This window comes from Arvicola amphibius, chromosome X, assembly GCF_903992535.2.
Source record: "Arvicola amphibius chromosome X, mArvAmp1.2, whole genome shotgun sequence".
In the NCBI taxonomy this organism is placed as follows: Eukaryota; Metazoa; Chordata; class Mammalia; order Rodentia; family Cricetidae; genus Arvicola; species Arvicola amphibius.
Genome location: NC_052065.1, coordinates 86,545,892 through 86,690,070, shown reverse-complemented (window position 1 = coordinate 86,690,070; position 144,179 = coordinate 86,545,892). Strand labels below are relative to the sequence as shown.

General features: G+C 41.2%; 2 protein-coding genes across 2 annotated transcripts; both read right to left on the bottom strand.

Annotated features, from left to right (window-relative positions):
- Positions 1-60,792: 60,792 nt before the first annotated feature.
- Positions 60,793-126,390, bottom strand: Cenpi (centromere protein I). The gene is made up of 22 exons (XM_038317054.1): positions 126,328-126,390; positions 125,956-126,001; positions 123,995-124,226; positions 122,148-122,285; positions 119,044-119,162; positions 118,652-118,759; positions 110,172-110,220; positions 109,833-109,879; positions 106,312-106,401; positions 105,435-105,563; positions 104,753-104,914; positions 104,402-104,522; positions 103,058-103,149; positions 101,483-101,600; positions 100,998-101,059; positions 97,753-97,847; positions 91,912-92,047; positions 89,556-89,680; positions 77,932-77,980; positions 77,584-77,802; positions 61,750-61,791; positions 60,793-61,126 (listed from the first exon to the last, which is right to left on the bottom strand). Exons 3-22 carry the CDS (start codon positions 124,209-124,211, stop codon positions 60,992-60,994), a joined length of 2,253 nt encoding a protein of 750 aa, XP_038172982.1. The 5' UTR covers positions 124,212-124,226; positions 125,956-126,001; positions 126,328-126,390; the 3' UTR covers positions 60,793-60,991.
- Positions 126,391-129,944: 3,554 nt separating this feature from the next.
- On the bottom strand, positions 129,945-139,661 carry Tmem35a (transmembrane protein 35A). Its single transcript, XM_038317539.1, has 2 exons — positions 139,542-139,661; positions 129,945-130,366 (listed from the first exon to the last, which is right to left on the bottom strand). The coding sequence occupies exons 1-2, from the start codon at positions 139,659-139,661 to the stop codon at positions 129,986-129,988; spliced, it is 501 nt and encodes a 166-aa protein (XP_038173467.1). The 3' UTR covers positions 129,945-129,985.
- Between the last annotated feature and the right edge of the window lie 4,518 nt (positions 139,662-144,179).

Below are 144,179 nucleotides of genomic sequence, written 5' to 3'. Positions count from 1 at the left end.
ACTACACTTCAGCATTGGAACTAAAGGACTGGTGTCTTCACTTGCTCCTGCAGATCACAGATGGGGTGGGTGTTGTAGTGGGCCAACACATAGTCCTGGTTCTGGGCCTGGATAGTTAGAGGGTTCGTCAGACCACCAGCTCTTCCCTGTCTTCACCACCAGGGTGAGCTCTCCTGCATTGTCCTGGCGAGTTCAACACTTGCAGCAATGAGTAAGGGACTGGCCAGTTCTCCCACTCTCAAGTCCTCAGGGTCCACTCTCCACCTCCACCTTCAGGGCCAGCTCTACTGTGTTACCCAGGTGTGGTGCAGGGGCCACTTTCTTGAGTGCTGCAGCTGATGAAGGGCAAGGCCAGCTCTCACCTGCCTCCAGCGTTGATGGGGGGGGGGGGGACGACGCATCTCTCCCCTGCCCATGCTGACAGATGAGTAATGGGGACAGCTCTCCCATGCTCACAACTTTGGGGCTGGCTCACCCACACCTCTGTCAGTGGGGTTGGCTCTTATTGTGCTTTTGTGCTCTACTGTGTGTAGGGCCTAGCAGATGATATTTAAAGGAATACTACACACAAAGGAGAAAGAGAAACAGGAAGTCTCAATCACAAGAGCACAGGAAAGAACAAACTTCCTGAGAGGAACAGATAACAGTGGAAAATTAAAGAAGCAATTGTGGCCAACACAGAGAACCAGCAAACCTCTAATGCTAATAAAAGATAAAGAAAAGAGCAAGTGATAATCAAACATCCCCCCCAAAAAAACCATAAAAATGACAAGAATTTATTTTTTTAAAATCTCTCAATAATAATCTGAAATGTAAGTGACCTCTGTTCATCAACAAAGAGATGCAGAATAGCTGACTGGAATAAAATATTATATCTAACTCGTCTAACTATGCATTATCAAAAAAAACAGACTGGAAAAGACACAGACGCATCAAGGAATGGAAGTCAGCCTATTAAGTGAATAGAAGCCAAAAATACCCTGGCATAGCTGGTCTAGCACCTGACGATGAAGATTTCAAATTAAGTCAGAAGATATAAATACATACATAATAATAAAGAGACTACAACAATCATAAATACACATGCATAAATATTAAGGCTCACAACATCAAAAAAAAAAACCAAACACTAATGGGCACAGAAGGCCATGTGGGTCTTGATATAATAATAGTGGATGACTTCAGTACTTGAGTCTCCCCAAGATATGACTTATAAACAAACAAACAAGCTAATAAATATTTGGGAAAAAAATGAACACAGCCATTAGGGGAATTCCAATGAAAACTGCTTTGTGATTTCATCTTAACTCCTATCAGAAAAGGGATCAGCAAAGGATTGGATGGAGGCAATAAGAGAAGGCTATGAATTAGAATAAAATATAGTGACACATAGAAAAATGCTACAACGGAACTCATTAACTTGCAGGCTAATTGAACATTTAACTAAAATGTTATTGCTTATTTTTGAGACAGGGCTTTTATATGTTGCCCAAGCTAGTTTAGACCTTGTATTTGTCTTGCTTTTACCTCCAATGTGTTGGGATTACGTAGAAGTTATCTAGATTCAGGAAATAACCAGGTTAGTTAAAAGATAAACAATTATATTTTTATTTATTATAAGGGGAAAGGTCATGAAACCGGAACGAGAAATCCAAGCTCAGCTGTGCAGCGAGGGAACCACAGCGAGAGTGCACCTGGGCTTCAAGCCAGTTTTTCTCCATGTCCCAGAAAGCCACACCCTAACTTGGTCCCACCTCGTAAAGATAATTGGTTAACAAGGCTTCCCCATCACCTCCTCCTATTATCTAAACAAGAGTGTTCCAAACCCAGTACCAAACAATATATACAATAGGAACAGATATCAAGCATAAAATTACAAACAACATAAACAATATTAAGCAAGGAACACATGACAAATAAACATTCTATTCCAAAAAGTCTAAGTCTTGCATCAGAAATAAGCTTGGCTAAATCATAAGAGGAAGGTAACTACGACTATCTAATCTTTAACCCCATCAAAGGCCTGAGAAAGGAGATAATATTCCTTGAGCAGGCAGGAAGTGCAATCAAGCAGCTTCCAAAGCAAGAAGTATATGACAGAGACAATTGGCTACCTGAGCAATCACCCGAAGTCTCATTTGTAACACTGAAGCAACCAACTTTGACTAAGCCCTAGCATAACTGACAGACCATTTTCAGAGGCAAGGAACTTTTCAGAACCATCTTACCCTGTTTTGGCAAGGGTTGACAGTCCTTTTCCTTGTGTCCTGCGTATCCAATCTGGATACCATGTACTTTGTCAGTGGTTGAGGCATGGACAGTTCCTTGCCCAAAGGCCAATTGTGCCAAGAAGAAAACAAACTCCGAGTGGAGTGTCTTCGGTGTTCAACATTCTCTCGGGAATAGATTGGTGCTGTAAGGAGCAATCATGTCTCATGTCAACAGAATCCTAAGTTATTTAAATGCTATATTTTACAGATTCTTGAAGTGGTTGAAGATTACCTATCTAGGCAGAAAGAATACAATCTCTATGTATCTAAAGAATCTAATTAATCTGACTATATGTATAACAAACATGAACAACTATTGACCTAGTATATTTAATAACTATATAACTTAAAGACTAAAACTTCATGTCAGAATATTAAATAATCTGTAAATAAATGTGCAGCAAATGAGGACAATGATCTAAAAATCTGAAAAATGTATAAGTATCTTGATCAGAGATAAGAATAATATATATCCTAAAATTTGTATCAATATCCAAAATGTCCTAAACAAAGGTAGAAACATGCATGTATACAGTCTGACAGAATAACTTTGTATAGGTGCACAAGTATTGTAAACAGAAATAACAAATATAATTTGAACTTGTATCAATATACAAAAAACTATACCAATATAAATTATCCATAAATAATAGTTCACAAGTATTCACTCTATCATCCACTATTATGATTCCTTTTTTATTTTATTTCTGAACCTACATAGTTTCCACCCCAACCCTCTACCTGATGCAAGTAATAATCAACAACCCCTAAATGGTGTTCCCAACCCTGAGGACAAACTTTGTTGGGAGAGGGGACATCGTCCTCTAGAATTGCTTCCCACTGTCATGGGGGCGATGTTCTCTTTATGGGATCCTGCGAAATTAAAGTGATGGTTAAGCTTCAAGATTACTGTCTAGCATAGTTGCAAATAATTTCCGAGCAGTCAATAGGGTTTTTTTCCCCCAAAGTTCTTATTTGGAGTTCTGGCTAGAATGTCATAAGAAGGTGCACCATGTCAGTTCCAGGACAGCCAGAGCTATGTAAAGAAACCATGTCTCAATAAATAAAGCATAACAAAACAAGAATATTAATTCCTTCTGGTCCCAGTATTAGGACCCTCTGTTTTCACCTTTAATTCCATGGCCTTGAGTCAATTCCCCTCTCTAAGCCTTATGTCTCAGATTTATTACTCATTGTCAATTTCATACATGTATATAACGGATTTTGATCATACTCATTCCCCTACTACCCTCTCTCCTCTCCCTCCAGCTCACCCTCTTCCTCCCAACAAATTCTCCTATGTTTGCGTCTTGTGTTGTGTTGTTTGGAGGACCTCAGTGTGTTTGACTAGGGCATCTGTATAAGCAGATGGGAGGTTATTTACTGAAGCATGGGCAGCTAACCAGAGACAACAGCACTGAAGACAGTGATTCCTTCTCCCCCAAGCAACCATTAACTGCCAAGAACTCCTCAAGAGATGGGTGAGGCCTCATGAGCCCCTCCTCCACCTATGACTGAATGTTGAAGGGCCCCATCTTTTGCAGGCCTTGTGTAGGTAACCACGGTTGCTGTGGGCTCATGAGCACAATGGCTGAGGACGTATTTTGCTAGTCTTTCACATATAAGTGTTTAAGATTGGCAGGCATCAAAACACTATTATTCCCACACTTCGTACAGCATGAACTTGAAGCCCACTAAACTGTCTTTCAAGATCATCTACACATAAGGCAGGCACCGCGGTCCATGCCTATAATTCCAGCAATTAGGAGGTGAAGAGAGGAGGATGGAGATTTCAGTCATTCTCGAGTACATAGCACTTAGATGGCAGCCTGGGATGAGCGAGACTGCCTCAAACAAAGAAATAAACAAAAGCAAGCAAGCAAACAAAAGGTTTTTAAGAATAATCTGGCGAGGTTTTCCCAGGGAGAATTAGAATTTCATTTTCAGGTGAACAGGCTGAAACATAACTGAGCCTATCTAGGGCCCTTGTTTTCTGGGCCAGTGCTTTGCTCTATGGTGTGTGTGTTTGTGTGTGTGTGTGTGTGTGTGTGTGTGTGTGTGTGTGTGTGTTCGTGTAACTAGGGATTCGGTTTCATGCATGCTAGGCTAGTGCTCTACCTCAGAGCTCCATCCTCAGGCATTTCATTTTTGAGACTGAGCAGTACTGTTTCTCTTTCTGTCTCATCATCCTAAGGAGCTGAAATTATAGGCATGCACCACTGTGCACGGCTACAATGCATTTTCATACAGAAAAAACAAGAAAGAAACCAAGATGCTTAGTCTGCATTTGCTCACAAAATGAAAAAATGCATTTCTACTTGTAATAAAGTATCTTTGGAAGTACATAAGATAATTTGTTACCATTGGAGAAGGGAAATGAATGTAATTACAGACGAGGCTGAAAAATAAAACTATAATCCACATCATAAAAAGCTCATGTCATCAATAGGAAATATGGGTTTTGTTTATTTTTGTGTATGAGTGTCTGCCTTCATATATGTATGTGTAGCATGTATGTACCATGTGGGTCAGAAGAGGACATCAGATCCCCTGGAACTGGAGTTACAGACTATTGTAAGCTCCATATGTGTCAGGCAGTGGTGGCACACGCCTTTAATTCCAGTAATGAGGAAGCAGAGGCAGGTGAATCTCTGTGAGTTTGAGACCAGTCTGGTCTACAGAGCGAGTTCCAGGACAGCCAGGGCTGTTATACAGAGAAACCCTTTCTCAAAAAAAACCAAAACCAAACCAAAACAAACAAGGAAAAAACAAAAAATTTTAAAAAGCTCCATGTGGGTGTATGTATACACATATATACATACATTTATACATATACACATAATCATATTCTATATATCACATATATTATATATAACATATGAGTTAACTAAATGTTAATGTATACAATCCTTACATCAATCCTATAAAACAGTTGTAATTGTCTTAAAAATGCAATGAGAAAACAGGCACACTAACAGAAAGTAATTTGTTCAGTCCTACTGAAGCCATGTGGCAAAGAGCTGAAATCTGTACTTGGGCAGTTCTATCCAAGAATGCAAGTTCTTCGCCCTTACGTAATGTTGTCTTTGTAAATTCTAGAAATCACACTATGAGGTACTATTGTCTCTGGTCTCTAGCAAGCAGAGAAGGGGAGCTGGCTGGGAAGATGAAGGGGATTAGATGAAAGAGGGAGGGGAACAAGAGAGAGGAAGAGTAAAGGATGTGCACATGTGTGTGCGCATTTGAGATTTGGATACATTGTACACATGTATGAAAATGCCATTAATTAAACACACACATACACACGTAACAATAGTAAAGAAAATGAGGCTATCAACTTGAGAGCGTGGGGGTGAACATAGGATGGGTTCCGGGGAAAGTAGCTAGAAGGAGCTGGAGGGAGGAAGGGAGGAAGGAAGGAAATGATGTAATTCTATTTCAATTTAAAATAGTATTTTAGGCTGGGTGTGGTGGCACACCCCCTTAATCCCAGCACTCCGGAAGCAGAGACAGATGGATCTCTGTCAGTTTGGGACCAACCTGGTCTACACAGTGAACTCCACGCCAGTTAAGACTACATGGAGAAACCTGTCTTAAAAACTAAAAACAGAAAACAAAACCACTATTTTAAAGAATTTTAAATTGTATTTAGTTCACAGTTTTAGAAGCTATGAATTCAAATGAACAGTGCGACACTGGTCCAGGCTGTGTCACATCATGGTGGGACTTTTGCATCTCTCTACATGTATGTTCTCTTCTTCCTCCTCATTCTTCCCTCCCCTAGCAGTGCCAGTAGGATTCAGGCATTACGACTTTACCCTAATGATCTAAACTAACCACTTTCCAAAGTGGTGGTATTGTTTTTAATGTTTTATCAGCATATGTGTATTTTGCATAATGTATATTTGTGTATGCACAAATACATAAATATAACCTGCTAAGTCCGTTTTTGTTGCTAGTATGCATATAGTTTCAGGGCTGACCGCTCCATGTTGGACATCCACTAACGGGGCACATCCCTGCGAGAGGGTAATTTTCCTTCTCCTAGCTAGCAGCCGTTAGTTGCCGGCAGTACTTTGTAACAGGGTGGCAGCTATACTTTTTTTGTGGGTGTAAGGATAGCTTTAGAATGTAGTAAGAAATTATGCTGGTCTAGCAAAGCGGTAGTGGCAGATTCTTTTCCAAGGTCCATGACTTCACTAGCCCCCAAAAGTTGGCGCAGTTTCCAGTACCAGGCACGATTTCCCTCCTGTTGAGTGGGTCTCATCAAAGAAGCCTCTCTTTACAGCAAATGGAAACCATCACAGAAAAACATGGCTGGACACAATGCAGACAAATCAACTTTACACACACACACACACACACAGAGGCACACAAGCTAGCAAAGGCAGAATGCAGTGAATCTGTCAGGGGTAGTATCAAGCTGAGAAACCCTGCAAAACACTTAAATGCCCTTTGCAGGATATCTTAGAAATAAATTTCTGGATTGACAAGCTTCTCGGCGGTTTGAGCTCAGAGCTTCCTCAATATTTAGTGCTCAATCAATACTTTCAAATAAACAAATAAACTCTTTCCACCTAAAAGTTGACGGTTAGAAACTTGCCCGACTGAGAGAGGTAGAGAAGTAGACAATCATGTCTACTACAGTGTAATGTGAGAGAGCAAAATACGTGCGAGCGACTCAGATGTCCACAAACAGGAAACTGGGCTGTGGCCTATGCCTGGGCACGATGGGCAAGGGCATAGGCCCAGAGCCAGAATGTTCGCCTCTGCATCTGGCTCTGCCACTTACTAGAGAAAATCTGCACCAGCTTTCTAACCTTATTGTACTTCAGCTGCTCGAGCTACAAAACAGGGAAACAAAAAGCCCCAGAGCGTGTGTCTCCTCTTTTACTGCCACGCTGTCCGGTACAAAAGCCACACCGTGAGAGGAAGGGTGGACATGCAATGTCACCTTGGACTACGGGAGAGAAGTCAGCAGCCATGGGAAAGAGATCTACGCCTCATCGCGTTGTTGCAAGCAGTGAATTCCTACGTTCTGGTGTTTAGCAAGTACTCAAGTGTTTTCCATTGCAGCTACTCATACAGGACTGTGATGGAACTACTAAAAAGACTTATCAGATGCTATCTTAATTTGCTTTCTATTGCTGTGATAAACACCATAACCAAAAGCCACTTGGGGAGGAAATGGTTTATTTCACCTCACAGCTTCTTGTGAAGGTATCAGGGCAGGGACTCAAGGAAGGAACCTGGAGGCAGGGACTGACTTGGAGGCCATGGTGAAATGGTGCTTTCTGGCTTGCTCCTCATAGCTTCCTCAGCCTCCTTTCTTATACAGGATCCGCTTTCCAGGGGTGCTCTGCCCACAGCGGGTTGGACTCCCCCACATCAATCATTAGTAAGCCTTGCTCACAGACCAGTCTTCCAGAGGTACTTCCTCAGTGGAGGCTCCTTCCTCCAACATAGCTAGCTTGTATCAAGCTAGACTAACCACACTAACCACCACAGATGCCAAACATACATTTTAGGTCAAAGCAAACATCTGTTAGAATGCTACACTTGATGAAAGTGCAATTTTGTAAGTGCACTTATAAATCTACGTGTGAATATGTGCAGAAAGAAAGCCTAGACAAATGTACTAACTGTACAAACTGTTTACTGACACTTCTGGAGAGCTGCATAAATGGAATTCTCTCTTTTTTCTTTACCCGCCCCCACTTTTGACAAACCATTTATTATTCTCAGAAGAAAAAAACTTGGAGTTTTAAGGGAAGAACAGAATGAGCCATCTTCCTGCAGCTACAGACGCCTTGCCTCAGCCTGAGGTGACCTGGCATGACCGTCTTTCCTCTCCCGACGTGACCTTTCTACTAGACAATATGGTAGCAAGAAAGGAGGCACACATGACGCATGTGCTCCAAAAACCAATTCCTGCAGCATAGCCAAAGCCAAGTTTCTACTTCTGATGCACCTGACATAGTGAATAAACCCAAGAAATTCCACCTGTCAAACAGGAAGAGACCTGTGAGATTATCTAAGCAACCCTTAATTGACAGATGGAAATTGACAAGGAAAGGCATTCCTGTGATAAGACCTATCAAGCAGTTTTGAGAAATGAAATTTATTTCCCTCCCGAAGGCTTAAAGATACATCGTCATAGGTGAGAATTTTATGCCAAGAGCCAATTAACTCAATAAAGCTGGAACTTTCCTACTAGTAGTGAGATTTTAAGTGATTTTGGAGAGGAAATTGAGACTATGTCTTAAAGCTGTTGCTGCTCATATTTTATGAGTGGACAATTTCATTCTAGATAATCTTCGGAAGCATTCACCTAAACGTAACTACCTAAGAAGGAACACAGAAGCCCTGGTGGTCATAGCTCCGAGCTGGAGGTTGTCTAAACCACCAGAAGTAGAATGTGGTAAATAAATTCTGCTTAGGTTCATAAATACATTACTGAAAAGTAAGTGAATTTGAGCCATATATTACAATATGGACAGATTTCGTAATTATAATATTGACTATAAAAACAAGTTGTAGAATACTATATACATCGAATGCCATTGATACAAAATATAAAGAGCAGCATATGTTTTTAAACACACATATATACACATATATGAATATATCTATATACACACACACATATAGAGAGAGAGAAAGAATTAAAGTATAAATAAATGAAAGAGAGTAACAAAAACTGCATCCAAGATAGTATTCACTGTGGAAGGAGGGAGCTTTAATTATGAAAGAATTGACTATTAGTAATGTTTTTCTGGACATCACATTATTCTTGATGCTGCTTTGAATGTGCAAAACATTTCATAACATAGTGCTTTTAGAAATTCAACAAATCCCGTGCCGAATGGAAAGCTGATCATTTTCAGATATAACAAGACACTAAATGCAGTGTAATAAATATAGATGCTGCATTTAAAATTAGAAGATCAGTCCTTAAAGCTTCTTCATTTTTTTTCTGGGATCAGTTCCACAGGAGGGACCCCACCAGAGACCTAGCAGTTGGGTGCAGTAGGTGGAAATCAGGAGATAATCTCTCAGCCTTTCCTTAGCTATAGGAAGGAGAGCAACTTGGTTAGACTCTTGGGTTTGCACGTTTGACGCTACAATGCTGGAGCAGATTGTCTTAGAGACTTTTGTTTTCAGATGACTGCTTCCTTCAAGTTTTTGCTTCTTTGTTTGTTTGTCTGATTAATTGGTTAGTTAGCAACAACAGCTAAACTCATCCCTGCAAAATGCTCAAGTGTTTCCTATGTCAAAAATATTCAGATTTATTCTTAGCCATCCTCCTCAGAGCCTTTAATATGGTTTATGTATATTGTCACACTCCAAGGGGGATAATTCAGTTAAGAAGCATTTCCAAAACATTGCTTGTACCCCCCCCCCCCACAGACACACACTTTAAAAGAGAATCTATTAATATTCTCCTAAAACTGTTGCCCTGGAAAGGTTTTCTTGCTACTTTAGCTGTCGCTGTTTGGAATCCTTTGGAAGGACTAGTCAGATGGCTCAGTGGGTAAAGACACCTGCTGCCAAGCCTAAAGACCTGAGTTTGATCCCTGGGACCCACACGATGGAAGGAACAGAGCTGACTTTTGCAAGTTGTCCTCTGACCTCCACATGAATCACGGCATGTGCCCCCCTCTTTCCACACGCACTTAAGGTAATAAAAGATTAAAAAAAAAAGAGTAAGACTCCCTTTGAAGGGAAGACTGTGATAATGTTCTGTAACATCCACTGGGTGAGGTTTCTCTCAGTGGATGTCCTTGATCAGTTTTGAGATCTAGCCTCCCCAGTATAATGGCGGATCGAACAGCAGAAACTTCTGAGCCTTGGCGATGGGAAGGACCATATCCTCAATGTGGTCTTTCCCCCCTGGATTTTGAGCCTATCCTAAGTTTGCTGCTTCAAGCCAAGCTCCCTTCTTTTAGGTGACAGCAGAGTGGAAAGTGTCCCTGGTGGCAGCCCAAAGCCACTCAGCTAGGGCCTAATCCGAAGGTACAAGTCTCTTCCTCTGTGCCTGCATCTCCCACATCAAGAGTTGGCAGGGGTCAGCACTTCAAGGCTCGCCCAGGGAAGAAGCAGCTCCGTCTTCCTTCAGGGACAGGACATTTACTTCAACGTCCAGCATTGAGATTCCTTGGACCCTTCTCCCCACCCAAACCTCAGCCCAAGAAACTGCTAAGGTGTGTGGCTTCCACCAGACTTTCTTGGAGGTGACTTACTTGGGGGCCTCTAATTTAGAAACGAAAATTCGTTTGTAAAAGTATACATAGAGATGTTTAATGCCTTTGTTCTTCTGAACAATGGAAAGGAAAGCACAGAAGTGTGTTCTCTTTCTGACTGCAAACGTCATGCTCTAATAGCAGCTAACAGGAGATGCTCCTGAGATCTCTTCTCCCCACCCCCAGCTACCTCACCTGTTTGGAACCCTTGAGATCTGTCCCCACTTATGTCTCAAAAGAAGGATAAACAGCATTTACCCATCCAGTCCTAGTCCCCCGTACCAGGTTGGGGCACTTAGCCTGGGGCTAGGAGAGGCAGGGAATATAGAAGGAAATGGGGTGTTGGACTCTGGAGAAGTAAGCTCTGTGTCAAATCACTCAAAACTATGCTCTAGAGAGGTAAAGGCTGCCTGCCGGTTACAGGAAGCAAAGAAGGAATCAGAAAACAGAGCAGACAATGGGGGAAATTGCATCAGGGAAAATGAAGAGGGTCAGGAAGTCAGTGCAGAGATGCTATGATCCCTTAACAGGGGGCTCTGAGGCCTGAGCCCAGTTTACTTCAGGGGAGAGCTCCCGTGTCCTGTCTCCTGGCTAGCACTCATTTGCTCAGAAAATTAGAGGTCTAGTATTGCTTCTTTCCTCTTCCCAGCAAATGCTTTCCACACATACTCCTTCCCTCTCACCGGTAAGCCTGCCCTTAGACAAAAAGCATGCCACTGAAAAATCTAAGTTAAATAAATAAACACCCCATTCCTATCAAAGAAACAAACCATGGACCCTCCTCTTACTCATCTTTTAGATCACAATTGCTCAAATTGGCTTGAGTTACTAGTCTTCCGTATCTTCTTTCTCCTTTATGAATCCAATCAGTGACTACTTCATTAGAAGCATTTTTAATGCAAGTTTCCCCGCAAAGGCACATGCAAGCGGACAAGAACAGGCGGACCGACACCCCCTTAGACAGTGCTAGCCCTGAAGCTTCCCTTCTTTCAGCCAGCTGAATGAGGGCGAGGCTTGGGGATAATTGCTCTGTGGCCTACCTTCGGATTCCGTCAGGTCTGTGAAGCAGGCGGGTAGCTTGGAGGCTGGGAGGCCCGGGCTAAGCCGCCTCTGTGAATCAGCAAAGAAGTCCCTGAGACAGGGATGCCGACAGCTGCTGTGTGCACACTCTCCCTCTGTCTCTCCCACCTCCCTGTCCTCCTTCTCCTTCTCCTCCTCCTCCCCTCTCCGTGCAGCTCTGTGTTGCTATGCAATCATCACCAGTACTAACAGCACCGTTCCGACCTCCGGCAAAGATACCCTTGACTGGACGAATGTCGAGAGAGCAAGGACAGTTTTCTCAAAGTACCAGAGCCGTGGTGGCAGCTCTCGGAGATTTTCAATTCATTAGGAGCAGAGGAGCAAAGCGGAAGAGCCTGAAAGGCAGAGGGGGAGAGGGGGAGAAGGAGGAGAGACTTCCACTGGGAGGAGGAGACAAAAGAGCCCCGGAGATCAATACAAGCTGCTGAGCTGAGCAAAGTGTCTGGCCCCCAACTTCCACATATCCAGCCCAGAGCCAAAACCAACTTTGGAGCCAGCAGCTGGCAGGGGCCCCTCAGTAGCCAGTCCAGGATTCAATTTCTGTTCCGGGAGTGTTCTGAAACACTCTTCTCTCACAACTGTCATTGATACTCAAGGTGCAGTCTGGGGCACAGCACAGTCTGCCAGTGACCTCTCAGCTCTTGGAGTCACTCCCTCCTAGCCCTTCAGTGTGTGAAACTCAACAAGTAAAGGAAAGAAAAGGGACTTTGAATGATTTGAGAGAACACAGCTCCTTCCTGGCTCACCTCACTGGCTTCCCCACTTACTGCCATTGATTTCATCCACACCAGCTCTTACTCTTTTAACTGTGAAAGATTTAAGTTGCTTACACCCCAACAGATCTGGATGCAGGACATCACATTCCTTTCCTGAGGGCTCAGCACACAGCAGGTCACGTAACACAGATTTGTTGAGAGAGTGAGCAATGAATGGTGACTGCGTAAAAGCAGTCAGAAAATGCTCACCGCCATCCTCCTATCCCTAAGAGACTAAAGGCTTGAAGCCCTTCCTCCAGGCCTTGGCAAAGAGACCCCTTCCTTCCTCCCTCTGCTTCTGAGAACTGTATGGGAGAAGGGGACTACTTTGGGGTGTTACTGAATTCCGCTGATGATGGGAACTATGTTCTGATGGCAGTGGAACTTAAAACAGAAAAACGCTTCTGTATTAGTGGGATCTGGGACTGGTGTTCCGATGTTTAAAGGACTGGGAACTATTACAATAACTATTATTTCTGTTTTATTATTATTATTATTTATTGAGTTTACACTTCCTTTATTTTGTGATTCTTTTAAATGGCAGAAGTTTTTTGTTTTTGTTTTTTTTTTTATTTGAGACACGATATTATGTATCCCAGGCTGACCTCAAACTTGCTATGCAGTTAAGGATGACCTTGAATCTCTGATCCTTCTGCTTTCACATCCTGGTGCTGCCATTATAGGCCCGCAACACCATGTTGGTTAATGTTGTGGCAGAGGACAAATCTAGGGCCCTGTCTATGCTAGTCAACCACATCACCAACTGAACTTTATCCCAAGCCTTGAGAAAAATATTTTAAAATAATTTAAGTTGAAAAATAGTAATGGTGCTTATTCAGTGGGGTGTAATTGGATGTTTTAATCAATCTATATTTACATTGTAGAGATGCTCAGCTAATTAATATAGCACATCTCACCAACATAGCATCTTTTCTTGGTGGAAATGCTATAGCCTTTTAGCAATTGGGGAAGAAGCTCATTATTATCTGTGGTCACGTGGTGCAACATTATTATTATGAATGTTTTCAATATGATCATTATTCAAGAGCCTCTGTTAGGAAAAAGTGAGTGTGTGTGTATGAGTGTGCGCACATGCGTTTCAGAATAAGATTTAAAAAATTGAAGTCGCTGGCTTCAGCAAATGGCTAGAAATAAGGCCTGATCTCTTTGAAGGAAACAAAATGGGAACTAACTGCCCTTCCCAGAAGCTTTTTAAAATATTTATTTTTATTTTATGTGTGTGAGTGGTTTGCTTACATAAATGAATGCACACCATGTGTATGTATGTCTGGTGTCCGTGGAAGTCAGAGAGGGGTGTCAGGCTCCCTGGAACTGGAGTTATTAGGGACAGTTATGAGCCACTATGTGTGTGTTGGGAACTGGATCTGGATCCGCTGCAAAAAGCAGTAAGTGCTCTTAGCCACAAAGACACCAGGCCCCAACCAGATACAAGAAATGTCACTGGTTTCTGGGCTGGGGAGATGACTTGGCTGGTAGAGCGCTTGCTTCACAAGTGTGGGGACCAGAGTTTGGTTCTCAAGCACCATGTAAAAAAGGCCCAGGGACTAAATGCCGAGTTGGCAAGATGGGCAGCAGAGGCAGTCGGAATTGTAGAGCTTGCTGGCCAGCTGACCGCTCACTCAGTAAAGTTCCAAGTCAATGACCTTGTCTGAAATGAAAAGAAGGACCCTGGAGGTTGTCCTTTAACCTCCACACCAAGACCCACACCCACCTCCTTCTCCAAACACAAACATGTATGGGCGCTCCCACACACACACTGTGCTGGAAAATTTTTGGTTTTGGGTGTTTGGCTTTTGTCATTTCGGCACAAGCTCGAGTGATCTGGGAAGGGAGAGCATCCATCAGTAAGAAACTGCTTCCAAGAGGCAGGCGGATCTCTGTGAATTCGAGGCCAGACTGATCTACAAGAGCTAGTTCCAGGACAGGCACCAAAGCTACAGAGAAACCTTGTCTCGAAAAATAAAAAAAGAAAGAAAGAAAGAAAAAAAACAGACTTAAAAAAAGGGGGGACTGGAGAGACGGCTCAGTGGTTAAGAGCACTGACTGTTCTTCCTGAGGACCCGGGTTCAATTCCCAGCACCCACATGGCAGCTCACAACTGTCTGAAGATCCAGTTGCAGTGGATCTGACACCTTCACACCAATGCACATAAAATAAAATAAACTATAAAAATATTTTTTTTTAAAAAGGAACTGCTTCCATCAGATTGGCCTGTAGGTGAGTCTGTGGGACATTTTCTTAATTAATGATCGATGTGGGAGGCCCCACCCACTGTGGGCAGTGTCATCTCTAGGAAGGTGAACCTGGGTTATACAAAAACTCAAGCTGAGTGAGCCGTGAAGAGAAAGCCAGTAAGCCATGCTCCTCTATAGTCTCTGCTTCAGTTCCTGCCTCCAGGTTCCAGCCTTGGCTTCTCTGATGAAGGGCTATGACCTGTGTCATGTATGTTAAACCCCTCCCTTCCCTTTTGGTTGCGATCTTTTACCACAGCAATAGAATGCAAACTAAGACAAAAACTACGATCAACAAAACAAAATGAGTGGCCGGTCTCTGGAGGAGCTTTTGAGAACATGCCCAATTTCTCAATGTGTTTATCTTCAACAGAACTCATAGCCAGTGCCACCCAGGCCTTACTGTGTGCTTGGTCCTGGATTTACCACTACATTCTGACCCTGAACCTTAGCAGTCCTTTACACCTGACTGGGAAAGCTGGGTGGTGGTGGCACACACCTTTAATCCCAGCACTCGGGAGGCAGAGGTGGGCAGATCTCTGTGAGTTCGAGGCCAAGCCTGGTCTATAGAGCAAGTTCCAGGACAGGTTCCAAAGCTACAGAGAAACCCTGCCTCAAAAAAAACAAAACCAACTCAAAACCAAAACAGCTGACTGGGCATGCTCTCAAGAGGCGATAATTAGAATGGATACCAGGGGGAACGTTCTGAGAATGTGTGTGGGCTGCCGTGGACATAGACTAAAATGCACATACACAGTTAGGGAGCCTGACTCACTCCTGACCCTTGGTACCTCCTCGCTAGCACACTCCACAAATCTCAGCGTAGGTCTGGAAGGAGGAAGATAAGGGAGCCTGATGGGGAACATGCTCTTCACTTTGATGGCACTTGGACTTGCCCAGGTCACAAGAAGCATTTGTAATAATCCTTTACATGTCTCTTTTCTGTTTCCAAAGCAAGCATCCAGACTGCAGCTACAAAAGTACAGTGCCAATCTCAGGGAAAATAAACCCATAGAGTGTATCTTGAGAGGGGCAACAAAACGCTTCTCAAAATTTCTTTCTCACAGGCTAGGACAGCAGAAAGGATCTTTTCCCCTGCTCTTTAGAGGGTTCCTACGAGACAGAAAACACTAAGCTGCCATCGGCTGATGTCTTGTTTTTCTCATTGCTGTGACAGAATATTTGATGACAGCCACTTACGGAAGGAAGAGGGCTGGGGAGATGGCTCAGCAGGTAAGGGTGTCTGTAGCCAAGCTCAAAGAGCTAAATTCAGTCTGGAGACTCTGCTATATAACAGTTTCCTCCAAGACTGAAACATTCCAGCATGCAGGGAAACCCTTTAAATATAAACAATGCTAACCAGCTTCAGGAAGTCCCTGAAACTAAACAGACTGACTAGATCACTCCCTGCTAGAATAAGCCTAGCCAAGCCACAAAGAAGAATTGCAGAGCTGCTGAGCTGTTCAGAAGACTCAGTCAAGCCGAGCTGCAAAGAAGACTGAGATCAGACCACCTGCCTGGAAGAAGCAGAAACCAGTTGAACTGCCTGGAAGAGGTTTAGATCAACTGAGGTGACACTATTCAACCTGTTGAGCTGCCTGCAGGCTGGACGACGTGCTCCCAGGTTCCCAGCTTTGTGAACTGTTACCCATTCTTGTGTAGGCTTTGGTGATGCAGCTGTCTTTGAATCATTTCTGAGCCTGTAAGTGACCCTCATCCATGTTCCTGTAAGTAACCCCAGTAAAATTCATTGGTCCGAGTTAGACTTTGGTGGTGTCTGTACTTTGGCCTGTCCCACACTCCCTATCTGGGGTGAGTAGCTATGCGTGCTGCATCTCCACAGGACAAGTTTTGTCACATGGTGGAAAGGGAGAATTGACTCCTTCAAATTGTCCTCTGAATTCCACACATGTGCTCTAGCTGCTGGGTAGCCTGTTACACAAAACAAATCAATGTAATTAAGGAAGGAAGAATTTGTTTTGACTCACAGTTTAAGGATGTAGTCCATCATGGCAGGGGAACGTGAAGCAGTGGATCCTATTGTATGCACAATCAGGAAACAGAGAGTGATGAATGCTGCTGCTCCATTCACATTCCTCTTTACATTCAGTCCTGGATTCCAGTCCATGAAATGGCATCATTTACATTTAAGATTGAGTTTCCCACTTTAGTTAGCCCCATTTAGAAACTCCCTTACAGGCACATCCCGAGTTTTGTCTCCTAGGTGTAATGATTCCTCTGTCTCTTTAAGAGACAAGCCATGCCCATTCCCTCCCTTATCTGCTGAGACAGGCTGATCTTCAGCTTCCAGCGGACTTCTCTCTTTTCCATCTCCTTCACGGAGATGCAGCTTTGGTCTCTCCTCCCCCCCCTCTGTTCTTCTCCCCTTCTCCCTTCCCTTCTATAACCACGTCTGTCTCTCACCCGCTGCCGTGTGGCTTGCCACCCAGGACCAGCCACCTTTGGAGACTAGCGGCATGGTCTCATGTGCAGTCCCTGCCTAAGACTGGCTGCTCTTGGGACCTGCTGCCCCCTGCCTGCCACCACATGGCCTGCTACCACTGCTTGGGGACCCCGGCAGCATTTCTGCTGCCTGCCACCGCCAGAGATCCTGCAGCATTTTTAAGTTTTCCATTATACTAGGTGATTCTTAATCCTATTGACAATATTACCATCACAGCTGGGAACACCTAAGATGTAATTATACAACAGTTTATTATTGTAAATGTTATAACTATTATTGTTAAACATTTACTATGAACAAGGTATGACTCATATGTATTGTTTCGTTCAGTTACTAGTTACAGCACATAGTTTTTATTAATACTTCCACTTTACAGCATGAGTATTATGACACAGTAACATTAAGCAATAACCCAAGCAAGCCCAAGGTCACATAACTAATAAATTATGAATCTAAGGTTTAACAGACCACATTGGCAAATGCTTACATGATTATCCATGATGCTTATATGCAAGGTCTAAGCCAGTGTCAGGCTTAGTAAGTCATTGAGACAAGTGTAGCAAGGGCAGATAAATTCCCAGGAGAGCTTCTACATCTTCCATGCTTTCCCTCAAGCTATTTTACCTACTCAAAATATTTTTTCTTCTTTTGTAGGTTAGAGATATAAGGGACCTTAGGAATCATTCTTAGGAATTGAGGAGTACCAAGTTGAGCTGGCTCTACAAACACTTGGTTTATACTGTGATTGAGTTTTAAAGGGGGAAATATTATGGTGACTTTTATATGAGGTAGACCTTCCCAGGTTGCCATGGTCCCCACCCTGCCCACTACTCAAATCTTCTCCCTGTGCTACCTGCTTAGTCCTTGGAAGTTGTCGAGACTATGTTGTCTCCTAGGGCAGTGAAGGCTCATTTCTTGCTGCTGTTGGTCTTTTGGGATATTTGAAGGAGGGTTTAAGGTTTTGGTTTTTCCAGGGGCGTTGGAATGAAAAGAACCTCTAGGTATGTTTCAGGAGAGACAGCTTGTTTGCTTACCATCATACCACAATTGGACAGTAAGTTTACTTTGCCATTTGAGTGCCAAAAATTTACGTTCCTCAATAAAAATTTGGAGCAAGCAGAACAAGCATACAGTCAACTATATTTCTGAGGCAAACAGACAAAGAAGGACATGTACATACACAAGCTTTGACTTTACCCAACATCAGTAGCTATAAGAGAATGTGTGATGCCCACTCTAGTATCGCTGAGCCAGACTAGGGCAGGAAGGGCATTTCAGGTAGAGAGAAAATGTGTATAAGAATACAAACGCCAAAAAGCATGATTTGCTACGGGACTGCAAGCACTTGTTAAGTAGTAAGTTTAAGATAGATCTGCAGGTGTGAAAAGGGAGAAGGTTCCAGCAGGAGCTGAAGCTATGAAGGCACGCAGATCAGGCCATAGAAGGAATGGAAACCTATGCAAAAAGGAATTAAGAATTTTAAGTAAGAAGTATTGGGGGAGGCTGCTTATTTGTTTGCTGCTTTCCAGACCCGAAATAATCACTCAGAATAATGCGAGAAACAATCCCACACCAGTTAGGATTTAAAGGGGTATTATTTTGGGGGGTAAAACTCACAATACACCAACCGTCAGGAAGGGAGCCTAGTCGCTGGAGCAGGAGCCCGAACCAAGCGCCGGAACTAAGAGAGCGGGCCAAGGCTTGCCGCTCTTTTTTAAAGATAAGTAGACCACGCCCCAGTGGGCTGGTATTTCAGCAGCTATTGGCTGAAGGAGTGGAAGGCGCTCCCACAGCACAATGGGCTCGTACTTCAGCTGCTGTTGGCTGAAGAAGTGGAAGGTCCTCCTGCAGCATCAGAAACTGTATTAATTAAATTACTGGTTGACCTATTAGCTTCAGCTTCTTATTGGCTAGCTCTCATATCTTAAATTAACCCATTTCTATTAATCTGTGTATTGCCACAGACTGTGGCTTACCGGCAAGGTTCCGGTGTGGCTGTCTTTTCCATCATCTCCAGGTAAACCAAAATTAATTTTTCCTTGAGATAAATATCCATGACCTCACTGCGTTTTATTTTCAATGTCCATGCCCTCATGCATTCACTCTGTATCACTCCTAAATACCACTCTCCTGCTCCCCCATTCCCTGTCCCTATTCCCTTCTCTGTCTCCATCTCTTTTTATTATCTTCAATACCTTCATGGCCGCTCACTCTTTGTTGCCTGAAAAGATGAGAGGGTGAGAAGTTTGCTGACTGCTGTGGTCTGGGAAGTGGAAAGCATAACTGCCCACTGGAGAAAGTCCCCTGACACACCCCACCCACTTCCCACACACAGCCAGTTTCGGAGGGAAGAAACATCATCAGAGAAGAGAACTCCAAGGTCTCAGGTAAGCCAGAAAATTGAAAAAGTAGGACTAAAACTGCAGTGGACAAAAAAAATTGTAAATTGTTATTTATTATCTGCAAAATGTCTCCTGACATATTTTATTCTTACAGAAGAAATTCTTTCCAAGGAATGGAAATCCCATGCAGTAAAAATCAAATTGGTTAGCAGAGAAACAGAGATATGGAAAATATCTTGGGACAGTCAAGATTAATAGGGATTGAAATGAGAGAAGGAGTGAGACGCACAGGAGGGAGGGATTTTCATTAAGTTTATATAGCATCAAGGAAGCAATCAACAAGTTGGGAGATTGGCTGTAAGTTTAGGAAGACAGTGTCACAAGGCTGAGGAGGCTTGCTTTTGTCACTTGAGTTGGTAAAGACTAATGCCAAGCCACAATACACTAAAGGGTGAATTAACGTTCCAGTCAGTACCCTGAGCACTCCATTGGAGTTTGCTGAACATCTCAAGATCTGAACTCATTTTACACACTTGGCTACCTCCCACCCGCTTCTCCCGTTCTTCAAGCTTCTGCTAAACCAGACCCAGCAGCTGGGATGTTATATAACCAAATAGTATGTTCTATTTATGTTCTCAAATATATTCTCTTTAGACCCAAACCACTCAATCTGCAGTTAAAGCGGTAGAAAGAACACTGAATTAGGAGTCAAAGGACAAAGGTTTTAACTCCAATTTTATTACAAAATTACTGTTAGTCCTTTTGAGCCTTGGGATTTTTTTTGATCTTTCACCAAAAAGCAGGTAATAGCTGCCCTGTTTACTTCACTCATTAGGTGGAAAATGCAAGAGAAGAGTAGGTGTGAACATACCTAGTGCATATATTGAAATCATAAAGTGCTTTCCAAACATAAGAGACTACTATTTCCATTGTTTCGAGGGCCTGGTGCTTTCTCTCTCTAAAGAGGACACAAAGACCCACAGCAGATTATAGCAGTCGAGAGAGCATGCCAGGAACGCATTTAGCTCCCTGTTTCTACCATGGATCAGATACTATAGTTCTTCAACTACAGCGCTGAGCATTCAGTTTCAGACCATCCTTCATAGTAGCCACCTTTCAGCCCAGACTGTTAAACATATGCGCATTTCTGTGCGAGCTTCCAGGAGAAGGTGTATAACAGTGAGAGCTACAGGCTCTCTGGGTCACACAGAACCGCTATTGATTTGTGCTTTCATAGTGCTCAGGCGGATGAGGCAAGGCAGGCACCAGCATTTGAGAGAAGAAGGGGATTAATATTTTAGAGGATTATATTTCGTGCCAAACACAGCATAAAGCACTTGATATCTGTTACCTTTCAGAATGCCTACAGCACTCCAGCAAGGTAAGGACTGTTATCCCCAATTTTACACAGAAGGCAACTGCAATTCCACGAGGTTATGTGAAAGGCAAGCTTGGAGTCCACTCCAAATCCACCTAACTTCAAAGCTGAATGTTCTTTCTCACTTCTCGCCCATTGCCAGGCAAGCTCATAAAGTTAAAAGTGGGTGGGGCATGTCCTAAGACATCATTTTATTATTTTTGACACACTTGATTGCATGCACTGCCATGACATCTAGCAAATGCCTTGGTTACCAAATGGTAAAGGACCCTTTCTAGCATGCCTTTAGAACCTGCTTTTTAATTAGCACTGCAATCCTTTCTTTTTTTCTTTCTTTTTTTTTTTTTTTTGGTTTTTGGAGACAGGGTTTCCCTGTAGTTTCTAGAGCCTGTCCTGGAACTAGCTCTTGTAGACCTGGCTGGCCTCAAACTCACAGAGATCCGCCTGCCTCTGCCTCCCGAGTGCTGGGATTAAAGGCGTGCGCCACCACCGCCTGGCTTACTGCAATCCTTTCTTGTCGCCACACAGGTCAATGACTTCCTCTGTGTTTAGGGCTAGGCAACCATCACTACAATCAAACATTTTGTTTGGAATTTTAAAATGAAACTTTCGATTTAATTGACACACAAACCAAATGGAGTGATAAAAAAATCTTTATAAATTAATAACTGTCAGTAAGTGGAAAAGAAGTCCAGGTCACAGAAAAAGGAGATTTCATCTTCACCAGTCTTTCCTTCCTCCCCCTCCCTCCCTCTCTCCTTCCCCCCTCCCTCTTGCCTATCTTGCTCCTTGTTTTGAGACAGGGTCTCCCTCTGAGGTCCACAGCAGCCTGGAATGTATATCAAGCTGACTTTAAACTTGCAGAGATCCCCCTGGATGAGCCTCCAGAGCTCATCTATCCGGCTGGGCAGTCTTTCTGTAAGGGGCCACGTGACACTCAACACAGCAGAAACAGGATCAAAACTATAATGAGGTATACTTCATACAAATGAGTAATGGTGCTAGGTCTGAGTATAAAATAAGACTTTCTTTAAAAATACATTTAGTACATTTTTTAAAAAAAAGCATGTGCTAGGAAATTTTTATTTTAAGTCTGCACTTTATTTTTATATATTATACTAAATTCTGCATATCCCACTGAAAAACTCCTCTTTTGCTCTACTTTGCACAACTTTTTAAAATTTCATCCACCATCCTCTCCAAAATCTCCAAACCTAGGATCAGTCCTTTCCTCATGTCCTCCATACCCCTTGGAGCTCTGGGCAGCCACTATTTCAATTCATGTCTCAATAGAGTATCCCATTCCAGACATTTCACATGCATTGAATCATACATACTGTGATCATCTCTGTCTGTATTCTTTCACTTAGCAAAATGTTGTCAACATTCTTCCATGTTCTACCAGGGTATTGGTATTTCATTCCTTTATGGCTGAATAATAATCCATTGTATGGCCATACCACATTTTTTCTTTGTTTTTGTTTTTTGACAGTCTCATGCACTTATGCAATGAACTTTAATCCTTTTCAGTATTTCTTGGGGTTTGGAAGAATGACTTAAATATAAAGATTTTATGGGGCATGGTGGGAGAGGGCTGGTAAGATGACTCATTAGGTAAAGGTATCTGCTGCCAAGCCAGATGACCTGAATTTGAGCTCCAGAATTCACATCGTAAAAGCAGAGAACTGCCTGCCCCAAGTTGTCCTCTGACCTCCACACAAATGCTATGGCATGCTTTCTGCCTCCACCACACCAACTACTAAAAGTAGAATTCTAAAATGATAAGTAATCAGACGGCAGCCTGAGACCATGTCTGATTAGCAGAACAATAGTAGCATCTCTCACCTAGGGCCTACGACCTTTCCACCATGAGTTCCTGGTCAGATTTATAGGATCAGTCAGTCATAAGTTCTCTACCGTGGAGCAAGCCTTAAATACTCAGAAGCTGTTGGTTGCCCCTACATTTGTGCCACTATTCTATCCATGGGCATATCTCAGCAGGCTGGTTGTTTTTGTATGTAGTTCACAGGGGATAAGACTTTTGGTTGCTTTTCTCCCCCTGTGTCCTACACTAGTGTGAAAACTAGGCAGCAGGAAGGAAACCTCCAGGTCAGTACAGCTTCATCTCTCCGTGCCCTGAGCACTGTTTTCAGTAATAGGATTCTACCATTAATTTCGGCTGGGCAACCAACACCAATAGGAATAGCCTAAGTAGACCACATTTTACTCATCCCTTCATCAGTTATAGAAATGTGGGCCACTTCCAGTTCTTCGTTACTATGAATATGTCAAACATCCATGTACAAGTTTTTGTGTGGACACGTTTCCACTATTTTTGCTAGCAGGCTTTTTCTATGTAAATTAGGTTGCCCTTGAACTCACCACTTTCCTGCTTCAACCTCCTAAGTGCTGAGAATACTGTTTCCACTTTTTTCAAGTATATACATGAGAAAAGAATTTCAGAATGATCAATTAACTTGGCATGGGGGTATATACTTGTTACCCCAGCAGAGCAGGCAGATAGATCTCTGCGAGTTCAAAGACCAGCCTGGTTCACACAGTCATTTCCAAACCAGCCAGAGCTACACAGTGAGACGCTGTCTTAAAGAAAAGAACAGATGAGGGCTAGAGATGTAGCTCAATGGCAGAGCAAATGTCTGTCATGTGTTAGGCTCTGGGTTCCATCACTAGCCTTTAAAATGGAAAAGAAGAAGAAAAGAAAGGCAAGAATTTCCGAGTTATATGGTAACTTTAAGTTCAACATGTTGAGAATTACTAGGTTTTTGAGCCGTGTTTGTACCACTTAAATCCTCATCAGCAAGCATAAAATTCCTAGTTTTCTATAATCAATATACAGGGTCTATCTTTTATAGTACAGTTAACCCTTTCCTTTATGAGATATCAAATAGCAATTCTTTTTGGAGGGGGTAGTCTTTAGTTACAGTATATAGATGGATTCCTAAACATGTGACTGATCTGCCTATTAGGCCATCCACGATATGGACCAGATGAGTTGATTAGGTTAGTAGGGCCAGAAAACACATCAGGAAGGACCTCATTTGTGATGAAACATTTCTAAACACTGAGCCAAATTTTGTTTTGTTTTGTTTTGTTTCCTTATTTTCATGGGTATGAGTGTCTTCCCTGAATGTATGCATGAGCACCATATGTGCACATGGTGCTGGCGGAGACCAGAAGAGGACATCAGATCGTTTAGGACCGGAGTTACAGACAGCTGTGGGTGCAGGGAATCGAACCTGGGTCCTCTATAAGCTTAACTGATAAGCCATCCATACAGCCCCAGCAACCCAAAACTCAAAGACGGCTAATACAGTTCCTGACTGACAGGGAACGAAGAACTCTATCCCGATAACTACAGCACAAAGGAGAGTGCCAAGAGCACTATGGTAAGCCATGGCAGAACCAAGGAGTGTTGGGGCAAAGCTGCACTGCATAGCCACCCCACATGCCATAGAACAGCTCAGATTTTCATGACTCCGCCCAGCTTCCCTAGGAAACCAAGGCCTTCTGGAAAATAGATATAGACGAGCACTAAATGAGATGCTCAGAAAAATACTGTACTGGGCTCCAAGGTTTATTTGTCATTTTCTCATTTCAGTGGCTATCTATACTTTCTGCTCACTGGCTGGCTCCTTCCAGCCTGGCGTCATTACTTTAAAATCCATGTCAATTTGTACAGCTGCACTGAAAATGGGCTACAAAGTGCCTTGTAATTTTAAAGTACATTATAACTAATAAACCCAAAAAACTAAGCGAACCTTACTTTAGTAGCTCCTCAATGGCCCTTTGCTAATCTCTGTTACCCGAATCGGTCCCAGTACACCTCTTTGCATGAATGCACCCTAACAAGTGGAGATGATGCTGATAACCGCGTAAGCCTTCAGAGAATCTTTACAACCCGACAACCGCTTTGCTGCAGTATTTTGCTTTGCAAATAAAGAGCAGACCAGGAGAGGTTGTTTCTGTGTTAGTCAGCTTCACGTTGCTGTAACAAATTGTTCGAGATAATTAACTTATAAAGAGAAAAAAGTTATTTGGAGACAGTTTTTTAATGTTTTGATTGAAATGCATCAATTATACATAATAACCGGTCTCATCATGACATTTTCATTCATGGGTAGGAAGCATTTCAATCACATTCACGGGCCTCTGCTCCCCCTTGCTTCCTTTCCACCTTCGCCATTCCTTTTCCTCCTTCCAACCAGCTCTCCTTCTGCTGTCACATCTTTTTTGTGTGTCTACGAGACTCAGCGAGTTTCATTAGGGTTGCTTACAGTAGCATGGGTGAGGGCATGTTTACAGAAGCAATGGGGTCTTACCAGTGACTACACACTGACTACTTTCTCTCCTCCCCACTAGCCATTGGCTGTGTATAGATCATTAGAGAGGTGGGGCCCCATGAGCCCCACACTCCATGACAGGATGATGACTGGCCTAACCTTGTTCAGACCTTATGCTGCTGTGAGTTCAATAATACAACAGTTATGGCCTGACCAGAAACCAGTGGCCTGCAGTGCTCCGCCCCCCACCTGCTTTCTCGGGCTCTTCCATTCTTTCTGCTCTCTCCTGATGCTCCCTGAGCCTTGCTGGGGGTGGGGGAGTTAATAATAGATGTCACCGTTGTGCCTGGGTATTCAACAGTCAGTTATGCTCAGCACCTGGACCAGTTACAAGTCTCTGTAGTTATTGTTTATCACTTCCAAAACAACTCCCTGTAACCAAACCTGAGAGCAGCAGCATCCTGTGGGCACAAATATACTTATTTAGAAGGCAACTTGATGGGCACAGCATTGAACTTGCGGTTTTGGAGGTTTCAGGCCATTATCAATTGGCCCAGTTTCTTTGGGCTTGTGGTGAGGTAAGACATGGTGGAAGCATATGATGAAGCTAACTAAACTACCCACCTTATAGACAGGAAGCAAAAGAGAGGAGAAAGAGACTAAGGTCTCATAGTCACGGCTAAGGGCATACTTCTAATGAATAGGTCCCCCCACTAGGACCTCCCTTTCAAGGGCTCCACCACCTCCCAATATACCACTCTGGATGCTTTTAATATGTGCACCTTTAATGGATAGTTGAGATCTAAACTAAAACACATCTGTTCTGTAGACATAGACACTGAGGGGCAGACAGATTAGTGATTCAAGAATTTAAAGGAAACCACACTGTCAGATTCAATTTCTCTGTGTCCTTTCTACATTACTCTTATTCCTCACAGGAGAAAATTGAGGTTATTAAAGTTATGTTTTTAAGCTGGGTGTGGTAGACACACCTACAGTCCTAGTATTCAAGAGGCTGAGGCAGGAGAATCACAAATCTGAGGCCAGCCTAAGCTGTCTAGTGAGATTCTATCGCAACAAAACCACAAACTAAAAGGCTAGGGTGTAGCTGACTGGTAGAGTGCTTGCCTACAATATGGAAGGTCCTGCCTAGGACTGACCTTCAACACTGCAAAAAGAAAAAGGAAAGTAAATATGAATAGATATACAACTCCAGGTTTAGGGTACTTATTCCTCCGTCCTAAGCCTTTCTTCTAAGAGTGAGCAGCCTAGCAGAGCATAGCTAACTAGTATTCCACAGACCTGAGCATGTAACTTCATTTTCAACTCTCTACTTTCCTGAAGCGAGGTTCAATTATTCTTGAAAAACATCAAGTACAACCTAACGGCCCTCAGCCATCTGCCAATGTCTCCTCTAAGTCGCGGGCCCCAAACATGTGGTTCTCCTAGGCAGAGCCTTGAGGAAGCCTTTGAAAATTAGAGACATATTGTTCAAATGTTTGTTGAGCTCTTGCTAACTTTACTATTTCAGAGCGGTACTAGCTCTGTGGTTATCAGCATAGGGTCTGAAGGTTTAACTGCCTACTTATTGACTGTAGCTCCTTTTTGGGAAAACGAGGAAGACTAAAGTTATTCGCAGAATAGTGTAGGTGTGAGGATAAAATGACATCCGTGTGTGATGTAGCCAGCACATTGGCGGGCACACGATGAGCATTCATTAAATGTTCTCTACTGCTGCGATTCAGGCTGGACTGGAGCAAATCCGTCATGGATCACTGGGCAATGGACAGCAGTTGGTGGAATAAAATTTTAGCAGCTCTTTATGGAGCTCCATGGATCCATTCGCTACTCAAAGTGCTTTGGAGAAGAAGCATGCGCTGAGAAAAGCCATGGCGAAGGTGCCATGACCGGTGGCACTTAAATGTCAGAGAATGCCTTTTGGATAGACCTAAATTTCAGCAGAACGTAAACACCACAGAGAACATTACTCAACACTCATGCATCCTCCTCTAGGCTAAATGATTCCTGTTAACACAGGACAACGAGTATAATGCACTTTTTCTTTTTTCCCTTTTTTTGGTTTTTGAAATTAAAATACAACCATGTCATTTCCCCTCTTCCCTTTTCCTCCCTCCAACCACTCTCATGCCCCCACAGCTTGCTCCCTCTCAAATTCCTGCTTTCTTTTTCTTTAACTGTTATTGTTTTACACACACGGGGAGGGGGACAGGGGGAACAGAAAGACGACAGACTGACAGACACTCAAACACATAAATATATAGATACAACCATTTAGTGTTAATTGCATGTATATGATTCAGGGCAGACCACTTGATTGTGGATAACCAAATAGGGGGAATATCTTTGGGGGAGACTATTTTCCTGCTCCCAGCACTTCCTAGTTGCCTTGGTTTAGGGACAGAGCCCATGAGACTTTCTTTCCCCTTCCACGTTAGCATGTCTGCTGGTGCTGTCATTGCTCAGGTTTATTTAGACAACCATATTGTTGAGATTTCATGGCTGAAATAGCCCTGTCATTTCTAGGAGACACAGTCTCACAACAGATTTCCTGGTCCTCCGGCTTTTACAATCCTTCACCTTCTCTTCTGAGATGTTCCCTGATTGGACTTAAGACTCACTCAACAGAAAAGAAAACATGCCTGGTACTGGAAGCCTACCCAACATCCTGAGGCTTGGGAGGTCACGGATCTTAGAAAGCCTTCTTCCAAACAAATATAATTGTTAACTGCATTCTAAATACTTCACCTTATACCCACGGGTAAGTATAGCTCTTTGCAATAAACAAAGACCATTACAGAACACTATAACTGTTCAAAATGCAGAAAACAACTGACCTTGTGGTAACCAGCCCCAATGGATATATCTACTACGTAGTATGTTCTAAAGGCAGTGGTTCCTAAATGCAAAGCCCAGAACTTAACACACGAAGTCAATTTTCCCAAGCACCGTTTTCTGTGGAATTAGACTGACACCAAGAAAAGTTAAATGAGTGGCCGAGAGAAAAACCAACTGACCAAGTTTACTGGGGAAGACTGTTATATAGAGGTTATATATCCTCTAGGTTATATATCCCTTTTACTTGGATATAAAGTTCAAAAGAAGGCTGGGCAGGGGTGGCACACGTCTTTAATCCCAGCACTCGGGAGACAAAGGCAGGTGAATCTCTGAGTTTAAGGCCAGTCTAGCCTATGAAGCAAGCTCCAGAACAGCCAGAGCTGTTACACAGAGAGACTCTGTCTTGGGAAAAAAATTCAAAAGAAGTATAGGTGGGGGAGGCAGAATTCTGTTTTGATTATACTAATGGCAGTCATGCAGGACTCTTTAACCCCATTTCTGGCTTTTATGTGTGTGAGTGTTTCCTCTGGTCACAGTACTGGCAACTATTGCCCAGGACACAAAAGAAGCAACAAATGAGCGTCCCGCCTCCCAACTGTGATTAAACTGAAGTGGGAAAAATATTCAACATTTTGTGCCTGTAGCTTAATTCCAGATTGGAGAATGCAATGGCAACAGCTGCACTAATTGCTTTTATTTCACACACAGAGCTTCGAGCCAGGCCCTCTTGAACTCAATTCACAAGCTGACATAAAAGCATGTGCGTGGGCACTTCTGTTTGTTAGAGGATTGCAGCCAGAACCGTATGAAATTCTATGTTTATGCTCGCTACTGCAGCAGTCCTTCAATGAGCTGGCATTCGACAGTTTTTAAACAGAAACCGATGTGGGTTAGCATCACAGAACACTACTGGGACAGCTCTGCTGTTCCTTTCAGGGCACTCCGTCATCTGTTTCTGTCATTCTGTTTCTGTTTTCCACTCCCCACAGGTTACTCTTCAGAAACAGAAGGCTGAGGAGCAACCCTTTGTGAGCAATCTCATTATGCAGGAGCCAGGGCATTGGCAGACTTCGCAGAATGAACTTTAAGCACAGAGAGCTACCAAGCCACTCATCACTACAGTCTTGCTACGTTCTTCCAGCATCCTTGGTCAGAGTTCCTTGTACTTCCTTTGTAAGGTAAGGAGACTCTCAGTGATGGGGGAGGAAGGCAGAGACAAGCAATGTACTAAGATTATTGTCCCTCTTTACAAGACATGCTCAATTAGTTCTCCATCACTCGTCTCGAGTGGGTTATGTACAGGTCTGCCCGAAAGCAAAGAAACAGCCTCTTCCAGTCATGTGCATCTCTAGTTACATGTACTTCCTGATTCCCCCAGATATGAGGCAGGTTTACACCTATGCTGTCCAGTCTTTCATCAGTTTCAACCTACTAGGGCCCAAACTTGACCGAAGATCTCTGATCTTTGAAAGCTTGGAGTTACCACTGCAATACATTTTCACACTGTTCCTTGCTTTGGAGCAGCTCTGCCTGATGGCACATGGATAAAGAAGTATATTGTGACCGCAATGAGAGAGCATCTGTGAGACTTCTAAGAGGGGCTGATTTTATATTGGTCACCTGGCAAGGAAGGGCATTTACAAGTCACAAGTAAGGATACAGAGGAAGTCAAGGGTATTGCTCGCATATTCAAAAGTGTGAATCGCTCAGGGAGTATTGTTGAGGCTGCCAGAGCAAGGAATAAAGTAAGGTGTGGCAGATTCGAGGGCATTGAACGCCATGTTGAGGTGGTAAAGGTGCTTCTCTAAGGCACAGGTCCTTCTAAGCAGAGAAAACTCAATTCACTGGACATTTACAAAGAGAACTGTAGCGCAACTGTGAAGGTTTGATTGGTAGAAGTAAGGAAACCATCTAGGAGGTTCGAGCAAATGTTTCAACAAAATGAAGGGCTGACCAATGAGATGACTTAGCAGGTAAAGGTACTTGTTACCAGCCTAGTGACCTGAGCCTCATCCCCAGGACCTACATGGTGAAATGAGAGAACTGACTCCAGAAAGGTGTTCGCTGGCCTCTCCACACGTGTATCATTAAACGGACACACGTGCGCGCGCGCACGCACGCACGCACGCACGCACGCACGCACACACACACACTATATTTTTTAAACCTGAAGGGTTGGGATGTGGCTCACTATGGAACTGTTTTTTTTTAATTAAAAATTTCCGCCTCCTCCCCCCTCCCATTTACCCCCCTCCCCTCTCCACTCCCCCTCCCTCTCCTATCCAGAGAGAAGTAAGGGTTCCCTGCCCTGTGGGAAGTCCAAGTTCCTCCCCCCCTCCATGCACACATGCAGCCCTGGGTTTGATCCCCAGCACTGCATAACCCAGTCATGGTGACACATGCCTCTAATCCCAACACTTGGAATGTTGAGGCAGGAGGATCAGGAGTTCAAGGCCAATTTAGGCAACATAGTGAGTTAGAGACCAGGCTGGGATACAGGACACATTGGAAGGAAGGAAGGAAGGAAGGCAGGGAAGAAGGGGGGAGAGAGGGAGGGACAGATGGAATAAGGGAGGAAAAGAGAATAGGACACATTTATGGACACAGTAGGAAGAACTGAACAAGAAGAAACAGTGAGCAACTGGCCCTCTAGAGAGGAAGAAAAGGGATTCTAGAATATTTGCTAATTTCTATGGCACCCACACTTGTACTCAAGCTACTAAATGGATATTGTTTGAGGTAGAGTTGGGAAGACATGCTCGACTCTTCCAAGTCACTTTGAGCAAGCTGCAGCACAGCACCATGAAATGACCAATTAGACACGAGGAGAAATAAGATACATCTAATTGGGAAGACTCCTTCAAGTCAGTAGTAAGAGGCAGCTCAGGTGGAAGAACAGATTGGATGAGAGAGGAATAAGAGGTAAAACACCCAGTGCATGACTTTAGACATGCCAAGTCAGTAGCGTGGCCATGGACTTTAACCTTCGGTGAAAACTAGGAACATTAATGGAATGCTTATGTTGGGCTGAGTCCATCTTATATATTTAGATCTTACAGCTTTTCGATCCTGTGGGTTGAGCAGATAACTGACCTAAATAAGGAGTTCAACAAGTATCCACTAAATTAATGAATGAGTTTAAAGGACATACTATAAAGAGCAATATTGTTTTCTTTGTTTTATGAATAAGGGAAGTAGGGCAAAAACTGGACAATGTCACAGGCCTGTGGTTTTAACTGAAGCCCGCGTGAGCCCGAAACCACCACACTGTACTATAAATGCATGTTGTACAAACAAAACATAGCAGAGATCATTCCTTCTTTGCCCGCCTAACCCTGTAGGATCAGAATACCTACATACAGTGCTATGCTGAAGGCCTAACAGCCAATGTGACTGTATTTGGGGCCTTGATGGAGTGCTTACAGCTAGACGAGGTCATAGGGGGAAGCACCCTAATCTACTAGGATTAATATCTTTGTGAGAAGCAGCAACCGGAGTACTCTATCTCCACTTACACATAGAAAGAAAAGAAAAGTATCCGCGAAGTCAGGAAAGCTGCTATGAGTAGGGCAGGAAAAGAGACCTCACTGGAAACCAGGGGGCAGGCATCTTGACCTTGGAGGGTTTTCTCAGCCTCCAGAACTCTGAAGAAAATTTTATTTGTTCTTTAAACCACATAGTCTATGGTATTTTGCTATAGCATTCCAAACACAATATATGTAGTATAGTATCATAAAATGTTTGTTGGACGAATGAGGATAAGACCTGATGTTTATACTTGAATTATTATTTTCCAAGGGTAAGATCTAGTAACACTTAAAGGATACACAGGAGTAAAAGGGAGACCTCTGTTAGAGGACCCTTCTTTGGTGCAGTGTTTTCTCCTGAAGCTGAGGGTTTCCAGCTAGGGTTTATAGTAATATCACTAGATGATCTTTTCCTGTGGATAACATTCTGCTTCTTCCATTATTGATTTACCTATAAAATTAGGAGTGCAAAAGTGGAATTTGAAAACTATTTACTATGTACTAGCTGATCTGCTACATGCTCATTAGCTTCTTGTGTGGGTGATGCATGCATGCGTGCATGTTTGTATGTGCAAATGTGTGTGTACATGAATGTGTGCAGTGGGCCAGAGGCCTCTTTCTCTAACATTCTCCACTTTATTTTCTGAGGGACTGATCCACTCGGTGAACCTGGAGCTTACCAATTCTGCTAGACTGACTGGCCAGAAATTCCCAGGGATTCTTATGGTTCCATCTTGGTGATGTGAACTCAGGTCCACAAGTTTACATCGCAAGCACTTCTCTGAAAAAAGCCATCATCTTTTTACTGGATTATTTGTTCTTTTGATGACCAATTTCTTGAGTTCTTTGTATATTTTAGAGATCAGCCCTCTGTCTGATGTGGGGTTGGTGAAGATCTTTTCCCATTCTGTAGGCTGTCGTTTTGCCTTGTTGACCGTGCCCTTTGCTTTACAGAAGCTTTTCAGTTTCAGGAGGTCCCATTTATTGTTTCTCTCAGTGTCTGTGCTACTGGGGTTATATTTAGGAAGTGGTCTCCCGTGCCAATGCGTTCAAGCGTACTTCCCACTTTCTCTTCTATGAGCTTCAGTGTGGCTGGCTTTATGTTGAGGCCTTTGATCCATTTGGACTTAAGTTTTGTGCATGGTGATAGATATGGATCTATTTTCATTTTTCTTTTCTTTTCTTTTCTTTTTTTTTTTTTGGTTTTTCGAGACAGGGTTTCCCTGTAGTTTCTAGAGCCTGTCCTGGAACTAGCTCCTGTAGACCAGGCTGGCCTCGAACTCAGAGATCCGCCTGCCTCTGCCTCCCGAGTGCTGGGATTAAAGGCGTGCGCCACCGCCGCCCGGCCTATTTTCATTTTTCTACATGTTGATACGAGTGGTGTAACCCAGTCCCAGAAAGACAATTATCACATGTACTCACTCAAAAGTGGTTTTTAAACATAAAACAAAGAAAAGCAGCCCACAAATCACAATCTCAGAGAACCTAGACAACAATGAGGACCCTAAGAGAGACATACATGGATCTAATCTACATGGGAAGTAGAAAAAGACAGGATCTTCTGAGTAAATTTGGAGCATGGGAACTATGGGAGAGGGCTGAAGGGGAGGGGAGAGGCAGGGAAGGGAGCAGAGAAAAATGCAGAGATCAATAAAATTGATAAAAAAAGCCATTATCTCCCCAGTCCTAACTTTTAAAAATTTTACTACAACCCCAGTTGTGTTGTTTATGTTATTTCCATTTTTCAAATGAAGTTGAGAATAGTCACCTTTTAATTTGCATGAGATAAGGTGTGCTGTATCCCAGGCTGGCCTCAGACTCACTAGGTAAACAAGGATAACTCTGAAGTCTTTATCCTACTGCCTGTACCTCCTGAATCCTGGGATTATAGATATGTGCCAACAAGCCCATTGTATGTGGTCCTGAGGATTGTACTCAGGACTTTGTGCTTGCTAGGCAAACAATCTACCAACTCAGTTACATCCCTAGCTCCAAGCGGCTATTTATCTTGTAGGCAATATTCCAAGTTGAAATGTCTGTCTTTTAAATAATACATGTAAAACTAAAATAAAATAAACATCCCCCTTTACCCTTGTCAACCAGCAGGGTGCATCCTTTGCTCAGTAGATCATTTCTTTGTCTGGCATTGGCTTATTTCCATATGAGAGCATCAGGCTGAATATTTTTTTTTTTTGGTTTTTCAAGACAGGGTTTCTCTGCAGCTTTTTTAGAGCCTGTCCTGGAACTAGCTCTTGTAGACCAGGCTGGCCTCGAACTCACAGAGATCCGCCTGCCTCTGCCTCCCGAGTGCTGGGATTAAAGGCGTGCGCCACCACCGCCCGGCCAGGCTGAATATTTTATACAGATTTTCTTTTTTTATTCTCATCACAGCCCTAGGCATCTAATGTATTGTCTAGTACATAGTATTCACTAACTATGTTTGAAAAAATGACTACCATTTAGTAACTCTCATTTAGTATTCAATGGGTCAACATCCATTCTTTTTAAAAAATTGTTTATATTTTTTTCTTGATTTTTATTGAGCTCTACATTTTTTTCTGCTCCCCTCCCTGCCTTTACCCTCCCCTTCAACCCTCTCCCAAGGTCTCCATGCTCCCAATTTACTCAGGAGATCTTGTCTTTTTCTTCCCCTGTAGATTAGATCCCTGTATCAACATCCATTCTTAGCTCATTACATGCATTAACTCGTTTATTTAGTACAATGTAATGAGACAGTGACTCTAACACATACATTTTATACCCTTATTTTTAAATATATTTGAATTTTTAAAAATTTCATACATGTATACATACGACATATGATCATATCTACTCATTTCCCCCTCCAATTCCCCACACGTGCCTTCCAACATACCCACTCTCACTTCACATCTCTTCTTATAACGCCAGTTAATGCTGCCCATATATCTGTATTGCATGGGTATAGGGTCATCCACTGGATTGTGGGAAACCTACCAATGGCTAAATCTTCAGTAAAGAATGATTTTCCCCACTCTACCAACTGTCTATTCTCAAGAGGTCCTCAGTATGGGATGGGGCCTGGAAATCTATCCCATCTATGCTGGGATTTTGGCTGGCTTTATCTTGTGTAGGTATTACGCAGGCAAAGATTCATCCTAAGGTTAAATCTGGGGGTGTTTCACAGGCATCTAAACCTGAACGTGCTTAAACTTGGGTTCCTGAAATCCTGCACATTCCTCTTCAGGATCTAATCGGGTGAGCCCTTCTGACCCTCCCTTCTACACACCTTCTCAACACCTCAGTTCTAGCACGCGTCCCACATCCAGTGTACCAGCCTGGTCTGGCCACCCTTGCCTGCAATACCATAAACCTCTAGGCTTTCACCAGGACCTGTCCTACCTGTCCCTGACACACAGGTCCTCCCACACCACATTCAACCTCTTCACCCAGCCTGTACCTCTTTCTCTAGAGCCTAGCAAGGTAAGCCTGTTTTAGCTTCCTCTCCACATATCTGCGCCCAAACCCTAGGCCTGGGCCGGGGCACACATCCTGCATATTAGTCCAGTCCTATGTCCATCTGACTTTATTTCACCTAAGCCATATCCAACCTCTAGGCCCAACCTGACCCACACACTGTCTCTTCTACCCCAACCTACTCTGTTCGTATTAGCCACAAAATTGATAAAAGGGGTCCACGTGCCCAGGGTCATTGTTCGTGTTGATTTTGTTACATGGTCTATAGTTCTTGGGGGAGCGTTGTCATCCCAGATGGAAAATTCCCATTTAAACTGCATACTAATATTGATATACACAGACTCATGTTATTACAGGGTATCTTATGTAGTTCATGATTCTTTATGACTATCTCAGATATCTTATTGCAAAAAATATGAGAACAATATGAAAGATCAAGGCAGTGTCTTCTCTCCAATCCCGTAGAACTGTTTGCCAGTGAAAATTACTTAGATGAACCCCAAGGCACAGAATTTAAAAATAATAGTCACAAATTCATTTCAAAAACTCAAGAAGTTGAAAAGAAGACACAAAGACACAGCTTGACGACATCAGGAGGAAGAGCTTAAAGAGACTAAGTGATGCTCAAGAAAGCACAGCTCCGAGGCTGACGGAAATGACTTCTCATTATTTCTAGTGAAATCACCAGCCACAGTGCCTCCAGCCGTCCGCCACAGCAGTGGGGACTGCTCCAAGCCAGTGGGATTCTCTTTCCTAAGGAATCTGAATCTCAAGGGCATATGAAGATGGCGTTCGATTCGCACTTGGTTATCTAATGACACCATCCTGCAGAGACGTCTCCATTTTCCTGCTGCAGAAAAGCCCACTACTCTACTCCTTGTCTTGCTAAATTATGGGAGCTCACTCTCATTTCAGGCATGACATATTTCATGTCCTTCCAATAAATTTCATTTAGGTCAGGCTCATTTAGAGTCTTTTTAACTGCTTGCAGCCAGTGGACTCTAATTATATCAAACTCAGTGGTGCTACCATTTTCTTTACCAGTAGCTTAGGTTAAACACTGAACCCTGTATGCATCTATGTATTCAGTCAGAGGGTTCAAGATGGGTTCAACTTCCTAAATCTTTCCACACTGCCTCCCTATTCTTATTGTTGCTGTCTCGACGCATCTCACCTTAAAGACAGCACAAGCCCGAAATTGATCTCACTATCTCTAGTGTAATCCCTTCCAACATACACCCTGCTGAGTCTACATTCCATCATCCTGCAAACCGAATCTGACCGTGTGGTTCCACTGTGTCATGCCTTTCATGACTCCACCTTCCAGTTAAGATGGGATTAAGGCCTTTGATTTAGCACAGAAGGAAATTTATGATGAAATCTCCACTTACCATTCTCTTCTTTGACATAAATGCAAAATAAAAGCCCAGTATGAAGGACCATGCCTGTAAAGCTAGTACTCAGGAGACTGAGATAGGAAGGCTGAAGTTGGAAACAACCCTGGGCAAGCTAGTGAGGCCCTGTCTTAAAGAAAGAGAACAAGATAAAAATTGAAGGGTAGGTTTATCTCTGTCAAGTTTACAAGATTAGGAACAGTGGTGATTGTGAGATTTTTCTAACTGTGGGCTTGTGGTGAAGCAACAGTCTCACCTTTTCCCAATACAGTCTAAGTGTCTTACTGCCAAATTCTAGTAGGTGACCAATGTAGTGGGGGGAGCTGTGGGCCAGTTTCCCACCGCCCTGCTCTCGCATGCTTAGCTTTACACGCGAAATATCAACACACAAACTGTATTCTTTTAAATACTGCCTGGCCCATTATTTTCAGCCTCTTACTCACATCTTGACTAACCCATATCTAATAATCTGTGTAACACCATGAAATGGTGCCTTACCGGGAAGTTTCTAGCTTACGTCCATCTTGGGCTGGAGCTTCATTGCGTCTGTCTCCTTGAGGAGAGGCACAGCAGTCTGTCTAACTTAGGAGAGGCGTAGCATCTGACTGAGCCATCTTACCTTACTTCCTTCTTCCTGTTCTGTCTACTCCACCCACCTAAGGGCTGGCCAATCAAATGGGCCAGGCAGTTTCTTTATTAGCCAATGGGAATCCTCCATCAGACCAAGATCAATAGCAGGAGTTTGTGTTGTTTGGGGGAACCTCTGGGGGGGGGGTTTGTGATCCATCATTCAGGAGGAATATCACACCTGGCTCGGATATTTTTTTTAATCATCCATGGCTTTCAGGATTGCTATTATCTAGTCCATGTAGAGGCCTTCTGAAGCATGAATCTAATTAGTCAGGGTTTGTCAGTGTAACAGCTCTGGCTGTCCTGAAACTTGCTCTGTAGACCAGGCTGGCCTTGAACTCACAGAGATCTGCCTGCTTCTGCCTCCCAAGTGCTGAAGATTAAATGCGTGTGCCACCACACACAGTTCAAAATATTTTTCTTAAAAGGTATTTTTACTTCTATTTGTGTAGAGATTGGTGGGGTGCGAGCATGGGTGGGTGCGAGCGTGGGTGGGTGTGAGTGTGGGTGGGTGCCTGCAGAAGCCAGAAGAGGGTTTCAGTTTCCTGGAGCTGTAGTTACAGGTGGTTGTGAGCAACCTAACATGGATGCAGGGAACAAAACTAGGGTTCTCTTGGAAGAGCAGCAACAGTTCCTAACTGCTGAGCTATCTCTCCAGTCCTCAAACTCTTCTTTAAAAGAATATTTTAAACTAGATTTTAGAATAGGTGTCCATATGTCTTTTTTGTTGTTTTGGTTTATGGAGACAGAGTTTTACTGTTTAGCCTTGGCAGTCCTGGAACTTATTCTGTAGACCAGGCTGGCCATGAACTTACAGAGATCTGCCTGCCTCTGTCTCCCTAGTGCTTGGATTAAAGGCGTGGCCACCAGCACCCAGCTTCATCTGCCTTCTTATGCCTTTAGTTTTGGTTACCCTCCACTCTTCTCCCCTCTCCCTACCCATCTCCTTGCTAAACCTTCTCTCTCCAGTATTCCTCTCATCTCCTGACATTTTACATGATTTCTATTATCTACCTTCCCTCAGACACCCCCTTCATCCTGGCTTCGTTCTAGCTTCCTGGTCTCTACAGACATTTTAAGCTAAAGAAATTTGAAGCTATGATCCATGTGTAAGACACAACATTGTAGAAGGAGCTGTGGGCCACTTCCTGCCACCCGGCTCCCCGCCGCCTGGTTAGCTTATGCCCCGAAATAACAACACACAAATTGTATTCTTTTAAACACTGCCTGGCCCATTAGCTCTAGTCTCTTCTGGCTAATTCTCACATTTTTATTAACCCATTTCTAATAATCTGTGTAGCACCACGAAGTGGTGGCTTACTGGGAAGGATCCTAACCTGCATTTGTCTCGGAGAGGAGTCATGGCGAATGCCTCACTGCCTTCTTCCTCCCAGCATTCTGTTCTGTCTTCCCCACCTACCTATGTTCTGACCTATCAGGCCAAGCAGTTTTCTTTATTAATTAACCAATGAGGGTAACACAGACAGATGACCCTCCTCCATCACAACATGAGGCATTTTCATTTGTGTGGCTGTTATCTCATTCAGTATAACTTTTTCCAGTTTCTTCATTTTCCTCCAAATTCTATAATTTCATTTTTTTTCATTGCTAAATAGAATCTTCTGTGGAAATATACTACATTTTTACTATCTCTTTTGGTTTTTAACCTTGAATTTGCTATGGATCCCATGCAGGTTTTGAACTTGCAATTCTCCTGTCTCAGCCACTTGAGTGCTATGGTTACAGTTATACACCACCACACCAAACCTAATCATTATATTCCAAGAGGGCAAACTAGTAATTCACTTATCATCCTTCAACTCTGTCTCCCACGTTCCATCCTTTGATGTGTGAAAGTCCTAGGCTACCTTGCCAACTGCACTTCCTGTTAAGGTCTGCCAGTAAGAAGCAGTGGCATGAGATCAGAAGGCAGGAGAAAGATGGTCTGTGTTTGGTTGACAGCATATTGGTTCCCAGAAAGAGCTGCATAGTGGCAGCCATAGTAGTTTCCCACCATCATCAGTGTAGTCCTTACGACTACGTCAAATCTCTATCTGACAGTAGTAACATCTCTAACAGAGCAACAGCAGGCACACGCTTGTCGGCTGTACCCCAGGAATATTAACTCCCAATCTGTAAGGATCATCTCCTTTTACTGTTGCCTCCTTCCTTCTCCCTGCTGCTCCACTGTTCCTTCCAAATTCTTGGTAACTATTTTTACTCAATTCTCTATTTGAAACACAGAGAGTAATTTCTCTTGGTGTCTGTCCTGGGTGGTTTTATTTTTATGTCAAATTGATACAAGCCACAGTCATTTGAGAGGAGAGAACCTCAAGTGAGAAAATGCGTCCATAAGATCAGGCTGGAGGCAAGTCTGTAGGGCAGTCTCTTAATTAGGGATTGATATGGGTATGCCTAGTCCACGGTTAGTGGGGTCACCTCTGGGCTGGTGGTTCTGGGTTCTATATGAAAGCAGGCTGAGCAAGTCATGAAGAAAAGTCAGTAAGTAGCATCCTCCACAACCTCTGCATCAACTACTGCCTTCAGGTTCCCATCTGGTGTGAGTCTCTGCCTTGGCTTCCTTCAAAGGACTGATTTTCAGGTTATTTAAGTCAAATAAACCCTTCCCTCTCCAAGTTTGCTTTTGGGCATGAGGTGTCATCACAGCAATAGTAACCCAAACTAAGACACTTGACTAGACCTCACTAATTCCAAAGAATTTAGGATGACATTACTCAATTCCCATGGATTATCTTTCAGAAGAAATGATGAAAGAATAGCATCAGAGATCTGAATACATCAAAACATTGTACTTAAAGACCCTAGAGTCAGGTCAGGTGTGGTGGTGCATACTTTTAATCCCAGCACTCCAGAGCCCGAGGCAGGAAAATCTCTAAGTCAAGGCCAATCTGAAAGTTTCCAACCACTCGAGGCCCTGCCTTGTAGTCAGATTGATGACTAACTGAATTGTCATCACAGAACCTTCATCCAGCAACTGATGGAAGCAGGTGCAGAGATCCACAGCAGAGCACTGGGCTGAGCTTCCAAAGTTCAAAGAGAGCTAGGAATAATAATATGAGCAAAGGGGTCAAGATTATGATGGGGTGGTGTGGGAGAATTGTCTGTATTCTGTCAATCATGTTTTAAATAAATGCTGACTGGCTAATAGCCAGGAAGGAATTATAGGCGGGAAAACCAGACAGGAAGTAGAGGTGGGGTGATGAGAACAGGAGTATTCTGGGAAGAAGGAAGCTTTTCCCACAATCTTGCCCAGACCACAGAAGAAGCAGGATGTGACCTGCCCCACTGAAAAAGGTACTGAGCCATGTGGCTAACATAGATTAAAAATAATGGGTTAATATAAGTTTAAGAGCCAATAAGAAGCCTGTGCTAATGGGCCAATCAGTTTATAACTTATGAAGACCTCTGTGTGATTTCCTTTGGGGCTTACCGGCTGTGAGAACTAGGTAGGACAGAAACCCCAACAAGCAGGCCCCTCATGTCACAGAATGGTACCTGAACATATACTAGAATAATGGGCCAAGCAGTGTTTTAATGAATACAATTTCTATGTGACATTTCGGGGCTAAGCTAGTCGGGTGGCTGGGGTGAAAAGCAAGTCCGCTCTTTATGTTACAATGGGGACACCCACTGAAACTGCTTACTTAACTGAGCTAATGGGAACTCACTGACTCTGGCCTGACAGCAGGGAAAACAGCATAGGACCAAACTAGGCCCTCTGTATCTGGGTGACAGTTGTATGGATGGAGCAGTCTGTGGGGCTATTGGCAGCGGGACCAGGATTTATCCCTAGTGCTTGAACTGGTTTTTTTGAGTCCATTCTCTTTGGAGGGAAAACTTGCTCATCCTAGAGTTAGTGAGGAGGGCCTCACTAACTGCCTCAAAGCATTGTGCTAGACTTTGTTGTCTCCCCATGGGAAGCCTTACCCTCTCTGAGGAGTGGATAGGGAGTGGAGTGGGGGTATAGATAAAGGGAGTAGGATGAGGGGAGGGAGTGGAAACTGGGATTGGTATGTAATATTTCAATTAAATAATGTTAAAAAAATAATAAAAAATAATTTCTTGTTCTAGATCATGCTATGAATCTTTCTGAGAAAAATGTAACCCTGAGTATATTAACAGATAAGACAGCCAAATTTTCTGAAAGCTTGGGTGAGTAGGTGCAAGGAGTTTGTACATACATGCTGTTTTCTGATCAATTATAAAGTTCAAACAAAGGAAAATGCAGACACTTTGTGAATCCTAAGGCACACTACACTACAAGATGTATGGGGGCAAGTATGGGATTTCAAAGACCTTGAGAAGAATCATCTTCAAATTTCAAACCAGTACCTACTTAGGTGGCAGGATTTTTCATTTTTTCAAATTTTATTTTATGTGTATGGGTGTTTGCCTGCATATATGTCTGTGCACCACATGCATGTAGTGCCCGTGGAGGCCAGAAGAGGGCATCGGGTCCCCTGGAACTGGAGTTACAGATGCTTGTGAACCACCATGCTGGGAATTGCAGCCAGGTCCTCTGCAAAAACAAGTGCTCTTAACCCCTGAGCTAATCTCCCTAGCCACCAGGCAGCACAATTTTTAAGAAATAAAGTTCTGAAAAATTCACTGATGAAATTCTTGAACAAAATTAAAGACAAAATAAGAATTTACATCTGATGAATCTGGAGTTAATTTTATGAGTAATGAACAAACATTAAAAATGTATACTGGTAGATTTTAGATCCCCAGGTCAAAGTTTTGCTATGAAAATACCTTTTCTAGTTTTAAGCATCTTTGAGTGCATTGCCAGAGGCTTTCCTTTTACAAGCTGGCAAACATGAGTGGGAACTGCAGAGATGACTGATAATTCAAATTGGCTTTACTAAAATTTCTAAGCATATTCAGAAAAGAGGTGTGGAATTTCATATTAGCAGTAAATGGTGGGATTAAGAAGGTCTACTAGAGCCTCCCAATTCCACCTTAACATATTGGTGATAAGTTTGTAATGCGTAAGGATTTCAATTAGTCCTTCCTCAATTCACTATGAGACACAGTACAATGACATAATACTTCTGTGGGACGTAGAGACAGAAATAACACACTATTTAAGAAAAAATTTCATTCTAACAAAAAATAGCTGTGGTTAGATTTTTTTGAGACTCGAGGGAATGAAGATAGTATGTAATTTTGTAATTTTTTAAAGACAGAAAAAAAATACTGATGCAGTTTATAAAAACATATAAAAATCCAAACAAATGGATGAATATATTCATTGACTAAAAATTCATGTAATACGTTAATTTTATCCAAACTGATATATAGATTCATCACAATCTGAATAGAAAATGGCAGATTTGATGTGGAAATCAACAAGATGATTTGTTTACTTTAATCATTCTACATTTTATACAAAATATCAAATATCATATATATATATCCTATAAATACAAAATCATGTTTTTTAAGTGAAAACAACATTAGTTTTAAATAAATACAGATATAGAAATGCAAACATTCTGGAAGGACCAAAGCAATTTTAAAATGACAACAGAGCAGGGGAGTTTGCAATATCAGAGACTTCCCCTAACACTACAGCAACTGAAATAGTGTGGTATTTGTGTCAGGACCATCCAAAAACCAATGAAACAGGATAGAGAGCACAGAAATGGAATGACTTCTACCTGTTCATCGGGTGCCAATGAAGATGCCATAAAACTAAATGGGAAAGGTCAGCCTTGCAATAAATAATGGAGTGCCCACTGGACAGCTATATAGAAAAATGAACTATCTCAACACACACAAAATTAATTTGAAATGGATCACAGATCTTTAAGTAATGCAGCACAGCCATCTGCAAATATTTTGTGTCAAGGGCTGGGTAGTAAGGATGGTGGGCTTTGCGGGCTATACTGTCTGTCATACTACATTGGCTATAGTTTTTTTTTTTTTTAGTGTGAAAGCAGCTATAGATAATGTGGAAATGAAGAGTCACAGCTGCATTCCAACAAAAATTATGTGGGCCAGATGTGGCTTTCAGATTGTTATGACTCTACTGTACTTGCTCTACAGATCCACATAGGAGAACACCTTCTTGTTCATAGGAATAGGCACATATTTCTTCATGTAGGAAACCAAGAGCATTAACTTCATTAAATGGATGAATTAAACATTATTAAAACTAAGAATTTCTTGCCCGGTTTGGTAGTTCATGCTTGTAATACCAATACTCAGGAGACTGAAACTGGATAATTACGGTATGTGTGAGGCCAGCATGGGCAATATGCTGTCTCCAAACACCAAAACTAAAACAATAATTTAAACCTTCTAATCAAAAGCTCCTATTAAACTATGAAAACAGCATGGTCACTCATGCCTTTAATCCCGGCACTCAGGGTGGGGGTGGGCAGAGGCAGGTGGTTCTCTGTGAGTTCCAAGTCAGTTAGGGCTACACAGACCCTGTCTCAAAAAAAAAGCAAGGTGGAAACTGAAGAAGACACTTGACATTGACTTCTTTCTTCCACTTGCATGCATAAACAAATGCACATGTACCCTTACACACACGTGTGCACACATAGACACTTAAAAGTTTATCCTGTTCAAATGGTCTTTTGAATGATGCTGGCACAAATACCATACTACCTTAATTGCTGTAGTGTTAAGAAAAGCCTCTGGTAGTGCAAACCCTCCTGTTTGGGTATCATTTTAAGATCTCTTCGGCTCTTCCAGAAACTACACTGTAGAACATAGTTACTAAGGCTGGCATAGATTTAGGCATATACATTTCTAAAGTTCTGCAGTTTCTACTAAAGCTAAACATGCATCTACTCTATAACTAGGAAACCCTTTGGGTTAACTTAATATAGGTGCTAAAGTTCCCTGAAAGGTACATACAAGGTTACTCATAGCTTTTTTTGGTCCATGACTCAGAAATCAGAAAGTCAAAATGTTCTTCTCCTCTAGAATGGATAAGCCAATTGTGGTAAATTCCCATAACCAGATCAGTACATAGCTTCAAAAAAAGAAAAAAAGGAAAAACAGAACTAGAAACATGGACAGGACATAGGTAGATCACATAAGCGTAATGCTGAGCAAATCTGAAATATATAAGTTCGCAGTTTGATCTCACTAAAGACAGGCACATTAAAATATCCAATATCTGATTGGGAGGGGTAACTAAGTCTTCTGATGCTCTAGAAATGCCCTACATCTTTTTTTTTTTTGGTTTTTCGAGACTTGATCCGTGTGTCGAATGATGGTGTCTTTGCCTGTGCACATGTATTAGCATGGATGTAAATTGTCATATACTTACAATCTCTGAACTTTAGTGTGTAAAAGAAAGAATATTTTAGAAAGAGAAAATATGCTATCAATTTAAAGAGGATATATTATTGCACTATTATTTAATCAGTAAATTATTGCTTCTCCCTCTAATTGGCAGTTGCAAAAAGAACAAATACCCATTTATTTCTAAACAGATAATTCTATTTTCCTTTTGCTTATTATAAAAAGTTTCTGCCTTGAATGCAGTATCTAAGTACAATGATGGAGGACCCTCATTGGATAATAAAGAAACTGCCTTGGCTTTCTGATAGGGCAGGATTTAGATAGGTGGAGTAGACAGAACAGAATGCTGGGAAGAAGGGAAGTTAGTCAGATGCCATGCCTCTCCTCTCTGAGACAGTCACCATGAAGCCAGCCCCCAGGTCAGACATGCTGAATCTTTCCTGGTAAGCCACCACCTTGTGGTGCTACACAGATTATTAGAAATGGGTTAACCAAGATGTGAGAACTAGCCAATAAGAGGCTGGAACGAATGTGTCAGGCAGTGTTTAAATGAATACAATTTGTATGTTGTTATTTCGGGGCATAGCCAGGCGGCCGGGAGCTGGGCGGCAGGAACACAGCCCACTGCTCCTCACTACGGTACAATACAGTGAGAATTTTGTTCTTATTTCTGAATTTTATTATTAGATCATATACTCATGATCTTTTTTTATTCAGAGGACTCACTCTGGCAGAATTCAGTATTCTGCAGTTTTGGCAAATCACCAGTGTGAAAAATGTTTCGTTCTCCATTGTCTGGTTTTACATCCACCTAGGGGTACCAGCTGCCTTTGGGTAGCCAATAAAATCACAACAACTAATAGGCAAGAGAAGTCCTAAAGTGATGTGGGATTCCCTTCTGTATGCTGTAAATAGCATTGGTTAATAAAGAAACTGGCTTGGCCTGATAGGGTAGAACAGAGCTAGGCAGGGTCGGGGGTGGAGGGTGGAGAGGGGGACTAAACTGAATGCTGGGAGGAGGAAGGCAGAGTCAGGAGAGAAGCCATTAAGCCCCACTGCATACAGATGCAGGTACTTTACACAGTAAGCCACAGCCTCATGGCGATACACAGATTACTAGAAATGGGTTAAATTAAGATATAAGAGTTAACCAATAAGAAGCTAGAGCTAATGGGCCAAGCAGTGTTTTACAGTTTTGGTGTGATTATTTCGGGGCTGAGCTGCTGGGCCAAGAAACAAACAAGCAGCCTCCTTTACAACACTAAAGTGCTCAAGGAACCATTGTCCCCTTTTCTTACTGATGAGCAAAGATATCTTTATAGCCAATGAAATTATGACTCTGACTTGGCATGGTGGCACACACTTTTAGTCCTAGTGCAGGCTGATGTCTGTGGAGTTCCAGGCCAGATTGGTCTACATGGTCGTTCAGGGCCCATCAAGGCAACATAGCAATCATCTGTGTCCAAACCCCCATAAGAAATTGTAATTCTAACATCCTCCCTTTATTCACTGCTAGTATTGGGCTGTGATGGTTTTCCTGGAGCAGATTAACATAGAGGTGAGGGAAGAAGCACACAATGCCTAGAGCGTCAATAACAAGGTAGCCATTATCTTCTGCTACAATAAGAGGGTTTTATATCCTTTATCATGAACAGAATCAGTGTGCATATACATGGGTACGCACATGCATGTGTATGACTGCGGAGGGCAGGGGTAACCTTAGATGTCACCCACAGAAACACCATCTCTTTTGAGACAGAGTCTCTCATAGGCCTAGAGCTCACCCATGGGCTGGGCAGCAAGTCAAGGATCTTCTTGACCCCCTTCCCAGGCCTGAGATTACAACTGTCAGTCATCACACCTGGCACTCCTATATGGATCCTTGTGCCATGGCCCCTCAGCCTAGGAATCGTTTTTCTTTTGCGGGGGTGGGGGTGGGGAGGTCCCTGCAGGCTTTACAGCTGGCAGGGAAATGATCCAGCTGCTCTCTGCATTCTTTACCCAGTTTTTCAGATATATTTTCCTTTGAAGGAAGCTTGGGTGTTTTGTTTTCCACCAGGGCTTAGCACAGGGCTATAATTCAGAATGTTTGAATTATGTATACTGCTGGGTTTTAATTTTCCGTGTGAGGAAGCGGTAACAGGAGATGACATTAACTTAGCAATGTTAAAAGTGTTAAATAGAGAAGAAATTCAATTTCCTCTACATTTGTATGATGTATTATGGCCTGGCTCATACTTACAGCACACATTTCCCCTATTACAGGGTTAGTTTTTATGACACACTATCTCTTTGAAAGGAGGCATTTTTCTGAAGAAAATGCACAGAGTGGTTTGCAGAACCATATGGTTTTCTTCTGAACAAGGTATAATAAAAAGTAGAGAGTCTATGACGGCAGATGTGAGAAGGCTAGACTTGACTCCATTATGAATGCCTGTGAGAATTACTTCATCTTTCAAAGCTTCTCATTTCTTCACCTGTAAGGTGAAACTATTAGCATAATGGCTGCCATACTGAAGATATGAAATCGGTCACATGATATCTTCAACTATAAAATGGATATGACACTATTCTTTAAATTAGAGTAAAATTAGAGATTACAAAGATGTAGGTTCTGGTTCCAAAGAATACTGCAGTCAAAAGCTCATTATAAAAATTTCCATAATGATGGTAATGGGAATGTATACTTTAGTGGGAGAAAGGTACTTTCAGGTTCCGTGGAATAAAAGACTTTATTACTGGGAAGATGGGTATGAATCAGTTTTGGAAGAAGGGAATTCATAGCAATAAGAGATTAGCATTACACCTTTATGCTGTAGGCCATTCATAAAGGCCTAGGACAGGAACCAAAAGATATTCTTACATTATAAGGGAAATGAGAAGGAAGCAACATCATAGGTGAAATACTCTTGCAAAAGATTGAATGAATGGCCTTTAATTAAGACTGAACGGACACAGCAGAACATGTTACATACTAGCATGGAAACTCAGTCAGAAAATCTAGACTGTGGGGGGCTCAAGAGGAAAAACAACCAGTTTCCTCAACAGATGAATTGAAAAATAAAAAAAAGGAGCAAACGGGGCTTGCCTAAACTGCATGAAGCCCTGGCTCCATCTGTAATACCACATGCATGCAATACCATCTGCAAAACCGGCATGCTGTTGCACGACTGTAATCCCAACATTTGCGAGGTAGAGATGGGATCATCAGAAGCTCAAGGCCATATCATGCTCCATAATTACAATACATTGTGTATATGCACGAAAATGTCAAAACAAGAATAATGAAATTTTAATGTCATTTTAGCCTATTCTACTTCTGTTTTCCACTCCCCAGCTGTGTGAAAGTCTTAAAAAAATTACAGGCCACATTTGTGAAGGAAAGCATCAGTGTGGCAGACACATAAGAAGGAAGAATGGAGCTGGCAATTTTTCAAGCCTCAATCCTAGACAACTGTAACTGTCTAGATGGTTCCCTAGGGGACGCAGACAAGGCTGAGGTGTACCTGATCTGATGCAGACCTAATGCAGTGCAAAATGTATCCACTAGGGGGAGCCTTTGCCAAAACCAAATAGAGGCAAGTTTTAGCTTTTTAGCCGAGGCAGAAGAAACATTAAGACAGTCTTCAAAGGTGTGTGTGTGTGTGTGTGTGTGTGTGTGTGTGTGTGGCGGGGGAGGGGAGAAACAGGATTGAAGAGATCCTTTTTTTTGCATCAGAATGCAATTTTACTAGGCATGAGGCTCATCCTTTATACAGAAAAGATTGCTTAACAGCATGTATTGTTTTTGTATGTGATACAGATTTTTCTTAGAATCATTATATCAGATATATGAGAACAGATTTTACTCGGACAGATGTACCTGGTGTGAGTGTGTGATTGGTCATGCTAGAAATGGTGTGGCATTAGTTTCCATATACATCTCTATCCAGGCTGAGTTCATGGCATTTTGAGCTAAGCACAAGCAGTTGTTGTTAATTGTCACAGAGTCTAAAGTCTTATATATTTCTGCAATCTAAGCAGAAGAACTACTTCTTTCCTTCTCCATATCCTTTCTGAAAAGGTTTTGAAGCTCAGAATGGTGGCGCACACCTTTAATCCCAGCACTTGGGAGGAGAGGCAGGCAGATCTCTAGGTGTTCTAAGCCTGCATGGCCTAGGGTTTCAGGCCGCCAGAACTACATAGTGACACCCTGTCTCAAAAACAAAAACAGAAAAACATCCCACATCTTCCAGGGAACCCAGAAGGTCACATACATGATGACTTTGGGTCTACCAAAGAAATAGCCCAGGAAGCCCCTCTATTTTTGTCTGTCTGATGTTGCGCTTCTACAGAAGTGGTCAGTGGCAGAGCTATGTACTGAAAATGTACTTCAGCGCTTCTCCAACCAGAGTAGACTTGTTGGTCCCGGGCAATTAAGAAACATCCAATCATGTGATTACATCCAAACTAACAAACTAGACCACCCAGTGGCCACACATGACAAAAAATACAAACATTAAAAAAGAATTCAGCAACATCACTAAACAAACTGCAGTCAAAATCAGCAGAAACAACATACTGGGTAAGGATATGATTTCTAGAGCTGCCAGATCAGATTACGCCAAATGCCCACTCTCTGCTGTAGCTCCACGATAGAGTCCTTGTCTAGCATGTGCAAGGCCCTGGGCTTCATCCCTGGCACTAAAACAAAAAACAGAGAACAAAATGCTGGCTGTTAATATGCCTACAGTCAAAGCCTCAGGAGCGCCATGAGTTCCAAGGCAGCCTAGGCGACAGCATGAGTTGCAAACCAGACTGAGCTACAAAGTAAGACCCTATCTCAAAACCAACAATTGGAACAAAGTCCACTTTTTAACCAAAAAATGATTGAGTGAGGCAAATAAACAACAAAGTATGATCTACAGATGGGGCAAAAGAACAAATAAAAACTGTTCTTGAAACTAACTCAGAAGCCTCTTCCCCTGGACTAGCTCTCAAGGTACCAGGAGGTAACTACATAGGCTTCCAAAGGAGGGAAGCAAACCAACAGTCCTAGCCAGCTATGATGCCTATGAACCGCGTCAGCTAACAGCACGGCACAGTAACCATAATGCAAACCTTAGTGGAAAGCTGCAGCTCTCTAATGTGGCTTAAGAACCTCAAGCAATAGCTAACTGTATTTAAGGCCTACTCCATGAGATGGAACCCATCCCTGACGCTGCTCAAGTGGCCAAGAACCTGAGACTAGATAGGCCAGGGACCTAGGGGGAAGCCAGGTACTATTGTTTGACTAAGGGAACACAGTGATAAAATGACTGCGAATGGCATTCTGCTATACTCATAGGCCAGTGCCATCAGAGAAGTTCAGAGAGAGAGAGAGAGAGAGAGAGAGAGACTGAGAGATTGGAACACAAAGTCCTAAGGAGGCAATCTCCATCACATCAAATCCCTCCCCTCAGAGCTCGGGAACCCTGCAGAAGAGGAGGAGGTGGAAAGAGTGTAAGAGCCAAAGGGAAGGACACCCACAAAACAAGGCCCTCTAAATCAAAAGGACCAATGCACATATGAACTCGGAGACTGAGGCAGCATGCACAGGGTATGTACAAATCTAAGTCAGATGGGCTCCCGGCACTAAGAGGGGAAGTGGACACAAGCCCACATCCCTAACCCAGAAGCTATCTCCATCTGAGGACCACTCGCAAATAAAAAATTAGATCTCTCCAACAGAGGATCACTAGGTATACAAACCACCTTTTTTCCTTTTTTTCTTATTTATTTATTTAAAAAGAAAACAAACTATTCTTTTCTCATTATACATACCAATCCCCAAGTTTCCACTCCCTCCCCTCCTCCCCTCTCCTCCACACACCTTCCCACCACACCCTCATCCAATCCTCAGAGAGGGTAAGGCACATTTCTTTGGGGAAGGTCCAAGGCCCTCCCTACTATATCTAGGCTGAGCAAGGCATCCATCCAAAGAGAACTGGTTCCAAAAAAGCCAGTACAAGCAGTAGGGATAAATCCTGGTGCCACTACCAGTGGTCCCTCAGTCTGCCCAGGTCTCATGCCCAGCAGTAGATGGCCAACACAAAACAAACTCAGTGGCATTCTTGGAGGTTTTTCGTCTCATAATCCTTTGTAAGGGCTTTCTATTTTTCCCTTGCATGTCCTTTGTGTAATACTGTGGTCTCTGATTTTGTGCTTTTATGGGATTTCTATGTGTGTAAAAGTGTGTGTCTTTGCATCTATATGTGTTTCTTCAGCCTTTCTTTGGCTCTTTTTCTTTTGATTGGTTGGTAGGTTCTATTCTGGTTTGTTTATATTTTATCTAATTTTATATTATGTTAGATAATATTAAGTATCCTAATAATAGCAAAAAGGATGTGGATTTGAGTGGGTGGGGAGGTGGAAGATACTCGAGGAGTTGGAAAGGAAAAAACCATTATCAGAATATATTATATGAAAAAATCTATTTTCAGTAAAAAAGGCAAGTGAAATTCATAAAGTTCCTACTTGCAATAAAGCTATTATTTTCATATTAGAACATGAAAGCAATTTTAAAAGCAATTAAAAATAAATTAAATATAGACTGTCTTTATTAAAATAAGACTAACTTTCAAAGAATGAAAGTGATTCAGTAAACACCAATCCATCTTAACCCTGAAAAAAATTAATCTGTAAAACAATGGAATATAGTAATAAGTGTCCAGTTAAGATTGGCATTTTTATTCAATGCAAATGATATATCTGAAATTAAATTCAAGCAGTACTAAAAGTTTTTCAATTCATCATCATATATCCATAAAACATTTTTCCAATTTATTTGCACAAATACTTTATTTCTAAATTTCAGGAATAAACTTAAATACAAAAACAATAGTGAGTACTTCCCATCTCTGGGGTATTCCTTTTCCTCAAACTCCCTGGCCAAGGCAGACTCTCCTCCCTCATTTCTTTTTCCCTATCTGCATCACAAATAGCCAGAAAGACATAAGGAAATGGTCACATCATGTGCCATCAAGTAAACAAAAAGAAGACCACAATGAAATACCACTTCCTAACCTAACCCTAACCCACTGACTCTTAAATTTATGTCTACTCTGCAGCTAAGGGGTAGAGAGGACTCTAACTCCGCTCAAAGGCTGAACTGATTCCTCTCAGTGTGCTCCTCAAGGCCAAATCCCTGAAGCCTGGGTGAAACAGTCCCGCTATGAAAACCAGCTGAAGTACATGGAGGGTTCCACACTATCAGTCTAAGCAGAAGCTTGGAGACAAAAGGGATCCCACTAGTGTTACCCCAGAAAGTTGAAGAGGGAGAGGAGAAGGCAACCAGGAGTTTAAAACTTTATCTGTCAAAAACTCAAACCAACTTAAAGTTCAAGGACGGCAAGGAAATTGCTCCCATTTCTAGGCCAGGGGCTGGGGGTGGAGCCCACTTGGGCAACATCTTAGCTAGCCAGCATGCAAGGCCAGGCTTTCCATCGCCAGCCCCTCAGATACTGGGCATGGTGGTACACACCTGTAATCCTAGCATTCTGTAGGTGGGGGCAGGAGGATCAGAATTTTAAGGTCTTCCTCAGCTACCTAGTGAGTTCAAGACCACCCTGGGATACAGGAGATCCTCTCTAAAAGAATGAGATACCATAGTTATTATCCAATAAGGCTTTTCTTATATAAAGTGGCTTGCGGAATCAGTGTTCTCCAGGAGCAGTAGGTCTCAGGCTCAGCTAGCTGCCTGGGGTAGCCTTGTTATCACTGGCAAATACCTTAGGCAAGCTCCTAAATGGAGCTTGAGCACAGTTCCAATGTCTTGCCTTTCCTGCATCCAGACTAATTTCCTTGTGTTTGGAAATGATTCGAGATGGCAGGGCTGAAGGATCCCTGGCCTGTGGCTTAGGTTAAGGGTCAGGCAATGCTATGAGTTGAATATTAAACTTCTGACCCCCTCCAGCTCATGTGTTGAACATTTGGTGTTCAGTGGGTGTTGCTACCTCGAGATCGTGGAAGCATTAGGAGGCGGGGAAGGAAGCGGGTCACTAGGATGGCACTGGAGGTTATACCATGTCCCTTCCTCTGCCTCTCATACAAGAGTGAACAGCCACAGGGACTATGAACCAAAACCCTGGGCCAAGACCAACCTTTTCAAACTCCACTATGTACATATGCACACACTTCTTGGAACTGGCTTTTCAGATCCTTGCTCCACTCTGCATTTTTTTAAACCACGGAGCTGTGACAGTTCTTACATCGATCCTGAATAAAAGATTATCCAGTAATTTCCAAGAATTCCCATTTTGTGTTTCATTTCACAGGTTTTTAAAAGACAGGGTCTTGCTATTAAGCCCAGCTAGCTTTTAACTTTCATAATGGTGCCATTAGAAGCATGGGGATTTTTTTGTTGATTTGGGTTTTTTGTTGAAACAGGGTTTCTCTGTGTAGCCCTAGCAGTCCTGGAACCCACTTTGTAGACCAGGCTGACCTCAGACTCAGAAACATGCCTGTCTCTAACCTCTCAAGAGAGGATTAAAGATGTATGCCACAACATCCATCGTGAAGCATGGAAGTTCTTAATTTTGATATTCATTTTTCATTTATTCTGTGTGCCTTATTCCATAGCTAAGAAATCCCTAATATAAGATCACAAAGATCTACCCCTATGTTTTGTCTAGGACCCTAACAGTTTAAGTTCAAGTTCATTTATTTTGTGCTAATTTTGCACATAGGATGTTATAGAAACCAAACCAGAATATTTTGCATTGGGATATTTAGTCATTCCAGCACTATTTGCTGGAAAGACACTGAGTTTTCTTGACAACCATGCCTCAAGTCAATTATCCCAAATGTATATATTTATTTCTGAATTCTCAGTTCTACTTTATTAATCTATGTCTATTTTTGAGGCAGTGTTTCTCTGTAGGCTTTGGAGCCTGTCCTGGAACTAGCTCTTGCAGACCAGGCTGGCCTTGACCTCACAGATATCTGCCTGCCTCTGCCTCCCGAGTGCTGGGATTAAAGGTGTGTGCCACCACTGCCCAGTTTGTCTGTTCTTTTTTGTGTGCTGTATATATGCATAGTACATTCTAATGCTGCAGAGGTCAGAAGAGGGTGTCAGATACTATGCAACTGGAGGTACAGGCACTTGTGAGACACTTGATGTGGGTGTTGGGAAGCAAACCCAGGTCTTCTGCAAGACCATCAAGCGCTCTCAACTGCTGAGCCATTTCTCCATCCCTAATCTATAATCTAGTCTCACAACACACTACACCGTGACTATAACAGGAGCCCAGCCCTTAGTAGGCCCCAGATCTTAGAACTAGCTCCATAATGGAAGTAACATTCAGGCCATAAAACTCTATTCAGCACACAGACAAAATGAAAACAAAGTCTTAAACCATCAAAGTTCATAGTTCTGGGAAAAGTCTCGAAAGGTTTTGGGCTTCTGTAGTTCTGCTTCTAACTAAATGAAGTAGGTCAACCCAGGATATTGTTTTTGTGCTTAAAAGCTCACCCTGAGGAAGGCCGGGAGCTACACAGATCCCAAAACAGCCAGTGTAGTTGGCAGCAGGCTAACACTATTAAAACCAGTGTCTGAGTAGTCTCCTGCAGTGGGCACCCCACAACATGATTAGCACTCCTTTGTAGTAAGCTTTGAAATCAAGAAGTGTGAGTCCTCTCATGGTTTCTGGTTGTTTGTTTGGTTTGTCAATGCCATTTTAGTAATTCAGAGTCTCTTAGATGCCTATTTGAAGAAAGCTTTATTATCTTACAAATAAGATTCCATTATGGCATTTTTTTCAGATGTTTACTTCTCTCCTTGTCTTCTTCCCATGGCCCCCTACGTCCTCCTCTCTGCTCTGACTTTTTTACACACTCACTTTACATGTGGCCTCTTGTCTCCCTCCCTCAACCCTTCCTATTTGAATTTTAAAATTGACTTGTTGGTTTCTGTAAATGCCAGCTGGGATTTTTAACAAGGATTGCATTTAACTCGAGAAGAGCATGGTGAATACTGCCTTATCTACATTCAGTCTTCTACATGAAGATGGAATGTCTCTGCAGTTATTCGATTGTCTTTACTTTTTAAAAGAACATTTTGACATGACACATTAACTGATTTTGCAATGTTAAATGAACCTGGCATCCCTGGGGGTGAATCCCAGTTTGTCACTGCATATGATTAATCCTTTTTATATAGTATTATTACTGGATTTGATTTGCTAATTTTTTTAGCTTCTTGGATGAAAGGCACCATTAGACATAATTTAAAATATTTTCTTCTTTCCTTTTCTGCATTCTTTAAAAATCTATTTATTTTTATGTGGATGAGTGTTTTGCCCGCATGTATGTATGTACACCATATGCATGCCTGGTGACCAAGGAGGACAGAAGAGGACACTGGATCCCTTGTAACTGAAGTTACAGATGATTGTGATCCTCTGAGTGCTGAGAACTGAACTTGATGGATGTGGAGGCTGTTCTTGGTTGTCAACTTGACTACTTTCGGAACTGACTAAAAACCCAAGCCATTGGGCACACCTTGGGGGGATTTCTAGTTAACTGGGCCATTTAAGATAGGAAGACTCACCTTAAATACAGGCCACACCTTGTGGAAGCCTATCTAAAAAACAAGGAAGAAAGGAAACTTTGCAAGTTCATTTCTTTGCTAGTATTAGAGCCTATTGCTTTGGGATCCTAGTGTCTACTGAGGATAAGCTGAGACATCCAGCGTGTGAACTGAACAACTGCTGGATTCTTGGACTTTCCATTTGGAGACAGTCATTATCGGCTGAGACAGACCATAACGTGTAAGCTACTCTAATAAATCCCCTATCTATCTGTCTATCTGTCTGTCTGTCTATCTATCTATCTATCTATCTATCTATCTATCTATCTATCTATCTATCTATCTATCATCTACCTACCTACCTAATCTAGGGAATTTTTTTCATATTTTATATATACATACATACACACACATCCATACAAATAATCAGTTCTGTGTCTCTTGTTTTTCTTTAATAAGTTTCTTGTTTTTTTTAAATCCAGCTGTTGGTCTATGTCACTTATTGGGGAACTGAGACCATTAGTGTTGAATTATTAATGAGCAGTGCTTATTAATTCCCTTTATTTTCGTCGTGATGGTGTAGGAACTCCCTTCATTTGGTCCACCTGTTCTAGGATTATTTATTCCTCGTGATCTCTTGGGTATATTCTTCTCTTCGGACTGAAGTAAATTTTTGCTTCTAGTGCCTTCTGTAAAGCTGCATTGGTAAACAGAAATTGCTTAAGTTTGTTTTTACTGTGGAAAGTTTTTCTTTCTCTGGAGTTCTCTGGAGATTGGGATTGATAGTTTTACTGGGTATAGTAGTCTGTGCTGGCATCTTTGGTCTCTTGAAGCTTGTAGAAAGTCCCTTTTGACTTTCAGAGTCTCCACTGAAAATTCAGATGTTATTCTCAATGTGAATATATTAAATGGAAGCTGTTCAGTAGTGGTGAAACAAAATTTACAATGAATTTTCAACAAAAATAATCTCCCTATTATGGATTTTTAATCTTCAGAATTACTCATGAGGTCTGAGCCAGCAACTTTCACAGGAGCAGGCCCAAGCCAGCAACCTCCACAGAACAGGTACAAGGGAACAACTGCAGAAGGAGCAGGCCTGAGCCAGAGACCTCTGCAAAACTGGGCCTGAACCAGGGACCTCAGGGGGAACAGGCCCAAGCCAGCAACCTCCACGGAAGCAGGCCCCAAGCAAGCAACCTTCACAGGAGCAGGTATGAGGGAGCAACCACCAAGAAAACAGGCCAGAGTCAGTGACCTCCATAGGAGCAGGTGCAAGGAAGCAACCGCCAAGGGAGCAGGCCCAAGCCAGGGACATCCACAGGAACAGGCCAAAGATAGCAAACTCTGCTGGAGTAGGCCCAAGCCAGCCACCTCCACTGGAGGAGGCCTGAGACAAGATCTCTGCAGGAGCAGGCCCCAGCCAGGAAACTCAGCTGGAGCTGGCCCAAGTAAGTGACTTCTGTGGGAGCAGGCATAAACAACATGTGGGATTGCAGAGTGACACTGGGGAGCGCAGAGGGACCTTGGGGAACACCAAGTGACCTCCTGGGTGGCTGGAACCATGGTCCTGAATGCACCACAAAGAGCATCCACCCTTGGATCCACTGACACCTGGAAAATTGATCACCAGAGACACAGCCCCAACTACACCAGTTAGAGGAAAAGATGGGTAGACAAGGTAAGAATACACACACCACCACAAAGAGCAACATGACACCAAAAAAAAAAAAAAAAAACAAACTAGTGGCCCTGCAACAAGACCTGAATAACCAAATATAGATGAAACAAGAAAATGACCTAAAAAATAACTTTAGGAGAATGTTTGAGGCCCTTAAAAAGGAAATGAAAAATTTCCTCAAATAAATGGAGGAAAAGACAAAAAAAATAGAAGAAATCAACAAATCCCTTAAAGAAAACCAAAAAAAAAAAAAAAGCAATCAAACAGATATAAGAAAAGATTCAAGACTTGAAAACCAAAATAGGACAATAAAGGAAACATAAACTGAGGGAATTCTGGAAACGGAAAATATGGGAAAACGATCAGGAACCACAAAAGCAAGCATAAACAGCAGAATATAAGAGATGGAAGAAAAAAAATCTCAAGTGCTAGATGTTATGACTCAAATGGACTTAACAGACATTTATAGAACAATTCATCCAAACATACCTTCTTCTTAGCACCTCATGGAACCTTCTCAAAAACTGACCACATACTCGGGAACAAAGCAAATCTGAACAGATACAAAAAACTGGAGTAACCCCATGTATCTTATTGAATCACCATGGCATAAAATTAGAATTCAAAAGCAACACTAATTTCATAAAGCCTTCAAACAAATAGAAATTAAATAATGCTCACCAGAATCACCAGTGGGTCAAGGTAAAAGTTAAAGATTTCCTAAAATTCAATGAAAATGACCACACAATTTACCAAAATTTATGGGACACAATGAAAGCAGTGCTAAGAGGAAAGTTCATAGCACTAAATGCCTACATAAAGAAGCTGAAAAAAATTCCACTCTAGTGAGTTAACAAAAACCCTGAAAACTCTAGAACAAGAAGCAAATTCACCCAGGAGAAACTAGACAGCAGGAAATAATCAAATTGAGAGCTGTAATCAACAAAATAGATTATACTCCACAAAACTGAAAAACTTTAAGGAAGTGAACAATTTTCTGGATATATATCACTTACCAAAATTAAATCAAGACCAGATAAACAATTTGAATAGACCTATAACTGCTGAAGAAATAGAAAGTTATCAAAAGTCTCCACCCCACACAAAAAAGGGGGGCTGGAGAGTTGGCTCAGTGGTTAAGAGCACTGTTTGCTCTTCTAGAGGTCCTGAGCTCAATTCCCAGCAACCACATGGTCACTCACAATCATCTGTAATAAGATTTGGCGCCCTCTCCTGACCAGCAGGCATACATGTAGACAGAACACTATATACATAATAAATAAATATTTAAAAAAAGAAAAAAAGCCCAGGACCAGATGGTTTCCACACAGAATTCTACAAGATTTTCAAAAAAGAACTAATACCAATACTCCTCAAATTGTTCCACACAATAGAAGCAGAAGGAACAGAGCCAAACTTTTTTTTCGAGGCTACAATTATACCTTGATACCCAATCCACACAAAGACATTACCAAGAAAGAGAATTACAGACCAATCTCACTCATGAACATTAATGCAAAAATACTCAATAAAATACTGGCAAACCAAATCCAAGAATACATCAGAAAAATCATCCACCATGATCAAGCAGGCTTCATCCCAGAGATGCAGGGATGGTCCAACATATGAAAATCTGTAACATAATCCACCATATAAACAAGCTGAAAAATAAAAACCACAAGATCATCTCATTAGATGTCGAAAAAGCCTTCGACAAAATCGACAACCCTTTATGATAAAGGTCTTGGTGAGATCAGGGATACAGTGAACATATGTAAACATAATAAAGGCAATATACAGCAAGCCAACAGTCAACATCAAACTAAATGGAAAGAATCTCAAAGCTATCCCACTGAAACCAGGAACAAGACAAGTTTGTCCACTCTCTCCATATCTATTCAATATAGTACTTGAGGTTCTAGTTTTGTTGTCAGTAAGACATCAAAAGGTAGTCAAGGGGATACAAATCAAAAAAGAAGAAGTCAAACTCTCATTATTTGCTGATGATATGACAGTTTACATAAGTGACCCCAAAAATTCTACAAAGGAACTTCTACAACTCACAAATACCTTCAGTAATGGAGCAAGATACATGATTAACTTGAAAAAAATCAGTGATCCTCTTTTACACAGATGACAAACGGGCTGAGAACAAAATCAGAGAAACATCACCCTTCACAAAAGCCACAAATAACATAAAATATCTTGGAGTAACTCTAACCAAACAAGTGGAACATCTGTATGACAAAAACCTGTATGACAATTTCTTTCTTTGAAGAGGATACCAGAAAATGGAAAGATCTCCCATGCTCTTGGGTAGGTAAAATTAACATAGTAAAATGGCAATCTTACCAAAAGCAATCTACAGATTCAATGCAATGCCCATCAAAATCCTAGCAAAATTCTTCACAGACCTTGAAAGAACAATACTCAACTTCATATGGAAAAGCAAAAAACCCAGGGTAGTCAAAACAATCATATACAATAAAGAAACCACAATCTCTGACTTCAAACTCTGCTACAGTTACAGTACTCAAACAGCCTGGTATTGTCATAAAAACAGACAGGAGGACCAGTGGAACCAAATCCAAGAACCCAGATATCAATCCACACACCTACAAACACCTAAGATTTTTGAAAAGAAGCAAAAATATAAGATGGAAAAAAGAAAGCATCTTCAACAAATGGTGCTGGCATAACTGGATAACAACATGTAGAAGAATGAAAATAGACCCATATTTATCACCATGAACAAAACTTAAGTCCAAATGAATCAAAGACCTCAACATAAAATCCACATTGAACCTCAGAGAAGAGAAAGTGGGAAGTAGACTTGAACACATTGGCAGAGGAGACCACTTTCTAAATATAACCCAGCAGCACAGACACTGAGAACAACAATTAATAAATGGGACTTCCTGAAACCGAGAAGTTTCCTTAAAGACAAGGACACAGTCAACAAGACAAAATGGCAGCCTACAGAATGGGAAAAGATCTTCACCACCCCACCACATCAGACAGAAGGCTGATCTCCAAAATATACAAAGAACTCAAGAAATTGGTCATCAAAACAACAAATAATTCAATAAAAAAAAATGGACTACAGACCTAAACAGAGAACTCTCAATAGAGGAATCTAAAATGGCTGAATGACACTTAAGGAAATGCTCAACCATCCTTAGTCATCAGAGAAATGCAAATCAAAACAACTCTGAGATTCCTTCTTACACGTGTAAGAATGGCCAAGGACAACTTATGCTGGAGAGGTTGAGGGGAAAAGGGAACACTCCTGCATTGCTGGTGGGAGTGCAAGCTGGTACAGCCCCTTTGGATATCAGTATGGCAATTTCTCAGAAAACTAGGAAACAACCTTCCTCTAGACCCAGCAATACCATTTTTTTGGTTATATACCCAAAGGAAGCTCATTCATACTATAAGGACATGTGCTCAACTATGTTCATAGCAACATTGTTTGTCATAGCCAGAACCTAAAAACAACCTAAATGTCCCTTGACCAAAGAATGGATAAGGAAAATGTGGTACATTTGCACAATGGAGTACTACACAGCAGAAAAAAATAATGACATCTTGAAATTTGCGGGCAAATGGATGGAGCTAGAAAACATCATATTGAGTGAGGTAACCCAGACCCAGAAAGATAATTATCATATGTACTTACTCATAAGTGGCTTTTAGACATGAAGCAAAGAAAAGCAGCCTACAATTCACAGTCCCATAGAACCTAGACAAGAGAGGACCCTAAGAGAGCTAAGAGAGACATATATGGATCTAATCTATATGGGAAGTAGAAAAATACAAGATCTTCTGGGTAAATTGGGAGCATGGGGACCATGGGAGAGGGTTGAAGGGGAGGGGATCAGAAAAAAATATATAGCTCAATAAAATTCAATTAAAAAAATTAATCCTAAAGGTAAAGCTGAAGTTAATTTATTTAGGCCTGTAAATCTGAACATATACATAAATATATACATACACATATATACTCAAATAATAAAATGGTTTCAGGAAATTAAACCAATAAAATCAGAGATTTTTTCATCCCCTACCCTTCCTTCCACATACAATACTGCCAGTGCAGGCACAGATAGTATCAGCTTCTCAGGAATGGGTTGCACCCGTGCTGCATCTTATTATAAGTAACTTGGTGCTGCTGCTGCAGCTGCTGCTGCTGGAAGTCCACATGAGGAAACCAGAAAATATCCCCAGGACTTCAGAGATTGCAGCATGTTCTGTATAAGAATGTTTGCAGAGTAACTTATATCACTTGCTCTCTTCTACTAACAGAGCAGATTAAAAATTCCCACTAGAAAGCCGAGAGGAAGAAGTTAGCTAAATAATGCTTAAAAAATTACGTCAGTCACACAAAGGTTCTCCTGAGCAGGAAAGACTCCGTACGCCTTGAGGACAGCTGCTGGCTTGTGAAATGGTATGGAACCTCACGTTGAGCTGCTGGCCTCTCTAGCAATGAGAATTTAGTTCAGCGTGTCCACTTTGCTCATGCCAACATTTGTCTAATGTTCACTCATTGTGCTTTTGTTCTGTGTTTGCGGTTCAGCACAATGGCGGATACTACTTTTTATGAAAAGTTCCAGGCCTTGAAAACCCTCTGAAAATAAATAGTCCAAATACCAGTTCCATTTCTTCCCCTGCAGGTACAAAAAAGAAAAAAATTACTTATTGAACATGAGTCCTTGTTTCCTGCCTAGTTTACAACATTCTGAAAACATACTGCAAACATCAACTTAGAAGGTTCATGATTAGAGCTAAGTCACTAAATTAAGCCAAGTGCTCTAAATATTGCTTTAATTATATTGGCAAATCATTCATCAGAGCAAGGTACTGTGAAGTGCAAAAGTGCCACCATTCTCATACTCTAGAAACTTGGTATCTAAAATAGGTAACACAAAAGCTATGTCTCACAGTCTTTGCTGTGTGCACAGGAAGATTTTCTAAGATAATGAGAACACTATAACCAGTGTTCTCACATCCGGTTTACTTTAGATACACACAACTGTATTTACTATTACATGAAACAATGAGTGATTAGAATAGCAAGAGTCACACTATGAAGAGTTATATCCTAGAGTCAACGATGGTCTGTGCCAATAAATCTGGATGAAAGTTATTTGACAGCATTATAAAAGCAAACATTTCATTTTCCCTTTTTGCAACCAGTAGAACTAAGACTAGGAAAAAAGTAATGGCATACAAAAATCTCTTGATTAAGCTACATGAAATCCATATGGGTGATGAAAGCAAATTTATTTACCCGAATAGATGTCAGGTCTATTGTCCTTTCTTCAGGGCTTTCCTTTAAAATGAACACATCAGGTTAGCAAAACCGTTAGATAATAACCATGGCTCTTCACATCCCATCCTGCTAAATTCTATTCCCATCAGCACTCTGGAGTTCCCTTTGAATAAACATTCGCTACAACCCCCTGGATTTCCTTCTCACTAAAAGCACAAATAAGGGAACAATAAAAGCATAGTGGATAAGTGAGCACCGAAGTTTACCTAACCTATGATCTCTTTTTATTTTGTACTTAACTGTTAAAAGGAGTTATGCAGGGTGTTATAAAGACTGTTCCCCTAAGACATGTGGTATTTGAATTATACCTTAAAGGACAAAGATGCACATTTTCAAAATTTTCCACTTAATCTGCCCTCTCGACCTTTCCTGGATTTCACTGGAGTCAATTGTAACAAAACCTGGCTCATCTCTGATTTGAGTAATTTCAGCCTTTTTTCCGGTTACTTTGGCTAAGGCTTTGTCAATCTTGTTTATCAGTTCAGCTTTGTTTCATTGTTTCTATGTGTTGTTCTTTTAGTATTTCATTTATTTCTGCCCCAATCTTTATTATTTCTTGCCATTTACTGTGTTTCTGGAAACTTGTGCTGCATCATTAGTTTATTTGAGACCACTGTTTTTAAAAAGGTGTGGGTTTTTGTTTTGTTGATTTTTATGTATATGGGTGTTTTGCTTGTCTGTATATAAATACACCACATGCATGCCTCTGCTCACAGGCCAGAAGAGGACAGAGTCCCCCAGAACTGCAGTTACAGATGGCTCTGAGACACCATGTGGCAGCCGGGAACAGAACCTGGGTTCTCTGCAATATCAGCAAGTGCATAACCACTGAATCATCTCTCCAGACCCTACTATGAACTTTTAAAGTAAGCACTTACAGCTATAAGCTTTCCCTCAAGAAATGCTTAGTTAGCTGTGTTCCAGAGGTTCTTGTAGGTTGTGCTATGATTTCATTTTATTCTAAGAAATTTAAAATTTCCTCCCTGATTTCCACAATACATTCAAAATTATATTTTTCAGTCTCCAAGTATCTGTATAGTTTCTCTTACTGTTGGTTTCTAGACTTATTTTAATATACTGTAAGGGATTACTTGACTTTTTGGTATTCATTATGGCTGCTTTGAGAACTGCATTTACATATGCAAAAGAATAAAATTAGATCTGTATCTCTCACCTACCTCAAAATTAAATCCAAAATGAACCAAAGACCTCATTGTTAGAACTGAAATTCTGCAATTGCTAAAGAGAAAACACTTCAAGACATAAAGATAGGCAAGACCTTTCTATAAGGGATTTTACTAGCACAGGCAATAACCCCAAGAATTGACAAATGGGATTGCATAAATTGAAAAAAAGCATTTGCACAGCAGCAGAAACTGCCAGCAATAAATGTAGGCAATCAAGAAAATGTCTGCCAGCTAAATTTCAGGTGAGTATCTAAAGGACTACAAAAATTAAATATCACAAAAACAAATTATCTAATCAACCAATAAGGTAACAAACAACAGAAAGTTGTCAAAAGAAGAAATACAAATGCTAATAACCATTTTACAAAGTGTTTGGCATCTTTTGCCATAAGAAAAATGAAAATTCAAACTGCTTTGATATTTCATCTCACCCAATCAGAATGACCAACATTAAAAAAATATGGGGCTAGAGATGGCTCGGCACTTAAGAGCGTTTGCTGCTCATGCACAGGACTCAGCAGTCACCTGGTGGCTTACAATCCTTTGTAATCCCAGTATGGCCTCTGGGGTACCTCACATGTGGTGTACATACATATATGCAGGCAAAACATCCATACAGATAAAATAAAAATAAAGCATAAACAAAAAAAGAGAAGACTACAAATGTCGGAAAGAATTTGGGAGAAGAAAAGCCCTTATCAACTGCTTATTGAAGAGTAAACAGCTGTAGCCAGTATGGAAAATTAATATGAGATACTTGAACATCCTTGTTTATTACTGCACTATTCATAATAGTCAGGAAGTAGAAACACTCTTTATATCCATCCACTGATTAATGGTTAAAGAAAATGTGGTACATTAACACAACTCAACTTATTCAGCCATAAAGAAAAATCAAATCATGACATGTGCGGAAAACAGATGGAAATCTAAATTAGCATACCAGGCATAAGAATCCAGGCTCAGAAAGACAAAATACTGTATGTCTTCTCTCCTATGTGGATCCTAGATTATGGGTATATTTGTGTGCATACGTTCCAGTGCACATGTGGAGATCAGAAGAGAACTTCTGGCAGGGTGCCTCAAGCACCTTGTTGTTGAGACAGCATCTCTACAGTGACCTGGGGTTATGGATTAGAGCAGGCTGGCCGGCCACCCAGCCCCAGTCATCCACCTGCTTCCCCAGCACTGGGATTACAAGTGTAATTGCAATTTTTAAAATGTTGGTTCTGAGGATGAAACTCAGGTTGTTCTGTTGCCCTCTAAGCACTTTACTGACTGGACCATCTGCCTAACCCCCAAATCCTAGATTTTCATTTTTGTATGTGTGTTTATGTGTGCATGAAGGTATAATAATAGAAAGGGGAGCGTGAGGAAATTGGGGTGTTAAGGAAGGAGGGAAGGAAGAAAGTAATAGAATACATGTAACGTGAAGCGGGTGGGGACTATGGGGCAGGACAGAAGAGAAGTGGAGAGACATGAGAGTTGGAAAGTGGGGGGGGTCAACAAAAAGAGTAGGAAAATGCAAAGATGAAGACTAATACATTGAATGCTAAGTTTAAAAAGAGTAAAAAAAAAAGCGCTAAAAAGAGATAAAGGAATCTGGTGAAGTAGGCAGTATGTATGGTAGATTCTATAAAACTCTAAATCTTTCCTTGGCTTTAACTATCACCATATTCTCAGACACAATACTTTTTACTATCCCTAACAGAAAACTCTGGGCTATTAAATTAGTACAGGGCAACGTCTTTGCTATCTAGTATTTGTTTTGTTTCTGGAGTACTGGGGACCAAATCCAGGGCCCTGTACATGCTATGAAGGTGCTGCACCACAGAACTACATCTTTACCTCAATGATGCCTTTTCATGCTTAGCATTTTTATTTTGGAATTCTGAATGAGTTCAGGTGTAGGCATATTTTACTATATAACATTTTTATAAACATATGTTACTAAATATCCACAAATTGGCAAAAGCATGTGTGCATGTGTGTGTGTGTGTGTGTGGCATAGTGCTGGTAACAAAGCATTTAAAAAAGCTAAAAGCTATTGATGCCAGCACCCCAATTATGTAAAGGTAATGATTACTGACCTTTCATAGCTACATATTCCATACCTATGGATAATCAGCCTAGAATCAAAACCATTTGGGGCAGATACAGAAAATTTCAAAAGTTAGAACCTGAATGTGCTCTGTGTTGCGCAGCCTGCTGAGTCCATATGAATGGAATGATTGCCGGCCTGCCCTGCTGGAGCCCTCACAGCACTCTCTGCTTTAGTGTTGTTCATCCAGCATTTGTGTAATGTTAAAATGCACAATGGCATTGTGTGTTCTGAACACATACAGACTGTTTTTCTTATCATCATTCCCTAAACCATTTAGGGTAACACCTCTTTACATAGAATTTACTCTCTACTGAATATTTAATAAGTAAGAAATATTTGGTTAAGTAATTACAATAGAAGTATAACTTAAGTACACTGCATAAGCAACTTAGAGATGACTTAAAGACATTTTCTAACTTGATGGTTCAACTTAAGGTATTTCAACTTTATCAACTCCACCTGCCTGTGCATGCTCTAACAGCAAAGAAGACTACTTCATGGTTGCTACCTGGCTGTAAATGATCACAAGCTGCATCCTGATTTCTGATATACATGGAAGTGATCAAATGTGGTTGGGAAATGATGACACACAAAGCATGCTGATTAACTCCATTTTATACTTATTTCTCTAACTTCCAACTTCCTCCTTGTGCTCTAAACCCCTATTTCAAACTGTCTTCCTAAATTTTTGGTCCTGAGTGTCTACAGTCACCTCAAAATTAAGTAGCCCAGAACACAGTCTCAACTTGTCCTCCCACATGAACAAGACATCTCCAGTTTTTTCATAAGACTTCCTCTTACTAATAAATGGAATCACATCAACCCAAACAAAAGCCCTTTTCTCATCCCTACCATCAAAGTACCATCAGCAGTCCCGCCTTCTCTACACGCATGTCAAAGTACCATCAGCAGTCCCGCCTTCTCTACACGCATGTCAAAGTACCATCAGCAGTCCCGCCTTCTCTACACGCATGTCAAAGTACCATCAGCAGTCCCGCCTTCTCTACACGCATGTCAAAGTACCATCAGCAGTCCTGCCTTCTCTACACGCATGTCAAAGTACCATCAGCAGTCCTGCCTTCTCTACACGCATGTCAAAGTACCATCAGCAGTCCTGCCTTCTCTACACACATGTCAAAGTAGCCTACACCTGTTAGTCTCTGTGGAAACGACCTGCACAAAAGTCACTCTCAGGACCTCATCTAGACTTCAACAATGTCCTGCTTTGCTGTCCCTCCTTCTACTCAGACATTCTCTTATAAACAATCCTCTATAAGGAAACCTGTCATAACCATTAAACACTGACTCAAACTATATTACAACCATGCTGGAAAATCTTCCCACTGTCTCCCATTGCACTCTGCAGCAAACCTGTATGAGAAATGTCACCTGCATCTTTTCATACTTTTGAAGGCCCTATCTTAAAAACAACAACAAAAACAGAATGTTTATTTCCTATATACACTCAAAATATATCCAAGATGGGCCGGCAAGATGGCTTAATGGGCAAAAGTGCTTTGACTTTGGTTCAATTTCTGGAGCCCACAGGGTGACAGCAGAGAACTGACTGCTCCACTCTGTCACCTGGCCTCCACAAGAATGCCATGGCATGTGTGAAACTCCCCCCACATAAAGAAAAGCAAAATGTTTAATAAAAATATTTCCGAGTGCTAAGACTTTTAATGCTGAGAATCTCATTGATTTAATACTTTCATAACTGAATACATCAAGATAAAATTTTAGAATTAAATCATACCAATGGCAAATACTAAAAAGAATAAAACAGACTTTTAAGCACTAATGCGGAACAAAATCCATGTTGGAGACAGAATGTCAAAACACTTTAAAATAGACTACAATTAGGGACCAAAACCTGTCTTGAGGAAATATCTATGCACCAAGATGTTTAAGAGCATCTCTGGTCCCAGCCACTAGATGTCAGTATGCCTACTCTCCAAATGGTGAAAACCAAAATTGCCCCCCCAAACACACTATAAACCCAGGTGAGGAGGGTCTTTGGCCTTCAACTATTGCTTACAAGTACTGAAAAGCAATGACTACCAATGATAAATTTTCAAAATATTTTTGAACTATGATCCAAATTAATACATAATAAGTAATACTCTTTAAGCAATTACTTTATGACAAACATACTGAGATTCACATCCATCATGGAATGTACTGTTTACAACATAATTAGGCAGATATCATCACTCCTATTACACAGGTAAGGGAGCTGAGTATGGTAGTACTTATTCTTAAGTCCAGAACCCAGGAGACTCATGTAGTAGGGTTAAGGATTTGAAACTAGACCGGGCTATTCAAAGAAAACCTGTCTCAAAAACAAAACAAAAAATCTAGACAAGGTAACTGATGCTCATAATCTGTTGCATAATATTATTCTAAAGTGTGTTACATTTGTTTATGCTCTGAAACAATTGTTCAACGATGTAAAGATGTGTTGCTTTTGTTTATGCTGAATTTGTTTAACTCTATGAAGCTGTGATTCTTTGCCTGTCTAAAACACCTGATGGTCTCATCAAACACTGAACGGCCAATAGTGAGGGAGGAGGAAAAATAGGTGGGGCTGGCAGGCAGAGAGGATAAATAAAAGGAGAACCCCGGAGAAAGGAAGGAAGGAAGGAAGGGGAGAATAAGGAAAGGCAGGCGCTCAGGGTCAGCCACCCAGTCAGCCGGAGAGTAAGAGAGAATGTGGGATTTACAGAAGAGAAAGGCAAATGCCCAGAGGCAGAAGGCTGATGGATTCATATAAGTTAAGAAAAGCTGGCAAGAAATAGGCCAAGCTAAGGCCGAGCATTCATAAGATCTTTATGACTCCGTGTGTGAGAACTATTGGGGAGCTGGGTGGCTGCCTCCCAAAAGAGCAAAGAGTAAATGCATCCAACTACATTTTGGTGTTTCAACATGGAGCTAGAGTAAACAAACAAATAAATAAACTTAAAAAAAACTTGTCCAAGATTGAAAGGCAAAGAATTTGAGCCATATAATGATATTCGGCATTTTAGTTTGTTTTTGTGTTTTGAAACAGGGTCTCAACATTTATTCAGGAATATCTATTATGTGAACAACAGCTGTAATCTCAGCACCTGGGAGGCAGGAGAATTCTGTTTTAAGTCCATTTGAACTACATAGGAAGTCCCCTGTCTTAAAAAACCAACTAGAAACAAAAACATTACCAAAGAATTTTTATTTAACCTCAAAATAGCAAGAATCTGAGACACTGGACCCATAACCTGCTCCTTCCTAGAGAGTATGGTTAAGGGTTAAAGGCTTCCATTTTCTAACAAAATCTCATGAAAAGCAGAACCATTTAAGCAGCAACCATTTAAGAATTCCAGAATGCTCATCTTTGTCCCAGCATGTTCATTAGCTAGACATTCCATGCCAGCTGGGGTATACCAAAGACTGGAAGCTTCTACCTTACCCCATGTCTAATACAGTGGCTCAGAGTTTTCTATGGAAGTAAGCAGTTACAGAGAGCTATGTATACCCTAGTTTTATTCACCCATAAAGAATAAAATTATACCATTTGCAAGAAAATGATTGGAATCAGATCATCGCATTCAACAGAACAAGTAAGATTCAGAAAGACTAATACACATTTGCTCTCATATGGAGAATATATATTTAAAAACTTTTATATAGCCAGTGTGATAGTGTCGACCTATAATCCCAGTACCTAGAAGTTAGGAACACAAGGATAAGGATTTTAAGATTATCCTCAGTCAGATAGCAAGTTTGAGGTCAGCCTGAGCTACAGGAGAGCTGGGGCGGGGAGGAGAAGAGAACAAGCATGAATTATACACACATGAAAGTCGAGAGATGGCTCAGCGGTTAAGAGCACTAGCTGCTCTTCCAAAGGTCCTGAGTTCAATTCACAGCAACCACGTGGTGGCTCGCAGCCACCTGTAAATAAGATCTGGTGCCCTCTTCTGGCCTGCAGGCATACATGCAGGAAGAACATTGTATAGATAATAAATAAATAAACCTTTTTTAAAAAAGAAAGTAAAAGGGGATTGTTTGGGAGGGGGAAACAAGGGGTAATGGGAGGTGGTGTCTTTATTTAAAAAGTGGCATGAGAGAGACAACATGTGATAGAGCTCAGGTGGAGAGATTTTTTTTTAATTGGGGGAAAGTAAATGGGAAAAGGGAGGGGAAAGGGGAGACCAGCCTCTGGGAACAGAAGCAGCAACAGAGAGGGAGAAGAGGAAGGGAAGGAAAAGGGGGTAGCAGAGAGATAGATAGGGAGAGAAAGCACAAAGAGGGAAGGTAGGCAGAGCCTTTTAAAAGGGAACGTAGTGAATGTGCTCTGAGTAGCTGCAGCTGAAGACATAGGCTGTCAGAAGCCCAAGGGCAGGCCAGTACAGATGCCTGAATACTAATGGGAGGCTAATATAAACAAAGTTCATGGTATACATACAGGAAAATGTCATAATGAATTCTGTAACTTTGTACACTGGATATGTACTCTAAAAATGAACTAAAATAGGGCTGGATAGTTGGCTCAGTATTTAAGAGCACTGGCCGCTCTTCCAGAGAGTCTGAGTTCAATTTCTAGCACCTACATGGTGGTTCATAAACCATCTATAACTCCAGGCCCAAGGGAGCCAATGCCATCTTTTGGCCTCCATGGCACCAGGGCATTCATGCAGTACATAGATACATATGTAAGCAAAACACCTATACTCGGGGTTGGAGAGATGGCTCAGAGGTTAAGAGCATTGCCTGCTCTTCCAAAGGTCCTGAGTTCAATTCCCAGCAACCACATGGTGGCTCACAACCATCTGTAATGAGGTCTGGTGCCCTCTTCTGGCCTGAAGGCATACACACAGACAGAATATTGTATACATAATAAATAAAAACACCTATACTCATAAAATAAAAATGATCTAAAATAAAATACAAATGAGTCAGGCATGGTGGCAGAGCTACACAGTGAGACCCTGTCTAAAAGTTAATTAACTAATTAATTAAATGACCTGCCAAGTTCACTTCAAATCTACTTGGAACAGTGTGAGAATGTTAAGTGTAATGGTGTTCTGCAAAACAAAGCTTCTCTTAGCTAAGAGCAAGAAAGTAAACCACAGGCCAGCTAGTTCCTAGAGGGAAATAGCCCAACTAAGAGCCCTCCTAGGGCAAGAATAACTCTCAAAAACTGACCTAAAATACCATCCTAGCCTAGGAGCTATAGGGATAAACAGCCTGCTAACTGGTACCATAGTGGCACAAGTGTTAAAAGAATAATCAACCATTATTTGCTTTAAGACACGCTCCACAAGACAGAACCCATGCCTGATACCATTTAACTGGGTCAAGGACTGTGTGATGGCTTCATCATGGCTGTGTGATGGCATCATCAAGGCTGTGTGATGGCATCATCAAGGCTGTGTGATGGCATCATCAAGGCTGTGTGATGGCATCATCAAGGCTGTGTGATGGCATCATCAAGGCTGTGTGATGGCATCATCAAGGCTGTGCGATGGCTTCATCAAGGCTGTGTGATGGTATCATCAAGGCTGTGTGATGGCTAACATCACAAGTTTAGACTTTCTATGCTTGAGAGACCAAAAGGCAAAGCTGCCTCTAACAAGTGGCCCCAGGCTTGTACAGGCTAAACCCTGTCAGCCCACTTCCCTTTATTCACAGATGTTGAAGGCTGTTTTTGTTTGCTTTTTTTTGGGGGGGGGTGTCCATTTATTCTTCTCTCATATATTACATCTCAATCCCAGTTTTCCCTCCCTCCCCTCTTCCCCAGATTCACTCCTCTGTTTCCCTTCAGAAAAGAGCAGGCCTCCCAGAGATGTCAACTGAACACAGCATAATAAGCTAAAAATGATTGGGCTTGTAAAATCTGCTGTTCTTGCAAGATAGTAGTCATAAGACTACTATTTCTGCTTTTATAATCAAATTTGCTTACTCTGGTCAAAAAGATGACTAGGCCAACTGCAAGACATATGTTAAAATAAGACCCTACCTACACGTAGGTGTAATACATGTAATCTTGTGGGGTTTGCCTTTATAAGTCCTGGGCTAATATGGCTAGGGGCTACATCTTGAGAGTGCTCTCTGTTTCTGTCCTGGTGCCAGGAGCATCCAACCCTAGTATTTAATAAAGCCTCTTCTTATTAAAATTTATTCATGGTCATGGCCAATCTTTAAGTGACCCCAGACCCATAAGAGCTAGAGAGGTCATATGCCCTAGGAGAGAACTTACCAAAATTATGATAAGTGGACATAGTATTAAACTGATTCCTAATGGTTTATCACTATACCCATTGATAAGTGCATCTCTCAACCTTCATCAAAGAGGTTCTTTTTTACAGTCGATGGGAGTGATTATTAACAAAGAGACTGACAACTAGTCAACATACAAAAACTAAGAGACTACAGAGTGACCAGCCACAAATGAGGTATCTGTATACAACCCCTCCTCCCAAGGCTTAGGAATAGTTGAAGAAGAGGGGGTGGACAGGCTGTAAGGCCAGAGGCAGTGGATAACTGTTTTCTGGACACAACAGGCCATCACATAGATGAACTCACAGCAGTTCGTATAGAGCAGGGAGGCGGTTATGAGGGCGCACAGCTAGCTGAAGAGCTATCAGCAGTGATAGTTTCTTCAGGGAGGCAGGACATGAGCAGCTAGGACCTACCAACCCATGGACATATGGACAGCACTAAGTAGACAGTGATTTAAAAGCTCGTGATGTTAGGACAGAAAAAGAAGTAGGAAGGAAGGTAGGGAAATAGGGGATGAGTTTGTTCAGAACAATACATTATATATGTATGAAATTATTAAATAATAAAAAAGAATATGTATGAAATAATTAAATAATAAAAAAGAATATATGCATTTCCAGATGATAATTATATTTTTTGAGGTGGTTTTTTTTTTTGAGATGGGTTCCTGTGTAGCCCTGGCTGTCCTGGAACTCGCTCTGTAAACCAGGCTGGCCTTGAACCCACAAAGATCAACCTGCTTCTGCCTCCCTAGTGCTTCCATTAAAGGTGTGTGCCACCACCTCCCGGCTATATTCTCATTTTTAAAAAAGCAGCAACATAAAACTAAATTCTTACTTGTACAGTATATTAACTAAATTATAAAAATTCATGCACAAAAGATTAATAATCTGATATATAAAATCCAAAGAACAGAATTATAAGAAATGAGTTTGCAATGAAAAAGAATTTCAGAACATATATACATACGTCCTGTATATATTTGTGCTCAACTGTGAAGTGAGTTTTCACACATCTTACTATTAGCAAATACATAATTTGGGGGGGTGGGTTGAGATAGGGTTTCTCTGTAGTTTTGGAGTCTCTCCTGGAACTAGCCTCAAACTCTGCCTCCCAAGTGCTGGGATGAAAGGCATGTGCCACCTCCGCCCGGCTGCAAGTACATATTTTTATTGTTGCTGTTTTGAGACACGGTTTTTCTATGAAGACTTGGCTGTCCTGGAACTCGCTCTGTAAACCAGGCTGGCCTTGAACTCACAGAGATCAACCTGCTTCTGTCTCCTAAATGCTTCCATTAAAGGTGTACACCATCACACCTTTTTTCCATGTACCATGCATGGAAAGAATTTGACTTGGATCAGTGTTTAATTTTGATGAGACCCATCTCAAAAGAACTTCTAAACTTCTAAATTTATTAAGTATCTCCTTTAATAATTAAGATGAAGCAAAAATCTGGCAAATTTGGAGCTGGAGAGATGGTTCAGTGATTATAAGCACTGCCTGCTATTCCAAAAGACACAGGTTCAATTCCCAGCACTGCCCACATGGCAGTTCACAACTGTCTCCAATCCCAGTCCCAAGGGATTCAATTCCCTTTGATAGCCTCTTAGGGCATCAGTCATGCATGTATATATATACATTCAGGGAAAATGCTCATATACAAAAATAAAATAAAATTTAAAAATACACTTAAAATGCACCAAATGTTGTGCAATGGGACATTATATTGATAGACTTTTCCATTAAAGACATATGACTTAATATCAGAATCATTTTTTTCAATGAGGAGAGACCCCAGTCACAAAGTCAGGAAACAAATTCATGCAGAACAGACTGGATATAGCCCAGAGTTAAAGGAAATGTTAATTTGTTTGTTTAATGAGTTATCATTTCTAAACTATATATTTACTGCTATACCTCTATTATATAAATTATTTCTGTAAATAAATCTGTTTTTAACTTAATAATTAACCTCTTCTCTTTTAGGAAACAACTTTTTAAAGAACCAATCAATGGCTTTTACAACACCCATGGTCAGTGACTTCACTACCAACTATGTAAAAAATGCCAGCTCTTCACCAAGTTTTTCAAAAGTAGGAGAGGAGAGCACATTTCCAAACTTCCTCTCTGACCTCAGTATTCCCCTGAAATCAAAACCAGACAAAGATACAAGAAAAATACCAACATATCTGAAGAATATACACGCAAAATTATATAAATTACTAAAACTAGCAACACATAGAAGGACTTGTTCTCAATGACAGAGGAATTTTTTCTGGGAATGCCAACTCACACACATCAATTAATGTAATATGCCATAAGAATACCACAGAGGAGTGGCTGCTCTGTTTACTCCACTGCTTAGCACCCAGGCTGCTCTTGCATAGGACCCAGATATGACTCCCAGTACTCACATGGTGCCTCACAACTGTCTATAACCCCAGCCTAACCCCTTTGTGGGGGGGGTCTGATACCTTCTTCCGACCTCTGTGGGCACTGCACAAATGTGGTGCATAGATATACATGCCAACAAAACACCAATACACATGAAAATAGCCAAACTTCAAAAAATACAATAGAAAACAAAAGAAACCCATATGATCATGTTTATAGATGTAGGAGAAAAAAATTACACAAAACCCAACACTTATTCATTCAACAATCTTTCCACATTCAACAAACTAGAAAGAGAAGGGAGGTCCCTGAGCCTGAAAGGGACACACAAGCAAACCCTTGGCATCCTGGTAGCAAATTAAACAGTCTAACTCTCATCAGGTAGCCACTGTTTTTCTCCCACACTGTTCCTAAAGTTCTGTGGCAATCAAATTGGGGAAGACAAAGGCATCCAGATAAGAAAAGGGAAGAAGGGTTGGAGGGAGGAAAGAAGACACAAATTTATACAGACAATCTCCTATGAACCCCATTAAAAGACATGTCCAATAAACAATCTGACCAAATCTGCAGAATATATAAAATCTATATGCATAAATCAACTTTATTTCAATTGAATTTCTATTCAGTAGTAATGAATAATCTGAAGGTAAATGCCAGTTACCATAACATCAGGAAAAATAACATATATAAACTTAGCAAAAGATGCAATCCCGCTCGGGGGACAGAGGCTGATTAGCTCAAGTTTGACAACTGTCAGTCTGTGTACACCGTGCGCTCCGAGCCACACATACAGCAAGACTGTCTCAACAGAACAAAGCCTATAGAACACTGCCGAGGAAACGAAAGGAGGTCTGAAGAAATGGAAAGGCCTACGGTGGCCTTCATACGTACATTATGGTCACAATACAACTCAAATTGATCTACAGAATCAAATTACTACCTACGCAAATCCCAGTAGGATTATTTACAGAAACTGAAAACAGCATGGCAAGGTGGTGCGTGCCTTTAAGCCCAGCACCTGGGAGGCAGGGGCAAGGGAGTTTGAAGCCAACCTGATACATGATGAGTAGTTCCAGGCTAGACTGTTTACAAAGAAAAGAATGAAAGAAAAGAAACTGACAAACTGAAATTCAAGAAACTGAAACATGTCCCTGGATTACGCAGTAAATAAACTTTGATAACAAAAATATAAATAATGTATGAAAAAAATTACAATCTGTATGGGTCCTATATAAATATTAAAAAATGTACATATATGTATATATACATTTTTTAATATTTATTTATATGTACTGACTTCACAATTAAGGAGTAGTGTATTTTTAAAAAGACACTAACAATGCGGGGCAGTGGTGGTGCACACCTTTAATCCCAGCACTCAGGAGACAGAAGCAGGCGGATCTCTGTGAGTTCAAGGCCAGCCTGGTCTACAAGAGCTAGTTCCAGGACAACTAGGGATGTTAAACAGAGAAACCCTGTCTCAAAAAAAAAAAAAAACAACAAAAAACAAACAAAAAAACCAAAACGACAACAACAACAACAAAAAAAAAAAACCAGACACTAACAAAACAGGACAGGACCACAAAGCTGACTCAGTGGATAAAAAAGTATGTCAAATCTTGATGGCTAAGTTCAAACCTTAGAACCCACATGATAGAAATAACTGTTGAGAGGCCTGAGAGACCTGCCGCCCGGGAGAGTCAGAGGCCCAAGTGACCGCTGCTGGGGAGCATCAGAGGCCAGTGACCGCTGGGAGCAACGACAGCAGAGGCTTCCAGAGGCTATTGTAAGAAGTTCCTCTGGGAAAGAGCACCTGTGCCCCAGGCAGCATCCACTGCCATTCTTGATAGGAGATACTCCACTGCTGGAGCGACTACCAGAACCTCAGCCACGCCTACACCTAGAGTGGCCTCCACCTGGAGGAGTAACCACTGGAGCTGTGGACGCACGTGCACCTCGAGGAATGACCATTTATCTGAGCCTTGGGCCCACTTGCACCCGGAGGAGGGATCGCTGGAAGCTCTGCTCTGCCTGCACCTGAAGGAGCAATCAATGGGGCCATAGCCCCCAAGTACACCAATTAGAGAAAGAGGGACCCCTTGAAGCACAGGCTCCATCTATACCGACTGGAGGACGAGATGGGCAGACAATAAGGTAAGAGTACACTCAACAAAATAAAGACCAATAATATGGCACCACCAGAAACTAGTGGTTCTACTACAGCAAGACCTGAACATCCCAACACAGATGAAGCAGAAGAAAACGACCTTAAAAATAACTGTATGAAGATGATTGAGGCTCTTAAAGAGGAAATGAAAAATTCCCTTAAAGAAGTAGAGGAAAAGACAAAAAAAAAATGGAAGAAATCAACAAATTCATTTAAAAAAACAAGAAAAAGCAATCACAGGTGAAGGAAACAATTCAACTTAAAAACTGAAAGAGAAGCAATAAAGATAAAAACCAAGGGAATTCTGGAAAATTTGGATAAACGATCAGGAACCATAAATGCAAGTATAAACAGCAGAATACAAGAGATGGAAGAGAGGATCTCAGCAGTTGAAGATACAATAAAGAAAACAGATTCATTGGTCAAAGAAAGTCATCAAAAGCCTCCAAACCAAAAAAGGCCCAGGGCCAGATGGTTTCAGTACAGAATTCTACCAGAATTTCAAAGACAGATTATACCAACACTCCTCAAATTATTCCACACAATAAAAGCAGAAGTAACACTACCAAACTCTTCTTACAAGGCTACAGTTACTCTGATATCCAAACACAAAAATGAATGAGTTCACGAACATTTTCCTGACCCCTAAGCTTGGCTTCCCATGTGTACTACACAAAGCCTGTTTGGGTGTTTGCTTTTGTTTGGAGTTTTGGTTTTGAGTAAAGGCAGCTTGGAACACTTGATTTTCCTGCCTCAGCCATGAACATGCTTATTTATTTACAGCCTTCCAACTACACAAACTGTAAGAGCCAACATCCAGATGGGTTTTGCTCATTACATGTATATTTGAGATATCTAGTCAATGACTATTTCTCTAACTCTGTACTGTTCTCATTGTTAGAGTTTTCAATGTTCTTTTTGTTTGTTTTTTCTTCTTTTCGTTTTTTGAGACAAGGTTTCTCTGTATTTTTGGAGCCTGTCCTGGAGCTAGCTCTTGTAGACCAGGCTGGCCTAGAACTCACAGAGATCCGCCTGCCTCTGCCTCCTGAGTGCTGGGATTAAAGGCGTGCGCCACCACCGCCCGGCTCAATGTTCTATCTTAAAAGACTTGTGAATCCAAATTCTTCCAATAAATTTGTAATCTTAACATTGTATCAATGATGCATTTGATAAACGCACCTTATGAATGGCCCCCAAGTCACTAATAAGGTTGAAAATGGTAATCTTGCCAATGACCTAAGAAGACACAGACACTTCTGCCACGCCCACACATCATCAATACATTTAATCAGCAGGCTTGATGAAGTGCCAAGCACCACTGCCTAGCTTCCACTTTCAGTCTTAGGAGGGACAGACAGGAGCTTTTACCTCTATGAAGCCTTTCCTTTCCTGGCACCACTTCAACTCAAGCAGAACTGAATTAGTCATCTATCTTCCCTACAATTGTACCTTCCCTCACCTCTCCGCACCGTATTACAGCAATTTGCTAACAATTCTGTCTCTGTAACAAGGCCACGCTCTCTTAGAGAACAGAGATTTAAGTTCCTTAAAGCCTAGCACAAACACCAAAATTTTGTCAGCACTAAAGCTTCTGAATATGCCTTGCAATTCAGATATAATAGTTCCTGTTTTCACAGTCAGTGTTACCCTATGAAGTCTAAAGACACTTTAAACACACTTACCTGAAGCAAAAAGGAAGCTGCGTAGCTCAATAGAGAAGGATGCCGGACTAAATTCAAACTGTATTTATACTCTGTTACTCCTGAATTTTCTAAGCTTTGGGGATCAATGTACATTCCTTTATCAAATGGTTTGGACATCCATAAGCAACGAACCATAGTTGTCAAATAGTAATTAAATTCTTGACAGATCTTGCTGCTGAGATTGAATTCTGATTTTGCCTAATGGGAAAGAAATAGAATGGTCATCAACATCTATTATTCCTTTCCTTTTTATTCTTAACAGGCCCCATATATCTATACTCAGTTATTTATTAAAATGGTGATTTAACACATATTCAGCCTTCATACCTTCTTTAAAACGTTGTTTTTCTTTGCAGCTGTCAAATTATCATGATACCTAATAATAAAATCAAATATAAGAAAGCATTTAAATGTCATTAGATGTAATTCTTTGAAATGTAAAATGAAAATTTTAAAATACATATTTTAGGGCCAGGGAGATGGTTCTATTGGTAAAATACCTGCTAGAGAAGTACAAGTACCTGACACTAGATTTCTAACACCCATTTGAAAACCAGGTTTGGTTGCATGTATCCCTAGCCCTAGCACTGCGGGGGTTGGGAGGACTAAATGGACACAGGCAAGTCTCTGGAGCTCTCCAGCTAGTCACTGTAGGCAGTCAGTGAGTGCTTGGTTCAGTTAGAAAACCTGTCTCAGAAAATAAAATGCAAAGCAATAGTGGAAGACACCTGATATTGACCTCTGACCTCCACATGAATATTCTTGAAAGTACACGACACAATCATGCATATATACACAAGTACAATTTAAAGTAAACAAATGCAAATGTGCAAAGCACTAATGTCTAATTATCTCATTAAAACTTTTACACTTTCATGGTACATTTTCCACAAAGAATTTTTAAAGTTAGGGTTTATGGGTAGAGTTCAGTATTAGATCACTTGTGTTACCACGCATGAGGCCTTGAATTCAATCCTGAGTACTACAAAACAAACAAACAAGGGGCTCTAAATTTAGTTGGAGGATGACAAGAAAGCTCAGGGGGAAAGTGCTTGCCATGAAGTCTGACCAGCAGAGTTCGATCCCCAGAACCTACATGAAAGTCTAAGGAAAGAACCGCCTATACAAGGCTGTTCTCTGACCTCCACAGATGCACTGTGGCACATGCGCATCCACACACACAAACACACAGCACTGATGAGTTTAATTTAAAGACTGAACCAGACATTTCAGATGTGCTCTTACTGTAAATATAAACAAACAGGGAAAGGCATTCATTTAGTATTTTGTTATTAAAGAAAGCAGCCAATCACTGATACAGAACACATTTTCTTCATGTAAAACAAGGGACAGCAGGCCAGTGAGATAACTGATCAGGCAAAGACTCCTGACCTCAAGCCTGATGACCTGACCTTGATGCCTGCATCCCACGTGGAGGAGAACTGACTCCTATGATTCCACATGTGTTGTTTTACTTACACATACTTCACACACACACACACACACACACACACACACACACACACACACACCAACAAAAATCCCAAATAAATGTGAAAAAGTTAAAAGGTACAGAAATCCAGAAATATAATTTTTGTTGTGGAATATTATCTTAAGGTGTGTTACGTTTGTTTATGCTCTGGAACATTTGTTTTAATGATGCAAGGATGTGCTGCATTTTTTTATGTTTCATTTCTTTGACTCTGTGAAGCTGTGTTACTTTGCCTGTCTAAAACACCTGATGGGCTACTAAAGCGCTGAATGGCCAATAGCAAGGCAGGAGCAAGGATAGGTGTGGCTACCAGGCAGAGATAATAAATAGAAGCAGAAATGAGGAAAAGAAGAAGCAAGAGAACAAGGAGAATTGGATGTCAGGGGCCAGCCACAGAGTAAGAGTGAAAGCAAAATATACATAAATAAGAAAAGAAAAAAGTCCAGAGGCTAAAGGTAGATGGGATAATTTAAGTTAAGAAAAGCTGGCCAGAAACAAGCCAAGCCAAGCCAAGCCAAGCCTGGGCATTTATAAGTAATAATAAACCTCCATGTGTATTCATTTGGGAGCTGGGTGGTGGGCCTCCCAAAAGAGTAAAACAATCAACCACAATTTTTTTCTGTCTGCGAACTATCATCTAACTCATTTCTACATATTTTAACATTGATAAAACTTAGGCTGAAAGGTCCTAAAGTTAAGGATTAAAAATAATCTTGGTCCACAAGTAAAAGAGCAAAAGGTTAGAAATAATGCTTAGAGGGTCACATAACTGGCAACAAATAGTTCCTATTGCCTCCCAGAAAATGTCCCTTTTACCAGAGAAAATACATACACCTCAACACATATCAACCAATGATTCTTTAACACACAGAAATTTTAATTAACGAAGCTGAGTGCAACACTGCCATTATATAACAAGCCAACCTACAGCAAAGACTTTAAATTCCATATGCCCTATGGGGGGGGGGTGGGAAATAGCAGCTTCAGTTCTAGTGTTTAATGCATCTCTATAATGCATCTTCAAATCACTTTGAAGTGCAATATGCCAGACTCACAAAGATAAACACCGTTTCCCCTCATTTGTGGATTCAATAGTTTATATAGATAGAAAAAAATCTTTGCTATATAGTGTGATATGTAAGCAGAAACAAGACTAGATAAAGAAAGTGGACTAGCAGCAAAGGAGAAAAAGGTTCAAATAAAGCCAAAGAACATGATGTGCCACAAGAAACATGCCTGTAGAAAAATCAGCACTATATACAATGAGGATAATACAAAAAAATTTAAATAAGCAAACTTTTACAATAAAAATTTTAATTTTATTAAATTTAAATTTATTAAATAATTAAAATTTGTAAATAATGAGGTGATGGTAGTACACACCTTTATTCTAAGCAATTGGGAGGCAGAGGGAGGTAAATCTCTGTGAGTCTGAGGCCAGCCTGGTCTACAGAGTGGGTCCCAGGACAGTTAGGGCTGTTACACAGAGAAACCCTGTCTTAAAATAAGAAAAAAATTAAATAATAAAAATAACAACATAAAGAGTTTCGAGCCAGACTTGGAAGAAGCAGCTTCATAGATGAGTTTTATGTCAACTTGACACAAGCTAAAGTCATCCATGAGGAAGAAACCTTAATTGAAAAAAGCCTCAAGAGGTGGGCGGTGGTGGCGCACGCCTTTAATCCCAGCACTCGGGAGGCAGAGGCAGGAGGATCTCTGTGAGTTCGAGACCAGTCTGGTCTACAAGAGCTAGCTCCAGGACAGGCTCTAAAAAAGCTGCAGAGAAACCCTGTCTCAAAAAACCAAGAAAAAAAAAGAAAAAAGAAAAAAGCCTCTAGAAGAGCAGAATCCAGGAGCAAATTCAGTCCCGGAAGCCAAACCAGTCCTGGGACACTGGTGGACCAGGATTGAGCCAGCGACCTGACCCAGAGTCAGTGATCTCCACCAGAACTGGAGTGGGACAGAACCAGCTACCTAGGACAGAGAGCTAACAAGCTCCACTGGGAGTAGAAGCCAGGAGCAAATGCATTCCTGGGATCCAACCCAGTCCTGGGACACTGGAAGAACAGGATTGAGCCAGCGACCAGATCCAGAGTCAGCCATCTCCATTGGAACAGGTACAGGGGAGTAACCACTGAGCGAGTGAGACAGATCCAGAGACCACTGAGGGTCCAGACGTGAATCTGGGACCTTCAAGGGAGTAGACCTAAGCCAGGACTCTGATGGGTCTGGGCATGAGTCTAGGACTTCCCGGGAACTAGGCCTGAGCCATAACATCTGCCAGGAGCTCTGTGGGTCTGGGCATTGGTCTGGGACATGAAAGGGAATAGGCAGGAACCTGGAACCTCTGTGGGTCCAAGCATGAGTCTGGGACCTCTGAGGGAGTAAGCAGGTCCTCTGTGGGTGGGGGTGCACCTGAGCCTGGGACCTTCAAGGCAGTAGACAGAGCCAGAAACCTTTCCTGGTTCAACTCCAAGCCAGGGAGGGGATCCAGACCAGGATTTACAGAAATGGGACAAAGCCGGCAACCTAGGCCAAAGTAGGCCTGAGACAGCAAACTCTAAGGAAGCAGAACAAAGCACAGGAGTGCTGAGCTATCTCCAGGAACAGGAATAACCAACAGGGTAACTAGAACTGTGACACTCACTGTACCACAAGGAACAACCATCTGAGCTTTGGATTCACTGGCACCTAGAAGATTACACAACAGAATCTCAGACAGCTCCAACCACACCTATTAGAGGAAAAGATGAGTAAAAAAGGTAAGAACACACACACCACAAAGAGCAACACAATACCAGTAAGACCTGAATAACCAAATATGGATGAACCAGAAGAAAATGACGTAAAAAATAACTTAAAGAGAATGTTTGAAAGTCTTAAAGATGAAATGAGAAATTCCCTTAAAGAAATAGAGGAAAAGACAAACAAAAAATTAGACGATATCAGCAAATCACTTAAAGAAAACCAAGAGAAAGAAATCAAACATATAAAAGAAACTATTCAGGACTTGAAAACTGAAATAGAAACAATAAAGAAAACACAAGCCGAAGGAATTATAGAAACAGAAAAATGAGAAAAAGATCATGAACCACAAACGTAAGCATGAACAGCAAAATACAAGAGATGGAAGAGAAAATCTCAAGCGCTGAAGATACAATAGAGGAAATAGACTCATCAGTTAAAGAAAACATTAAATCCAACAAAAGCTTAACCCAAAATATCCATGAAATATGAAACACCATGAAATGGCAAAATCTTTGAATAATAAGTATAGAAGAAGGAATAGATCAACTCAAAGGCACAGAAAATTTATTTAACAAAATCATAGAAGAAAACTTTCCCAACCTAAAGAAAGATATGCCTATGAAGATATAAGACGCTTACAGGACACCAAATAAACTGGATACAAAATAAAGTCCTCTCACCACATAATAATCAAAACACTAAATATACAGAGTAAAGAAAGACTATTAAGAGCTGCAAAGGAAAAAGGCCAAGTAACATATAAAGGTAGACCTATCAGAATTACACCTGACTTCTCAGTGGAGATAATGAAATCCAGAAGGTTGTGGTCAAGCATTATGCAGACATTAAGAGACCATAGATGCCAGCCCAGACTACTATACACAGCAAAACTGTCAATCACCACAGAAAGTCAAAACAAGGTAATTCATGACAAATCTAGATTTCACCAATAGCTAGCCACAAACCCAGCCCTACACAAAATACTAGAAGGAAAACTCTAACCAAAGGAAGATGGCTACACCAAAAAAAAAAAATCACAGACAATTGATGATATCATAACAACAAATCCCAAAGAAGAAAAAAATGCACAAATTAACATAACCAATGATGAAAACTAAATTAACAGGAGATAACAATCACTGATCATTAATATCTCTTAATGTAAATGGACTCAACTCACCTATAAAAAGGCACAGGCTAACAGATTGGATACAAAAACAGAATCCATCCTTCTCCTGCATACAAGAAACACATCTCTACCTCAAAGACAGACACTGTCTCAGAGTAAAGGGTTGGGGGAAAATATACAAATCAAATGGACCTAAGAAACAAGTGGGTATTGTAATATTCTGGCTCTTTAAGAGACAAGCCATGCCCACTGCTTTCCTCCTTGCAGCCTCTGCCCCACTCTCTTCTTGTCCCCCGTTTTTTACTAAATTCCTCTTGTTGACTCTGTTACATGTGTTTTCTGCAGTGGCATGCCTTTGGGAGGCCCACCAAGAGCATCCACTTTGCCCAATTTATACATGTAACTTAAATACACCTATGCTTAATGTTATAATTGTCCATTACATCTCATTTCAGACTACAAAAACAATAAGTCTCATGTTTTAAACTGGTATGTACTTTTAATTCTCTCATAAAAATACCTTATATTTAATCCAACCCTCATTTAAAATATATTAAACTGTTCTCTACTATCGTGAGTTCTGCTAGTAACCTTATATTGCAAGCAGTTTTTTCTTCTTTCTGCCTTTTTATGAGTGTAAATCTTACCTGTTAAGACCCAGCACAGTCAAGCTCAGACCCAACCTTGCAGACAAATTCTATACTGTAGTTATACCTAATAAGCAGCCCTCGACTGCTCAGAGATCTGGGGAATGTGATATTTAGATATTTAATTATTAAAAAACTTTTCATAACAAAAAGAGATGGTTGGCTCCTAGCAGCAAAACTCTACTTCCTCCAAAGAAGACAGAAGACAAATGGACACACAACAACGTCCATCTACACTGGGCAAAACTGCCTTTCATCTAAGCTGAAGATCTCCTGAAGTGGACAGAATCGCTGGACTCGACAGCCTAGCTGCTCAGGTCAAGGTAGGCCTGTCTTCCTATAAATGTCTTAGCCTACAGGATCTTCTGGAGCCTGGCAGGCCCTGTGCTAAACAGCAAAAGGCAAATGAGACCTTCAGCAACCATGGAGAACCCTAAAGAGTAGCTCTGGGTGCCAACCAAGTAAGTTCTCTGTCATTTTTTAATTAGTAATTCAAGTAAAATTTTACCCTTCTCAAATACCTCTGATGCAGTCAGTTTGATAGCTGAGAGGTGTTGTCAGTTTAAAAAAACAACCTCACCAAACAAATTTCAGATCAAATTTCTCTCTCATAATGCTTTTCATAATCTTAAAAATACTTTTCATTGTACAAAAATATGTTACAGTCATTATACAATGTATGTGTCTAAAACTTCTGTTTTCACAAACCCAAAAAATTCTTGTGAGTTCCAGGGATCTGAATTAAAGGATCCACCTTAAACAGGTCAGATACATCCCCCTCAATTCCCTGGTCCTAAAAAAATTTTTTCCTTAATTTGACTTTGTCCTCTGTGCTGCCAATACCCTAACCAGGTGTAAGAGACACCAGACACTTCCATGCCACAAACACCGGACAGGCAAAGAGACCAGCTACGCCAAAATGTGGCCAGCACCTAGCCTTCTCAGGTTTCACCACAAAGATGACACCCACAAATAAGCCGGAAGCAGTCTTGAGAATCCGCGGCCCCAATTCCTTCAACCTGTGGTGCTAATCTCCCACTTTTTATTATAAAAAAGAGAGCTGAGAATGTAATATTCTGGCTCTTTAAGAAACAAACCATGCCCATTCCCTTCCTCCTTGCAGCCTCTGCCCCGCTCTCTTCTCTTCCTGTCCCCTCTCTGGGAGAGGCAGTTTCTGCCTCTCTCCCACTTCTCCACCTCGGCCCCCGTCTTTCTCTCCTCTTCTCCTCTCTCTCTCTCCCCCTTCTCACCCTTTTCCTTCCCCTCCATCACCCATCTAATAAATATCTAACTTAACTTCACATGGTGTGTCTGTCTCTCTTGCCCGCCCGCTGCAGTCACATGGAGCCTGCAGCGTGGTCTCATGTGCTGTCCCTGCTTGGGACCCCAGAAGCTTGCAGCAAACCCATCTGCATGGTGTGCCTATCTGTCTGCCCCTTGCCCACCCGCCACCCACATGGCTAGCAGCCAGGGATGCCCAGGGGACCAGCCACCTTGGTTTGTGGGGACCCGCAGCAAATCCATAACAGGTATAGCTATCCTAATATCTAACAAAACAGACTTCAAGCTAAAATCAGTCAAAAGAGACAAAGAAGGTCATCTCATATTAGTCACAGGAAAAATACATCAAGAAGAAATTTCAATACTGAACATCTATGCCCCCAAAAGGGCACCCTCATATGTCAAAGAAACACTTCTAAAGCTTAAATCATACATTAAACCCCACACACTAATAGTGGGAGACTTCAACACTTCCCTCTCACCAATGGACAGGTCAATCAGACAAAAAATGAACAGAGAAATATGAGAACTAACAGATGTTATGACTCAAATGGACTTAACAGACATCTATAGAATATTCCATCCAAACAGAAAAGAATATACCTTCTTCTCAGCACCTCATGGAACCTTCTCAAAAACTGACCACATACTTGGTAAAACAAACCTCAACAAATACAAAAAATTGGAATAACCCAATGTACCTTATCAGATCACCATAGTATAAAACTAGAAGTCAACAGCAATACTAATCCCAGAAAACCCAAACACATGGAAATTAAACAATGCTCACCTGAATCATCAATGGGTCAAAGAAGAAATAAAGGGAGAATTTAAAGACTTCCTAAAATTCAATGTAAATGACCACACAACATACGCAAATTTATGGGACACAATGAAAGCAGTGTTAAGAGAAAAGTTCATAGCACTAAACGCCTACATAAAGAAGCTGGAAAATTCCCACACTAGTGAATTAACAGAACATTTGAAAACTTTAGAACAAAAAGAAGCAAATTCACCTAAGAGAACTAGACGGCAGGAAATAATCAAATTGAGAACTGAAATCAACAAAATAGAAACAAAGAAAACAATGCAAAGAATCAATAAGAAAAAGAGTTGGTTCTTTGAGAAAAACCAACAAAATAGACAAACCTTTATCCAAACTAACCAAAAGGCAGAGAATATCCAAATTAACAAGATCAGAAATGAAAAGGGGGACATAGCAACAGGCACGGGGGAAATTCAGAGAATCATCAGGTCATATTTAGAAAACCTGAACTCCCAACTCCCCCCAGGTCCAGGAAGGTGAGCATCCAAACTGACAAGGCTCACACAGAGCCCGTCCATGCAGTAGAATCAAAGCCCATCGCCATTGTCCTTGGCTTCTCAGTCAGCCTCCACCGTCAGCCACGTTCAAAGATAGTGCTCTTTGGCCTGGAGAGGGAGTGAGTGGGGGTATGGGTGGAGGGGAGGGGAGGGAAGTGGGAGGAGGGGAGGAGATGGAAATTTTTAATAAAAAAAATGAAAAAAGAAAACCTGAACTCCACAAAATTGGAAAACTTAAAGGAAATGGACAAATTTCTGGATAAATATCACTTACCAAAATTAAATCAAAACCAAATAAGCAAATTAAATAGACCTGTAACTGCTAAAGAAACAGAAACAGTCATCAAAATTCTCACAACCAAAAAGAGTCCAGGACTTGTAGAATTCAGCTCAGAATTCTACAAGATTTTCAAAAAAGCACTAATACCAATATTCCTCAAATTGTTCAACACAATAGAAACAGAAGGAACATTGTCAAACTCTTTTCACGAGGCTACAATTACCCTGCTACCCAAACCACAGAAAGACATTACTAAGAAAGAGAATTACAGACCAATCTCACTCATGAACATTGATGCAAAAATACTAAATAAAATACTGGCAAATCGAATCCAAGAACACATGAGTACCATCATCCAACATGATCAAGTTTGCTTCATCTCAGAGATGCAGGAATGATTCAACATAGGAAAATCTGTCAACGTAATCCACCATATAAACAAGCTGAAAAATAAAAACCACATGATCATCTCATTAGATGCTGAAAAAGCTTAAACAAAATACAACATCCCTTCATGATAAACGTCTTGGAGAGAGCAGGGATACAAGAAACATACCTAAACATAACAAAGGCAATATATAGCAAGTTAACAGCCAACATCAAAATAAATGCAGAGAAACTCACAGTGAACCCACTGAAATCAGGAACAAGACAAGGTTGTCTCTCCATATCTATTCAATATAATATTTGAAGTCCTAGCTAGAGCAATAAGACAAAAAAAGGAGATAAAGGGGATGCAGATTGGAAAAGAAGTCAAACTCTATTTGCTGATGACATGATAGTTTATATAAGCGACCCCAAAAAATTCTACCAAGGAACTTTTACAACTCATAAACACTTTTAGTAATGTAGCAGGATACAAGATTAACTCAAAAAAATCAGTAGCCCTCCTTTACACAGATGATAAATGGGCCGAGAAAGAAATCAGAGTAACATCACCCTTCACAATAGCCACAAATAGCATAAAATATCTAGGAGTAACTCTAAACAAACAAGTGGAATACTTGTATAACAAGAACTTTAAATCTTTGAAGAAAGAAATTAAAGAAAACACCAGAAAGTAGAAAAATCTCCCATGCTCTTGGGTGCATAGAATTAAAATAGTAAAAATGACAATCTTACCAAAAGCAACTTACAGATTCAATGCAATGCCCAGCAAAATCCCAGCAAAATTCTTCAAAGACATGAAAAGAATGGCACTCAACTTCATATGGAAAAGCAAAAAGCCCAGTATAGCCAAAACAATCCTGTACAATAAAAGAACTTCTGGAGGCATCACCATCCCTGTCTTCAAACTCTACTGCAGAGCTACAGTACTGAAAACAGCCTCATATTGGCATAAGAACAGACAGGAGGACCAATGGAAACAAATAGAAGACCAGGATATCAATTCACACATCTTTGAACACCTGATTTTTGAGAAAGAAGCAAAAAATATCAAATGGAAAAAAGAAAGCATATTTAACAAGTAGTGCTGGCATAACTGGATATCAACATGTAGAAGAATGAAAACAGCCATGCAGTGGTGGCGCAAGCCTTTAATCCCAGCACTTGGGATGCAGAGGCAGGAGGATCTCTGTGAGTTCGAGGCCAGACTGGTCTACAAGAGCTAGTTCCAGGACAAGCTCCAAAACTACAGAGAAACCCTGTCTTGAAACCCACCCCCCCAAAAGAATGAATACAAACCCATATCTATCACCATGTACAAAACTCAAGTCCAAATGGATCAAAGACCTCAACATAAAACCAGCCACACTCAACCTCATAGAAGAGAAAGTGGGAAGTACACTTGAACGCATTGGCACGGGGAACCACTTCCTAAATATAACCCCAGCAGCACAGACACTGAGAGAAACACTTAACAAATGGGACCTCCTGAAACTGAAAAGCTTCTATAAAGCAAAGGACACGGTCAACAAGACAAAACGACAGAATAGGAAAAGATCTTCACTAACCCCACATCAGACAGAGGGCTGATCTCCAAAATATACAAAGAACTCAAGAAATTGGACACCAAAAGAACACATAATCCAATAAAATAAATGGAGTACAGACCTAAACAGAGAATCTAAAATGGCTGAAAGACACTGAAGGAAATGTTCAACATCCATTGCCATCAGAGAAATACAAATCAAAACAACTCTGAGATTCCATCTTACACCTGTAAGAATGGCCAAGATCAAAATCACTGATGACAACTTATGCTGGAGAGGTTGTGGACAAAAGGGAACACTTCTGCATTGCTGGTGGGAATGCAAGCTGGTACAGCTCCTTTGGATGTCAGTGTGGTGATTTCTCAGAAAATTAGGAAACAACCTTTCTCAAGACCCAGTATACCACTTTTGGGTATATAACCAAAGAATGCTCAATCGTGCCACAAGGGCATGTGCTCAACTATGTTCAGAGCAGCTTTGTTTGTCATAGCCAGAACCTGGAAACAACCTAAATGCCCCTCGACCGAAGAATGGATAAGGAAAATGTGGTACATTTATATAATAGAGTACTACACATCAGAAAAAAATAATAACATCTTGAATTTTGCAGGCAAATGGATGGAGCTAGAAAATATTATTTTGAGTGAGGTAACCCAGAAAGACAATTATCACATCTACTCACTCACAGGTGGTTTTTAAACATAAAGCAAAGAAAGCCAGCCTACAAACCACAAGCCCAGAGAACTTAGACAACAATGAGGACACTAAGAGAGTCTTACGTATATCTAATCTACATGGGAAGTAGAAAGTAGAAAAAGACAAGATCTCCCGAGTAAATTGGGAACGTGGGGACATTGGGAGAGAGGGTTGAAGGGGGGCAGGGAAAGGCAGGGAGGGGAGCAGAGAAAAATGTAGAGCTCAATAAATAACAAAAAATACAACATAACTATTAGAGCTTCATATTAAAAGAACATATTCCCAAAAACCAAGTTTCCTATTTCCATTGACCCTGGAAAAAAATTGATAGGAATTTTAATTTTATTATACTTAAATGATGAAGATAGAATTATGATGTAGTAAATCATCAAATGATTTAAAGGGAGAGGGGGACTTGTACCTGTACATAATGTAACAAAGCTGGTTCAAGATACTGGCATCCAGGCTTAGGAGTGCAGAATGGAAGATCACAGGAGGAAACAGCACCAATAATGGAAGGTCATAATTTACATATATGTCACACACCTTTTGGAAAGAATGTTACTATCAATATCTATATATATATATATATTATTTTCTGTACATCAATGAAGTTTAATCAAAGAATCATTAATAAAAGCAATAATATATCATTATATTTGACCCTGACTAATTTCTAAATTAAAAGGATAGCTATAAGTTTGTTTAAAATACAACTCATCAAACATCAACCTTAACTCAGAAAATCATTTCTATAAGATCATTATTAAAATATTTAGCTAGGCCAGGTGGTGCATGTCTTTAATCCCAGCACTCAGGAGGCAGAGGTAGCTAATTCTCTATGAATTTAAGGCCAGCCAAGGACACACAGTAAGATTCTGTCTCAAAATAATAATTTATATAATTTTTTATGTTATTATTACTATCATAATTATCATCTTGGGGCTGGGTAGTTAAGAGTACTGTCTGTTCTTCCAGAAGAGCCAGCACCCATATGGTGGCTTACAACCATCTGCACTCCAGTTCCAGGTAATCCAATGCCCTCTTCTGTCCTCTGTGGCACCAAGTATGCATATGGTGCACAGACATACATGCAGGCAAAGCACCCATACACATAAAAGTAATTAAGTCTTTAAATTTTTTTTCATTTCCTCTTAGAACTTGAAAACCATGTTACAGCAAGGGAGCACTTTTGTCTCCTTAAATCTCTGAAATATTCATTTATCATAATCAGTTAACTGGCAACCTGGAAAACAACGGAGCACATCTTTTAAACAAATATGTAACATAGACCATAGATTAGTGCCAGAAGGCAGAAGGTTTGTCTAGTATAAACAAGGCTCTGGTTTCAATACCCAGCACCAATATAAACTAGGAGTGGTGATATAAATCTTTAATCCCAGAACTCCAGGAGAGGATTAGAGGATCCTCAATGTGCTGGCTAGTTTTATGTCAACTTGATATAAGCTAGAGTCATTTGGAACAAGGAAGAAGCCTCAACTGAGAAAAGCGCTCCTTCAGACTGGACTATGGGTAGGGGCATGTTCTTGGTTGATAATTGATGTGGGAGGGCCCGGCTCACTGTGAATGGTGCCCCCTCTGGGCTGGTAATCCTGCATGGCATAAAAAAGCAGGCTGAGCAAGTCATGAGGAGCAAGCCAGTAAGCAGTGATACTCCATGATCTTTGCATAAGCTCCTGCCTCCAGGTTCCTGCTTGAATCCCTTCATGAGAGACTGTGACTGGGAAAGGCAAACTGAAATAAACCATTTGCTCCCCAAGTTGGTTTAGTTATGGTGTTTTATCAAAGCAATAGAAATCCTAAGACACTTGCCTACACATCAAATTTATGGTGAATGAATAGAGAAAACTGGGAAAAGTAATGGGTACTTTGTGGTGGTTACAGATTTACCCATGTTAAATCCTATAAAACAGTAAACGACTAGAATTATAAAAGTATTAGGTACCAGGAAAAAATGAAGAACGTGAAATGTCAGATCTGAAAAGGTAATGTAACATTTTCTTTTGTTCTGCCAGGGGATGAAGATAAACAATAGATGAAAAAAAGCAACAAAATGACTAGAGACACAGACTTCTGCCTAGGGCCAGCTTTTTAATAGGTCAATCAATGTATTATAAAAATAGTATCTGAACTAAAAACCAACAGATATTTTTCTACAATTGTTCTATACATGCTGTGGGACAATGGTCTATACCCCAACAACTGTATTTTAATAAAATGCTGATTGGTCAGTAGTCAGGCAGGAAATATAGGTGGGGCGACCAGGCAGGAAGTAGAGGCAGGGCAACAAGAATACTGGGAAGAGGGAAGCGCAGTCTGCAGCTGTTACCCAGACAGAGGACACAAGATGTGACTGCCTCACCAAAAAAGGTACCAAGCCATGTGGCTAACACAGACAAGAATTATGGGCTGATATAAGTTATAAGAATTAATTAATAAGCCTGAGCTAATGGGCCAATCAGTTTATAATTAATGTCGACTTCTGTGTGATTTCTCTGAGACTTAATGACTGCAGGAACCGGGCAGGACTAGGACCTGGTGGGTCAGAAACCTCAGTAAACATATGCAAGTCAGTTACTCATGTAAAGCTACACTTGTTCTATTGAAGTCACTCAGGTGAAAATAAACTATTAATTTCAAAACATGGTTATTTTAACTACATAGTAAGATCATAACTTACCTTCATGATTATATCTGAAATTTAAATCATAGGCCAATAAAGTGACTACCTATCATAACTGTGATCTGTATACTACCTTCTCAAAGAAGTCCAAAATAAAGTGCAACAACAATGTATTGTTGTTCTCCAAGCGCAATGCCATCAGGGACAGCCAGCCCATGTACTCAATCAACTGAGCCAGAGAGGTCATGGATTCACCCAAAGTTGTCTCTCTGTAATAAGAGATTATAATAATCAGATACACACCAGAAAAAGTGCTCAGTTTCCAAGCAAAAGGTAAGCAATATAAAACAATAGATGAATAGGGAATTAAAAAACTATCAGTTCCCCAATGTATAATTCACTTTCTTTAAAAAAAAAATAGCACAGTTATCAACCATAGTATTGTAGTTAATCCACCAATGCAGATACCCCTCAATTAAAGAATGGATAAAGAAATTAATACACAATGGAGTATTACTCAGCTGTTTAAAAACAATGGCATGATGAAATTCGAAGGCAAATGGATGAACTAGAAAGATCATCCTGAGTGAGGTAACCCAGACCCAGAAAGACAAACACGGTATGTTCTCATCACAGGTGGAGATTAGCTGTAAAATAAAGGATAACCATGCTACAATCAACAGACCCAGAGCGGTTATGTAACAAGGAAGGCTCAAGGGGGACACATGGATCTGAGAAGGGGAAATAGAACAGATTTTGTGAGTGGACTGAAGGTAGATAGGGATGGGAACAGGAGGAATCTGGAGGGGAGGGAGAGAGTACTGGAAAAGACAACTAGAACTGGGAAGCATTCTGGGTAGATGTAGAAACTCAGTGAAGTGGGAACACCCTAGTGAAGCCTCCTAGTTATGGGGGACAGCAAGCCTGAACTGGCCATCTGCTATAAACACGTAAGGCTCCTAACAGTGGGACTGGGACACCAACCCAGCCACAAAGCCTTCAACCTACAATCTGTCCTGCCTGCAAAGTATGCTGCAGTAAAGTTGGTACAGAGCTTGTGGGAGTGACCAACCCATGACTGGACCAACTTGAGGCCCATGCCACAAGAGGGCGCACATGCCTGCCACTGCCTGGATGGCCAGGGACCAGGGGCTGGACAGCCCAGAGACCCAGGGTAGAACCAAACATGACTGCAACAAAATGCAATGAAATGATTTCTAATGATATTCCGCTATACTTATAAATCAGTGCCTAGCCCAATTGTCATCACAGGGGTGTAATCCAGCAACCGACAGGAGCAGATGCAGAGACCCACAGTCAAAAACGAGGTGGGGACAGGAACCCTAGAGAAGAGGGAGAGGAAGGATTGTAGGAGCCAGAGGGGCCGAGGACAGCACTAGAACAGGGCCCACAGAGTTAACCGAGCAGGGCTCATAGAGGCTCCCAGAGACTGAAGCAACAAACATGGACCGTGTATGGGTCTGAGCTAGGTCCTCTACAGATAAGTTATGGTTGTGTAGCTTGATGTTCTTGTGGACTCCCAACAATGGGAGTGGGAGGTATCTCTGATATTTTTGCGTGTGCTTGGAACCCGATTCCTCCAACTGGGTTGCCACATCCAGCTTTGTGCCCAGTCGTATTGTATCTTGTTAGGCATGTTCAGTGGCTATCCCTAGGAGGCCTGCTCCTTTTTTTTTGAAGGGAAACAAAGGAGTTGTTGATCTGGGGGAAAGGGGACATAGGGCAAGGGACTGGGAGGAGTAGAGGGAAGGAAAACTGCAGTTGGGATTAATGTATAATAAAAGAATTAAAGCTAAAAATAATTTAAAAGCACAGTGATTACTCTTGGTCTTTAATTTTTTTTTTTCAGATAGGGCTTCACTATTTAGCTCTGGCTGTCCTGGAACTCACTACTACACAGACCAGACTAGCCTTGACAAAATGATAATGTATAATAATACACAATCTGGGATAACATATAGTCTCAGAGTTTAGGAGATGCTGACTCTCCCACACTCACTACCATGATGCTTTCAACGACAGAAGCAGGGAAATATTAGCAATCAAAGCAGACAATAACCTGCTTACTTGCAAACTGACATAGCATACTTGAGTTTTGGCAGGACTTCCCAAATGTGTCACAAATGATTGCAAACAATGACTGCTCTCAGAAACCTTTCCTTTTTAAGGAGGTACTGGATACACAACCCAAGCCCTGCTGCATGCTAGCCAAGCGCACTGCCACTGAGCTGTATCATCAGTCCCAGAAGAGACTTTTTTGGCGACTACTTCTTTAGAAATCACGGTCATTCTAAAGAAAATAAACCATGCTTCAGAACAGCCTCACACTCCTACCCCAACCCCTGCAGTATGTTCAGCACTTCCAGATGCCACCTGTTAAATGATAACAGCACCTTTCTGATAATCATTGCTACAGCCAGAAATATCCCTGGAAAATGATAGTGGGATGGTCTTCTACCCTTTTCTTCTTAGGATCTATCACTATGATTTACTCTCTTCTGGTAGCTTATATGGCAAATGGCCATATAATAGAAATAAAACATTATCTAATTTTTCCAAAATGAATTACTGAAAACTCATAAGCTATATTGAACCTTTGTTGTATCTGTTTTATCAATTATCATGTGTGTACACATGCACAGACATACAGGTCACAATGCACATGTGAGGTCAGAAGATAACTCTTAGAAGTCTACTATTGCCTGCTATCTTGGGGGATCTTGCATTTGGACTTAGGTTGTAAGGCCTCTAGTCAAGCATCTGCTAAGTGACTAGCACACAGGCAATATTATTTAATTCTGAATATTATGACAAGGTTATCTAGACATATGCCCATTTATCTGCTTTAAAAGCACTGTTCCTTTTCAGATGGTCTCCCTAAATTTATGACACAATTATGAGAAATCTGGGCTAAGAATTTAGCTCGGTGGTAAAGCAATGCTTAGCATGTATGAGGAGTGAGTTTCATTCCCAGCATCACACAAAAGAAAAAGGGAAAGGAGGACTAGTGGAAAGACTTACAGAAACTGTAAGGTACTTATTTCAGGGGTGTCTGAGATACACTGCAAGCTGGCCAAAGGCTATACAAGCAAAAACACTCTTCTGGTAGTATTTCTTTATAATGTGAAGACATCTTTTTTAAAAAGCATCTTACTATGTAGATGTCTTCACTACCCACTAATGCTCCATGTTCCATTTGCTTTTAAAAGTGGTCATAAACATATGGAGAAACACTATAACAAATAGGAGGAATTTAAAGACTTTTTTTCCAGGCTACTGTATTTCTAACTCTCCATTCTCCCACCCAAACTATAACTCACTCTAAGGATAAAAAGAAAAACAAACCTGAGCTCAATGTTTGGACATTGGTTCAGTTTGCAGTTAACAGCTGTGTGGGAGAGCTGAGTATGTAGCTCGGTTGGTGCAGTGCTCCCCCAACAAAAACAAACACTGGGAGTGATTCCTAGCACCACCTAAACTGGATACAGTGCTCTACTCCTACAGGCCTAACACTTGGAAAGCACTTGAGGGAGGATCAGTAATTCAAAGCCAGTCTCATCTGCACAATAAGTTTGAGGGCCACTTCGGATATATGAGACTCTGTATGAAAAAAGAAAATGAAAATGATATGTGTTGGGCTGGAGAGATGGCTAAGAGGGAAAAGCACTTGTCATATATGCCTGACAACCTGAATTCAACGTTCAGAACCCATGGACAGTGGAAGGAGCAAAAGAATTCCACAGCATCGCCTTCTGACCTTCCCACATACTGTCGCCATGCATGTGTACAGGTGGGTGTACACACATACACACATGGATTAATAGTAGTATGACATTTTAAAAACTCTTGATTTTAGGTATCGTAACAGCACCACTTTAACAAGTGAGATAGTATCTAGATTTCTCTAAAGAATAGTCTAAGGAGAAAAGTAAATAGTAAAAGGCAGTTTAGGGCTAGAGACATCATTCAGCAGTTAAGAAAACACACTGCTCTTCCAGGGATCCTAAGTTTGGCTTCCAGTGGATGGTTCACAATCATCAGTAAACTTTAGCTCCAGGGAATCCAAACCTTGGGCCTCCAAGGATACCTGCACTCACATATACACGCCCACACCCATACACTTATAAAAAAACAAACATTCTTAAAAAGAAAAGTCGCTAAATTGAGTTGCTAACTGTTGAAACTGGATGATGGACACATAGGTGCAGTGGTTAGTCTTGATTCTTGACAGGATCTAAGATCAGCACGCAAACAAACCTCTAGACATGCCCGTGAGAGATTATGTAGACGAGCTGTAGGAAGGCTCACTCTAAACGGAGGTGGTGGCATTTAGGGCTGCTGTCTTGAGAGCAAGCGTTCCTTGTTCTCTGTTTCCTGAGCTTCCTAAATACGGACAGACTGTGAGCAGCTGCCTCGTGTTCCCACAAGCACGCCTTCCCCACCATAACTGACCATAACCCTCTCTACGGTGAGCCACATAAACCCTCCTTCCTTAAGCTGCTTTTGTTAAGAATTTTGTTGTTGCAACAAGAAAAGTAATATATTAGGAGTTGGCAACATTTACTCGTGGGTGTGGGTGTGTATGTGTGTGTGTGTGAATGTGTGTGTTTCTATATTTGAAATTTATTTATTTATTTATTTTGGTTTTTCGAGACAGGGTTTCTCTGTGGCTTTGGAGCCTGTCCTGGAACTAGCTCTTGTAGACCAGGCTGGCCTTGAACTCACAGAGATCTGACTGTCTCCGCCTCCCAAGTGCTGGGATTAAAGGTGTGCGCCGCCACCACCCAGCTGAAATTTATTTATATTATCAATTTATAATTTTAAAAGCATTTTTTTCCTCGAGAATTTCATACAATGTATTTTGATCATATTCAGCAACTCCTCCCCTTAACTCCTCCCACCCTATGCTCCTTCAATTCCATGTCCTCTTTTTTGAATGTAATAAGCCATAAACTCCTGTCCATTTGTGCTGTCCATATGCTTCTGGTAGCATGGTCATTCACTGGGGCATGGTCAGTCTACCAGGAGTCATACTCTTAAAGAAACAAAATGTATCCCACAAGTTGACTGTCCTTAGCTACTCAGCAGTGGAGGCTCCATGCTAGCATACTGACTGGCTTGTCCTTGTGCAGGTCCTGTGCAGGCAAGCACAGCTGCTGTGAGTTCCTGAGTGCGGTAGTCCTGGCATGTGCACAAGACGCTGCTTCATTCCAGTCCACCCAGAGCTCTAACCCGCACGATCTTTCTGCCCTCTTCCATGGTGCTCTCTCAGCTCTCCTTTCCATTATGCTTACAACTCTCTGCACTATAAACTTTGTAAGCACTAAAGAATCATGTGGTTGATAGGATAAAAGAGAATCCAAATAGGCAGAAATAATCAAAATATCCTGATTATGCAGTTCCTAAAAAAATTCAGTCTTTCAGTTTGTGGGTAAAGCATATTTAATGGAAAAATCAAATTCATTTTCTAACTCCAAAGCCAAAATAAATTAATGTATGTAAACAAAATACACCTCATGAACAAAACCCATCATTAAAATTGGCTCAACATATAAAACTGCATTATATAAACTAAATTAAAGTAAATGGAAGTCAAAGCTATATTGTAATTTCAGCTTTCCAGCCTTTATTGCTATATTACCTAGTGCCAACTCATTCAAAAGGGTTGCTTTTTGGTTTATGTAAAAACCTCGTGGTGCTACACGGATTACTAAATATGGGTTAATTAACCAATAAGAGGCTGAAACTAATGGGCCAGGCAGTGTTTAAAAGAAAAAAAATAGTAACTTGGAAATTTTACTTTTCTTTCAGGATTGTGGGAATGAAATTTGAAGAGTAACTAAAAGTTCTACTAATTATTTACATGAAATAAGTAAGTCTCATGCCATACTATTACATTCTATATGCACAGTTTTATATAGACCATCTCTGTGACGATCACAGGATAACTCACAGAGGACTGCTTGTCACTGGTTGCACGTGGGCATCCATCGAAAGCCACAACAGCCAGTTCTGCAGTAGTTCTTTCAGGCTTTGAAGAAGACTACACTGAGGGGGAAACAAAACAAAATCATCCTTATTGTCCCCTCAGAGATCATTTGAAGTTGTTACAAGTAAGACTTCTCTACCCCTTTTACTTTGTGGTCTTGGAGTACAAGATACTTTCTGATAGTTTTAAAAAAAGAGTCTCCTGTAACTCTGGAAAACAAACATTCCTAATCTTTATGTTCTCAAACTTTATCCTGTCTTCCCAGGGCCTCATTCAGAATTCTTTATCTTCACTGAGTCTCGTTTTGAGCCTGAAAGTTAAATACTGTTCTCTATTCTTGATTCATTTTTGGTTGCCTTTTCTCTTTTTCTCCCTCCTTATCCCCATCCCCTACTCTCATACATAAGTAGTATGGCTAAATGAATGTTAAATCATGAACAACTGCTAATTATCAACCACCCTGACCTACAAAAATGACAAGTGCCTACGGTTCAAAGCTAACTAAATAGCTGTTTAGATTGATGGGATAAGTGAAGAAATTAAAAAGAACTCAAGTAGAAGATTAGGAGAGAATTGCAAATTTTTTTTCAAAATAGTCTCTGAAAATTTATTAGCTAGGATAACTGGAATTTTCCTTTGAATGACTATAGTTATACAGCAGTGAGTTACAAGTAAAATAAAATGAGTGAATTCAAGTTAATGTGATAGGCAATTAAGTGAAATGGAACAAATTATGAGACACACTGACCAGAACAACCTATATTTCCTATAAATGTGGCCAACAGTGAGTCTTTTTCGGTGTCAAATGTTTGTAGGAGAAATAGTCTATCGTCACTGCTCTCCCAGAGGAACGAGTTCAATGGGAAAGTGGCTCAAGGTGTTTGGTTGGCTTTGGTTGCTACTGCACTCGCACGGTTGTGATGACGAGTTAGAGCAGAGCATCCTAGAACCTGGAAAGTGGAGGCAAGAAGACAGATGCAGGTGAAAGGTCACTCTGAGCTCTAGGGAAACCTGGGCTACATAGTTAGACCCTGTCTCAACTTCACATCCCCACATCCCAGAAAGCCTTAAAAAAGGGTAATTAGTATATGTATGAAATAAACAAGCATTATGGTTAAATGTCTGGCAAAGCATTATGATAAAACCACCCTTATGTTCTTAGAGACTGGAACTTTGGCTGGACCTCACAGTCTGAGTTAATAACACACATTGAGGTCACTTAAAACTTAAGGACCTGCTAGGCTACTGCGAATCCAGCCTGTTTGTTTATCCTGCCTTTATGAGAACAATGTAACAATCACCCTTACTTGCCTTGAACTTCCTGTGTCATCTGATTTTACAACTCAAGCTAGTGCACAGCTGTAACCTTAAGTTATGTACTTTTCCATGTCCCAACCCAGAAAAATGTATGTGGCTGTTTTTGTTTTGCTTTTTTGCTGAAAGCAGCAAATACGGAGAATGAAAGTAACCTACTAAAGTGACTATCCACTAGAAACGTTAAACACAACACTTACAGATTAAAGAATGACACTTGAAGTTCTGTTTGTTGTCTGGATCAGTTGGAACCAGTGGATTTAACCCTTGTAAAACTCTATTAAAGATTTCAGCAAAGAATCATATTCTTGCTCTTGGTTAAATGACCTCAAGGAGAAGGACTTTAATTTCTTTAATGTGATACTGGTGCGTTGTTAGTGGCTCAGAGTTAATAACAATGCATTCAATCCACACACAAAATATAATGGTACTCCAAGTACTGCTGAGTATTTCCCAGTTAGTTTTTACATTCAAGTTAATATGCATTTGACACGCTTTTTGTGATCTCATTTGCTGCTTACTAGTGTAACAATTCAGGAGAGAGGTGTGATGAAGCTTTCAAACCAGAAAGTTCTACGCACTTGAACTTTCTATTCCATAATACAGTGCAGTTACAAAATGAATGCAGAAGCTAGGTGTGGTGAAACACCTGTACTGTCAACACTGGGGAAGCAAGGGCCAGGAGAACTGCTGTGCAGCCTTGTCTATATAACAAATTCCAGGTAGGCATAGGCTACAATAACTAGCAAACCCTAATATCAAAAGAAAGAGTGTGGGGGTGGGCTGGAGAGATGGCTCAGGTCCTGAGTTCAATTCCCAGCAACCACATGGTGGCTCAGAACCATCTGTAATGAGGTCTGGTGCCCTCTTCTGGCCTGCAGGTATACACACAGACAGAATATTGTATATATAATAAATAAATAAAATATTTTAAAAAAAGAAAGAGTGGGGACGGAGGGAGGGAGAAAAGAAGGAAATCGTTGCTGGAGGACTAGAGGTGTATTTCAGCTGGTAGAGTGCTTGCCTAGCATGCATGAAAGCCTGGGTTTGGACCCTATCATCCCAGAACTGGATATAATGGTGCATGAGTGTAATTCCAACACTCAGGAGGGAGGGACAGGAGGAGCAGAAGTTCAAGGACATCCACTTCTACAAAGAAGGTTTATTGGGTTTGACCCAGACTGGGCTACATAAGAAAAGATAAAGAAGCAGTCAGGGTTCCCTGCCCTGTGGGAAGTCCAAGGTCCTCCCCCCTCCATCCAGGTTTAGGAAGGTGAGCATCCAAACAGACTAGGCTCCCACAAAGCGAGTACATCCAGTAGAAGGGGGAGGGGAAAATGGGGGGAGGGAAAGGGAAATGGGAGGAGGTGAAAATTTGTAAAAATTATATAATTTAATAAAAAAAGAAAAAGAAAAGGAAAGGAAGGGAAAGGGAAAGGGAAGGGAAGGGAAGGAGAGGAGGGGAGGGGAGGGAGGAGGAGGAGGAGGAGGGGGAGGGAAAGGAAAGGGAAAAGAAAAGTGGAAGGAAAGAAGGAAGGAAGGCAGGCAGGCAAGAAGGAAGAAGAGAAAAGAAAAGGTAGGCAGGTAAAATGACCCAATGGGTGTAAAGGAACTTGCTGCCTAGCCTGACAACCTCAGTTCTAGGCCCAGAACACACATGGAGAAAACCACAAGTTGACCACCAAATTTCCATGTGATGGCACATGCATTGTGGTGTATACACAATAACACACACATACATTCTAAATGTTACAACATTTCAAAAGAGAAGAAGAAAGAAAATTACTGCCAAAATTCCAGTTTTGAATTATTTAACACCAGTTAATAGAAGTATGTTTTTTCCTCAGTATAAGTAAGATTTATTTAGTTTTTTTTTTTTGTTTTTGGATTTTTACCTTGAAATAAATTGTTGATGTCAAGAAGAGAGGTGCTAGATGATTAAAAAGTGGCTTCATCTCTAGGAAATAGAAAATAAGAGTATTCAAAATAGTTTTAATTTACATCACATTGAATTAAACGAGTTCAAGTTGTAGTTTAAATGAGAACCACATAAGCTCAGACGTTTCAAAACTTGGTCCCCAGTTTGGTGGCACTATTCAAGTAGGTTTAGGAATCTTGGCCTTGCTGAAGGAAGTATGTCACTGGAGATGGGCTTTAAGGTTTCAAAGCCAAGCACCATTCCCAGTCCACCCTGCTTCGTGCTTGTGGTTTAAGATGCCAGCCTTTAGACTCCTGGCTCCACCTCCATGCCTGTGCTCTGCTGTCATGGATTCTAACCCTCTGGAACCATAAGCAAAATAAACTCTTTCGAAGTTGCCTTAGTCATGGTGTTTAATCACAGCAAAAGAAAAATAACTAAACAACTTTTCATAATACATACCAGAGAAGCTACTGAATGGAACCCAGGTCAGAAGCTGAAGGAACTGTGACCGGCAGGAGAAGCCATCCCAGAGAGGCAGGCTCTTATACAGGAACGCTTCACAGGAGTAAAACCCCTCCTGAAACACAAGGTGATTGCAAAATCTCATACAGAATCATGAATGCTCTTAGCTGGATAATGGCAACGTATGCTTTTAATCCAATACTCAGGAGGCAGTGATAGGCAGATCTCTGAGTTCAAGGCCACCCTGGTTCCAGGACAGCAGGGCTACACAGAGAAACCCTGTCTCAAAACCAAACAAACAAAAAATATTCTTTGTGAGTTTGAGGCTAGCCTGGTCTACAAAGCAAGTTCTAAAACAGCCAGGCTGTTACACAGAGAAATCCTGTCTTGAATAAGCAAAAACAAACAAACAATAACAAAAACCTAAAACAGCCATTTGTTAGCTGGGCAGTGGTGGCACACACCTTTAATCCCAGCACTGTGGCAGAGGCAGGTGGATCTCTGAGTTCAAGGTCAGCCTGGTTACAGAGCTAGTTCCAGGACAGCCAAGGACTCCATAGAGAAACCATGTCTCAAACTAAAAATCACAAATACTCTCTAACAACCACTCTATTTTTGTGCTATAGCTGTTTCAGATGTGTGAGAGCAACTAGACAGAGACAATTCACGAGTTCTAGCTTCAGCTACTCAGAGATACCTAGGACAAATAATTCAGATGCTAAGATACATCTCAAACTCCAAAACATTTATAGCTATTAAACACCTAAGTCATGTGCTGGAGATGGAGCTCAATTGAGTGCTTGCCTAATTCCAGAACCACCTAAACTGGGTGTGGTTATGCACACCCATAATCCCAGCATTCAAGGCGTAGAGGTAGGAAGATCTAATTAGGAGTTCAGAGCTATTTTCAGCTACAGACTAATTTTATGGCCAGCCTGGGCTAATGAGGCCCTGTCAAAGGATTAATTAAGAAGAACACAAGTCAAAGGCTGAGGATGTGGATCAGTGGTAACTAAGTGTTCACACAGTATGCACAAGACTCTCGATTTGATTGCCAGCCCTAGCCCCAACCTCCCCAAAAAAAGAACACAAGAAACAACCCTATAAGATTTATATTGCTGGCTGATTCAATTAATTGAATACATTAAATCATTTATTGTGTTAAAATTACAGAACTTTCCACTCTAATTTAAAATTTTAAACACTTTCTTCAAACATGATAGTGCAAAAAATAAACATCAATCCAACTTGACTATATGAATTTCAAATTGAGCAAATAGTATCTTTTGGAAAAGCCAAAAATAAGGAAAATAAATAAGTAAAAATAAAAATCAATGGCATCAGGTACTAGGGCTTAGGGTATGACTCAGTCGGTAGGCTGCTTGCCTCGTATGCACAAGGACCTTACTTTGATTCCCAATACTGCAAATAACCAGGTGTGGTGGTACATGTCTGTGACACATGAAACGATCGCCAAAACTGAAAACATCAGCTACTAAAGAAAATACTACAATGGACATCCAAATAAATCTTAAGAATGATGGCATCTATAGAAAACAAATGGAATCTTACTTGTAAGAAGCACTGCACCCTGATGACAATGTCCAGCAAGTTTACAAATTCTTTTTCTTGTTCATAATTATTCATATTATACCATACACATTCTAGAGCAGAAATATTAAAAATAAGCATCTGGTTATGCAATAAAAAAGAAACAAAATATATCACTACTCTGAAGTGACAAAGAAATGACAGATTAAAACGTAAGATTTGACTATCCTAAGTGACACTGTAGATTATAACAGGGATTTGGAAGTGACAGTCAGCAAGCATGATAACACAGGGGGAAGTTTATAGTAAAAACACTGGAAAAGTTCACTTATAATGAATAAGATTAGGTTCAAGTCACAGTAAAGCAAAGGACTATAAATGCAGAGCTGAAAATAGGTAGGGTGAGTTGAGTATAAGTGAGAACTTACCAAGTGAAAACCTAATTAACTGAATCACAGATCCCATAAAGAAAGAGCCATTTGTTAGCTGGGCAGTGGTGGCACACGCCTTTAATCCCAGCACTGTCAAAGTCTATATCAAAGGAGCAATAGCCTATAGTGACTAAAACTGACTTCAAAGATTTGAAGAGTCAGGAATTACATATCCAAGAAATAAGTACTCTTGATAGTCAACAAACATACTAGGGAAAATGTCACTGTGGATAAATAAAGTGGCTTTACTATGGCCTGCATGAAAGACTCCCCACTGTCACTTCCTTTAATTCCATTATTAAAAAATTTTCTAATGACCAATGTGTCATTAGAGGAGGTAGTCTACTTGGCACACATGAGTATTTTGGTTAACAGAAAGAATCACTTCTATTATAAAATAATAAGCTGATATCCTGTCTTCTAAATTGATTTTCTCTGAGTTGGTTTATTATTAATGGTTCCTGCACACTCCCAGGAATACAAAGAACTATGAGATTGAGACCAGCCATCTGGTAAGTTTTGATGACCATTTAGCAGTGTTCACCTAACACCACTCCCTTCTGAATGTCTTAAAATGACAACACCACAAGTCTTCATGTTCAGCATAATATACCAGATGATTATAGCATATAATCTCTGGCCTAGAATTTCTAATCTAGAATAAGAAATCTATTTTCTTAAAGATTTACTTATGTATTTGTTTGTTTGTTTATTTATTTATTATGTATGGCTGCAGGCCAGAAGAGGGCACCTGATCTCATTACAGATGGCTGTGAATCACAATGTGGGTGCTGAGAATTGAACTCAGGACCTCTGGAAGAGGAACCAGTGCTCTTAACCTCTGAGCCACTTCTCCAGCCCGAGAACAAGAAATGTATTCAAGCTATCTTTTTCCACTCTCATTTCAACAGTAGTTTACACCATCAATTCTTACCTTCTTGCAATGCTTGACTCAACCAATAATAGAGCCTCAGTAAGACTGACTCATCTTTGACACAATTAATATAGTGAAGCAGCAGAGAGTTGTTTAGCACGGAACTCATCTGAGAAGGCAGCTGTAAAATGAAACAATCAACAGTAAGTATATGAAATGTAGGTCCCAACAATAAGTAAAACATTAAATAGGAAACATACAACAAAAATAGAGGATACGGTGCCTGAGATAAGGTTTAGTGTACAGGATTTCCCTAGCATGTGTGAGGCTGAGTCCAAACTCAAGTACTGAAAACAGAGGCTATCCAGAACACACAGAAACTTTGAGTCAGTCCCTGCTGCAGTCACATACCTCTAAGCAATGAATGTTCTGTAAAAGGTGAGGGAAACTTTGAAGCTCTTCTAATGGAAATGACCTACTACTGCTGAAATAATCAGAGAGACTCCACGTCTTTTCCCCACAGTCTTTGTTAGCACAACTGAGTGCTGGTATAACGGAGGTAGAACTCCATTTCTAAAGAAGAAAGATAATACAATAATCTGTCAGTGCACTAAAAAGACAATTGAAAAAAATTAAAGCAAGTCAGATGTGGTGGTATACTTTTTTAATCCCAGTACTCAGAGATGGAGGCCAAGCCTAATCTACATAGCAAGTGTTAGGTCATCTGAAGCTATATTTTAGAAAGCTACAATCTCAAAAATAAGTAAATAAAATCAGTTATTAAGCTGTTTCACTTAATGGGAATATGAATGTGGTTTACATAGAATACTAGATTATCAACATCTATTTAAATACCTATGATCAGGGCTGGAGAGATAGCTCGATTGTTAAGAGTACTGACTGCCCTTTCAGAGGACCCAGGTTTAATTCCCATCACCCACATGGCAGTTTAAACATGTCTATAACTCAGTTCCAGAGAATCTGATACCCTCACACCAATGCACATAAAATAAAATAAATACCTATGATCACCACCATCTGAATGCCTACTATTTTTAAAACTACAAGTCCTTTGTTGCTTTAGATTACTTACTCTTTTTAGAGAACAGCCCTTAGTTGGACCTAATGTCAGCTTTGGAGGTTCTGGAAAAGCTCGCTGGTTTCTTAACTTCACAGCAACCAGAGCTGAAGTCCATAGATTCTTTGAATTATTAAAATAGATCTACAGATTTAGGTATAAAGTACAGAAGATTAGGTACTTATGAGTAAGAGCAACATAATAAGAGTACCAAAGTATTAACTGGTTGCATATTAATTATGAAATACTTATACTCTTATAAAACCATTTAATGTTTTTATCCTCTCCTAATCAGAAATATACTACAATGCATCAAAGGGATCAACACTATGAAAGGATAATCTCTAATATGACTTCTCCCAAAAGAGTTGGGAAAGATTTTAGCCCAAATCTTTAAATTAACTTTATGGAAAAATAATAAATTTTTCTAGGGGTTGTGGTATACATCTGTAATCCTGGCGTTTGGGAAGCCAAGGAAGGAAGAAGAGTTGAGGCTAGTCTGAGCAACCATACCAATGAAGTACAATGAATAAAAACTGGCTCTTACCTCTACCTCAGTCCGAAAATGATGACCCTGCCTCCAGGAATCTCAAAATGAGACTGAACTTGTGAGCTGTCTCCTTCTGTTTTATAGTCTTCTCTAGACTTGGATTAAAGGTGTGCACCACTGGGATTAAAGGCATGTACTGCCCGGTTTCTATGGCAACAACTAGTGTGGCTACTGGGATTAAAGGTGTGTGTTACCACTGCCTGGTCTGTAAGGCTGACCACTGGGGCTTTGTTTACTAAAATACAAATGAAATGCCACTACATACAACTCTTTCTCAAACAAAACAAAGTAAGTAAAAATGTATTCAATCTCAGTAGGACTTATCTCTCAGTAATCCCTTACCTTCCTCCTCATAGGCAAAGATACAGAAATCAAAGTAGGAGCGAAGGTCTTATATAATGACAACAAAGCCTGGAGATGAGGCTGCAGGCCCTGAAATAAAGTAATAATTTTCCATTTTCAATTCAGTGGCCAAATACAAATTAAGAGCTAATACTAAACAAAAAGCGATAAAAAGCTAAGTCCTGATGTGGGAGAGTCTTCTGTTTGAGTTGATTTCATTGGCTAATAAAGAAACTGCCTGGCCCATTTGATAGACCGCCCCTTAGGTGGGTGGAGTAGACAGAACAGGAAGAGGAAGTGAGGTAGAAGGATCAGTAAGATGCCACACCTCTCCTAAGTTAGGCAGACTGCCATGCCTCTCCTCAGAGAGATGCCAGGCGCGATGAAGCTCCAGCCCAAGATGGATGCACGCTAGAATCTACCTGGTAAGGCACCACTTTGTGGTGCTACACAGATTATTAGATATGGGTTAGTCAAGATGTGATTAAGAGCCTGAAAATAATGGGCCAGGCAGTATTTAAAAGAATACAATTTGTGTGATGTTATTTTGGGGTATAAGCTAGCCGGTGGCTGGGAGCCGGGCAGGATGAAAAGCAGGCCTGCCCGCAGCCCCATACTACAAAGTCCAAACCTTTAGACTCTAATTTTACAATCCGACAGAAAAATAAGAAGCTATAGAAAGTATAGAAATAAGTAACCATCTGGATGTGTTGGCACACACCCTCAATCCCAACAACCAGGAAGCAGAAGTAGAAAGAAATGGACCTCTATATGAGCTTAGGACCACTCTCGTCTATGTAGACAGTGCCAGGCCAGCAGCTAAAAGTGAGAAACTTGTCTGTGCTGGCTAGTTTTTATGTTAGCATGATACAAGGGTGGGGGAGGGTCATTTGGAAGGAAAGAATATTTATTGAGAAAATGCCTCCATAGGATTGTCCTGTAGGCCAATCTGGAGGGCATTTTCTTGACTGATGAATGATATTCAAGGGCCCAGCCCACTGTAAGTGAGGCCACCCCTGGACAGAGGCAGAGACCTGCATCAGAGCACTGGTCTAAGCTCCCAAAGTTCAGTTGAAGATTGGGAGGAGTGAGAATATAAGCAAAGAGGTCAAGACCCACTGAAACAGTTTACCTGAGCTAATGAGAGCTCAGACAGGGAAGGAACCAGCATAGGTCCAAACTAGACCCTCTGAATGTAGGTGACAGTTGTATGGCTGGGGCAGACTGTGGGACCACTGGCAGTGGCACCAGGATTTATTCCTACTGCTTATACTGGCTTTTGTAGAACCCATTCTCTTTGGATGGATACCTTGATCAGCCTAGATATAGTGGAGAGGGCCTTGGACCTCCCCAAAGCAATGTGCCTTACCCTCTCTGAGGAGCAGATGGTAGGTGGGGTAGGGGGGGTTAGGAAGAGAGAAGAGGATGAGGGGAAGGAGTGGGAATGAGAATGGTATGTAAAATGAAAAAAGATTGTTTTCTTCTTAAAAATAAATAAATAAAAAGAAAATATGTAATTTTTTAAAAAAGAAAGAAAATAGGCTGAGCAAGATGAAATAAATCTTTTCCTCCCCATGGTGTTTTTAGTTATAGCAATAGAACCCCTAACTAAGACACTGTGAAAATCATCTGACACTCTTGCAAAGGACCCAGGTTCCATTCTCAGCACCTACATGGCAGCTCACAGTATCTGTAACTCTACTTCCATGAGTTCTGACACCCTACTCTGGACCATTCCAGCCCTGTACACATGTGATGCACATATATACATGCAGGCAAAATACCCATAAATATAAAACAAATAAATCTTTAAAAAATAAAAAAAGGGCTGGAGAGATGGCTCAGAGGTTAAGAGCACTGGCTGCTCTTCCTGAGGTCCTGAGTTCAATTCCCAGCAACCACATGGTGGCTCAAAACCATCTATAATGAGATCTGGTGCCCTCTTCAGGCCTGCAAACATACAGACAGACAGAACATTGTATATATAATAAATAAATACATCTAAAAAAATATTAAAAAAGCAAACTGGGTGTGGTAGCACATGCCTTTAGTTCCAGCACTCTGGAAGGGGAAGCAGAGGAAGGTGGGCTACACAGCAAGTTCTAGGACTGCCAAGGCTACATAGTGAGACAGTATCTCAAAACAGAAAACTGTCTCAAAAAAAAAACAAAAGATAATAAGTAAGTAAATAAAGCATACTCATCTTTTAATTTAATATCAAGGAGATAAGACCAAGAGTGAAAGTCAAGAAAACAGAGCAGAGGAGATGCTAATTTAACAGGAACACTTGATAATCATAAACCCTGCAAAATTCATTAAGAAGGCCAATGAAGCTTGTGGTATGTAACCCACTTCATATACTTGCTGTTGCTGACTGACTACTCCATCTTCACAGCTGCCCTTTCTAGTGGTATACAATAGTCAAGAAGCTTGACACAACCAAAGTAAGTCTTCCAAAGTACTAACTTCAGAACTGAGTAAACAGCTGTCAACAAAGTACATGCCTGGCAAGCATGAAGACCTGAGTTCCATTCCCAGAACCCAAGTTTTAAGAAGTCATGTGTGGTGGTGTATGTTTGTAATCCCAGTATTAGAGAGGCAGAGACAGGTGCATCCTGGCCTTTACTTGTCAGTCATTCACTTGCCTAGCCTACCTGGCAAGCTGCAGACTAGTGAGAGGTCCCATCTCAAAAAAAAAAAAAAAAGAAGATGGATAGGGACTGATAAAATGGCTCAACATGTAAACACAACTGTAGCCAATCCTGATGACGTGAGTTCACTTCCTTAGACCTAAATGACGAAAGGAGAAAACCAACTTTGTCCTCTGATGTCCATAAGCACACCATGGCACATACACATCCATATATATACACATAGAGTGAGAAAGACTCATACACACAGTAGACAGACAGACAGACAGACAGACAGATAGATAGATAGATAGATAGATAGATAGATAGATAGATAGATAGATAGATAAAGTGGTAGACAGCTCCTGAGGAATGACACCCAAGACTGTTGTTCTCTGGCTTCCTTGTACACTCACACACACATATACCCTTATAAACACGTGCACACACATACACATCCTAACTTTGGAGTCTGGGGATTGTCTCAGTGGTAGTGCTCTTGCCTAGCATATGTAAAATCGTGGGTTCAATCTGTAGCAACACACACACACACATACACACAGAGTAACATATACATATACCATTGTTTTAAAATATACATATTATTGTAGACACATTTAGGACTTATTGTATAACTAACAACTTATCTTTTGGTTAAAAATGAACATATTGTACTAGAGACTGAACCAAGACCTCATGCATGCTAGGCAAGTACTCTACCACTGATCTACACCTTCAGTTTTGATAGGGAGTTGCCATTTTGTTGACTGAGTTCTCAGAAAGTAAGTTCTTTCAAGCTAAGACGCACTTGGCTTTGTATCTCCCTCCAAAGCCTAGCTCAATACTAGCTCAAAGTGAAACTGGATACTCTAAGGTATTTTCTGCACTCACCATTTTGACCTGAAGATCAAGCAATTTTCTCACACGAAATGGCTTGACTAGAAAACAGGAAAAAAAAGAGGTTCTAAACATTTGCTTCAGCAAAAAAAGTCAGTTATACTTAACCACCATGTAATTCATATTATTTCTTTTTACAACCCATTAAAAATATAAATACCTCCTTAGCTAAGCTACTATGCAGATGTTTTAGATAAAAGTACTAAAAAAGCAATTTTTAGAAAATGAATGCTGTCACCTAACTAATGTCAATAGTGTTTTAAGCTTATAAAGGAGCAGACAAATGCTGACGATATGGAATGAAAGCAAGATGACCGCAATGAGAACACTCACCGTTCTCTTTCTTAGTCAGTAAATACAGTAAACGGCACACATGGGGGCACTGTGAAAATAGAAAAGAAAGAAAACAAGAAAAATGACAATACTGTTTGAACAAAATCACACCGTGTCCTCCTCAAATGTCAATCATATCCTAAGTAAAACAACATTAGGGCTATACTGAACAATAGCTTCACAAAGCATTCTCTTATTACACAATAGGCTGAGCATTCTTTATCAAAATCCTTGACACCAGAAGTGACTATACACCCTGAGATATTTCCATGTATTTAATGAAAAAGCTAAAGGATGATACCCAACAAGCTGGGCGATGGTGGCGCACACCTTTAATCCCAGCACTTGGGAAGCAGAGGCAAGGCGGATCTCTGTGAGTTCAAGGCCAGCCTGGTCTACAGAATGAGTTATAGGATAGGCTCCACAGTTACACAGAGAAACCTTGTCTCGAGGGGAAAAAATTTAAAAAAAGAATGATACTCAACATAAAATTTACCAGTGATTTATATACACACTATACAGACAGCTTGAAGAGAAATTTACACATTGACTTTAATATGTCTATTTTAACTATGGCTTGTTGCACGAAGCAAGGAATTTTCTACTTTTTCTCTTTGTGAGGTATATGCCCACATGTGTACAAGTACATGCACATACATGCAGTAATTTAAATCCTGGAGGCCAGATTTAAATTGCTGAATGCTTTAAATTTCAGATTCTCAGACTAGGCATGCTTAACCTGTATGTGACAGTGATTTTTAGAAAATAGCTTCAATTGGCAACAAGATGAGGGGATTTTTTTTGCCTTTTATTTAACTTTTTGAAGATCTACTTTTAGCATGTACGGCTGCTTAGCTGTGTGTATGGATGTGCATCACATGCCCACCTGGCACCCACGGAGGCCAGAAGAGGGCGCTGGATCCTCTGAAACTAGAGTTACAGATAGCTGTAAGGCATCATGTAAGTGTTGGGAACTAAATCCAAGTCCTCCACAAGAGCAACAAACACTCTTAACTGCTGAGTCACCCCTCCAGCCCAATATTTTTGTTTTAAAATATAAAAACAATACGGACAAGTTTGAACAAAATTTTAACAAAAATTTCCTTAGAAAAAGAAAATGTGGTATTCATACACAATGGGATTGTTTAGTCATAAAGGAAAATGACAACATGTTACTTGCAGGAAAAGGGATGGACTAGGAGATAACCATACTGAGAGAATTAAGCTAGTCTCAGAAAGAATCTTCCAATTGCTCTCATATGTGGTTCATAAATTTTTACAGATACATAAAATCATGTACATATATATGACTTGAAAGTAAAGCAAAAATATCTAGGGGAACAATGTGAATTGATTAAGGAGGGGGAGGGTAAGAAACAGGCAAGGTAGGAAAGTATGGGGGAACATGCTCACTATGTAATACACACTTGTATGAAAATGTCCTTATGTAATACAGCACCATGTACAATGAACATATATAACAAAAACTTCCAAAAACATTTTTAGAATTATGTGTTTCTTTCAATACTAGTTCATATCTACTAAGATACAAACTTAAAACTTAATCCTCGGGGCTGGAGTGATAGTTCAAGGGCTAAGAACATTTGTTCTTCCAAAGGACCCCAGTTTGATTCCCAGCACACAACAAAGCAGCTCCCAATCATCTGTCACTCCAATTCCAAAGCATCCAATGCCCACTCTAACTTCCTTGGGCTCCTGTATGCACATAGTGCACATATATACAACCAGATACACACAAATACATAAACATTTAAAAAATGTTTATCCTGGTTCCCAGTTTAAAGTATTTTATTCTGTTGTTTATTATTCAAAATATCATTTTCAGTGATGCCTCAATTTTCCATTGGTAGATATAATGTATATGCACAGGGCTCTGCACACGTTGGGGTAAAGGCTTCGACTCTGAGCTATAAATCCTGCCAAATATACCATAATTTATGTAACAACTTGGTCTACAGTCTGGCAAATAGGACCCACTCAATACATTTTTTTACTAAATTATTGAGACTAATCTTCATTTTTAGTGTTCACTTGGTAAGAAGTTTGCCTAGCATGTACAAAGTCCTGGTTTTAAATACAGATTTGGTGGGCTAGACATGTAATCCCAGCACTCTGGTAGTAGAAACAGGAGGATCAGAAGTTTAAGACCTTTTTCAGCTACATAGTGCATAGAAGATACATGAGACCTTAGCTTGGATGGATGAATGGATGGATGGACGTACGTACATACATACAGACAGGCGGATGCATGGGTGTATGCCATTCCCATTCACTTATGACTTGTCCACAGCTAGTTTGAAACTACACTAGCTGTAACTGAGATAGTATGACCCTCATATTTAAAACATTTACTTCTGGGCCTTTAAGGAAAGTTTGTCAACACTTGCTCTCAGTGACCAAAAGTGAAAAAGTCAATTATAGCCGGGTATGGTGGTTTATGACTTTAACCCCAGCACCTGGGAGGCAGAGGCAGGTAGATCTCTGTGAGTTCAAGGTCAGCCTGGCCTACATAGTGAGTCCCACGATAGCCAGAGCTACATAGTGAGATCCCTGTCTCAAAAAAGAAAAAAGTCAACTATTTAATGGAAACAGAGAAGGAACAGAGCTGGCAAAAAGGCCCAGCAGATAAAAGCTCATGCTTTACAAACCTGGTGGCCTGAGATTGATCCCTAGACCTAACAGTGGAAGGAAAGAACCCATCTCCAGCCTGAGATTGATCCCTAGACCTAACAGTGGAAGGAAAGAACCAATCTCCAGACCTCCTGTAGAAGGAAGCCATGGGGCTGCGTCCCGCCACCCGGCTAGCTTTACACCCGAAATAATTACACGGAAACTGTATTCTTTTAAAACACTGCCTGGCCCATAGTTTCAGCCTCTTATTGGCTAATTCTCACATCTTCCTTTAACCCATATTTAGTAATCTGTGTAGCACCACGAGGTGTGGCTTACCAGGAGAGATCTTAACCTGCGCCCATCTCGGAGAGGAGAAGCATGGAGACTCACTATGGCGACTGCCTGAAGCATCTCCCCACTCCTGCTACCCAGCATTCTGTTCTGTCTACTCCACCTACCTAATTTTCTGTTCTCTTAAAGGGCCAAGGCAGTTTTCTTTATTAATTAACCAATGAAAGTAACATAGACAGATAACTCTCCTCCATCAACCTCCGATCTTGGCATGCTCACAGTGGTAAGTGCACAACCACACCTGCACGTATAAATCACAGCCACCCACATACATGCACACACACACATGCATACAAATCATACATGAATTTTTAAAAATGATATTCTTTTAAAAAATTAACATATTAGTAGTCATTGCCCTATAATCTGAAGTATAACATATTCTATACTGCTTTTTCTGCACTTAGAAATGGATTGAGATAGACTCCAAGTATAATTATAAGAAGAAAAAAATTAGATTTCGGTACAAATTCATTACCTCCCACCCCTAGGATATGAACCATTAGCAACACTATCCATCATGTTGAATATAAAATGAGCGCCACACAATGGCTGGCCTCAGGCTCCAGCCAGTATCACAGTGAATCTGACATTCTCCTTTAATCACATCTAGAAAGGAAAACTCCATGTGCAGTCACCATCGGAGTTGCCTTGATGGCAAATATTTAACTGCCACATCTGAGTCACCGCAGCATCAGAATCTTATCAAACTCGATGGAAATGACTTTTTAAAACTATTTCTTTTAAATGCTAAATCCTGCTGCTATCCATGATGACTCACATCTATAATCCCAGCACTGAGAAGGCAGAAATATAGCAAATTCAAGGCTATCCTGGATTATGCAGGATACTGTCTCAAACAAGCGAAAAAATAACAGAAAATGGGGCCAGAGAGGACTCAGCAGATTAAAAGCATTTGCTGCTTAAGCCTGATGACCTGAGTTTGATCCCTGGAACCCACAGTGGAAGGAGAGAACCAAGTACTCAAAGCTGTTCTCTGGCATTCAGTGCCCACCACAGTGAGTACGCACCCAAACTCACACACATGCATTATAAACACAGTATAATTTTGAAAATTTTTCAAAAAAAGAAAAAACTTTAGAGCCTTTCTCCATGTTTGTTGAACTGGGTGATATTTACACAAATGTAGTCACTTAGGGAAAAAAACCTAGAGGGGCTGGAAAGTCAGCTCAGTGATTAAGAATGCTTGCTGCTCTTGCAGAGGACCTGAGTTTGGTTCCTACCACCCACATGGCAGCTCAAAACTGTAAGTCCACTACCAGGGGACCTAAGGCCCTCTTCTGACCTCCAAGGGCACTAGGCGCATATGATACATATACATACATGCAGACAAAACGCTCATATACTTAAAATAATTAAATAAACCTTTTTTAAAAAAATCATAGAAACATTGCACTCATTTTAAAAAACTAGCCATGATCAAGCAAAATAGCTCAGCAGGTAAAGTTAGCTGTTGCCAAGCCTGATGCCCTGGGTTCAATATACTGAACTCACATGATACAAAAAGTAAATTAACTAACTCCAGAAAGTTGTCCTCCAACCTCCACATGCATTGTTGTGGAATGCACACCTACATATCATATACACACAAAATAAATAAAATGTAAGGGGCAGAAAATGGCTCAGCACGTAAAGGTACCTGCTGCCCAGACTAACAAGAAGAGTCCAGTCCCCAGGAGTCACATGGTGGAAGTGGTCAATCAACTCCCTCAAGCTGTCCTCTGATTTCCACACAGGTGCCTCGACATGTGGATACACACATTAAAAAAAAAATCTATGTCTTAAAGCAATAAGAGAAAAATACTTCATTTAAAAGGAGGCAGGAGAAATGGCTCAGTGGTTAAATGCACTACTTGCTCTTTCCGAAGACCCATATCAAGTAGCTCACACCTTCCATAACTGTATCCCCCAGGAGACACAAAACCCTGATCTGGCCTTTGATGGCTCCCACAATACACAGTATTCATTCACAATGACATACACATAAATAAACATGACCAAATAAATCTTAACAAAATTCAAAATAAGCTAGTTCTAAAAGACCACATATTACATGGTTCCTTTAATTTTTACAAAAAAGTAATGAACATGTTCTAAAAATGACTATGCTGATAAATGCATTTATCTATGCCTACACAAAAAAAAAATCAATGAGTTATATGCATTATCTTGCAAGTTCTGAGTATTTTTGAAACGTGGTTTTGTTGGCTGTTTTAATTATTTTCTGTTGTTGTGATAAGACACCACGACCAAGGCAACTTAGAGAAGAAAGGGTTTGTTTATTTAAGGCTCCCGGTTTCAGAGGGTTAGAGTCCATGACCATCATGGTAGGGAACATGGCAGGTAGGCATGGCACTGGAGCAGTAATTAAGACCTCACATCATGACACAGAACATGATGCAGAGAGAGAAAGAGCTAATTACGAATAGTATGAGCCTTTGAATCCTCAAAGCCCACCACAGACACATTTCCTCCAATAAGGTCACACCTCCTAAACCTTCCCAAATAGTTCCACCAACTTGGAGCCAAGTATTTAACAATATGAGCTTATGGGGGCCATTCTCATGCAAACCACCATACCAGCCTCAAACTCACAATCCCCCTGCCTTAACCACCCAAGGACAGATAGGCATGTGCCATCACACCAGGCTTGAATTGTATATAAATAAGTGAACTGCATGGTATTTAAATTATATAGCAATAAAACTGTGGATTTGTTAAAGCAGCCACAAGAGGTAAGGTGCATGACTCAGTGGTAGAGCACTTACCTAGCATGAAAGGGGTGTGAGGCTCTCAGATTGACACCAGCACTGAAAATGACGAGCAGGAATATGGAAGTGTGAGCCAAATAAACCCTTTCCTCCACAAGCTGTTTTTTGGTCATAGTATTTTTGTTGCAGCAATAGAAACCCTAACTAAAACACAAGGTAAGAAGAATACCTGATTTATGTGTATGTGAAGGATAGAGAAGGAACATGTGCTGGTCTAAATGGAAATGACCCCTATAGGCTCATATATTTGAATGCTTGGTCCCCAGTTGTTGGCATTGTCTAGGAGGTGTGGTCTTGTTGGAAAAGCTGTGTCACTGGAACTCAACCTACCTCTAGTCTTTCTCGTAATTCATACTATTTGGCACTACCAGATACAACCCCTATAAAACTGCTTTCAACATACTGTGCTGAAAATTTTTCAGCTGGATGGTGGAGGTGCATGCCTTTAATCCCAGTACTCGGGAGGCAGAGGCAGGTGGATCTCTGTGAAAAAAAAAAGAAAAAAGAAAAAAATGAAATTCTTCAGTGATTTACCTTACTGAATAAAGTTCAGGCCGGGTGAGGTAGAGTACATCTTAATCTACTGCTCCCAGAAGAGAGGCAGGTAGATGGCTGTGAGAGCTAGGATAACCTGTTTCACCTAGAAAACTCCAAGCCAGCCCAAGCTACATAGCAAGCCCCTATCGCAAAAGAAAAGAATACAGTTCAACTTTGAATCAAATAACCTCAACAATCTATTCTCAACCCACATCTCTCAGTCTTACCAACCACTGCCACCTATTACCAGCTTGAATTAGGTCAGACTGGTCTATATGTAAGGTCTCCTACATATAAAAACCAATTTACACCTTCCCCTCATAACAAACATCATTTCCTCCAGTCAAAGCCCTAAATCACAGAGCACAGTGGAACACCACTACTAGGCAGGTAGAAACAGGCAGGTCTCTAAACTCACAACCAGCCTGATCTACATAGCAAATTCTAAGCCAGCCACAGCTTCATAGTGAGATTCTGTCTCAAAAACAACAACAACAAAAAACATCCCAAATTCAATTCATCCTCCCAAGGTCCAGCTCAATACTTCCCTTCCATCTTTTATAATGCTTTCACTAATCACTGATTTGCAAGGTTTCATTCTCAAATATAGTAGTTACTATGTTAATGTTATTATTTTGCTGTCTTTCATAAGTGAACTTTTTTGGGTTTTTTTTTTTTTTTTGAGACAGGGTTTCTTTGTGGCTTTGGAGCCTGTCCTGGAACTAGCTCTTGTAGACCAGGCTGGCCTCGAACTCATGGAGATCCACCTGCCTGTGCCTCCCGAGTGCTGGGATTAAAGGCGTGGGCCACCACCCGGCCTGAACTATTTTTTAAAAATGTGTACTGTGTTCTGTGTACATTGAGTGTCTAGACAGAACATGTATGCAGTGCCTATAGAGGCCAGAAGAGGGCACCTGATCCCCTGAAATATGGTAACAGATCAACACTGAAGACAGTTTTGATCTACTGTCTAAAGTGTTGGGAACTGAATCCATTTCCCACAAAAGAGCAACTGAGCCATCTCTCTAGCTTCATAATTCAACTCTTAAATTGTTACCTTCATGTGATTTCTTTAATTACCTTGCTACATTTTTACATTACTAAACTACAGAAAGCTAAATTTTTAGCCTAGGGAGTTTGGAGAAATGGCTCAGTGGTTAAGACCACCTGTTGTGCTGGGCGGTGGTGGCCACCTTTAATCCCAGCAGTACACCTTTAATCCCAGCACTCGGGAGGCAGAGGCAGGTGGATCTCTATGAGTTTGAGGCCAGCCTGGTCTACAAGAGCTAGTTCCAGGACAGGCTCCAAAGCTACAGAGAAACCCTGTCTCGAAAAACCAAAAAATAAAAAAATAAAATAAAAATAAAAAAGACCACTTGTTGCTTGCAGAGTACACAGGTTCAATTCCCATTACCCATATGGCAGCTCACAATTGTCTATAATTCTAGCTCCAGGGATCCAACACACTCTTCTGAACTCCATGGGCACCAAGCCTCAGGCAGAACACAGACATACATGTGAACAAAACACTTGTAGAAATAAAATAAGTAAATCTTTAATAAGAATAAATTATTCCTACCTAGTACAAGACAAGAAACAAGATACAGCATGAATTTTCATATGCATGAATTCTATTCCCAAAGTGAAGAGGAATTCAGTTAGGTATGTATGTGCCTTATGTGGTCTACCAACTGATTGTCCTTGAAAATTGTCTAGGTGATGAATAGATTGATTTCTTGGCATTACTAATGTCTTTAATAGGATAATTATGCTATTTAATCAAAAAGTAAGTCTATTTGCAACCTTTAAGATAGTGTTCTCCTTCTCATGGATTCTGATGTAGTTTTTGCAGTGTCAAGAAAATTCAGAGTAAGTCACTCACCCAAAGGACTCTGCTGATGTGGCTTAAAAGGGAAAATAGCAATCACTGAGCTAAATCAACAAAACTCTATCTGTACCATTATTTCCTTAAAAGAAAATATATAGCAAATACCAGATTTGTTAATCTGTGAGACAGTGCAGCAAAGATCTCTGCTGTGTAATTCCTTCTACTTTTTGTATTCTTAGTACATCTTGAAATAAGCATGGAACATACATTAAGGGGCATGGCAATATATAGAAAAATAGTATTTGACTGAAGCGCAAGGCTGTTCAGTGTTTACTTACCAGTGCATCATCTTGCAAGGAAGCAAAAAAGAAGCCATAGAGCAAATTAATTTGCTTCTTGTGATCAATAAAGTCAAACATCGCGACCAACCAACGATAAAAAAGCACCTGTTGACAGAGAAAATGTGTCTTTAGAGAATGTAACTAATTGTGGATGAAGAGCTTTAATCTCTCCTCGGCACTATTTTAAAAGATACTAGCACCAAGTAGGATAATAGATTTTTATTTCTTAGTAAAAATTTGTTTGAACAGGATCTTTTTATCAAGCTACATTGTTCTGAAACCACAGGTCATGTACAAAGGGCCACTGCCATTACTCCATAAGTGGTTCTTCTTTGCTAGCCCTTAAGAAGGTTCTGAAGGACTTATCATCAAAGTATCTAAAAGATTACCTTGGTATTACCAGAGCACTTGCCAACACAGAGCCAAGATACCGCCTTAACCACAGAATCTTCTGATATGAGAGTTTCTGGAATCATGCACTTTAATATCCGTATGCTTATAGCATTCCCTGGGGGGAAAACACTCTAAATTAAACTGGATTTCAGTGGCTCAATTGTTCCTTTACTACAGTCATAACTCTCTAAAACAAACTAAAAAGCAAATTATTTTGTGTGTGCACATGTCCATGTGAGTGTAGACATGTGTGCCCAAAAGTACGCATCTGCATGGAGGCCAAAGCTTGGTGGTATTGTCTTCCTGCCGCCTTACTTTTTAAAAATTATCTTCATTGGATTATTTTATATGTATGGGTATTTTGCCTGCATGTGTGTCTGTGTACCCTGTACATGCAGGGCCCACTGAGGTCAAAATAGGGCACTGGACCCCCTAGAAATGGAGTTAGAAAATGCTGTGAACTGCCATTGGGTGCTAGGAATCAAACCTGGGTCCTCTGGAAGAAGAGCAAGTGTCCTTAACCACTGACCCCATCTACCTTACTTTTTTATGTACATGGTGTTTTGCCTGCATCTATGTCTGTGTGATGATGCCAAATCCCCTAGAACGGGAGTTACAGACAGTTGTGAACTGCCATGTGGGTTCTGGGAATGGAACCCAGGTCCTTTGGAAGAATTGCCAGGACTCTTAACTGCTGAGTCATCTTAACCACTGAGCTGTCACTCCAGCCCCACTTACTTTTTGAGACAGGGTCTGTCAATGAACTTGGAACTCACAGATTCAGCTAGACTGGCTGGTCATCGAGTCCTATGGATTCTCTGGTTTCCATCTCCTCAGTGCTGGGATCACATATACATGCCTCTGCCTAGGCTTTCTCTTTCTCTCTCTCCCTCCCTACCTATTTATCCATCTATCTCTCTATGTAAGGGTATCTTGTTTGCGTAAGTGTATGTGCCATGGAGTTGGACCTAGCCGTGCCCACTTAGCATTAAAAAAACACTCCTGGCCAAAAAAATAATTACAGATACAAATGCAATAAGAACAAATTCAGATGAAAAAGACCTCTAAATGGGTCACAGTATGTTTAAAAAAATGTACGTAGGCTTGGAAGAAAGAAGAAAAAGGGTATAGAGAGTTATAAAAAGAAATAAATGCTTTTTTAAAAAATAAAACAAAGTCTTTAAAGAGACAGAGTAGAGACAGTCATAGATAAAAGGAGTAAAGAAAAATAAGCCATATAAAGATAATATATACACAGAGAGTCTAAATTATGTATATTATTGTGTTTTCTTTAATTTTTTTGTTTTTTGTTTGGTTGGTTGGTTTTGGTTTTTTTGAGACAGAGGTTCTCTGTAGCTTTGGAGCCTGTTCTGGAACTAGCTCTTGTAGATCAGGCTGGCCTTGAACTCACAGAGATCTGCTTGCTTCCCAAGTGCTGGGATTAAGGCATGTGCCAACACCATCTGGCCTTTAAATTTTTTGAATGTAAAAAAGCTAAGTACTAAGAGACATTTCATTGTATGGGCTGCTAAGTTAAACCAACATTTATATTTAAAAGGTATCTTGACTTCAAAATTTGGGTCTAGATAGGCGGTGGTGGTACATGCCTTTAATCCCAGCACTCAGGAGGCAGAGGTGGGAGGATCTCTGTGTGGTCTACAGGAGCTAGTTCCAGGACAGGCTCCAAAGCTACAGAGAAACCCTGTCTCAAAAAAAAATTGGGTCTAAGAATATGTTGCTTTGGAAAAATGGTTCTACTTTTTTTTCCACAGAGGATGAGAACCTGTGGATTCCTTCTAGACTAATGTAGTTTGATGGACCAAGACCCACCCCCGAAAGGTTGCCGTGAATACCCCCGAAAAATTACTTTGCTCAACAAAAAGCAGAAAGCAGTTTGGAGAGAACTACACCCAAATTCCCAAATATTGTTTATTAATGTTTCTTTACATTTAAAGGGGGATATGTTATAGGGATCAATACTTTGCACTAGTATGGATCTTGGTTTGTTGACAGAAATTTTAGGTCAATTAGTTATTTCATATAGATAATTATTCTTCAAACCTTTCAAAGACTACAGAATACGGCACTAAAAATATTTTAAGAACTTAGGACTTTTCATGACAGTGAGATACATCTGCTTCTGGCAGCACCAATCTACTTTAAGAGAATGATGGGCATCAGAGAGGCTCCTCATGGAGTTTGTTAGCCATTTGGGAAAGAAACTGCTCTTGCCTGAACTGTTTGACTTGACTTGCAGGACCCATAGAAAAATGACTGCTAACGTTGCCTAAAGAAGGTGAAACAGTCCTTCGGGGTTCCTGCTTCATGAAAGAGTCTGCCAGACATTCTGCAGGACACTAAAGCAATGAAATATACTTAGTGATCTGACATCAAGCACATACATGGTATACATACATACATTCAAGCAAAACACTCATACACATAGAATAAAATAAACAAATCTTTAAAAAAAGGCCTGGGTGTGGTGGTGCATATCTCTATTCCCAACACGTGAGAGGCAGAGGCAGGAGGATCAAAGCAAATTTAAGATCACCCTCATCTTCTTAGCAAATTCTGACTCAACTTCAGGTATCTTTTTGTGTCTCTCTGTGTATGTGCTTCTTTTCGTTTTCTGTTTGCTTGTATGTTTTGTTTATTTGCTGTTTGTTTTCTTTCTTTTTTTTGGTTTTTCAAGACAGGATTTCTCTGTAGCTTTGGAGCCTGTCCTGGAACTAGCTCTTGTAGACCAGGCTGGCCTCAAACTCAGAGATCCGCCTGCCTCTGCCTCTCAAATGCTGGGATTAAAGGCGTGCGTCACCACCCAGCACCTGTTTGCCTGTTTGTTTTCTAAAGAGAGAGAGAGAGAAAGAAGGTATGGAGTGGGACAGATAGGGAGGTTGGGATGATATGGGAGGAGAAGAAGGAGGAAAAACCATGATTAGAATATACTGTAGAAAAATATTATTTTCAATAAAAAACAAAAATAAAACAGACACAGTACATTTTCTTTGGAAAGAAAAAAAAAACAAATAAAACCCAAAAACTGTCTAAATGGCAAAACTAACAGGAAACTAATGACAAATATATCAGTTCAACATACCAAACTTGCCACTGAGTGCCACGTTTAGTAAAACATCAATTGCTTCTGGGGCTAAGCCATTTTTCCAAGCCACGTTTTCCACAGTTTTCAAGTGTCTTTCCAACATTGTATTTTTATTCAGTGAAGTTTTCTTGGCACCTGGAAAAAGAAACAATATTAAACAAGGAGACCTTGGACAATCTTTCAGTGCTCTTCCTCAATAATTACAACCTAGGGACTCATTAAAGGAACAGATTTATGCATTAACTGTCTTTCTCTAAAAAAACAAAAAAATAAAACAAGCAAATAAAAAGCCTTGAGAGCCTCTATATATATATATATACATATATATATATATGTATATATATATGTATATATATATTACTCAGTACTTAGCACCAATAGAATCTTCAGTGAAGAAAACATCCCTCATGCCCTGACAGCTCATTATATACTGAAATATACTATATCACAATGTATTATATACTACAGACAAAACAAAACACCTCTCCAGCATAGTGGCTAGAAGATACTGTGATCACCTCAGAATCTTTACAAAATGCTAATACTTATCATCTACTCTTAAGACATCTGATTTTGTTAATATGGGATGTATATATGTGTATATATATATATATATACATACACACACGTACACACACACATATAACATTCAACTTTAATTAAAACCTCTTTCAATATTAGGACAATTCCAAAACTTTACTAGAAACCTTTATTTGTGTATATACATAAGCATGTGTGTACCTATGAGTGTGTGAGCCATGTGTAAGGATGTGTGTGAAGGAGAATTTGATGCTAGGAATCTTCCTCTATCACTTGCCACCTTATTTTTTTGGAGACAAGGATTCTCAGTGAACTTGGAACTCACCAATTCAGCTAGACTACCTGGCCAGTAAGCTACAGGGAGTCTCCTATCTCTGCCACCCCAGTGTTGGCATTACAAGCACATAAACCATGCCAAGATTTTTACATACTTTGAACTCAGGTCCTTATACCTACAAAGCAAGCTCTTCTTCAACTGGACCATCTCCTGAGCCTACCTAGATGTCATTCAAAAGTCACAGCGCCAGGTTACATCCCATACCAACAAAATCAGATGTCTAAGAATAAATTATAAGAATTAGTATGTTTTAAAGATTCTGAAGTGATCACAGTGTCTGCTAACCACTATGCTGGAAAGATGTTTTGTTTTGTCTATAGCATATAAATGTTGTCATATAGTAGATTCTCGATAAGTGACTATTAGATAAAAATTTGAATAAACAAAAACATCTTTCCTCTTAAAAGCATTTAAGGATGGACATGATGGTGTACACCTTTAATCCCAGCAGTTAGGAGGAAGCGACGGGAGGACCTTTCTGAGTCTGAAACCAACCTGGTCTACAAAGCAATTTCCAGGACAGCCAAAGCTATACAGTGAAACCCTATCTCAAAAAAAATCTTTAAAAAAGACAAAGATTATTTTTGGATAGGTTCCTACTATATAGCCCACCCTAACCTTGAATTTAGGTTCCTCTTACCTGTCTTACTCCCCATGTTGGGATTACAGATATGTCTGCCACTGCATCCAGCAATTAGGACCAAAATATTTTTAGAGAGAAATAGGAATTTCGGGGCTTGGGCTGGGGTTGTAGCTCAGATTCGAGAATGCTGGGTTCTACCACCGGCTCCACATAAACCAGGCATGGTAATGCACACCTGTAATCTCAGCAATCAAGTTAGAGGCCACCCTCTGCTGCATAGTGATTTCAAGGCCAGCCTCAGATACATAGAGACCGGCCTCAAAAAAAAAAAAAAACGTAAATAAAATAAACTGCACTTTCATTAGGAAAATCATCTGCCTTTACCTTTCTGGAAGTATCCTACTGCTATCTGCAGGTCATCTTCGTCTTGATCATCAGCATGTTTAGGATCTTCCATTGAATTGCATTCTTTCAAGACACTCTTCGAGTTGCCTGATTTCTCTTTTACCTTCCAGGCTAAGAGATTGGTCTGAAAACTATTACTACCTTGAGAAATTCTGTTTTGGAGCTCAGAGCTTCTGGTTTTCCTTTGCGTTGCCATCACTGTATATATGTTCTAAACAAAAACGAGTACCAAGTTACTATTACCCAGCCAGAGACAAGGACCATATTTGTCTGCATTCCCACGTGCAACAGGTTTTCAATGACAGGAGACAATTAACCCACAGGCTTTTTTAGAAAGTCCTTGACCTGAACAGCAATAGATTCATAACTTGCCAATGTAATATATATCAGGTAAACTTTTAAAATGGCTATATTTTTAAGTACAAAACCATCCCATCTCATAATTGCAATCTTTTCCTACTTCTATTTTATCTACCCCTCCTTGATTTTGCTTTTGATCTTTACACTGTTTTTTTTGTCAGTAGTAGTATGTTAAAAATCGCAGTTAAAAAAGCTAACTAGGGCTGGAGAAATGGCTCAGAGGTTAATAGAACTGATTGCTCTTCGGGAGGTCCTGAGTTCAATTCCCAGCAACCACATGGTAGCTCACAATCATCTGTAATGAGATCCGGTGCCCAGAACACTATATTCATAAGAAATAAATTTTTTTTAAAAAAGCTAACTAATGCTCAGGGTAGCAATATTATCCATTTATTAATTACACATTCAATAAATACTAGGTATCATCATCTTTATGCCAAACACAGTCTAGTTAGTTACCAGGGCTGTAAAAATAAAACATCATTGGTACCTGAATTCACGAACCCTACACTGGGAGACAGGGGTTATAAACCAAGGACCCAGTAAGTGACAAGTGCAGTGAAGTGACAGAAATGAGATGGAGTAGGAATCTAATTTTAAGTAGGTGTCCAGAGAAAGCCTCTTGTGGTGATTTGAATGAGAATGCCCCCCAGGCCCATGTATTTGAATACATGATCCCCAGTTGGTAGAACTATCTGGGAATGACTAGGAGGTGTGGCTCCTAGTCACTGGGGATGGGCTTTGAGACTTCAAAACTCCACACCATTCCCACTTAACTGTCTGCCCTGTGCCTGTGGATAAGATATAAGCTCTCAGCTACTGTTCCAGGACTGTGCCTGCCTGCCACAATGATTGCCATGGGTTCTGCTACCCCGTGTAATAGTTAAGTCTCAAATTAAATACTTTCTTTTATAAGTTGCCTTGCTCATGGTGTCTCTTCACCAAGAAAGAAGAAAAGTAATTAAGACAGCCCTCTAGCCGGGCGGTGGTGGCGCACGCCTTTAATCCCAGCACTCGGGAGGCAGAGGCAGGCGGATCTCTGTGAGTTTGAGGCCAGCCTGGTCTACAAGAGCTAGTTCCAGGACAGGCTCTAAAAAAGCTGCAGAGAAACCCTGTCTCGAAAAACCAGAAAAAGAAAAAAGAAAAAAAAAAAAGACAGCCCTCTAACGTGACCCTTAAGGAAGATGAAATCTAAGTGCCAAGAAGGAGTGGGCCATTTGAAGGTGCAGGGGAAGAGTATTTGATGAGAAGAAAAATGGAAAACATCCAAGCAAGAAAGAAATTTGTGTATTAATGAAAACGTGTCAACACCAGTGTGAACAGTTTGGAGTGAAAGAGTTAAAGAGAGTCAAAACTGTAACAGGGGAGATCATATTGGGTCTTAGAGGCAAAGAGTAAGGACTCTGACTTTTCAGTATCAAACCACGGGAGAGAAAACATAAGACCATTTTTCTTTTCTGTAATGTAGAGACTAGAGTTCAGAAGTGTTGAGAAACCACTTACCAGGCTTTGCCAAAGAAAGCAGATGACTGGCCTGCAAGAGGCCTAAGTAGGGTAAAAAAAAAAAAAAAAAGACTCACATGTCCTATGAGATACTCGATTCAGGAGCATATATACCTGGGTAGACTGTTAAAAAGATAAAACAAAGAATTAGACACAGATATGAGGGAAACCAAGAGTAACTAATAAGGAACCAAGACTGGCTTCTAAGTTTTTATCTTCAAGTAGGAAAATCTACGGGAACAGATGGAATGACATCCTACTTAAGAAGGGTCAGGGAGCAGATTAGGACCCTCACTGGGCGAACTGCTCCACCGCCACCGGGTGGTTCAACTCACGGCCCTCCCTCCCCACCTAACAGCGAAACTGGCAAACAACTCCCCGACTAGGCCTATCCCTGAGACCACAGAGGAAAATCTGATGCCAGTTTTCCTTTTCAGGGTTAGTCTTACCCTCGCCGGTCGCGGTATTGCAGATCTCAGTGCCACCCTGGCCGCAGTCGCCCAGCACCTCACCCTAAGAACTTAGGCACTGGTCCTCCAGTTCCCAAAAGCCGCCTCCGAGATTCAAAGGCGCCAGCCCCGCCCCGCGCATGCGCTTCGGAGGAGCCCGCTAAGGCGGGGGAAACGAGTTCAGCCGAAAACTAATTGGTTTGAGTGCGGTTCTAAGGCGGGAGGTGGCGCGCGCGCCAGCGGAGAAGGACGCGCCTCAATGACGCAGAGTGACTGGCCCCACCCACGGAGGCCCTGGGTGCGCCCCAGCAGGCCGCCGCTACTGGAAGTCAGTTGATTGATCGGTGGTGGTCTCCGTGTTCTGGGGTTTGCAGCGGTCATTGTGAGTGGAACAGTGCTAAGTGACTTGGTGTTGAATTTAACTTGGCCAAGTGTGGTTTTCATTTTGCCCACATTGACCCCAAATGTTGGGGCTTGGAATCTGCAGAAAATGTAAAACTGAAAACTTGACAATAAAGGCGGTTTTTCCGTACGTCGTGACTTAAAGGGTCTGTCACTTTCCTCCTGGAGTTCGAGGTGGAGGTCGGGGGAAATGGACGGTAAGAGAAAAATCACAAGATCTGCCTGCTTTTGACAGAAGATGGGTACAAATAACTTAAATTTACTAAAAAACAGCCAGACAATGGTGGCACATGTCTTTAACCCCAGCATTTGGGAGGCAGAGGCAGGCAGATCTCTGTGAGTTCGAGGCCAGCCTAGTCTACAGAGTGAGTTCGAGGCCAGCCAGGGCTACACAGAGAAACCCTGTCTTGAAAAAAAATAAAACATTCTGGGGCAGATGTTAATCCATCTTGAATGTGGCTGTCAACATGTAAATATTCCTAACCTTGAAGAACCAACTGACCTTACACTAGCTAAACCAGCAATAAGAACTTAGTACACGATCTAACTTTAGCCCCTAATTTAATCTCTACTAAACTAGGAATAAAAGCCAGAGTGGAGGGAAAAGGACCACCGAAGGAGGACTGTCTGGGCTACAGTGTGACCTTGTCTTAAAAAAGAAAGAAAGAAAGTTAGGAATAAAGGAGGAATTTATAAATGTAATGCCTCTCAGCGACTTGAGGCCGTAAGATTATTATGAGCTTTATGCAAAATTATACAGGAAAAACCTGCCATCTCAGACAAGCATAAATAACCGAGGATTAACTTGAAGTATTTGATATAGACTACAGCAAAAACGACTACCACATCTAACATGGTTTTAGAGTAGTTTGACAAACTCATTTACTCATGCATAAAAATTGAGACTGTCCATTTTTTCTGATAGCTGCTCTTTAGCAAAATTGAAATTTTATTGAGCCATTTTTCATGCATTTAATGATTTAATACACTCAAATAAGTGTAAACTGGACAGGATTGAAGGCTTCACCCTCCTTTTCGCAGATGAAATGGTACCCTAAGTGATGAAATAACTTACTTAACATGACAAATTTGTGGCAGTACAGCTTGTCACTTTGTGGACACAGTGTAGTAAAAGACACTGCTTCATATTTATTTAATGAACCCTTGGGTTTTTTCTGAAATAATATTTCATCTTTCCTCTGACTCACTCAATAAAGGCCTTCCTAAACCTGGAGATGGTATTGGGATCCTAAGTCTTTATCCTAAGACTCTAAGGCTTCCCCTCTTATGTGGTAGCATCAAAAAAGCATGAAGGAAGCTGGGTGGTGGTGGTCCACGCCTTTAATCCCAAGCACTCCAGGAGGCAGAGGCAGGCAGATCTCTGTGAGTTCAAGGCCAGCCTGGTCTACAAGAGCTAGTTCCAGGATAGTTAGGGCTGTTACACAGAAAAACCCTGTCTCGAAGAAAAAAAAAGCATGAAGGAACTTAAAAGGCTGTGCAAGTTAGCAGCCTTATTTGTATACTGAAACTATTACACCCTTTTCTTCTTCATCTAGTCTTTTGTTTCTTTGAGATTGGAGCTAGGTGTGGTGGCACATACCTCTAACCCAGCACTCAGAAGGCAGAAGCAGATGGATCTCTATGTGTTCCAGGACTGCCAGCGCTACATAGTGAGACCTTATTTCAGAGAAGGGAAGGTGCAGTTACCTGGGGTAGGTGTAATGAGTGACACGGGCCTGGATGCCCAGTATTTGTGAATTAAAGAAAGATTCTCTACTTTGAGGCCAGTTTAGGCTATACAGTGAGACCTTGCCTTAAAACAAACAAATAGCAACAACAAGAAGCTCAATAAATTCACACTAACAGAAGACTCTGAGTCCCTTGTTTATGGGAACTTTTCTTTCCAGATTCTCAGTCCATATCCACACCACATCCTCCAAATTTCAAAAACCTTTATTTTGAAAGAACGAGCGAAAGAAGGCAGTTAGCAATTACCAAGGACAATGACACTGAAGAAAATACAGTAAGTACTCTTCCCACACAGAACCACCACCCCCTTTCCCATCCCTGGCACAACATTAAAACCATCAAAGCACATTTGACAAAGAAACAGCAGTATGTAACTACGAAAGCAAATTTCCATACTGCTCAATCCAACTAACCCTTGTCAAATGTTCTTCCCCTAGCTAACTCCACCTGCTGGAATGCTGAAGAGATGCAAAACAGACATTTCTGGGGGTATTTTGGACTCTGTTAAACATTCACAAAGTTCAGTGACAAATCAATAAGAGTAGAGGACTCCTCTGATAGGTAAACACTGGATACAGCTTTTCCATCCAATTTCAGGTTTCAGAAAACCGCTAGGGCTGGAGATTTAAACTTTAAACAGGACCAATCGCTAGTCCCTCGGTGGAAACTGTGGGGAAGCTGTCAGACCCTGGTTGGCTACTGAGACTAGTAAAAGTGAGGCAGCTTTGGGCTTAAAACCAAATTTGACTGTGTCTAGTAAAAGACTGTTAATTGAATTTCAAACTGCTAGCCAAAGAGCTCAGTTGCTTGGACTCAAACAAAGGCAAGGAGAGACCTCCTACTGTGCCGCTTGAAAAAGCACACTATCTATTGCCTGCACATATCCGCTGTTTGAATTAAACTGGATGTTGAGTGTTTTGAACTTAAAAGCCGAACTAGAAGCTAATTAAATTGAAGAAACTCTTCTTGTAAAATGGTGAGTTTAACTTTACAGCTTAATGCAGAGAGGGAGTTCCACCCCACGTGGAAAGAGGTTCTTTGTTTTCTACTAGAATAGGATTCTCGTACCAGGAGGGTTCCCTATTCTACATTTGCTGGAATCAATTTATAAAGGGAAGGATACCTGTGCAGGATTAGTTCAGAGCCTCCTCCTCCACACATGCGTGTATACTCACACACATGGCAGTTCAATACATTCCCCCCACACAGAGTCTCACAGTCACATGCTTGCTGGAGTCCACCTCACAAACACACCTCAATAGTAGCCATACACATGTACATGCAGCAACATGTGAGCGTTACTCCAGGGTGACTAAAGGCGGTGCACGAATGTCGATGTGGGGAGGTCATTTTAGGGTATAGATGTACACAAGCCAATTAACTTGCAGTTTGTACTTTTTGCTTTTGCCCTAAGAACAATAAATCAAATGAAAAACACACACTGATATCTTCTTGGGTGTCAAGGAGGCAACTGCCTAGAAGGTCCACTTTTTGCACTTCCAACTACCTATGACATCTTCACTTTGCCCTGCTGGGCCTTCTCATAAAAAGGGGGTTGCTCCTCTAAGCTCTCAGGCAAGGCCTTCTTCTCAGAACGGTCCTCCGGCTTGCGCGCAATCAGCAGGCGGCAGGTGAGCAGGATGCCAAACACCAGAGCATGCGCATAACGTTTGAGAGGGTCGCCGACCAGCTGGTGGAAGAAGAGCACAACCAACACCAGCAACAGCAGGAAGAAGTTGGCCACATCTTTGGGACGTCCAGGGACCAGGGTCATGACGATGCCACAGGCCACTTCAAGAGCGCCAATACTTTTTCGAAGGACAATGGAGTTGATGCCCAGTTTCTTCAGCACAGGAAGGGCTCGGATATAGCTCTTGTAGGCACGTTTCTAGAGTAGGGATAACATAAGGAAATCAAGGCATTAATCACAATTTTAACAGCCAAATCAAGAAAACACCAGCAAGGGTCTGTTTTCCCTTTTTACACGAGCCAAAAGTATCTTATTTGTACCCTGTCCCTTAAATAAAACCTTGTGAATAGGGAAAAGAGGAGGTGATCTGTTTGGAATCTCTGTGATTAAAAACTATAAAAAGTATGGGACTGGAGTTTCTGCCCTCTGTTCTTCTGAAGAGGCAAGCAGGTCTCTGTCTCTCTCTGTCTCTCTCTTTCCTTCCCTTTACCCTTCTCTCAATAAACGCCTCACTTAAGCTCAAAAAAAAAGTATGGGACTGGAGAGATGGCTCAGCAGTTAAGCTGTGTTAGGCTTGGTGGCACTTGCTTTTAGCCTCAACACTTGGTGGGGACAAAGGCAGGCTGATCTCTGTGAGGTCAAGGCCAGTCTGGTCCATATATTGAGTTCCAGGACAGCCAGGACTGCATAGTCTAGAGACCCTGTCTCAAAACAACCACGATAACTAAAAGAGCACTGGGTACTCTTGCAGGGGACCTGGGTTGGATTCCCAGCACCCACATGGTGGCTCATAATTTTTTCTAACTCCAGTTCCATGGGGACCTGCGTCTTCCCACTTCTGTGGCACTGCACAAATGTGGTGCACAGATACATACAGAAAAAGCTCACATACACATAAAAAAATTAGAAGAGGCCATCAAACCACTAAGAAGGCCCACAGCTGCCCCATCCCTGCTAGCACGTCGACCTTGGATTTAGCCTCCTGAACTGTAAAAATAAATGCGGGTTGTTCACAAATTGCCAGTTTGTAATATTTTGTTATTGTAATCTGAATGGACTAAGGTACCAAAAGTAATAACTCAGCAAACCTGGTTTCATAGTATTTTTTACAAGTTGCTGCCTGTAAATTACTAAGGAAATAAAAAAAATCATTGAACCATAAAATTGGTCCAGGCAATCCATATCCATACTTTCTAGCACTTGCTTTGCCCGAAGGGCAAGACAATGCATGGGAAAGCCTCACAAATTTGACTTCCTTTATTGGACTGTATGGTAGTGTTTTCTGAGACGGGGTTTCTCTGTGTATCTCTCTGGCTGTCCTGGAATTCACTCTGTAGACCAGGCTGGCCTCGAACTGGCAGAGATCTGCCTACCTCTGCCTCCCGAGTGCTGGGTGGCCAACACCACCATCGCCCAGCAGTATGGTAGGTTTTTTTTTTTTAAAAAAAAAAGCAGAGGTGAAATATATGTTTGTAGAGTCTGCCAAAATTGCTGATCAACTTAAAAATTCACTGGGGCTACAGTTGATAGAGTAGTTGTCTAGCAGGCATGAAGCCCTGTGTTCAATCCCCAGACTGCATGAATCAGGCATGTTGACACTTGCCTGTAAGCCCACCACTCTAGAGGTGAAGGCAAGAAAATCAGAAGTTGAAGGTCATCCTTAGCTACATAGTTAGAGGTCAGCCTGATACATATGAGACCCCAGTCTAAAAGAACAAACAAACCCTGTTCCTTCACTGACTCAGTATTTAGTATTTCCATATGCTAGGCACTGCACTAAGTATTCTGAATGCGAATATGAATCTTTCAAAAAATAAAGCCTTATCTTATTTTTAATTAATTAATTTTTATTCTTATCATATTTTACATCCCGACCACAGTTTTGCCCCCTCTTCTCCTCCCAGTCCCTTTCCCCCACAGCCTCCTCTCTCCCCCAGATCCACTCCTTCTCCTTTCCCTTCAGAAGAGGGCAGCCCTCCTAGAGCTATCCACCGAATACGGCATATCAAGTTACAATTAACACTAGGCACATATCCTCATGGCAAGACTGGGCAAGGCAACTCAGTAGGAGGAAAAGGGTCCCAAGAGCAGGCAAAAGAGTCAGAGAAATCCCCCCACTCCCACTGCTGGGAGTCCCACAAGAACACCCAGCTACACAACAATAATGTATGTGCGGAGGACCTAGCTCAGACCCATACAGGGCCCCTGATTATCACTCTGGTCTCTGTGAACCCCTGTGAGCCCTGCTTATTTGATTCTGTGAGGCCTTACCTTCTTGCGGTTTGAAGTTGAAAAGGGATAGATACTGTGCTCTTTAAGTGTGATAGAGTGTTGAGTGTAGCATAAAATAATGTAGTGGGTATAGTGGAGGAATATCAAATCTCCTCAGATGGAGACAGTGACAGTGGGATCCTAAAGGAAAATCTAGTGTTTACAAGAACAATAAAGGCTTGGCAAACGGAGGAAAATGGATGGGTAAAAAGGCCCTGAAGTATGAAGCAGATAAATGGGGTTGCAACACAACCTCACTTTGGCGTGGACTGGAGTGGGGAAGGGAAGGAAGACTTGAAATAGAAAAAACAATGGACTGCATGGTGGAAAAGATCGTTGCGCTATGGAGCTTTGGATTTTGTCCTATAAGCCAGTGGAAACAACATAATCTGATTTTAAGGGATGTCTTTTTGGAAACCATGAGGATATATTGGAACAGGTATAGTTGCAAACAAGGAGGTTGAGTGAGATGCCTAGACTAGCAATATGAAACACACTCAGACACTGAAAAACCCCAAACAAATAACAAATATGCAAACAATTCTAGGGCTGAAGATATAGCTCAGTTGGTAGAGTGCAGGAGTATGCAGGAGGGTGAATGAATTGAGCGTGCTGGCGCGTGTCTGTTAATCCTAGCTTGGGAGAAAGAGGCAAGAGGATCTAAAGGTCAAGATCATCCTCAGCTACAAACTGTGTTGGAGGCCAGGCTGAAATACAAGAGATCCTGTCTTTAAAAAAACAGAGAAAGAAAAAAGAATTCTAGAACCTACAAATAAGAGAAAATAGGTCAATTTATCTTTATGTATCTGATTTTACTTAATACAATCTCCAGTTGCATCTATTTTCCAGCAAATGACATAATTTCATTCTCTTTTATGGTTCAATACAACGCTGTACTGTAAGAGGAGACTCCTGGGGCTGGAGAAAAGGCTCAGTAGTTAATGAGCCTGTACTACTATTTCAGAAGACCCAAGTTTAATTCCCAGCACTCGTGTGGGATGGCTCACAGCCACCTGTGACTACAGCTCCAGAAGATCCAAGGCCTCTGACCTCCATGGGCACCTGCAGTCATGAGATTAGTAGCTTGGTAGTGGATCAATCCCAAGTATGTATGAGAGAGAGAGAGAAAGAGAGAGAGAGAGAGAGAGAGAGAGAGAGAGAGAGAGAGAGAGAGAGAGGGAGAGAGAGAGAGAGAGGTCAAAAGCACCAGATAAAGGACTACTAAGGTCAGATCTCAATTTCTATGGCTGCAGACCAAAGAAAAGTTAAACCTACATCTCTCTTAGACATTTTCACCATTTCTTACTAGAGTATATGTTTACTTGGTATTGTATGTAATCTATTGGTGCAAATACTAAACCATTTTTATGTGAGACTTGAGCATCCAAGAATTTGGGGTATCACCCCACTCTTGTTCCTACCCTGCTCCTGAGCATGTGAAAAAAATATGTTAGTCATAATTCTTCCTCTATCTTCTCACCTTAGGTCAGGGCAAGGGTGTTTTGGGAGTGAGATTAAAAGAGAGGTTTGCTAGGCACAGTAAATTCGAGTTTCCTGAAGAGGCAAAGAAGTGGGAAACAGAAGTGTTGAGTCAAATGTTTCGAATCTCTTCAAAGGCAGTCATGCAGCAGTATCCTTGGACCTGCATTTGTTTTATTGCTTGGATAAAATTACAGGTGTCTTATTGCCTCAGTTTCCCCTTTTATAAATTAGATGACTATTTTGGCAATGTAATTGAAGATTCACAGTACTATAGCTTCAAGTGAGAGTAACACAATATACACACACATACACACACACACACACAGAGAGAGAGAGAGAGAGAGAGAGAGAGAGAGAGAGAGAGAGAGAGAGAGAGAGAGAGAGAGAGAGAGAGAGAGAGAGAGAGAGAAATCAGGACAGTAAAGTTACTCTTGGTTGGCAGGGCAGAACTGAGAAGAGCATAGACCATGATGGGTGCTGGTCATCTGCTTCTAATGGGTACATACATACTTACATGTGGAGATTCTGAAATTTTTCTGGAACTGTACAAGTATGTGTTGTCTGTGTGTTAGACTCCAATAAAATTTCCAGTGAGAATTATATGCAAGTTGAAGGGTGCACTTATAAAAATATATTTTGCCCAAAAGTCTCAGCCTAGTTACTATCTTAGACCACATAAAACCTACACAAGTGCTGCAAAATATGCTGACTCACATATGATTTTCATGAATTTTTGTAGAAAAAAGCCACCTGTGAATCATAGAGCATTATCTAAATGCAATAAAAGCTTACCACATTAAATTGCCAACTATTCATATGAATGATAAGCACCTTTTCAGGGCTCCCACTTTCCGTTGTCATTTATACTTACCTAAGGAGAACTCTAACAAACCTGATCCCATTAAGCAAAGGGGATTCTGCCTACATTCTTCTTAGGGCAGGTGAATCTGTCCTCCACTGTTAAGTCAAAACCACTCGGAAACAAAGGCAGATGTTGGCCAAATAGAGTCTACAAGCTTCCAGACACAACTTTGGTGTAATGTGTATGGTTGAGCTTGTGTGGCTAGCTGTGCGAACTAAACAAGTCACATCACACCTTAGGGTCTATTTTCTCCCTAAGGAAATAGACATACTGCACCACTTCCAAGAAGTCTAAGCATCGGTGAATTACTACCCTATTACCTAGTTGGAAAGCAATTAATGGCACTGATTGGAAGCATAAAAGATTGCCTATGGACATTAAATAAACTGCACAAACATGTTGAGAATGTCTCATTAGGGTTACACAAACAGGGGAGCACTTAACTAACTACAGATAACCAAATTAATAGAATTAACAAATCTTTTCTGTGAGGGGATACAAAGAATTAGAGACTTACCCTATGGTCCCCAAGGTCCAAATCCTTTGGCTTCTTTGTGACAGCATGTTGGTGTTTTCTTACTAATACATATGTGGTCTCCTGTGCTCACAGGATAAAACCACCACTTTAAAAAGCTGAATACAGATTGCATGCAGGTTAGCCATTCATATACCTCCAGTTCCTGCACAGGAAGCTACTTAGCAGCATCTGTAAGCATTGTCTCCCAATTCAAGTGAACTAATGAGGCATTCAGTTAAGGGCATCTCTGATCATGCAGGATTCACTTGGGATATAGAAGACTGTATAATAACACTTCCTTAATCTGGGGGAGGTTCGAGACAACACATACCAAATGGATTATTCAGAGATGCATGTGCTAATTCTGTAGGAGAGTCACTGTATTGTACAGCAGCAAGTGGAGTCTTCAGTATTGTCTGATTGCATAAAGGTCTGTTCACAAGAGCACACGAAAGTACATTTTGTTTTCCTATGCACTAGATTCTAGCCCCTTAAATGACCATTAAAATTAGTTAGAAAACCACTGCATAAAATAGAATCAATTATCACCATCACCTACTCAAAGATTTCCTTGAACACCTACTGTACCAGACATTATAAACATGTGTCTCAGCTAACATTTACAACTTTTTGAGGTAGAAATTCTCATTTCCATGTTACAAATAAGGGAACCAAGAGTGCCGGAATTCTAACTCTGATTTGAATGAATCCAAACCCTGCACTCTTCCAACTAATATTTCCTGTATTCTCCAGTCAAGCCAGGGAAAAAGTTCATATATAGTTTTTTTTAAATGGTTTATTCTTATTTTATGTGCCTTGGTGTTTTGCTTGCATGTGTGTCTGTGTGAGGGTGTCGGGAGTTACAGACAGTTGTGAACTGCCTTGCGGGTGCTGGGATTTGAACCTGGGTTCTCTGGAAGAGCAGTCAGTGCTCTTAATCGCTGAACCATCTCTCCAGCCCCCATATATAGCCTTTTGTTTGGTTTTTTGGCACTTTCTCCAGTTATTCCTCATAGAGAGAATAATGTCCAAGATGACATAATAGCTTTATTTTTTTCTCGAGATAGAGTCTCTCTGTGTAGCCTAAGTTGGCTTCAAACTCACAGATATTCATGTGCCTCTGCCTCTCAAAGGCTGGGATTAAAAGTGAGCTCGACATGCCTAGTACATAATGGCTTTAAAGTAGAGGTAAAAAAAAAAAAACAGACAGAAAAGAAATGTATAAGTCAAAATTTTAAAAATTGGCTCAGAAATAAAACAACCCCTCAAAATATAGATTAGGGAATTGAACTCATACAAAAGAAAAAGAAAGAAGAATGTCGGGTATTTTTAAGAGTCAGTTGTAGGTTTTATCAACAAAAAAATTCAATGACCCCCTGTGCACATGATTTCCAATCTCCTCTCTAACAATAGCTTTCTCTATAATCTTGGAGAAATCGTTAAACCTGATGTGCTTCAATTATCCATTAGTAAAACAGAAAGGTCTAATAAAATGAATCTACCTCACAGAGATGTTCTAAATAAATAGCACAACTAAACCATCATCACCCATCACCCCCTTGAAATCTCATGAGAAGTGACACCGCAGTCAATATGTGACTAACTCCACTAATGCAGAAAAGTCACTTCAAAATGGGAACTAATCATTCCATCCGCCCTACGTTTGGTGTTCTGAAGGACTCTTGACCCCCTCTCAGAAACAAGAAATGGTTCATAATCAAGAATAAACCAAACAAGATTGAAGGATGTTGATAAGGCAATGCTACAAAGACTCATTAATTCACCCATCCATCCCACAAATATATATATATATATATATATAATATGTCATTTTGGAGAATGTATATATGCTTTTAGAGAAAAGGTCTTGCTATGTACCTCAGGCTAACCTGGAACTTCCAAATCTCTTGCCTTAGCATGCTGAATGCTGTCCACAAACGTATATTGAGAACATTTTGTTCAAGAACTGAATACTGCCTCATTTTTAAATGAGCTCAAGATTAAAGCTGCGATGAGTCTAGGCACTACGCAGTTGGCTTGCTGATGTCAGAAAGCCATCAGCGGCCACAGCCTGACACTCAGTAAGGAGGAGACCCTGGGAAAGGGCAGTCTGAAAATCCTCTATAAGCTTCATAACACTGCGACATCCACTTTGCAGTTAGATTTCCACCCCTCCAAAAGCCCCATAGTACAGAAACACAAAAGTGATCTAACACACACGCAATTGTTCCCTATTGCTCTGTTAGGGTATACCAATTTAACCCTTTTTCTGTATATGCCAGGAGATCTCCAGGCTGTTTTCTCTTGCTTTCGTTAGGCTGCAATAGACAGCTCCACTCCCTAGGAAGAAGCTCACTCTAAACCCATTTGTGGCTAGTACTCCTCATGAGCTCCTGCCAAGCTGGTAGGAAGCTTTCCGGTGGTGACTCCATCTTAGCCGAATTGCCCGCAGAGCCTAACACTGTACTTAGGGTGCAGCTTGGGGGTCCTCTAAGGCAGCTGGGCAGAGGTTCAGAGTACAGGAAACATAGTGAAGAAAGCTATGTGCCTAAAGAAAGGGAAAAGCTTAAAATACCTCTGGTGCACATGCACAAATGTATAAATAAATGTACATACGAAAAGTAAAGCAAGTGCACATTCGTGCCTTTAAAATCAAACACCAAACTGGTGCAGCCAAGACAAAAGCATAAAAGCATTCCCCCTCCACTGCTTTCCTGTGTTCTAACCTCTTAAAGCCCTTTGGTGGCTTCTGCTACCTCACCCTACCCCCTTCTCCAGTGCAGGCAGCCTTGGCTACTTATTTTGACCTGCTTTCAATTCCATCTGGTCTAACATACTGGGAGGAGGGGAGATGAGAAGGAGAAGCATATTAGGATTTGCCTCTGGGACTAGACCTAAGCCCCCTTCCCCCACCCAAGAGTAATCCTGTGGTAAGGAAGAAACAGAACGCTCAAGCCCGGGCTGTGTGCAAGTATTTTCCGAACATCTACAATTTGCCAGACTTCCTCCATTTACGGCTCATGTTGAAGGGGCCCTGGAAAGCTCTGCAGTGGGCCCTAGGAGGGCAATTAATCCCTCTCAGTGTGTGAGGCTATTCCTTCCTGCCTTGGCCCTAAAGTAGAGATCCTCTTGCCTCTTGTCTCTCTTTCTTCTCTTTTCCCCTAAGCTCATTTTCATCTTGACCTTGAGAGCCCAGTAATGTGCTTACACTCATTACTGGCATTCTGGTGTAGGCTTCTAGAAGCATGTCCCTGCAACCGGGGCGGGGGAATGGAATCGGCAAAGTGACAGGGGCGGAGGTGAGAGACCGAAAGTGCTAGAAACATCTCTTGCTATCTCCAAGTACTCCACTACATAAGTCCTCATGGCACCCAACTGGGAAAGGCAGCCCAGCCCCCAGTTTGCGGAGCTGTTTTGGCCAGTCACCTTTGGGCATTCCAACTCCGCAGAGAGGAAACCTGCAGAGGGCCTGGCTCTGGGCAGCCACCGGAGGCAAGGTGGGGATTACAGACGGTTTTGCAGGACAGGACGAACAGACTTGATAGATTGCGTAGATTAGTCTACACACAAGATAAAACAAGATATCCGGCTTTCCCCTCCAGTGAAGGGGTAGAAGCAGAAGAAGCTCCGTGACCTTTATTTGGGGCAAGACTGCTTTGTCTCCAAGATCCAGATAGCACCCGGGCGTCTAAAGGCATACCGTCAGCTCTGCACACGGGATGAGGAAGAATACCTCGCCAGCCCCTACAAACCCCTAGCTTTAGGAGCCGGTCTCCTCACCCCACCCCCAGCTCTTTTTCTCTTTCCCCTTTGTTCCTCCCTAAAATAAATAAACTCTGGCTAGCTAAACTCTTTGCTTAGAGGGAAAGACTCCGACTTGGAGACTGGCTGTGACTGGGACTTTGGGTGTGTGCTGGGAAGAGGGAAAGGTTCGTCGATGACAGGTGCTACGCAGGTCTCAGCCTTTTGCTTGACTTAAAATTGGGGGTCCTCGCTGGGCAGCCCCTCCCCCAACTGGCATGCAGAGGCACCAAAACAGTTGTTCCCGGCATAGCCCACAATGAAATCGGTTTTGTCCAGCTGTTCCCTCTGAGCTGTAAAGTTGTTAGGGAGAAGGGAGGGTCCGCGGTTAGGGGAGAGGTTAAGGGAAAGGCACCGCACAGGAGCTGAGAAAAGAAAGGCAGAGAGGTAGTCACAATCCCATAGGGGTGCGCTCCTCATTGCTCGTCTATATCACTTACCATCTCATTGTAGGCATCCTTGCTGAGTCTGGGGGTCAACTTGATAGTCCCCATGAAAACAAAGAAGAGTCCCAGGGCCACAGAGAGGGCCATGATAGTTACGGTTCGTGGGGATGCCATGGAGTCACCAAGGCAGGTCCCAACTAATCTTTCTGCTTTGCGCAGCCTGGGCTGTCAAGGCGCAGGCAGTTAGCACAGGGAGAGCTAGAGGCGCGCTGCGGAGGCAGCAGGCAGAGAGAATGACAAAGGGAGAGGAGGGAGCTGGAGAGAAAAATTGAGAGATGAGATTCAACCACTCTCACTACAACAATCGCTGGGTCCTAATGCCCTACGCTTGCACCTCCTTGGCATAAAGGACCGTGAAGAAGTTAAAAGAAGCCCTGAACTGAGACGGGAAACTTGCAATTCTTAAGTGCAAAGAAGGCAATTTATGCTTCAAGTTCAGCACCGGGAATGAGGAGTTTAGAAAGACATCCTTTCTACTATTTCACCAGGTGCATTTTGAAACCCGCTCACACCTACATTTCAGTTATGCACTCCTTATTTCAAACATCATCATTTCCTTCAATCAAATCATGTAGTCTTCATGAAATCATTGATGTCTGAAAGTGCTAACATTCAAGGACAAAACTGCAAGCTCCACTTGGTGGCTCAAGTCGGCAATCCCAGTATTTTGGTGCTGGGGCAGGACGATGGTAAGTTCTGGACCAGCCTGGGCTACATAGGTAGTTCAAGGCCACGCTGAACTACTTACCAAGAGCCCCTGTGAAAACTCATCCTCCCAAAAGAGAATTAAAAAAAAAACCATTAAGTTCTCAGGATTGGCACCAACTTAAGAGGGCTGTTTCTTCTACTTCCTCAGAAACCATGTTATGATTAGTTAGTAGTTAAAAATTTTCACAATGGGGATGGAGACCTAGCTCAGTCTGTAGAGTGTTTGCTACATGACACCCCCCCACTTTTCACAATTTGATTCTGTCTCTCAAAGATTTAGCTTTCCAAAGGCCCCACTGCTAAGTGCCATCCCTCATCTCTCCACCCACCGCCCCATCCTACCAGAGCTTTCCTACCACCCACACATTTGCTCACTCCTTTTCCTTTTCTTACTAGTCATTAGGCTGTTGTGCTTACTCTTCAAAGGTCATTCATCAAATAACATTTGCATCAATGTCACCTCCTCTATAAAGCCTCTCCAGATATAGTCCCAGCTACATGAGATTTTTTTTCCTTCTTTGATGTTGTTCTATTACAAAAAATCAATGCTTATCAACTATCTAGTAGGGGCAAGAAATTGTTCTTGTATTATACACACACGCGCGCGCGCGCACACACACACACACACACACACACACACTGTGAGCTTAAATATGAACCCCATTTGTGGATGGGGACATTGATGGGATTCAAATGACTAGACAATTATATCTAGAGGTCAGGCTCATTTGGTTTGGTTAAACACATGCAGTCTTTACTCTGGGAGTGGGTAAAGTGAACGTCAGAGCCTCTCATAAGATTTGTTGCTCTGCTGTGCCCAAATTTGTGACCAGAGGTCTCAGATACATAGAATACATAGCCAGTGTGGAACTTACTCTAAGAATGAATGGGGAGGTGACACACTAGGACCCAAAAATCCTTCTAGACTACACGAGAACAGTCAGTGACCAGAGCGTGGTGTGTGTCTCTCTGTTAGGGCGGAGGGTAATTGGGCAAGCTGGGTGGTGACCACCCCATGTCTGACTGGAGCTCACCCCAGTGAGGCAAGCAGAACCCCGGCAGCACTGCTCAAGAAGGGAGATGAAAATCCTGAATCTTTTTTTTTTTTTTTTTTTTTTTGTTTTTCGAAGCAGGGTTTCTCTGTAGCTTTGGCGCCTGTCCGTGCACGAAGATTCAGTTCCAGGCACCCCTACACAAGCCAAGCATGGCGGCAATACTTGTAGCCCCGTCATGGTGTGAGGGGCACAGAAGGATGAGGTGATAAGGAAAACCTGGATAATTGGAAACAGGTGGCTCCTGAGGCTGGCTGGCTGGCTGGCTGACTGTCCAAATAGAGTTTCAGATTCAACAGAGACCCTACTTCAACATATAAGGCAGAAAAGCAGTTGATAAAGATATTCTGACATCACCTTCTAGTCTCCACATGTACCCACTAGGCACATATACAACACACACACACACACACACACACACACACCCCACAGAAAAAGAAAAGAAAAACATTGGAAATAACCCTATAGACACACCCAGAGGTGTGTTTCCATAGTGATTCTAAATCCCATCATGTTGGTAAAGAAGGTTAAGCATCTCGACAGGTACCCTGAGCCCAAGCTCTCTGAAATAGTATGTACCTGGTGCCTCATGCTCAATTCCATTGAGGAAAATTGGGCCCCGTGCCCTTCATGCTGAGTCTTTTGGTGACTTCCTTTGGTGACTAAAAGACAAGGAACATCATTTGAAATAATCTGAAGCATGTTGCCTGAGGAATCTCTCCATCGTAAGCCAGCTCTTGTCTTCCTATTACTAGGCCAAAGACGCAGAGGACTTCCTTCAGTTCAGCTTCCTTGGATTGAACAGTCAGGGCCTGGAAGGCCCCCATGAGCTTTAAATGTGTGACGTAGCAGTGATAAGCATTCTCTACACTCCCACATCTTCCTGAAGGCAGCATGCAGTGTGCTGGGTCCTGAGTGCTGGATCCGGCCACAAGCCGACTCCTCCACAGTGCCCTGAGCACCAGGCCCTACTTCAGTGGAGTTAACTTCAAGGGCGTTGTGTTCTCCAGGCTGTCCATGTACAATAGGTTCTTACTCACCCTGCCAGTGACATTCTGGGGATGTGTGTTCCCCCTTTCCAGGCAGTTCTGTGCTCATTGTCACCACAGATTTGGAAGCTGACTCTATGAAAGGACTTTGAAGGTGCCAGCATTCATCTTGAGTTTGGCAGCAAGGCCTGGCTATTTCCCTGCAGATATGGTTCTGGGCCACATAGGACCACTCCTCAACCTAAATCCACATCACAAGCACAAGATAGCAGTATGAGTCCTTTCTTTGTTTTTTTTTTTGTTTGTTTGTTTTGTTTTAAGGAAAGGTTTCTTTGTATAACAGCTCCAGCTGTCCAGAACTCGCTTTGTAGATCAGGCTGGCCTTGAAATGAATCCTGTTTTGTTCCATCCGCTGGATAAGTCTGGGAGAGAAGAGTCATGGACCCATCCCGCACTGATTGAAGCCTTGTGACGTAGGCGCTGTAGGAGGACATGGAAAGTGGCATACAGACACTGCTACCAATGAGCTTGTTGCTACACAGCAGACAGGAGAATCTGTTTATTTGCATACACATTATACATGTCTGGAAGGAATGCACCAAAGGATAAAATGGTAATCTTTTAAATTTTTTTCAAACATCTTGCATTGAACATGTCAATAAAACAAGCAGTCAGGGAAGACTATGTTTCAGAGTTAAGTGACTGATTATAAATAATGTATTGTATATAATGTATTTCCATTTCAAATGGCATGCTAATGGGAATAACACATACTCATAAAAATGGGTAAAACATTAAAGGATATAAGGGAAAATAACTCATGATTCCACTATGAAGACATAATACTAATATTTCTGTTGGTCAGTATTTGGACTGACCTTTTCCTTAATGCCTATATGAAGAAGACATATGTAAATTATTACTTTTTCAGAATTTGACTACTTTAGTACGTTTTATACCCAGGTTTTATTATCTTTTATTTTTATCACTATATTCCTGAGTTAAGGTAAAAGTCCTAACTTCAGGGAATGTCAATGGGATCCAGCCTCTAGTTCCTCTTCAGAAAGCCAATCAAAGGATTTAGCAGTAAGTGGCAAAGGTCACACGGAGTTTAATCATCAGTATGACTGCACTGGTAATGACAGAAGCCTAATACTCTAAAATCTGTCTTCTGTGTTTTTATTTTGGTTTGGTTTTGAGACAGTCTTGCTATGTAGCCAAGGTTGGCATTGAACTTGTGACCCTCTTGCCTCCAAATGCTAGGATTGCATCTTCAAAGTGCTTATAACAGTGTTAGTGTGGTATAGGGAATAGAAGAAACAAAGGTGAGAATTGGGGGTTACAGTGTGTCTCAGTTGCTTTATTATTGCTTTGATAAAACACCATTAACAAGGCAATTTATAAAAAGAAAGCATTTAATTGGACTTTCAATTTTAGAAGGTTAGAGCCTTTGGTGACATAAAGGCATGGTAGCGAGAACAACTGAAGGCTGATATGCTGAGCTGTCAGGTGGAAGAGGGAGGGACAGTGTGGGAGGAGGGCAAGGTTTTTGACACAGCTCCTCTAACAAGGCCACACTTTCTAATCTTCCTCAAATAGTCCTACCAAGTGGGCACAAGTATTTACACATATGAGTCAATTGAGACATTCTCATTCACACCACCACACCATGAGTAGTCCATGCCATCTTGGCCTGCTCATGGTCAGTCATGCCGTTCTATCTTAGTTACGTTACAATGTGCTCTTTCACTTAAGGAGTAGGTTTGGCATTTTTTTCTTAAGATGGTCATAAATCACATCTAGATTCTGTGGAATCCTAGTTGGCTGCAGCAGGAAAAGACTCAGGAGAACTCAGAAGAAACGGAAAGCAAAGAAAGATGGAA

What these genes read in the sequence shown, in the direction of transcription:
- Cenpi (XM_038317054.1), bottom strand. Translation starts at nt 124,211, where the DNA reads ATGGCAACGCAAAGGAAAACCAGAAGCTCTGAGCTCCAAAACAGAATT. An exon ending in ACTGACTAAGAAAGAGAACG is followed by an intron (nt 109,880 to 110,171) that starts GTGAGTGTTCTC and finishes CCTGTTTTCTAG; the next exon opens with TCAAGCCATTTCGTGTGAGA. An exon ending in CTTTGCCTATGAGGAGGAAG is followed by an intron (nt 105,564 to 106,311) that starts GTAAGGGATTAC and finishes CTAAATCTGTAG; the next exon opens with ATCTATTTTAATAATTCAAA.
- Tmem35a (XM_038317539.1), bottom strand. Translation starts at nt 139,661, where the DNA reads ATGGCATCCCCACGAACCGTAACTATCATGGCCCTCTCTGTGGCCCTG. An exon ending in AGGATGCCTACAATGAGATG is followed by an intron (nt 130,367 to 139,541) that starts GTAAGTGATATA and finishes TCCCTACTCTAG; the next exon opens with AAACGTGCCTACAAGAGCTA.